The sequence below is a fragment of the Scyliorhinus torazame genome, chromosome 2 (genome assembly GCF_047496885.1).
Source record: "Scyliorhinus torazame isolate Kashiwa2021f chromosome 2, sScyTor2.1, whole genome shotgun sequence".
In the NCBI taxonomy this organism is placed as follows: Eukaryota; Metazoa; Chordata; class Chondrichthyes; order Carcharhiniformes; family Scyliorhinidae; genus Scyliorhinus; species Scyliorhinus torazame.
This window is the reverse complement of record NC_092708.1, coordinates 345,542,370-345,686,548: the sequence shown is the minus strand read 5'-3', so window position 1 is coordinate 345,686,548 and position 144,179 is coordinate 345,542,370. Positions and strand designations below refer to the sequence as shown.

The 144,179-nt window shown below is 48.2% G+C and overlaps 3 protein-coding genes and 1 long non-coding RNA gene across 8 annotated transcripts; 2 read left to right on the top strand and 2 right to left on the bottom strand.

Moving 5' to 3' along the window:
* Window positions 1-65,544: 65,544 nt before the first annotated feature.
* LOC140403239 (small ribosomal subunit protein uS14) lies at window positions 65,545-66,792 on the bottom strand. Its single transcript, XM_072491008.1, has 3 exons — window positions 66,617-66,792; window positions 66,407-66,506; window positions 65,545-65,692 (listed from the first exon to the last, which is right to left on the bottom strand). The coding sequence occupies exons 1-3, from the start codon at window positions 66,676-66,678 to the stop codon at window positions 65,684-65,686; spliced, it is 171 nt and encodes a 56-aa protein (XP_072347109.1). The 5' UTR covers window positions 66,679-66,792; the 3' UTR covers window positions 65,545-65,683.
* A 25,223-nt stretch (window positions 66,793-92,015) lies between these two features.
* On the top strand, window positions 92,016-135,035 carry lrr1 (leucine rich repeat protein 1). Of its 4 annotated transcripts, XM_072490950.1 has the most exons (7): window positions 92,016-92,240; window positions 94,453-98,124; window positions 104,344-104,496; window positions 104,611-104,804; window positions 104,891-104,989; window positions 131,501-132,228; window positions 133,950-135,035. In XM_072490950.1, the coding sequence occupies exons 3-7, from the start codon at window positions 104,433-104,435 to the stop codon at window positions 134,200-134,202; spliced, it is 1,338 nt and encodes a 445-aa protein (XP_072347051.1). In that variant the 5' UTR covers window positions 92,016-92,240; window positions 94,453-98,124; window positions 104,344-104,432; the 3' UTR covers window positions 134,203-135,035. The 4 variants fall into 4 exon arrangements, with proteins under 4 accessions (XP_072347051.1, XP_072347059.1, XP_072347066.1 ...); XM_072490958.1 differs by lacking the exon at window positions 94,453-98,124; XM_072490965.1 differs by lacking the exon at window positions 104,344-104,496.
* Window positions 135,036-135,778: 743 nt separating this feature from the next.
* Window positions 135,779-139,348, bottom strand: LOC140403231 (uncharacterized). 2 transcript variants are annotated; one of them, XR_011938268.1, is made up of 2 exons: window positions 139,239-139,348; window positions 135,779-137,868 (listed from the first exon to the last, which is right to left on the bottom strand). It is a non-coding gene; the product is annotated as an uncharacterized lncRNA (long non-coding RNA). The 2 variants fall into 2 exon arrangements; XR_011938267.1 differs by having other exon boundaries at window positions 139,195-139,342.
* A 113-nt stretch (window positions 139,349-139,461) lies between these two features.
* Window positions 139,462-142,773, top strand: mgat2 (alpha-1,6-mannosyl-glycoprotein 2-beta-N-acetylglucosaminyltransferase). The gene is made up of 2 exons (XM_072490984.1): window positions 139,462-139,541; window positions 139,982-142,773. Exon 2 carries the CDS (start codon window positions 140,034-140,036, stop codon window positions 141,339-141,341), a length of 1,308 nt encoding a protein of 435 aa, XP_072347085.1. The 5' UTR covers window positions 139,462-139,541; window positions 139,982-140,033; the 3' UTR covers window positions 141,342-142,773.
* The last annotated feature ends 1,406 nt before the right edge of the window (window positions 142,774-144,179 follow it).

Below are 144,179 nucleotides of genomic sequence, written 5' to 3'. Positions count from 1 at the left end.
CACTGAGCTAACCCTACACTCGGTGAATAAACTCGGTTTGTTCTCACTGGAACGAAGGAGGTTGAGGGGAGACCTGATAGAGGTCTACAAAATTATGAGGGGCATAGACAGAGTGGATAGGCAGAGGCTTTTCCCCAGGGTAGAGGGGTCAATTATTAGGGGGCATAGGTTTAAGGTGAGAGGGGCAAGATTTAGAGTAGATGTACGAGGCAAGTTTTTTACGCAGAGGGTAGTGGGTGCCTGGAACTCGCTACCGGAGGATGTGGTGGAAGCAGGGACGATAGTGACATTTAAGGGGCATCTTGACAAATACATGAATAGGATGGGAATAGAGGGATACGGACCCAGGAAGTGTAGATGATTGTAGTTTAGTCGGGCAGCATGGTCGGCATGGGCTTGGAGGGCCGAAGGGCCTGTTCCTGTGCTGTACATTTCTTTGTTCTTTGTTCTTTGTACACCTCTGGTCTCTAGGCACAATACACACAAAGAGGCGGGTAAACAGATTGAGTCTGTATTTATACCCCTGTTAGTGTTGCCCTCTGGTGATCATTTAGCTGTAATGACTATGCATTAACCCCTTATATATGATACACAGATCACTACATCCCCCTTTGTTTGTGTTACATATTTTCTGTGTCCTGCAAAGAAAATTGCACATAAAGAAACAGTGCTGTGAAATCTCTGTACAGGTTGTAATGGATTAGACATAGCCAATTAATTACTAAATTCAATGTGCACAAATTCAAACAATTGGGTTTTTGTCTTCTTCTGCTGGATCATCTTGGTTGAAGTGGTGTAGTTGAAGTTTTAATGTCCTTGTGAGCAATGTCAGGTGGTTTGTCGACATTCAAGTGCTGTTGGGTGAGTGATTCATGTAAATTCAACGTGGGAAAGACAGGTTTCGGAAGTTGTATTTTCAGTAGGTTTCGCCAATTACGTCGAAAAAGTACACCCTCTGCAGTCATGACGTGCTACCGCTGTGGTAACGCCCACTTAATGGGGAAATGCCCTGCTCAGGGGAAAAGATGTCTGAAATGTTCCAAACTCAATCACTTAGTGGCCCAATGCAAATCTACAGCGATCTACCGTTCTCCAACACAGAAACAAAACATCAATGTTCGCAGCATTGATACAATGGAGAATCACAAATCAAAGAAAGATTTTTCAGACAAAGAGGATAATTTTTCCTCTTTCTTCATAGGAATTATTGACAAAACAGAGGAACTTCAAGCAACAACCAAGGTTCCTCAACAAATTAATGTCATTGACTTTAACCGTGAATGGACCTCAACAGTGCAAGTCAACAACTTCCCAATCCTGTTCAAGCTTGACACTGGGGCTTCAGCAAACTTAATGACAAGCAAAGATCTTGCATCGATTCCAGGGGAACACGAGATGATACCTGCTGCATGTAGGCTGAAAGACTACAATGGCAACCAGATTGCTTCGAGAGGATCGTGTCATTTGAAAGTAGCAAATAAGGTCAAGAAAGTACTACAGTTTGAGATCGTGGACGACCAAAAATCTTGGCTGTTAGGTGCCCAAACCTGCAAGGACTTGCGGCTTGTCCAAAGAATTTTCATGAATACCAAAGACACATCAAGACTGGACGATGACATACAGCAACTGCTTCAGGAATACCCTGATGTATTTCGAGGTATGGGTACTTTACATTACCAATATAAAATTTTGCTGAAAAAAGAGGCAAAACCTGTAATTCATCCGCCTAGGAGGGTTCCAGCTCCTTTGCGCAAGAGGCTGAAATCAGAGCTACAAAGGTTACAGTCTGAAGGAATCATCTCAAGAGCCATGTAATCGACTGACTTGGTCAGCTCGTTAGTCTGCGTCAAGAAACCATGAGGTGATCTCAGAATCTGTATGGATCCCAAGGATCTGAACAAGAATGTTCATAGGGAACATTACCCTATCCCTAAGCGTGAAGAGATAACGCGTGAGATGGCAAATGCTCGCATTTTTACTAAACTCGTCGCTTCGCAAGGTTTCTGGCAGATGCAGCTAGATGATTCAAGTAAATTGCTTTGTACATGGGGCAGCACGGTGGCGCAGTGGGTTAGCACTGCGGCCTCATGGCGCCGAGGTCCCAGGTTCGATCCCGGCTCTGGGTCACTGTCCATGTGGAGTTTGCACATTCTCCCCGTGTTTGCGTGGGTTTCGCCCCCACAACCCAAAAAAAGGTGTGCAAGCTAGGTGGATTAGCCACGCTAAATTGCCCCTTAAATGGAAAAGAAATTAATTGGGTACTCTAAATTAAATTTTTTAAAATTGCTTTGCACATTCCATTTGGACGCTTTTGTTTTAACCGCATGCTTTTTGAGATCATCTCCCCTTCCGAAATCTTTCACAGAATAATGGAGCAGATGACTGAGGGTATCGAAGATGTAAGAGTCTATGTAGATGATATAATTATATGGTCAACTACAGAAGACGAACACATCGCTCGTTTGAGAAAAGTGTTTCAAAGAATCCACCAATACAGATTGAAACTCAACCACTTGAAGTGTACGTTTGCTCGAACATCTTCGAACTTCTTGGAGGTTACGCTATCAGCTCAAGGTGTCAGACCAGAAAATTATAAAATTTCTGCGATCCAAAACATGAAACAGCCACAGGATAAAAAAGCTGTGTTAAGATTTCTAGGATTTATTAACGTCTTAGGCAGGTTTATATCCAACTTGTCAACGAAGACGTCAGCTCTACGAAACTTGATAAGGAAGACCACTGAATCTGAATGGACACAACGCCACCAAAATGAATGTGTGGGTCTCAAGCAGCAACTGATGACAGCTCCAATTCTTACTTTCTTTGACCCAACCAGAACTACAAAAATCTCCACCGACGCCAGTCAAGACAGGATCGGCGCAGTGCTTCTTCAACAAAATGATCAATCAGTCTGGATTCCAGTTGCATATGCATCCAGAGCGATGACTGCCACGGATTGCAGGTATGCACAAATCGAAAAAGAGTGTCTTGGGCTGATCACAGGCATCACAAAATTTCACAACTATGTGTACGGGCTACCTACGTTTACAGTGGAAACAGATCATAGATCGCTAATCCACATAATGGACAAAAACCTGAATGTAATGACTCCTCGCCTACAACGCATGATGGTGAAGTTGAGGAGGTATGACTTCACATTAGTATACATCCAGGAAAGGATCTCATCATAGCTGACACACTGTTTAGATCTATCAATACTGAAAGCTCACCACCTGAGTCCATTGACGATATTGAAGCTCAAATACAGTTATGCACGGAGAATCTTCCGACATCGACGAGAAGCTGCAACAAATTAGTCTAGAAACACAAAAAGATGCTTTCTTGCTCCGAGTAATGCATCTTCTCCAGCATGGTTGGCCAAAGGGACCGGGTCCACAGTATCAGAACATACAGACAGAACTGACAGTAGTGGATGGACTGTTGCTCCGCAATGACCAGATCGTTATTCCACTAAGACTCAGGTCAGAGATGCCCAGCAAGATTCATGAGGGGCATCTCGGAATCGAGAAATGCAAGAGAAGAGCATGGCAGGCAGTGTACTGGCCTGGTATTAATAAAGAGATAACCGACATGATAATGATGTGTGCGACTTGTCAGAAATATCAACTGGCACAATGTAAGGAGACACTCCAGCAGCATGAGTTAACTACGGCGCGGTGGACAAAAGTAGGCATCGATTTGTTTCATGCTACAGGTCGTGACTATGTTCTCATCATAGACTACTAATCAAATTTTCCTGAAGTGATGAAACTTCCGGATCTTACTTCCTCGTCAGTAATAAAGGCTTGGAGGGAGACATTTGCAAGACATGGGATTCCACACACGATTACGTCCGATAATGGTCCTGGCTTCGCGAGCTGGGAGTGGACAGAATTCTCCAATCAGTACAATTTTAACCATGTCACCTCGAGTCCACACCTTGCACTGTCAAATGGCGAAGTTGAGAAAATGTGCATATTATCAAGCAACTCATAAGCAAGGCGAATGACTCGCAATCCCACATTCACTTGGCTTTGCTTTCTTACAGAGCAACACCATTAAGCTCAGGGCTATCACCGGCTCGAATGCTTTTTAACCGCGATGTTAGAACAACGTTACCCGCAATTTGGGCGGCACAGTAGTGGCTAGCACTGTGGCTTCACAACGCCAAGGTCCCAGGTTCGATTCCCCGCTGGGTTACTGTCTGTGTGGAGTCTGCACATTCTCCCCGTGTCTGCGTGGGTTTCCTCCGGGTGCTCCGGTTTCCTCCCACAGTCCAAAGGCGTGCAGGTTAGGTGGATTGGCCATTCTAAATTGCCTTTAGTGTCCAAAAAGGTTAGGAGGGGTTATTGGGTTACGGATATAGGGTGGAAGTGAAGGCTTAGGTGGGTCGGTGCAGACTCGATAGGCCGAATGGCCTCCTTCTGCACTTTATGTTCTATGTTCTAATTCAATTAATTCAACTGATCAATCGTATGTATTCAACAAGATCAAACAGCAACGCAACAAACAAAGGCAGTATTATCATCAGCATGCGATTCAACTAAAACCACTAATGAAGAATGACATTATTCGACTGAGACATCCAGAAGGAGGATGGTCTGCTACAGCCACAGTACTCAGGCAAGGCGATTATACATTGTCAAGTCTGCAGAGGGTGCACTTTTTCGACGTAATCGGCGAGACCTACTTAAGGTACAACTTCCGAAACCTGGGCGTCATTCTCCGACCCCCCGCCGGGTCAGAGAATTGAGCGTGGGTCCCGCCGTTGGCCGCCGTGAATCCCGCCCCCGCCGAAGTCTCCGGTACCGGAGATTGGGCAGGGGCGGGTATCGGGCCGCGCCAGTTGGCGGGACCCCCGCTCAATTCTCCGGCCCGAGTGGGCCGAAGTACCGCCCAGAAATTGCCTGTCCCGCCGGCGTAAATTAAACCTGGTATTTACCAGCGGGACCAGGCGGCGTGGGCGGGCTCCGGGGTCCTGGGGGGGGCGCGGGGCGATCTGACCCGGTGGGTGCCCCACGGTGGCCTGGCCCCCGATCGGGGCCCACCGATCCGCGGGCGGGCCTGTGCCGTGGGGGCACTCTTTCCCTTCCGCCTCCGCCACGGCCTCCACCATGGCGGAGGCGGAAGTGACTCTCCCCACTGCGCATGGGCGGGAAACTGTCAGCGGCCGCTGAGGCTCCCGCGCATGCGCCGGGAAACTGTCAGCGGCCGCTGATGCTCCCGCGCATGCGCCGCATTTCCGCGCCAGCTGGCGGGGCAACAAACTCCATTTCTGCCAGCTGGCGGGGCGGAAATCCCTCCGGCGTCGGCCTAGCCCCTCAATGTTGGGGCTCGGCCCCCAAAGATGTGGAGCATTCCGCACCTTTGGGGCGGCGCGATGCCCGTCTGATTGGCGCCGATTTGGGCGCCAGTCGGCGGATATCGCGCCGTTGGGGGAGAATTTCGCCCCCTATCTTTCCCACGTTGAATTTACATGAATTACTCACCCAACAGCACTTGAATGTAGACAAAACACCTGTGCATGGCTCGGTCTGGAATGTGCATGTGCAAGATAGCTGGCGTCTGAAAACTTGCTTCTTTGCTGCCTGCGACACCATTTTAACACTCTCAACCTCGTGGTAGACTTTCGCGCCCTTTCCATGGTGATAAAACTCTAAATATTGATTCTTGCTTTGTTCATGCGAAATACATTTTTCAATCACGATTTTAAGCGTTAGATCATTTTGCTTAATAATGCTTACCTCAAACTTTCATCACAAAGTCCATAAACAATTTGATCCCTGATCAGTGAATTATGCAAGCGAAGTTACATGTCTGTGCCAGCAACTTTAAGTCGGTGACAAAGCTTGTGATCATTCGCCATTTTTCTGCAACATTTTATGAAATCTAAATCTTTCCAAGATCTCATTAGTCTGCATCTTGCAGTGGTCGTCAAACTTTGTGATTATCACATTAAATTTGCTTTTGTCCTCCCCTTCAGAGAATATAAATGAGTTATAAATTTCAATAGCTTGCTGACCTGCCATGGATAGTAGCAGTGCTATTCTTCTAGCTTCAGAAGCAGTGGTCAAATCATAGAATCATAGAATTTACAGTGCAGAACGAGGCCATTCGATCCATCGAGTCTGGACCGGCCCTTGGAAAGAGCACCCCACTTAAGCCCCATGCCTCCACCCTAGCCCCTTTATCCCTGTAACCCCACCTAACCTTTTTGGAAACTAAGGGCAATTTTTAGAGTGGCCAATCCACCGAACCTGCACATCTTTGGACTGTGGGAGGAAACCGGAGCACCCGGACACCCACACACACATGGGGAGAACATGCAGACTCCGCACAGACAGTGACCCAAGCCGGGAATCGAACCAGGGACACTGGAGCTGTGAAGCAACTGTGCTTCCCACTGTGCTGCCGTGCTACCCAAATCATGCACTTCCAAATATATTTGGAACTGCTGCTTAAAAAGTTTACAATTTGAATTTAGATTACCGGTAATTTTTAGTTGACATGGAGCTTGAACATGGTCCATCGAGTTGATTGTTCGTCGAGGATCGGAATGCTGCGAAGCCTTCCAAAGTCAAATAGTCGGTATGGATTTTCTTGTTTTCTGTCAAATTCTATTTTTTAAAATACATTTTATTCAAGTTTTTTGGCCAAACATAACAATACGTAGTGTTTCTTTTACACAACAATAAAGCAATATAAATAACCGTGGCCAGTTTTAAACAAATAAATAAGTAATATATAAACAAAAACAAAAAACAAAACTAAATGGCAACTGCCTTGTCCAAAATAAATACTCTCCAAAAATACAATCCAACAATCCAATATACAATTACCTATACATATACAATAACATCCCTGAGAGTCCGTCCGATTCCTCCCCCCCGCCCTTCCCCCCCCCCTCCCCCTCCCCCCTGGGTTGCTGCTGTTGTCTACTTCTTTTCCATTCCCTCTATCTTTCTGTGAGGTAGTCGACGAACGGTTGCCACCGCCTGGTGAACCCCTGAGCCGAACCCCTTAACACGAACTTAATCCGTTCTAACTTTATAAACCCTGCCATATCGTTTATCCAGGTCTCCACACCCGGGGGTTTGGCTTCCTTCCACATTAACAATATCCTGCGCCGGGCTACAAGGGACGCAAAGGCCAACACGTCAGCCTCTCTCGCCTCCCGCACTCCCGGCTCTTCTGCAACCCCAAATATAGCCAACCCCCAGCTTGGTTCGACCCGGACCCCCACCACCTTCGAAAGCACCTTTGCCATCCCCACCCAGAACCCCTGTAGTGCCAGGCATGACCAGAACATGTGGGTGTGATTCGCTGGGCCTCTCGAGCATCTCGTACACCTATCCTCTACCCCAAAAAATTTACTAAGCCGTGCTCCAGTCATATGCGCCCTGTGTAGCACCTTAAATTGTATCAGGCTTAACCTGGCACACGAGGACGATGAGTTTACCCTACGTAGGGCATCAGCCCACAGCCCCTCCTCAATCTCCTCCCCCAGTTCTTCTTCCTATTTCCCTTTCAGCTCATCTACCATGATCTCCCCCTCGTCCCTCATCTCCCTGTATATGTCCGCCACCTTACCGTCCCCCACCCATGTCTCTGAGATCACTCTATCCTGCACTTCCTGCGTCGGGAGTTGCGGGAATTCCCTCACCTGTTGCCTCGCAAAAGCCCTCAATTGCATATACCGAAATGCATTCCCTTGGGGCAACCCATATTTCTCCGTCAGCGCTCCCAGACTCGCAAACGTCCCATCTACAAATACATCTCTTAGTTGTACTACCCCAGCTCTTTGCCATGCTCCAAATCCCCCATCCATTCTCCCCGGAACGAACCTATGATTATTTCTTATCGGGGACCGCACCGAAGCTCCCGTCCCTCCCCTATGCCGTCTCCACTGCCCCCAAATTTTCAATGTAGCCACCACCACCGGTCTTGTGGTGTATTTCTTTGGTGAGAACGGCAACGGCGCCATCACCATTGCTTGTAGGCTAGTCCCCCTGCAGAACGGCCTCTCCAATCTCTTCCACGCCGCTCCCTCCCCTTCTCCCATCCACTTACACACCATTGAAACATTGGCAGCCCAGTAGTACTCACTTAGGCTCGGTAGTGCCAGCCCCCCCCCTGTCCCTACTACGCTGCAAGAATCCCCGCCTCACTCTCGGGGTCTTCCCAGCCCACACAAAACTCATAATGCTCTTCTCAATTCTTTTGAAAAAAGCCTTCGTGATCACCACCGGGAGGCACTGGAACACGAAAAGGAATCTCGGGAGGACCACCATTTTAACCGCCTGCACCCTACCTGCCAATGACAGGGACACCATGTCCCATCTCTTAAAATCCACCTCCATCTGTTCCACCAACCGTGTTAAATTAAGCCTATGTAATGTACCCCAATTCTTGGCTATCTGGATCCCCAGGTACCGGAAGTCCCTTGTTACCTTCCTCAACGGTAAATCCTCTATCTCTCTGCTCTGCTCCCCCGGATGCACCACAAATAACTCACTTTTCCCCATGTTCAGTTTATACCCTGAAAAATCCCCAAACTCCCCAAGTATCCGCATTATCTCTGGCATCCCCTCCGCCGGGTCCGCCACATATAGCAACAAATCATCCGCATACAGAGATACCCGGTGTTCTTCTCCCCCCCTAAGTACTCCCCTCCACTTCCTGGAACCCCTCAGTGCTATGGCCAGGGGTTCAATCACCAATGCAAACAATAACGGGGACAGAGGACATCCCTGCCTCGTCCCTCTATGGAGCCGAAAATAGTCAGACCCCCGTCCATTCGTGACCACGCTCGCCATCGGGGCCCTATACAGCAACTATACCCACCTGATATACCCATCCCCAAAGCCAAATCTCCACAACACCTCCCACAAATAATCCCACTCCACTCTATCAAATGCTTTCTCGGCATCCCTCACCACCACTATCTCTGCTTCCCCCTCTGGTGGGGCAACATCATTACCCCTAGCAGCCTCCGTATATTTGTATTTAGCTGTCTCCCCTTCACAAACCCAGTTTGGTCCTCATGGACCACCCCCGGGACACAATCCTCTATCCTCATTGCCATTACCTTGGCCAGAATCTTAGCATCCACATTCAGGAGGAAAATGGGCCTGTATGACCCGCATTGCAGCGGGTCTTTTTCCTTCTTTAGGAGGAGCGATATCGTTGCCTCCGACATAGTCGGGGGCAGCTGCCTCCTTTCCCTCGCCTCATTAAAGGTTCTCATCAGTAGCGGGGCCAGCAAGTCCAAATATTTCTTATAGAATTCAACTGGGAAACCGTCTGGTCCCGGGGCCTTCCCCGCCTGCATGCTCCTAATCCCTTTCACTACTTCCTCCGTCTCAATCTGTGCTCCCAGTCCCACCCTCTCCTGCTCCTCCACCTTAGGAAATTCCAGCTGATCCAGAAAGCACATCATTCTCTCCTTCCCATCCGGGGGCTGAGCTTCATATAATCTTTCATAGAATGCCTTGAACACTCCATTCACTCTCTCCGCTCCCTGCTCCATCTCTCCCTCCTCATCTCTCACCCCCCTATCTCCCTCGCTGCTCCCCTTTTCCTCAGTTGGTGGGCCAACAACCTACTCGCCTTCTCCCCATATTCGTACTGTACATCCTGTGCCTTCCTCCATTCTGCCTCTGCATTACCCGTAGTCAACAAGTCAAATTCTACATGTAGCCTTTGCCTTTCCCTGTACAGTCCCTCCTCCGGTGCCTCCGCATATTGTCTGTCCACCCTCAGAAGTTCTTTCAACAACCGCTCCCTTTCCCTACCCTCCTGCTTTCCTTTATGTGCCCTAATAGATATCAGCTCCCCTCTAACCACTGCCTTCAGTGCCTCCCAGACCACTCCCACCTGTACCTCCCCATTATCATTAAGTTCCAAGTACCTTTCAATACACCCCCTCACCCTTAAACACACCCCCTCATCTGCCAATAATCCCATGTCCATTCTCCAGGGTGGAAGCTGTTGTTTTTCTTCCCCTATCTCCAGGTCCACCCAGTGTGGAGCGTGATCCGAGATGGCTATAGCCGTGTACTCCGTCCCCGTCACCTTTGGGATCAGTGCCCTTCCCAAAACAAAAAAATCTATTCGTGAAAATACTTTGTGTACATAGGAGAAAATCGAAAACTCCTTACTCCTAGGTCTACTAAATCTCCAGGGATCTACTCCTCCCATCTGCTCCATAAAATCCTTAAGCACCCTAGCTGCAGCCGGCCTCCTTCCGGTCCTGGACCTCGATCTGTCCAGCCCTGGGTCCAGCACCATATTAAAGTCTCCACCCATTACCAACTTCCCCACTTCTAGGTCCGGGATTCGTCCTAACATACGCCTCATAAAATTGGCATCATCCCAGTTTGGGGCATACACGTTCACTAATACCACCGCCTCCCCTTGCAGTTTTTCTGTCGAATTCTTGTCTAATCTTGCTAGTAATCTTTCTTTCTTAAAGCTATTTTCCTGGTACCATGATATATTACTTGGAGTAATATATGTTACTCATTTGTTTACGCCAAGATGTTCTTAAACTTGATAATGATGAATACTCAAAGTCGTCCAATGAAAACAAAATAATTTATTGAGTAACTAATCAATTAACTTGTGAGTTTGATTCTTCAATACTTTTACTAGCTATTAAATTAAACAAGATCAAATTAGAATAAACTATGATAAATTATTCTTGCACACTGAGCTAACTCTACACCTCTGGTCTCTAGACACAATACACACAAAAAGGCGGGAAAACAGATTGACTCTGTATTTATACCCCCTGTTAGTGTTGCCCTCTAGTGATCATTTAGCTGTAATGACTATACATTAACCCCTTATCTATATACAGATCACTAAAAGAGTCTTGTGGGCCACCAGAAGCAAACAGCCACATAAGGTGCAGGGTCATCACCACCTTCAGGAGGGGAGGAATGTAGAGAGGAAATAAGTGAAAAAATAATGACTAGTAATAATGACTTGCGTTAAGACGCATCTCAGAGGAAGCCATCATCCAGCGCCTCAAGACCTGGACCTGAAGATGAAGGGTCGGTCCACCTATCGACTTTGTGTAATGGATGGGCCCAGTGTCACAGTAACAATAACATTTCTGCTCGAAACTAGAGTATTGACTTTCACAAGCTGTAACACATCAGCTGGCTTCATGCTGCTGAGAAGCTTCTCTGCAGCCAGCTATCAAAAGCAGAGAGAGTAAATTATCAATTAAATTGCAAAGCTCCGACCCAATGGAAAAACACTTAAAAGTTAATCATGAAGACAACTATATGAAATCACTCAATAAAAACTAGTCTTTGAAACACCCACAAAGCACAAGGACGCAGCCCCATAGTCTCCGTGTACAAACTCAATCATTGCACCAACTTCCTCGGTGATGTTGAACATAAATATAACGTGGCTCCATTCATTTGGCTGTCCATTATTTACATGAAATCTCTTCAAATTTGAACAGCTAACATCAGTTCGCCGTCCTGTAAAAGGTCCTTGTTCTTATTATATGTAAACATTCACTGACGATAACCTTCCCCTCTGGACAAATGGGTTTGCTCACTGTGTAAATCTGGTATCACAGCTTATCCATTAGCCTTGAGCGAAGCAGTTATGACTGCTTCACTAGGGATGTCAAAGTTAACAGAAAAAACAATGCCAGCAACGATGAAAGCATTTTTCGCCACTGTTCAGGTCGGAGTGCTGTGAAGCATGAAATTGACCCTTGACTTATATTTATCCAACAATACAAAGGATCTCAGCCATGGGACTGGAATATTAAGCGGTTGCCTGCTTCAACTAGAAGCTTCTTAACACAGATAGGCAGTTGTTCGAGTTTTCACCATTGGCGCTCTGCTATAAACCCAAAACAGAGTTGTTCAAGGGTTATTTATCTATCCGGTGCAAAATATCGAACAACAAATGCAAGTCTAGGTCACGCAGTACACCCTTGAACAGGCAATATAACAAATCACCGTACACGCCATCCTTATTTCCCTTATGCTTTCACAAGCAGGCTTACATTAGCATTGCAATGAAGTTACTGTGAAAAGCCCGTGGTCGACACACTCTGACGCCTGTTCGGGTACATGGAGGGAGAACTCAGAATGCCCAATTCACCTAACAGCAGATGCAATTGTTCAATATCCATCATAAGCACGCAGAATGATTTCCCCATGTTCCATTCGACACCGATGTTCCAATCGAGAATACATTAAATTTAAAATTGTGTACAGAATATTCCACAGAGCCGCCAGTCAGAATGGAGGTGACTGAAGAATTTTATAAAATTTGTTTATGGGATGTGGGTGTCACTGTTTGGCCCAACACGGTAGCATAGTGGTTAGCACAATTGCTTCACAACTCCAGGGTCCCAGGTTCGATTCCCGGCTTGGGTTACTGTCTGTGCAGAGTCTGCATGTTCTCCCCGTGTGTGCGTGGGTTTCCTCCGGGTGCTCCGGTTTCCTCCCACAGTCCATAGATGTGCAGGTTAGGTGGATTGGCCATGATATATTGCCCTTAGTGTCCAAAATTGCCCTTAGTGTTGGGTGGGGTTACTGGGTTATAGGGATAGGGTGGCGGTGTTGACCTTGGGTAGGGTGCTCTTTCCAAGAGCCAGTGCAGACTCGATGGGCCAAATGGCCTCCTTCTGCACTGTAAATTCTATGATTCTCTATGATTTATTGCCCACCCCTAGTTGCTCCTAAGAAGGTGGTGGTGAGTTACCTTTTTAAACTGCTGCAGTCCTTGATGTGTGGGTACACCCACTGTGCTGTTAGGGAGGGAGTTCCAGGGTTTTGCCCCAGCTACAGTGAAGGAATGGCAATATATTTCCAAGTCAGAAGGCGGCATGGTGGTGAAGTGATTCGCATTGCTGCCTCCTGGCGCCGAGGTCTGGGTTCGATCCCGGCCCCGGGTCACTGTCTGTGTGGAATTTGCAGATTCTCCCCATGTCTACATGCGTCTCACCCCCACAACCCAAAAAGGGTAGGTGAATTGGCCACTCTAAATTGCCCCTTAATTGAAAAAAAAGAATTGGGTACTCTAAATTTATAAAAATATATATATTTCCAAGTCTGGAGTGACTTGGAGGGGAATCTCCAGTTGCTGGGATTCCCAGCTATCTGCTGCTTTTGTCCTTCTAGATGGTAGTGGTCGTGGGTTTGGAAGGTGCTGTCTAAGGAACCTCGGTGCGTTACTGCAGTGCATCTTGTAGATGGTAGACATGATTGTCACAGTTCATTGGTGGTGGAGGGTTTGAATGTTTGTGGAAGGGGGAGCAATCAAGCTGGCTGCTTTGACCTGGATGGTGTCGAGCTTCTTGAGTGTTGTTGGGAATGAATGAAATGAAAATTGCTTATTGTCACAAGTAGGCTTCAAGTGAAGTTACTGTGAAAAGCCCCTAGTCGCCACATTCCAGCGCCTGTTCGGGAAGGCTGGTACGGGAATTGAACTGTGCTGCTGGCCTGCCTTAGTCTGCTTTCAAAGCCAGTGGTTTGAACACTACGCCAACTATCGTAAATAAGCAACACAAAGAACACTACAAACCAGCCATATTAATACTGTGGCTACCAGGGCAGTTAAAGGCTAGGATCCCTATGGCGAGTAACTCACCTTCTGACCGCCCAAAGCCTGTCCAGTATCTACAAGGCATTTAATGGAATAGTCTCCACTTGCCTGGATGAGTGGAGCTCCTAGCCTTTAACTGCTCTGGTAGCCATAATATTAATATGGCTAGTTTGTAGTGTTCTTTTTGTTGCTTATTTACGATAGTTGGCGCAGTGTTACACAAAGACCACAGTATAGCTTTTACTTGAACAAAGCTATGATTTTATTTACACTACTAAACTGGGCTTCGACACTTAGTCCTTTAGAGTTTAGAATACAGAATTGATCAATAACATCTAACTACACTCATCTACTGCTAATCTCACTAATCTAAGCTTCTCACACTAACTGCTCTTACAACATTCACTAGCTGTCTTGTAGCCTTTATCATTGATCTGGCAGTCAAATCTTTCAACAACATCATCTCTGGAAAGTTGGTGTAATAGTCCATGACTATCAAGTAGTCATGATTCTGGAAATGAAATAGATCCATGCTCACCTTGTTCCATTGAATGGTCACAATTTCCATCCGTTGCAGGGTTTCTTTGCTCTGTGCAGGTTGATGCATCTGACAAATTGGACATGCTTGAACATACATCAATCTCTCTGTTTGTCCCTGGTCAATACACCGATTGTCTGGCTCGCCTACGACACTTCTCGATGCCTTGATGACCCTCGTGAATCTACTGCAGAATCCATAATCGTAAACTGGTAGGTATCACTATCCTGTCTCCCTTTAGCAATTGTAGTCAGATCTTGAAAGGGTGATTTGCATCCAGCAGGCCATCCTTCTCTGAGGTATTGTTTTACCTTCTGGAGCATCAAGTCCTTTTCAGTTTCGGCTTTCATGGTCTGTAGTTGAAATCAAATACTGGTAGTATCTCAGAAATTAAACGAGCTCACGATTCCACTATTCAGACTAACTCAGGTTCTGATGTTTCAGCATCGGTAGTAGCTATGTTTTCTGATGGTTCATCATTAGTATCAGCTTTGGAGAGATCGTTCACATTACCTAAGTCTTCCCTAGACTCTTCATCTGGGTCATCTGAAGTACCGATTGAGTGAATCCTTTCAACTAGCTGCAATCTTTCACAAGCATCAACACCAATAAATGAAGATGTCTCACCCTGTATTACCTCAAAGTCGATGGGTATCTCGATTTTCACATTCTTCACGACGAGACAGCATGACCCCTTTGTAGCTATCGTGTTACCACTGTAATCTTTTTTAATATAAATTTAGAATATCCAATTTATTTTTTCCAATTAAGGGGCAATTTAGCCTGGCCAATCCACCTAACCAGCACATCTTTGGGTTGTGGGGGTGAAACCCACGTAGACATGGGAGAATGTGCAAACTCCACACGGACAGTGACCCAGGGCCGGGATTCGAACCCGAGTCCTCAGCGCCGTAGTCCCAGTGCTAACCACTGCACCACCATGCAGCCCCTTACCATTGTAATCTGTGAGCTTATAGGTGGACTGCTTTATCAGAGGCTTTCTGATTGCTTGTTTTCAAGATCAGAAAGTGATAATATTTGTGCGCGTTCCTGTGTCAATCAGTCCATTCCTTTATTATCTTTGAGAGTGCGTTTACCAGCCTTTCTTCTCGTTCCAATAATTAAATCTTAGTTATAGCTTCTATCATGAAGGTATCTGAAAGTGACTATGGGGATCAATCCTTTCTGTCCTCTATGATTTGGGATTTTTTTCTCAACACTTTGCACACTTTGGATCCATCTACCAGCACAATAATGCTGTTTAAATTTGGTTACTGGAACAGTTGGTGCTAAATGACACTGTGCTGCGAAGTGGTTCAGTCTACCACAATTGGAACAATGTTTCCTCTTGCCGGACAATTTATTTTACTGTGGGCGTGTCCACAGTGTGTGCACATCATCATGCTCGTGATGTCACAATCAAAATGGCCACCAGTCGTTGTATGCAGTTTTCTTTGCTGCAACACAGCATTAATGGCGTCAGCCACGTTTAGCGATTTTGCGCTCTTTTCCTTAGCCATGAATTTGGCATATTCACTCGATGCCTGTTCGCTGGTCTTACACATATTTATAGCGTCTTCAGTTGACAACATCGGTATTCTTAATTTTTTCTATCGCACCCATTCACCGTTTATTCCAAACACAACTTTATCTCGCAGCATAGACTCGGAGCCTGAGGCAAAATTACCGGACTAGCTCGGAGTTTAAGATCTGCGATGTCTGAATCTACAGACTCTCCTCTGAACTGCAGCCGTTTGTTTAACATGTAGCGCTCATAGAATTTTTTTTCAATCGGACATCTCTGTAGCACCATGCTGTGTTTACTTCTGTCCTCATCTGAATTCAAACAAATTGAATAACTCCAATGCTTGCGGTCCAGCCAAATTTAGTAGGAGGCTATCTTACGTTGGTCTGATCCATTTTCTAGTGCATAGGCAGAAATAAAGACTTCAAACTGTTACTTAAAGAAAGTCCAGGTCTGGCATAGTTTACCGTCTGTCTTGAAGTGGTCAGGCTTCTTGAGACCTTCCATCTTCTGATCAGGCTTTACTGTAGATTTTTTCTGAGTCGTAACTTCTGGATTGCTTTCTTCAATCTCCAATACTATTCTAAACTAATCTAATTATTGTTTCTTTTGTGGAATAGACACCTGGTACCATGTGATGTTCTTTGTGTTGCTTATTTAGGACGGTTGACATAGTGTTCCACAAAGACCACAGTATAGCTTTTACTTAAACAAAGCTATGATGTTATTTATATTACTAAACTGGGTTTCGACATTTAGTCCTTTAGAATACAGAATAGATCAATAACATCTAACGACATTCATCTACTGCTAATCTCACTACTGGTATAAACTATAATCTAACCTTCTCACACTAACTGCTCTTCTGACCTTCACTAGCCATCTCCTGCATACACTCCTCCCCTAAGGTCTAGCATCATAGGGGCAGCACGGTAGCATTATGGGTAGCACAATTGCTTCACAGCTCCAGGGTCCCAGGTTCGATTCCGGCTTGGGTCACTGTCTGTGCGGAGTCTGTACATCCTCCCCGTGTGTGCGTGGGTTTCCTCCGGGTGCTCCGGTTTCCTCCCACAGTCCAAAGATGTGCAGGTTAGGTGGATTGGCCATGATAAATTGCCCTTAGTGTCTAAAATTGCCCTTAGTGTTGGGTGGGGTTACTGGGTTATGGGGTTATGGGGATAGGGTAGAGGTGTTAACCTTGGGTAGGGTGCTCTTTCCAAGAGCTGCTGCAGACTCGATGGGCCGAATGGCCTCCTTCTGCACTGTAAATTCTATGATAATCTATGACAATCATTACTTTATATAATAGTATCTGAAGCTCCCTCTAGTGGCTATTCATGATATTGCATTAACCTTTGTAATGCTGACAGTTATGATAGTGCCACAGAGTCCAGTTCAGTTTCTGGTCAATGATAACCCCCAAGATGTTGATTATGGGGGATGCAATGATGGTAATGCCATTGAAAGTCAAGGGGCGGTGGTTGGATTCTCTCTTGGTCATTGCCTGGCACTTGTGTGGTGCGAATGTGAGTTGACACTTTTCAGCCCAAGCCTGAATACCCTCCAGGTCTTGATGCATTTAGACATGGATTCCTTCATTATCTGAGGAGTCGCGAATCCTTAAACATTTCCACTTTTGACCTTGTGATTTCCCCCTCAACCACACCTGAAAATGACACGGTTGGAAGTGACAGGGCTTGCTTTTATGCATGTGATGTGTATTGCGTAACTATCCTCCTGTCACTGCATTTTATTGTCTGAATCACCCAGCTTTTATTGGAGCAGGTCGCTGAATTCTGTTGGCTGCAATTTATCTGTAAGCAGACATTTAGTTACTATAAGAGACACTGCTTGCTCTAAGTCTTGCCCTGCCTCCAACCCAGTTGGCTAACACAGTCAACAACGCCTCACAACTGTAGCACCAGAAACGTTTTCCTGCAAGCTGTCAATTTGTTCTATCCCGGCAGTACACCATTCTGGCCACTGGATGTCAGTGCGCAGAAACCAGGAATAATAATTTAAGAAGAAATAATAATATCCCATTGCACATCCCCACCCAGTGGTTAGAGTTGGTACCACAACAGTGCAATGAGATCCACTGGACAAAGCTGTTTCACCTTCTTCTGTTAGGAGCTAGGAAAGGGATAGGACCATTAATATTGAAAAACACTGATTTCATTTTTTTTAATTTAAAGTACCCAATTTTTGTTTTCCAATTAAGGGGCAATTTAGGGTGACCAATCCACTCAACCTGCACATCCTTGGGTTGTGGGGGTGTGACCTACGCAGGCACGGGGAGATTGTGCAAACTCCACACGGACAGTGGCCCGAGGCTGGGATCGAACCCAGGTGCTCGGTGGCGTGTGACAACAGCGCTAACCACTGCCCCAGCGCGCCACCCTAAAACATTGATTTCAAATTGAATTAAATAAATCTAAAGGAAAGAAAGTGAAAAGTCAGGGAGCAAATTAAATAAAGACATAAATCATAGAATTTACAGTGCAGAAGGAGGCCATTCGGCCCATCGAGTCTGCACCGGCTCTTGGAAAGAGCACCCTACCCAAGGCCAACACCGCCACCCTATCCCCATAACCCAGTAACCCCAACCAAGACTAAGGGCAATTTTGGACACTAAGGGCAATTTATCATGGCCAATCCACTTAACCTGCACATCTTTGGACTTTGGGAGGAAACCGGAGCACCCGGAGGAAACCCACGCACACACAGGGAGGATGTGCAGACTCCGCACAGACAGTGACCCAAGCTGGAATCGAACCTGGGACCCTGGAGCTGTGAAGCAATTGTGCTATCCACAAGGCTACCGTGCTGCCCCACTAAATAGGCCAAGTGATTTAAATAATCAACAACCTATATTCATGCAGCGTCTTTTGACAGTGTAATGAAACATCCCAGCAGGTGCTTCACTGGGGCATTATAAATCAAAACATGAAACCAAGCCACATACAGGTTTATTAGGATAGATGACCAACAGTCTGATCAATGAGATCATTTCAAGGAGTGACTTAAAAGTGGGAAAATGAAGTAGAGAGGCAGGAAGATGCAGGGGGGGAATTCCAGAGCTAGGGGGCCTGGGCAACTATTAAGGTACAGTTCCCAATGGTGGAGCGATTAAAATCAGGATGCACAAGAGGCCAGATTTAGAGGGGCTCAGATACCTCAACAGGCTTGTGGGGCTGGAGGTGATTACGGAGATGGTGAATAATTTAAATCGCATCTTTCACAACCATTGGGTATTTCAAATCGCTTTACAGACAATGAGATACTTTTGAACTGCCGTTGCTGGTGTAATGTGGGAAATACGGTAGCCAATTTGTTCAAAACAAGCTCCCACACAACAGCAATGTGATTTTTATGATGTTGCGGAGTGATAAAACAATGCCCAGTACGCCATAGGAATAACTTCCCTATTCTTCTTTGAATGTCTCTTGAGATCTCTTACATCCACCCAAAACAGCAGGCAGGGCTTCAATTTAACAGCCCAACCGTAAGTCATCCAACATTGCAGCACTCCATCAGCACTGAACCAGAGCTTCAGCAGTGATTTCTGAGGTTTGAGTCCTCAATTGGATCTTGAGCCAAATGGAGACACTTAGGCAGGAAATTACAGAACTCCCTTGATAAACAAAGTGGTGACAGGTTACCGGGGGCAGGCGGGATTCAGGGCTTGAGGTTACTTTCAGATCAACCATGATCTTAATAAATGGCAGGGCAGGCTCGTGGGGCTGGGTGGCCTCCTTCTGCTCCTCAATCACATGTTAGTATGAACCACGAGCCCAAATGGTTGAAGGCAAAGCTGCAAGTTGTGGGGTAAGGGGCTGGAAACACAAGACCAGAGTTGGATGAATGCTGTACTCAGAGGCTGGTGGAGTCAGAAGTCAAAGGCAGGGGGGGTTAAGGTCGAGAAAGGATTTGGCCACCCTGATGAGAATTTAAAATTTTAGGGAGTGAGGGAACGAAAGCCAAGTCAGCTACCAAAAAGCTGATGGATGAGCCAGATTGGTGCATGTCCAATACAAGCAGCAGGTTCAACGGAACTGAAATCCGTGGAGGGTAGAATCTGAGGGTTTCAGCAAACCAGCTGAAGCACAGATGGAGATGACCAAAGTAATGGAGACGGGCATTGGTAGCTTTTAATATTGAAAAGAATGTGGAGTTGGAAATTCTGTTTGCGTCACATAGGATTCGGAGATTGCAGAAGAGTGCGTTTCAACCCAGGAGCATTGCAAAGGAGAGCAACAGAATCAGTGATTACCACCAAACTTACAACCATTTAACTGCAGTAAAGCACTGGCCAATATGCAGACTAACAGCAGAGGCAGTGGAGCCACTGAGTTATCATCAATATTCAAGTTGAACGTGACCCTATGTTTTTTACCAAAGCAAAGCACATGGGAAATAGGAAGCCAAAGGTAGATCCTTGGGCGGCTTGCAGAGACTGGAAGAGTAGCCATTTCTGAAGGTGCTTACAATGATTGAACAGTGAAATACGGAACAAAAGCAATCAGTCAGGCAATGGAGGAAAGGCACCAGGGAGAATGATGAGGTTAACCATGTCATTTCATCTGGTGATGAATGGCTATACTGACTGTGCACCAGATACATTCATTTCTGTGGCTGTTGAAGGAACAAAAACCCGAGTAAGAGAGTAATGGTTTATTGTGGGCAAAAACTTGAATGCTGGAGGAGAAATATAAAGCAAAATTGGCAGCTGCCTGTGCAGTATGGCAATTGTAGGACCAAAGGATAAACAGCAAATATTCAAAACTCCAATGGGTACATGCCTAGCTTGTCCAACCTTTTCTCATAAGATAATGCCTGCCAACCCCTCCATCCCAGGTATCAGTCGAATGAACCTTCTCTGAACTGCTTCTAACTCATTTATATACTCTCTTCCAGGGCGGCACGTTGGTGCAGTGGTTAGCACTGCTACCTCACAGTGCCAAGGACCCGGGTTCGATCCTGCCCCCGGGTCACTGTCCGTGTGGAGCTTGCATATTCTCCCCATGTCTGCGTGGGTCTCACCCCCACAACACAAAGATGTGCAGGTCAGGTGGATTGGTCTTGCTAAATTGCCCCTTACTTGGGAAAAACATGTGCATAGTACTGCAGATTTGTGGCGGGATTCTCCGCTGGCCAACATCAAAATCGGGATACGCGATTGGGCGGAGAATCGGTTCCAATGCCAAAATCACGGTGGGCGCCAATTTAACACCAAATCGCAATTCTCCATCGCCGCGACAGCGCCGCCAATTCGTACCGGAACGCATGTACAGTAAACACCGTTTGCATATCATTAGTGGGCCTGATCCTGTATTCTCTGGGGTCTCTGCGATTCTCCACCTCCGATGGGTCAGTTCCCAACAGGCCACGGTGTAGCCCGGTAGACCTGGTTGGGCACAGGGGTAAGCACCATGCTAACATGTCAGCCTTTCACCCCCTGCAGACAATGAATATTGGAATTCAACCAGCAAATGTGGCCTTCCTGCTAGTCGCCGCAGCCCTGGAAGATGCCCTGCAGCTGTACAAGCTGCAGCAGCAGAGCGTGCAGCAGCAGAGCGTGCAGAAGCAGAGCGTGCAGCAGCAGAGCGTGCAGCAGCAGAGCGTGCAGGAGCAGAGCGTGCAGCAGCAGAGCGTGCAGCAGCAGAGCGTGCAGGAGCAGAGCGTGCAGCAGCAGAGCGTGCAGCAGCAGAGCGTGCAGGAGCAGAGTGTGCAGCAGCAGAGCGTACAGCAGCAGAGCGTGCAGGAGCAGAGCGTGCAGCAGCAGAGCGTGCAGGAGCAGAGCGTGCAGGAGCAGAGCGTGCAGCAGCAGAGCGTGCAGGAGCAGAGCGTGCAGCAGCAGAGCGTGCAGGAGCAGAGCGTGCAGGAGCAGATTGTGCAGCAGCAGAGCGTGCAGGAGCAGAGCGTGCAGGAGCAGAGCGTGCAGCAGCAGAGCGTGCAGGAGCAGAGCGTGCAGCAGCAGAGCGTGCAGGAGCAGAGCGTGCAGGAGCAGAGCGTGCAGCAGCAGAGCATGCAGCAGCAGAGCGTGCAGCAGCAGAGCGTGCAGCAGCAGAGCGTGCAGGAGCAGAGCGTGCAGCAGCAGAGCGTGCAGGAGCAGAGCGTGCAGCAGCAGAGCATGCAGGAGCAGAGCGTGCAGCAGTAGAGCGTGCAGGAGCAGAGCGTGCAGCAGCAGAGCGTGCAGCAGCAGAGCGTGCAGGAGCAGAGCGTGCAGCAGCAGAGCGTGCAGCAGCAGAGCGTGCAGGAGCAGAGTGTGCAGCAGCAGAGCGTACAGCAGCAGAGCGTGCAGGAGCAGAGCGTGCAGCAGCAGAGCGTGCAGGAGCAGAGCGTGCAGCAGCAGAGCGTGCAGCAGCAGAGCGTGCAGGAGCAGAGCGTGCAGCAGCAGAGCGTGCAGGAGCAGAGCGTGCAGGAGCAGAGCGTGCAGGAGCAGAGCGTGCAGGAGCAGAGCGTGCAGGAGCAGAGCGTGCAGCAGCAGAGCGTGCAGCAGCAGAGCGTGCAGCAGCAGAGCGTGCAGGAGCAGAGCGTGCAGGAGCAGAGCGTGCAGCAGCAGAGCGTGCAGGAGCAGAGCGTGCAGCAGCAGAGCGTGCAGGAGCAGAGCGTGCAGCAGTAGAGCGTGCAGGAGCAGAGCGTGCAGCAGCAGAGCGTGCAGCAGCAGAGCGTGCAGGAGCAGAGCGTGCAGCAGCAGAGCGTGCAGGAGCAGAGCGTGCAGCAGCAGAGCGTGCAGCAGCAGAGCGTGCAGCAGCAGAGCGTGCAGCAGCAGAGCGTGCAGGAGCAGAGCGTGCAGCAGCAGAGCGTGCAGGAGCAGAGCGTGCAGCAGCAGAGCGTGCAGGAGCAGAGCGTGCAGGAGCAGAGCGTGCAGGAGCAGAGCGTGCAGGAGCAGAGCGTGCAGGAGCAGAGCGTGCAGCAGCAGAGCGTGCAGCAGCAGAGCGTGCAGCAGCAGAGCGTGCAGCAGCAGAGCGTGCAGGAGCAGAGCGTGCAGCAGCAGAGCGTGCAGGAGCAGAGCGTGCAGCAGCAGAGCATGCAGGAGCAGAGCGTGCAGCAGTAGAGCGTGCAGGAGCAGAGCGTGCAGCAGCAGAGCGTGCAGCAGCAGAGCGTGCAGGAGCAGAGCGTGCAGCAGCAGAGCGTGCAGGAGCAGAGCGTGCAGCAGCAGAGCATGCAGCAGCAGAGCGTGCAGCAGCAGAGCGTGCAGGAGCAGAGCGTGCAGCAGCAGAGCGTGCAGCAGCAGAGCGTGCAGGAGCAGAGCGTGCAGCAGCAGAGCGTGCAGCAGCAGAGCGTGCAGGAGCAGAGTGTGCAGCAGCAGAGCGTACAGCAGCAGAGCGTGCAGGAGCAGAGTGTGCAGCAGCAGAGCGTGCAGGAGCAGAGTGTGCAGCAGCAGAGCGTACAGCAGCAGAGCGTGCAGGAGCAGAGCGTGCAGCAGCAGAGCATGCAGGAGCAGAGCGTGCAGCAGCAGAGCGTACAGCAGCAGAGCGTGCAGGAGCAGAGCGTGCAGGAGCAGAGCGTGCAGGAGCAGAGCGTGCAGGAGCAGAGCGTGCAGCAGCAGAGCGTGCAGCAGCAGAGTGTGCAGCAGCAGAGCATGCAGGAGCAGAGCGTGCAGGAGCAGAGCGTGCAGGAGCAGAGCGTGCAGGAGCAGAGCGTGCAGCAGCAGAGCGTGCAGCAGCAGAGCGTGCAGCAGCAGAGTGTGCAGCAGCAGAGCGTGCAGCAGCAGAGCATGCAGCAGCAGAGCGTGCAGCAGCAGAGCGTGCAGCAGCAGAGTGTGCAGCAGCAGAGCGTGCAGCAGCAGAGCGTGCAGCAGCAGAGCATGCAGCAGCAGAGCGTGCAGCAGCAGAGCCTGACCCAGAGGAACAGGAGGCAGCCGCCTAGGATGGAGTGCCGGCCGGCCAACTGGCTGAGGAGGAGGAGATGCAAAGTAGGTGCCGCATGAGGCCTCGTGTGTACCGGCAGCACCTTTCAGTTGAGGACCTGCCGGACTGGGCATGCCATCGAAGACTCCGGCTGAGCAGGGAGGCAGTGCCTGGAACTCTCTGGAAGGGCCTTCCAGTATGACACTGAGAGGGTTGCCCGAGTCGTGGCGGCCTGCTGCATCCTCCACAACATCACGTACCAGAGGGCCGACGTGCTGGAGGAAGAGGATGAACACCAGTCCTCGTCCGACGAGGACGATGCGGGGGAGGGCAAAGATGGGCAGGACATGGGGCCTGGGCAGGCAAGGGAGGCCACACGACGTGTGCGCCAGGGCCAACACAAACAGGATGCTCTGATCGCCTCCACGTTCACCAGTTGCAGGGGGATGGGGGGGGCGGGGAGAACAGGCCAGGGGTGAAGTGTTGGGTGCTCTGAGGTACAGACGAACCAACACGGTTGCGATTGGTACAACGCAGTTTTATTCTGTTAAACTATTCATACTACAAACTTGGTACTCAGCACGTGGTGAATGTGTGAGTGTCTTGCTTTGAGATCCTGGCCCTGCGCCGTCTCCTGATGGACTGCCCAGGAAGTGTCGTGTTTCTTGTTTTGTACTGTGTCTGCTCTTGTCTGTGATTGGCTGTCGTGTTATGTGTGCTAATTCGAGGTTAGCGTCATGGTCCTGCTGGTCATGGCCGCAGATGGTGACATTGTCCAAGTACGGGTATGTAGCCCGCAAACCGTACTGGTCCACCATTTGGTCCATTGCCCGTTGAAAGACGGAGACCCCATTTGTGACACAGAAGGGGACCCTGAGGAAGTGGAAGAGCCGGCCGGCTGCTTCGAAGGCAGTATAGGGGCGGTCTTTTGGTCGGATGGGGAGCTGGTGGTAGGCGGATTTGAGGTCGACCGTGGAAAAGACTCGGTATTGGGCGATCCGATTTACCATTTCCGCGATGCGAGGAAGGGGGTACGCTTCAAGCTGCGTGAATCGGTTTATGGTCTGGCTATAATCCATGACCATCCGTTTCTTCTCCCCAGACCGGACTACCACCACTTGCACTCTCCAAGGGCAGTTGCTAGCCTCGATGACCCCCTCTCCCAGTAAACGCTGGACCTCTGACTTGATGAAAGTCATATCTTGGACACTGTCGCGCCGGCTCCTGGTAGCGACTGGCTTACAGTCGGGAGTGAGGTTCGCGAATAGCGAGGGGGGTGCGACTTTCAGTGTCGCAAGGCAGCATACCGTGAGGGGACGGCAGGGGTCCGCCGAACTTCAGTGTCAGGCTTCGGTGGCTGCACTGGAAATCCAGTCCGAGCAGCAGGGGGGCACAGAGGTGAGGGAGGATATAAAATTTGAAACGGGTGTATTTGGCGCCCTGGATCGAGAGATCCGCAATACAGTACCCCTTGATTTGTACCGAGTGGGACCCAGATGCGAGGGCTATGGTTTGGGATGCGGGATGGGTGCGCAGGGAGCAGCGCCTTACCATTTCAGGATGGATAAAGCTCTCCGTGCTCCCGGAGTCGGAGAGGCATGCAGTGTCGCGCCCGTTGACCTGGACCTGCATCATAGAGTTCTACAGTTGTTTTGGCCGAGTTTGGTCGAGGGTGATCGCACCCACTCGCGGGTAGTCCGAGTCCTCAGCCGAGTCGGACTCGTAAAATGGCCGCCGTCGGCTGCGCGTGTCGGGGCGAGAAGATGGCCACCGACAAGATGGCCGCTCCCATGATTCGCACGAGGCTGATGACGCGTCATCAGCCTCGACCCGACACGCGCAGTGTCGGTGCGCAGCTGCATTGCGAGGCCTGAGAGCCTGATTTTCGGGCCGGCTGTTCTTTGTTTTTCTGGCCCCTGGGCCTGGCCAGGTAGACGCTCGCAAAATGCCCCTTCTTCCCGCAGTCGCTGCAGACCGCGGAGCGGGCTGGGCAGCGTGGGCGTGGATGCTGGCCCTGTCCGCAGAAGTACCACGGTGTGCCCCCATGGTGAGCAGGCCTGTAATACGGCTGAGTCTGAGGAAGTCCGGGGGGGGCTCGCAGAGTCCCCTTGGGTACGTACCCAAGTTATGTCGGGCCACCTCCAGCGAGGAGGTGAGCGTTAGAGTGTCCTGGAGGTCTTTGGCCCCGTTTTCGAGCAGCCGCTGCCAGATGTAGGTCGAGCGGATGCCAGACACGAAAGCGTCTCTGATGTGCAGGTTCATATGGACTTCCCCTGTCACATCCTGATGGTCACAGTCCCTAGCAAGCGCAGTGAGTTTCTCGACGAATTCGTCTAGCGATTGCCCCGAGCGCTGCCGGCAGGTAGAGAGCAGATGCTTGGCGTGTACCTCGTTGATGGGTTTGACAAACCACTTGCGGAGTAACTCAACCGCCTCTTCATAAGTCGTCGCCTTTTCGAGCGTGGCGGAGATTCTGTGACCCGGGCGTGGAGTAGGCTCACGTGGCCCCAGGATGGGAATCTCTGCGGAGTCCAGGTAGGCCTCGAAGCACTGCAGCCAGTATTAAAAAATTTCCTTTGCCTCCGGTGTCCGTGCATCCAGGTTGAGCTTCTCTGGTTTTAGGCCTGCGTCCATCCTGATCCAGTTTAGTCTATAAAATTGAGGTACCCTCAATAACGACGCTTAGAGTGTAAACGGTAAAGAAGGCTTTAATAGACTAAGAACTAGGCTAGAGCCGAGACGTGTGCTAACTGCTGCACAGCCCACAAGGCAGCCCCTTATATATGGCTCACAGATGGGCGGAGCCAGAGGCGGAGTCCCCAGGGTTCCAAGCCCGGTCTTAAAGGGGACATCACCTTACATGATGACAAGGCAGTAACCGTTCATCACAGTGTATATGCAGGTGCAGCTTGTCAGCCTCCTGAGTGTCAATCGCGAATCCGGTGAATCCCGCACCATTTCTCATTTGAATCGATTGTGTTCCATGTGGCACCGATGCTAACCCCTCAACAGTAGCGGAATCGGTCCAGGGGCAGCGCCAGTTTTGCTGTCATGGAAGTCCACGAATACTGGGCCGGCGTCAACACTTAGTCTCAGGAACGGAGAATTCAGCCTGTGGTCTTACTAAATCCCTGTACAACTGTAGCAAAACGTCCCTATTTTTATATTCCATTCCCCTTGCAATAGACGCCAACATTCCATTTGCCCTCCTAATCACTTGCTGTATCTGCATACTAACTCTTCCTAATTCATGTACCAGGATACCCAGATCGCTCTGTAGTGCAGAGTTCTTACAGTCTCTCTCCGTCTCGATAATATGTTGCTTTTCTATTCTTCTTGCCAACCAAGTTCACATTTTCCCAGGTTATTTGTACTTCTAACCTGGTAATTCTTCAACTCTGTGTTCAGGACACACCAGAAATGTCAATAAAAGTACATGGCAGATCACTCCAAATCTGTACAAAGGAAGAAACAGGTACATATTTTAGACGTCATCCTTTATCAGGCATTTCTGGCTAAAGGCCACTTTTGAACCATTAATGCCTCTTTAGCAGGAAGCTGTAGGCTGGCCTGTATTTCCAACCTTTTAGCTCTTCTTTCAAATTTCTATTTTTCCCCCCTTTTATTTTTGCCAGCCCATAAATAGATAAGCGTTTAGAATGGGAATACATTATACAAAAATGTAAATGTCGCCACAGTCCCAGAGGACCATAGGCTGCTCTCCCCGTTGAGAGGGAGCTGACTGATGGTGATTAAACCTGAGCGTCACCACACTGGGCCAATTTCTACCTGTTGCTGGGCAGATCCATGACAGTCATTTAGTCTTTTTGAAGCATCTACCCAATTTTTCCCCAATTCTTCCACTTTTTGAATCTGCTTTTACTAGCTCAGGCTGTGCCTCCCAGATCAAAATTGTTGTACGAGGGGGGTCACGTGATGTGGGCGCGGGAGCAGCTGCATTTTGGTGGCTCTGCTCGTCTTTTATAATCCTTTACTTTATCCTTGTGCACATTTCATAATTGTCTTTTTTCAGAACAAATGCTGGTATTATGTCCCTGGATGATCCTGTGTTTTGAGCCTGAGGAGCTGAATTAAATCATAAAGAATCCTTGTGCATGTGGAGCAGTGGTTAACACTGGGCCTGCAGCGCTGAGGCCCCGGGTTCGAATCCCGGCCCTGGGTCACTGTCCGTGTGGAGTGTGCACATTCTCCCTATGTTTCACCCCCACAACACAAAGATGTGCAGGTTAGGTGGATTGGACATGCTAAATTGCCCCTTAATTGGAAAAAAAAATAATTGGGTACTCTAAATTATTTTTTTTAAATCCTTGTGTGAATGAGACGGTCGGAGTTGGCTGCGGTGGGCTCAGTTTGCAGTGGTGTAGTTGCTGATGAGCGGGGCCTATATCTCGGCAGTGCAGTTGGCCTCAGGATGACCACCTCTAAGAATGTTGTTCTGGATAATGACGGCAGCTCGGTGTTGCAGGACTTTGATGCTCACCTCGAGGAACAGGTAAATATCCTTGAGAGAATGTGGAGGCGCAGGAGAGAATACATGTATTTGGTAGAGCACTTTCCCTGGTAAGGGCCCGTCTTCTATTTACTGAGATCCTGTTGCATGATTTGTCACTTTATCCTTACTGATTTGGGAGACAGGGGCCGGGCAAGGAGTGTTGGGTGTCCGTTTTCTGGTGGGAAGTGAGAGGCGAGTTCCCAATTGGCTGCCGAGCTTTAGTAATCCTGATTTGGAGGCTGGACGTTACCAGGTTAAATGGAGCCCAATATATCCTGTCTTCAAGACCTGTAGTCAGTTGGGCCTCCCAACCGCTGACCTTATAATATTATCCTGTTAAGTGAAAGTGCTTCATTGATTGGAATCTTTGAGAAATCATGAGAAGTGCTTGTTGATCCTGTTATGGCTTTGGCCTTTGCAAGCAACATGGATGGTGTTATTATCCTGCATGTCTTCAATAATGCTAAACATTACTCCCTTATGATTATGCTGTTGATTATTTATTGTTGCCTTTTTTCCTGTAAGGGAGTGCGAGGTGTGAGCACAAGGGTGAAAGTCACCTGTGATCCTGTTCTAGCAAAAACCATATTCAGTTGACTATGTGATATGTGGGCTGCGTACAGTTTTACTACTTTCTTTTTATGTGCTGTTATCCTTGTGGTTATGGTTCTCCCCGCGTGTGCGTGGGTCCCACCCTCACAACCCAAAGATGTGCAGGGTTGGTGGATTGGGCCCCTTGATTGGAATTTATTTTTAAAATCCTTGCGGTTATGGGAAGAGTGTATATGTTGGACACCCCTTCTCGTTGATAGTGAAGATGAGCGGAGCCATGCCAGGGTGATGGGTGAATGGTGGTGTCGAGTTGGGTGGTAGGGTTAGCAAAGTCCTCACTGAGATTGAGGGTAGACCCCGTTTAGAACTAACCGTATTGCGTTTTTATTTAGCTTTTTGTTATTTTGAATTTAAGCATCCGTGCCTATTGCTGTCGATGCCCTGGGTAGATTATGTGTCCTGGGCAGGACTACGTTCCTTCTGACTCGTCCTTGAGGTCGGTGTTCTAAGGCAATGAGTGGTGGCGCTTGGTTAATCCTCAATTGATTTGTTGACCATTCCAAGACCAACTCGGGTGTTTTTCCCTTAAAGGGTTTTTTTCTTCTTCTCTTCACCTGGGTGAGTAGTGTGTTCAGTGGGGGAGGTGCAGGACTGGCTGGAGTATATGTTTTGAGGTGTGCTGGATGTCCTGGGAGAGCTGACATTTGGGTGTCTTGAGTGTTCTGGGCTAGGCCAGGTCTGGTGCTGTGGCTGGATCCTGTTGCCCCCTGGAGCTTGTCCCTTCTCGAAGGCACTTATTAGCGACATCCTGAGAGGATTCTTCTGTACCCAGGGGCCTTGGGTCGAGCTGAGTCCTGTACTTTGGTTGATATCCTGTCCCCCCCCCTCCACCCCCCCCCCCCACCCCACCCCACCCTTGTGGCCAGGATGCTTCTTTATTGAATTGAGCAGTTTTTTCTCGTTCTCATTTGGACGTTTTTCCCTTAAGGGTTTTTTTCTTCTTCTCTTCATCTGGGTCAGCAGTGTGCTGTTATAAATCTTGCTTTGGTTCGTTAGTCCACGGAGGGTTCCCCATATTGTACCGGCGAGGAGGAAGTTGGCACCCCTTCCCAGGGCACCCAACTGTTGGGTGTCTTGTTGAGTCTTTCCCCCTTTGGCAGAGACGGACTTACAATGAAACACACAGCGCTGCAGCCCGGGCCCCGGCCAATGGGGCGATGCCAAAAGTCCACCTTGTCAGCCATGTCAAACCCGAGATGATTTAAACAAGCTCCAGGGCAGCCCTTCAAGATTGGTCTTGAGTTCAGTTCTGATAACATACCCAGAACCCATCCCTTTCAACCTATTACCCCTGTATTTATTGCCCCTCTCTGTCCCTCCCTGACGTCCGGCTCCTGCAGCTCCGGCTCTGAGTCTCCACTCAATTTGTGGCTGAACAACGAAGCGACTGCTGCCAATCTCCTGCTGCCCTCGGCGGCTGCCACCTGCACTGAATGGTCAGGGAGTGGGTAAAATGCTTGATTCTGGCATCTCCCTCAGAGATGTTTGGTTTTCTGTTTTAATATGATTTCAAATTATTGCCTCAACATTTATTGCCAAGCATTTGAAAAGCTTTGAAAACTTTGTGATTAAATTTTGCACATACTGTATTCTAATGTTCTTGTCAGTTGGCCTGATTTATATTACAGAACTTACACGAACACTTCTGGCTAAAGCTATAAACGAGTTACCAACATTAACTTTGGGTAAACTATATAGAAAACAACAGATGAATAACAATATGAACATGAACAAGCAACCTGTCTCTCCAGCTCCCTTCAGGCAGTCTGAGGTCACCTGACTCTAACGTTCACTAGTGAGACTCCTAGTGGTCAGTCGGTACATTACAACACAACCATGCTATCACTACAGGCATTTTTGTAATAAGCTGCAGCACAGGCCCCATCTTGTGTGTGGGACAGATTGAGGTGTTTATAATGGTAACAGTTTGAGGCACGATCAATTTGACTGGAGATGAAGTTAAATCCAAACTGAGGCTTTATTAGTATCAGACGTGTGGCCTCCCACAGCAGCTGACAAAATGGCTGCGAGCTGCAGGCCACGCATATTTATAACCCGCCTCCTGGGTGGGGCTTGCATGTAGGGGCCACAGGTGAACCTGTAGTGCAGGTTCTACCGTACAACCTTGAATATCAGAACACAGTGGTTTATCACATTCACCCCCTGTTAAAATTGAGCCCGGCGGGGGTGGTGGATAACTATATACAATTAGCGAGACTCCCGGCGGTGATCGCGAACGGAGCGGCCGCAGCAAAGATGCTCTCGCATAGCTACAAAATCACGGCTTTTTGGGGGGGGGGGGTCCCGGGGAATTTTCAAAAAAAAAAATTTTTTTTTAATCCTTTAAGCCCCACGAATTCGGCCCTGCCCAGGTGCCAAAGCTCTGTTCAACGGAGCTGGAGAGGGAGCGAAGAAAAAAAAAGGAGATACTGGTCCCGGTGAGCTGCATGTGGAGGAGGAGTGGGATCGCTCAGAAACAGCCTGAAAGTCGTAGCACGGAGAGGATAACACAAGAACAAAATAAGAATTTTTTAATTCAACCTTCCTTGTTCCTCTCCTGCAAATTTTTAAAAAACGAAAAGCTATATACAATTAGCAATTTTTAATATTTTCAGAGCAGTAAAAAAACTGTCTCTGGTCATCCGTCGGGCCGGTCAGAGGTTCAGCCGGTCCGGCGCCTCGATGGTCCTTTGGGATCGACGAAGTGGTGACGGCGATGTGGGCGCTGTCGTGGTCGAAGTTGACTCCGGGAGCGTGTAACAAATCCTCTTCATCAACGGGGGTGGGCAGGGGGAGGACGGACAGTCCTGGAGGGGTGATGGGGGCAGCGGGGGAGGGGAGGGTAGCGCCGGGGGCGACGGGGGTGGTGTGGGGGTGGAACCTGCTGGTGCCAGGTCCCTGAGGGAGACGGTATCCTGGCGGCCGTCGGGGAACGCCACGTAGGCGTTCTGTGGGTTTGCGTGGAGCAGGTGCACCCTTTCCACCAACGGATCCGCCTTGTGGAGCCGCACATGTTTACGGAGAAGCATGGTTCCTGAAGCTGTAAGCCAAGTTGGGAGCGATACCCCGGATGTGGACTTCCTGGGGAAGGCAAAAAGACGTTCATGTGGTGTACTGTTAGTAGCAGTGCAGAGTAATGAGCGAATGGAGTGTAGTGCATCAGGGAGGACCTCTTGCCAGCGGGAGGCCGAGAGATTTCTGGACCGCAGGGCCCACTATACCGTCCCATTCTCCCTTTCTACCTGTCTGTTTCCCCGGGGGTTGTAGCTCGTCGTTCTGCTGGAGGCGATAACCCTGCTGAGCAGGAACTGACGTCGCTCATCACTCATGAATGAGGATCCCCTGTCACTGTGGATGTAGGCGGGGAGGCCGAACAGAGTGAAGATAGAATTAAGGGCTTTAATGACGGTGGCAGACGTCATGTCGGGGCATGGGATGGCGAATGGAAACCGGGAGTATGATCGATCACATTGAGAAAATATGTGTGTCGATCGGAGGAGGGGAGGGGGCCTTTCAAATCCACACTGAGGTGTTCAAAGAGGTGAGAGGCGTTCACCAGGTGAGCACGGTCCGGCCGGTAGAAGTGCGGCTTGCACTCCGCACAGGCTGGCAGTCCTTGGTGATTGTCCATACTTCCTCGACGGAGTAGGGCAAATTTCGTGCCTTAATGAAATGGTACAACCGAGTGACCCCTGGGTGACAAAGGCTGTCGTGCAGGGCCCGGAGTCGGTCTACTTGTGCGCTGGTACATGTACCTCGGGATAGGGCGTCTGGGGGCTCGTTGAGTTTAATCTCGTAATTATAGGTGGAGAGCTCGATTCTCCACTGCAAGATTTTATCATTTTTGATCTTGCCCCGCTGTGTGTTGTTGAACATGAAGGCTACCAACCATTGGTCAGTGAGGAGAGTGAATCTCCTGCCGGCCAGGTAATGCTTCCAATGTCGCACAGCCTCAACGATAGCCTGGGCCTCTTTTTCGACGGATGAGTGCCGAATTTCGGAGGCATGGAGGGTGCAAGAAAAGAATGCCACGGGCCTACCTGCCTGGTTGAGGGTGGCGGCAAGGGCGACGTCCGATGCGTCGCTTTCTACTTGGAAAGGAAGTGTTTCATCTACAGTGTGTATTCCAGCTTTGGCAATATCAGATCTGATCCAGGCAAAAGCCTGTTGGGCCTCGGCCGTCACGGGGAAATGAGTGGACTGTATGAGTGGGCGGGCCTTGTCCGCATAGTTTGGGACCCACTGCGCGTAATATGAGAAGAACCCCAGGCAGCGTTTGAGGGCCTTGGGGCAGTGGGGGAGGGGGAGCTCCATGAGGGGGCGCATGCGGTCGGGATCGGGCCCCAGAACTCCGTTCTGGACCATGTAGCCGAGGATGGCTAAGCGGTTTGTACGGAACACACACTTCTTGTTATACGTGAGGTTTAGGAGAGTGGCGGTGCGGAGAAATTTAGCGAGGTTGGCGTTGTGGTCCTGCTGATCATGGCCGCAGATGGTCACATTGTCTAGGTACGGAAACGTGGCCCGCAAGCCATACCGGTCGACCATTCGGTCCATCTCTCTTTGGAAGACCGAAACCCCATTGGTGACATCGAAGGGGACCCTAAGGAAGTGATATAGACAGCCGTCTGCCTCGAAGGCGGTGTATGGCCGGTTCGATTTACGGATGGGGAGCTGGTGGTAAGCGGATTTCAGGTCCACCGTTGAGAAGACCCGGTACTGTGCAATCTGGTTAACCATGTCAGATATGCGCGGGAGGGGGTAGCCGTCGAGCTGCGTGTACCTGTTGATGGTCTGGCTGTAGTCCACGACCATTCGGTTTTTCTCCCCAGACTTAATCACTACCATTTGAGCTCTCCAGGGGCTGTTGCTGGCCTCGATGACGCCCTCCCGAAGCAACCGCTGGACCTCGGACCTGATGAAGGCCTTATCCAGGGTGCTGTACCGTCTGCTCCTGGTGGCGACGGGTTTGCAATCTGGAGTTAGATTGGCAAAGAGGGAAGGAGGATCAACCTTTAATGTCGTGAGGCCGCACACAGTGAGGGGTGGTAAGGGTCCGCCGAATTTAATGGTCAGGCTCTGGAGGTTGCACTGGACGTCCAGGCCGAGGATTAGTGCAGCGCAGAGGTTAGGGAAGACGTAGAGGCGAAAGCCGTGGAACCCTATGCCTTGGACTGTGAGCATGACCGTACAGTACCCCCGGATCGCTACGCGATGGGATCTGGAGGCCAGGGAGATACTGCATGTGGGGCCCATGAAGCGTAGGAGGAGTAGGCCGCGCGGTTGGGGGCGCAGGACTAGACATTGCGCAGGGCGACAGTCATGGAGAGCGCTAGTGTTTTAGTCTCTGCGAGGTCACGCGTGGCCCCTTCTAGGAGCCGCTGCCTGATAACATCAGAACCAATCCCAGTTACAAAAGCGTCCCGCATAAGGAGATCCGAGTGCTCCTTAGCTGTAACGTCCTGGCAGTCACAGTCCCGAACTAGTGGGATCAGGGCCCTCCAGAAGTCCTCGATTGACTCCCCAGGTAGTTAAGTACACGTTGCGAGCGCGTGTCTGGCGAAGAGCGTGTTCGTGTTCTGTTCATAATTTTCTTTGAGTCGAGTCATGGCATCAGCGTAATTGGGCGCATCCTGGATCAGCGGGAAGACTTTGGAGCTGAGTCTGGAGTACAATATTTGGATCTTCTGAGCCTCTGGAACAGGGGTCGGTGCCGCGTTGATATACGCTTCAAAACAAGCTAGCTAGTGCTGGAAGTCCTTTCTGGCGTCGCTTGCGTGTGGATCCAGCTGCAGGCGATCTGGTTTAATCCGGAGGTCCATCTTCAGAATCTGATACTAAGAAATTGATGCACGATCAATTTGACTGGAGACGAAGTTGAATCCAAACTGAAGCTTTATTGGTATCAGATGTGTGGCCTCCCACAACAGCTGACGAAATGGCTGCGAGTTGCAGGCCACGCATATTTATAACCCGGCTCCTGGGCGGAGCTAGCATGCAGGGGCCCAGGTGAACCTGTATTGCAGGTTCTACCGTACAACCTCTAATATCAGAACACAGTGGTTTACCACACAGTTTTCCATCTGGTCTCCGCACCAGGAGATGGGAAAGGAGCTTTAATCCTGACCTGGCACTTTTGAAGGCTTTGCAAATGATGACTGCGAACATTCAGAGTGATAGATGACAACTCGGCTTGACGCAGAACTATAAGAGCTCATGAGGCTGAACTGCAGAATACTAATAAAAGGCTCGATCAAAGGGTGAAAGAATCCTTAACGTCAAAAACGTGGCTTCCTCAGCCAAAGATTGCACTCAATCCTTGGAAGACCAGCTGCATGGCTTGTCAGGAATCCTGGAGGATCTGGAGAACTGAAGCCAGAGATAAAATGTCAGGTCATCGATATGCCAGATGGAGTGGAGTGTAAGTTCTTTGAGACCTGGCTACCACATTTCCTAAAGCCAGATATGACGGCTGGATGTTTCAAGCTGGAAAGAGGGCATTGTATCTTGTCTTTGAAGCCGAGGGAAAATCAACATCCCAGGCCCATAACAATTCACTTTCACAACTTGAAAGATCGCTAGAAGGTCCTGGAGGTGGCGATGTGAGACCTGCTCCGTGGGAGGACGGGGACTTCATTTTGCGAGCATTCTCAGCGGTGGCACAGCAGAAACTTAGAGACTTCAGTGAAGTCAGAAAACAGTTCAAGGCGGTTTCCGGGTGCGGCGATGACCAGCTAAGTCGCACGTTTCGGCAGCTCCCGGTGGAACGGACTTTTGGGCTCTGAATAAGAGCCCCAACGGCAATTTTAATGGCTAAAAGCACTGTGCGGTAAACCAGAAGGGAATCCCCCCTGGACACGGATGGAAAAAGGAGAGGAAAGTGGCCGGATTGCGGTGGATCCTTTAGAGCAGCGGCAAGGAAGGCAAGCAAAAACCAAGATGGCGTTGGAAGGTGGCAGTTTAATATGGGGCCCTGAACAACACGAGTTCTTGAAGCGCTGCGTGGAAGAACTTAAAAAGGAGATGAAGAAGGAGCTGTTGGCCCCGATATTACAGGCGATTGAAGGGCTAAAGGATGAGCAAAAGACCCAGGAGCAGGAGCTTCGGGTCGTGAAGGCAAAGGCTGCCGAGAACGAGGACGATATACAAGGCCTGGTGGTGAAGACGGAGATGCACGAGGCACACCATAAAAGGTGTGTGGAAAGGCTGGAGAATAATGCGAGGAGGAAGAATTTAAGGATTCTTGGTCTTCCCGAGGGTGCAGAGGGGGCGGACGTCGGGGCATATGTGAGCACGATGCTGCACTCATTAATGGGATCGGAGGCCCCGACGGGTCCGTTGGAGGTGGAGGGAGCCTATCGAGTTATGGCGCGAAGACCGAGGGCTGGAGAAATTCCCCGAGCCATAGTGGTGAGATTTCTCCGATATAAGGACAGAGAGATGGTCCTCAGATGGGCAAAGAAAACTCGGAGCAGTAGGTGGGAGAACGCGGTGATCCGCGTATATCAGGTTTGGAGTGCGGAGGTGGCGAGTAGGAGGGCAAGCTTTAATCGGGCCAAGGCGGTGCTTCATAAAAGGAAGGTCAAATTTGGAATGCTGCAGCCGGCAAGACTGTGGGTCACACATCAAGGGAAACACCACTACTTTGAAACGGCAGATGAGGCATGGACATTTATTGTCGAAGAGAAATTGGAATAAGTGGGTTATATAAAAAAAAAGAACGTTTGAGACAAAGTGGTGGGGCGAATATGGGGGGCGAAGAGGGGGGAAAAAGGAGAGGAGAGATGATTTTTAAGTTGTTAACCTGCGACCCGGTAACTTTTCTCTCTTCCCCTTGTTGTGGGGGAGGGAGGGAGGGAGGTGGAGGAGCTGGGGGCGTTAGCCATTGGGGGCGAGGCCAAAAGGGAAGCGCGGGCTTTGTTCCCGCGCTATGATAATTATGGCGGGAACAGGGAAGCAGGAAGGAGGGGGCGTCGCACAGTGCGAGCCGAGGTCACGGGGGAAGCCGAGGTCGGCCAGAGTTTGCTGACTTCCGGGAGCAACATGGGGGGTGCAATTACGCTAGTGGGGGATCTAGCGGGGGGGGGGGGGGTGGGGGGGGGGGGTTAACTGGGTTGCTGCTGCTGGGGAGAAGGGGGAGCTGGTATGGGGTGGGGTGGGCGGGGCGGGGGGGCGCCACCTGGGGGGGTCACAGCTACGTGGGAACCGGGTGAGGAGCTGTTTAAAAAAAGGGGATGGCTAGTCGACAAGGAGGGGGGTAAAGAGCCCCCCAACCCGGCTGATCACGTGGAATGTGAGAGGGCTGAACGGGCCGATAAAGAGGGCACGGGTACTCGCACACCTAAAGAAACTTAAGGCAGATGTGGTTATGCTACAGGAGACGCATTTGAAACTGATACACCAGGTCAGACTACGCAAAGGATGGGTGGGGCAGGTGTTTCATTCGGGGCTAGATGCGAAAAACAGGGGGGTGGCTATACTAGTGGGGAAGCGGGTAATGTTTGAGGCAAAGACCATAGTGGCGGATAGTGGGGGCAGATACGTGATGGTGAGTGGCAAATTACAGGGGGAGGCGGTAGTCTTAGTGAACGTATATGCCCCGAACTGGGATGATGCCAACTTTATGAGGCGCATACTAGGACGTATCCCGGACCTAGAGGCGGGGAAGCTGGTAATGGGTGGAGATTTTAACACGGTGCTGGAACCAGGGCTGGACAGATCGAGGTCCAGGACCGGAAGGAGGCCGGCAGCAGCTAGGGTGCTTAAGGACTTTATGGAGCAAATGGGAGGAGTAGACCCCTGGAGATTGAGTAGACCTAGGAGTAAGGAGTTTTTGTTTTTCTCCTATGTCCACAAAGTTTATTCACGGATAGACTTTTTTGTTTTGGGAAGGGCGCTGATCCCGAAGGTGACGGGGACGGAGTATACGGCTATAGCTATTTCGGATCACGCTCCACATTGGGTGGACTTGGAGATAGGGGAGGAAAAAGAACAGCATCCACCCTGGAGAATGGACATGGGACTATTGGCGGACGAGGGTGTGTGCTTAAGGGTGAGGGGGTGTATTGAAAGGTACTTGGAACTCAATGATAATGGGGAGGTCCAGATGGGAGTGGTCTGGGAGGCGCTGAAGGCAGTGGTTAGAGGGGAGCTGATATAAATCAGGGCACATAAAGGAAAGCAGGAGGGTAGGGAACAGGAGCGGTTGCTGAAAGAACTTCTGAGGGTGGACAGGCAATATGCGGAGGCACCGGAGGAGGGACTATACAGGGAAAGGCAAAGGCTACATGTAGAAGTTGATTTGCTGACTACGGGCAATGCAGAGGCACAGTGGAGGAAGGCACAGGGTGTACATAGAACATAGAACATAGAAAATACAGCACAGAACAGGCCCTTCGGCCCACGATGTTGTGCCGAACCTTTGTCCTAGATTAATCATAGATTATCATTGAATTTACAGTGCAGAAGGAGGCCATTCGACCCTTTGAGTCTGCACCAGCTCTTGGAAAGAGCACCCTACCCAAACTCAACACCTCCACCCAACACCAAGGGCAATTTGGACATTAAGGGCAATTTATCATTAGCCAATTCACCTAACCCGCACATCTTTGGACTGTGGGAGGAAACCGGAGCACCCGGAGGAAACCCACGCAGACACGGGAAGGACGTGCAGACTCCGCACAGACAATGACCCAAGCCGGAATCGAACCTGGGACCATGGATCTGTGAAGCAATTGTGCTATCCACAATGCTACCGTGCTGCCCTTAAGAACAAATAAATCTACACTATATCATTTTCCCGTAATCCATGTTCCTATCCAACAGCTGCTTGAAGGTCCCTAATGTTTCCGACTCAACTACTTCCACAGACAGTGCATTCCATGCCCCCACTACTCTCTGGATAAAGAACCTACCTCTGATATCCCTCCTACATCTTCCACCTTTCACCTTAAATTTATGTCCCCTTGTAATGGTGTGTTCCACCTGGGGAAAAAGTCTCTGACTGTCTACTCTATCTATTCCCCTGATCATCTTATAAACCTCTATCAAGTCGCCCCTCATCCTTCTCCGCTCTAATGAGAAAAGGCCTAGCACCCTCAACCTTTCCTCGTAAGACCTACTCTCCATTCCAGGCAACATCCTGGTAAATCTTCTTTGCACCTTTTCCAGAGCTTCCACATCCTTCCTAAAATGAGGCGACCAGAACTGTACACAGTACTCCAAATGTGGCCTTACCAAGGTTTTGTACAGCTGCATCATCACCTCACGGCTCTTAAATTCAATCCCTCTGTTAACGAACGCGAGCACACCATAGGCCTTCTTCACAGCTCTATCCACTTGAGTGGCAACTTTCAAAGATGTATGAACATAGACCCCAAGGTCTCTCTGCTCCTCCACAATGCCAAGAACTCTACCGTTAACCCTGTATTCCGCATTCATATTTGTCCTTCCAAAATGGACAACCTCACACTTTTCAGGGTTAAACTCCATCTGCCACTTCTCAGCCCAGCTCTGCATCCTATCTATGTCTCTTTGCAGCCGACAACAGCCCTCCTTACTATCCACAACTCCACCAATCTTCGTATCGTCTGCAAATTTACTGACCCACCCTTCAACTCCCTCATCCAAGTCATTAATGAAAATCACAAACAGCAGAGGACCCAGAACTGATCCCTGCGGTACACCACTGGTAACTGGGATCCAGGCTGAATATTTGCCATCCACCACCACTCTCTGACTTCTATCGGTTAGCCAGTTTGTTATCCAACTGGCCAAATTTCCCACTATCCCATGCCTCCTTACTTTCTGCATAAGCCTACCATGGGGAACTTTATCAAATGCCTTACTAAAAACCATGTACACTACATCCACTGCTTTACCTTCATCCACATGCTTGGTCACCTCCTCAAAGAATTCAATAAGATTTGTAAGGCAAGACCTACCCCTCACAAATCCGTGCTGACTATCCCTAATCAAGCAGTGTCTTTCCAGATGCTCAGAAATCCTATCCTTACGAATATGGGGAGAAGGCGAGCAGGTTGCTGGCCCACCAACTAAGGAAAAGGGGAGCAGCGAGGGAGATAGGGGGAGTGAGAGATGAGGAGGGAGAGATGGAGCGGGGAGCGGAGAGAGTGAATGGAGTGTTCAAGGCATTCTATGAAAGATTATATGAAGCTCAGCCCCCGGATGGGAAGGAGAGAATGATGTGCTTTCTGGATCAGCTGGAATTTCCTAAGGTGGAGGAGCAGGAGAGGGTGGGACTGGGAGCACAGATTGAAACGGAGGAAGTAGTGAAAGGAATTAGGAGCACGCAGGTGGGGAAGGCCCCGGGACCAGACGGATTTCCAGTTGAATTCTATAAGAAATATTTGGACTTGCTGGCCCCGCTACTGATGAGAACCTTTAATGAGGTGGGGGAAAGGGGGCAGCTGCCCCCGACTATGTCAGAGGCAACGATATCGCTCCTCCTAAAGAATGAAAAAGACCCGCTGCAATGCGGGTCATACAGGACCATTTCCCTCCTGAACGTGGACGCCAAGATTCTGGCCAAAGTAATGGCAATGAGGACAGAGGATTGTGTCCCGGGGGTGGTCCATGAGGACCAAAATGGGTTTGTGAAGGGGAGACAGCTGAATACGAATATACGGAGGCTGCTAGGGGTAATGATGATGCCCCCACCAGAGGGGGAAGCGGAGATAGTGGTGGCGATGGATGCCGAGAAAGCATTTGATAGAGTGGAGTGGGATTATTTGTGGGAGGTGCTGAGGAGATTCGGCTTTGGAGATGGGTATATTAGATGGGTACAGCTGTTGTATAGGGCCCCGATGGCGAGCGTAGTCACGAATGGACGGGGTCTGAATATTTTCGGCTCCATAGAGGGACGAGGCAGGGATGTCCTCTGTCCCCATTATTGTTTGCACTGGCGATTGAGCCCCTGGCAATATCATTGAGGAGTTCCAGGAAGTGGAGGGGAGTACTCAGGGGAGGAGAAGAACACCGGGTATCTCTGTATGGGGACGATTTGTTGTTATATGTGGCGGACCCGGCGGAGGGGATGCCAGAGATAATGCAGATACTTGGGGAGTTTGGAGTTTTTTCAGGGTATAAATTGAACATGGGGAAAAGTGAGTTGTTTGTGGTGCATCCAGGGGAGCAGAGCAGAGAAATAGAGGACTTACCGTTGAGGAAGGTAACAAGGGACTTTCGGTTCTTGGGGATCCAGATAGCCAAGAATTGGGGTACATTGCTGTGGTAGTATGCATTAGGGGTCATGTGGGACTGTGAAGCCATGATGTCATTGGCTGACAGATCCCGGGTCCTGGTTGGACGTTGACATCTAGCTCCGCCCTGAAGGCGGAGTATAAGTACCTGGAGCCCTCCCCCGCAGGTAGTCTACTACTGAACTGCGGGGGAAACAGTCACGCTTAATAAAGCTTCATCGACTTCACTCTATTCGTCTCTCGGAGTCTTTGTGCACTACAATTTATTAAGCGTGCCTAAAAAGGACTATGGAGCTCAGGATCATCCCGGAATGCCTGAGGATCAGCCCCCACGCAGTGAACGTGGCAGCAGCTTTCAAGCATTGGCAGACTTGTTTCGAGGCCTACCTCAGAACGGCCACCGGCCGGGTCACAGAAGACCAAAAACTACAGGTCCTGCACTCGAGGTTAAGCACGGAGATTTTCTCTTTCATCGAAGACGCAGAGGATTTCCAGACTGCGTTCGCAGCACTGAAAAGTCTCTATGTCCGCCCAGTAAACCAGATCTACGCTCGCTATCAACTCGCAACGAGACGGCAAAGTCTCGGAGAATCGATAGATGAATTCTATGCCGCGCTACTAATTTTGGGACGAGCCTGCAGCTGCCCGTCGGTGAACGCAAATGAACACACGGACATGTTAATGCGCGATGCTTTTGTGGCAGGTATGAACTCCTCCCAAATCCGCCAAAGACTTCGAGAAAAAGAGTCACTAGGACTCTCAGAGGTACGGGCCCTAGCAGCCTCCCTAGACGTGGCCGCGCGTAATACCCGCGCCTACGGCCCCGACCGCGCGGCAGCCCATTGGGCTCCGTACGTACCCGTCACGACAAACCCACCCCCCCCCGGACACCCCACAGGCTTGCGCGGTCCAAACACCAAGTCGCACCGGGGGCGCCCGCTGCTATTTCTGCGGCCAGGCGAAACACCCCCGGCAACGCTGCCCGGCCCGCGCAGCAATCTGCAAGAGCTGCGGGAAAAAGGGCCATTTCACGGTTGTGTGCCGGTCCCGCAAGGTCGCCGCTGTCCCGGGAGAACAGGGAGCCCTGCACGCCGCTTACGCTCCCCAACCCCCCCAGCGCCCCATGTACGACCCGCAGGCGCAGCCACTCTGGGTCCCGACCACCACGGTCCCGGGAGAACAGGGAGCCCTGCACGCCGCTTACGCTCCCCAACCCCCCGCCCCCGCGCCCCATGTATGACCCGCCGGCGCCACCACTTTGGGTCCCGACCACCGCTCTCCCCGGAGAAGAGGGAGTTCTGCGCGGCTCTAACGCCCCCCAAAACCCCCCCCGCGCCCCATGTATGACCCGCCGGCGCTACCAATTTGGGTCCCGACCACCGCTGTCCCCAGAGATGAGGGAGCCCCGCGCGTTCCTAACGCTCCCCAACCCCCCCAGCGCCCCATGTGCGACCCGCAGACGCCGCCATTTTGGGTCCCGGCCACCACGAGGGGAGGAAGGGCGCCGCCATCTTGGACCACCCCAGACCTGTACGACGCATGGGGGTGGCCATTTTGTCCACACCCGCCGCCATCTTGTGACCCCCCAGCCATGTGCGATGCATGGGGGCAGCCATTTTGTTCATCCCCGACGCCATCTTGGACGGCAACAACGGACCCCAGTGTCGACGGCTCCACGGGGTTCGAAGAAGACGCTCAACCATTACAACCACGTCTCGCTTCAATAACGCTGGACCAAGCTCGGCCCCGGACACTCCAGACGACGACGACAACGGTGCTGATAAACGGGCACGAGACACCATGCCTAGTCGACTCCGGGAGCACGGAGAGCTTTATCCACCCCGACACGGTAAGACGCTGTTCCTTGACCACCTATCCCAGTGCACAAAAGATTTCCCTAGCTGCAGGATCCCACTCCGTACAGATCAAAGGCTTCTGCATAGTTACCCTAACGGTGCAGGGGAGGGAGTTCAGAAACTACAGGCTCCACGTCCTTCCCCACCTCTGCGCCCCCACATTACTGGGATTAGACTTCCAGTGCAATCTACAGAGCCTTACCTTCAAATTCGGCGGCCCAATACCCCCACTCACTGTCTGCGGCCTCGCAACCCTCAAGGTGCAACCCCCGTCCTTGTTTGCGAACCTCACACCGGATTGCAAACCCGTCGCCACTAGGAGCAGACGGTACAGCGCCCAGGACCGGACCTTCATTCGGTCCGAAGTCCAGCGACTACTAAAGGAAGGCATAATCCAGGCCAGCAATAGTCCCTGGAGAGCACAGGTGGTAGTAGTGAAGACAGGGGAGAAGCAAAGGATGGTCATAGACTATAGCCAGACCATCAACAGGTACACACAACTAGACGCGTACCCTCTCCCCCGCATATCAGACATGGTCAATCGGATTGCCCAATATAAAGTCTTCTCCACCGTGGACCTCAAGTCCGCCTACCATCAGCTCCCCATCCGCCCAAGTGACCGCAAGTACACAGCCTTCGAGGCAGACGGGCGACTATACCATTTCCTAAGGGTCCCATTTGGCGTCACAAACGGAGTCTCGGTCTTCCAACGAGAGATGGACCGAATGGTTGATCAACACGGGTTGCGGGCCGCGTTCCCGTATCTCGACAATGTAACCATCTGTGGCCACGACCAGCAGGACCACGACGCCAACCTCCAAAACTTCCTCCAGACCGCTAAAGCCTTGAACCTCACGTACAACGAGGACAAGTGCGTTTTTAGCACCAACCGGCTAGCCATCCTGGGCTACGTAGTGCGCAATGGGATAATAGGCCCCGATCCCCAACGTATGCGCGCCCTCATGGAATTTCCCCTCCCGCACTGCTCAAAAGCCCTGAAACGCTGCCTGGGGTTCTTTTCATACTACGCCCAGTGGGTCCCCCAGTACGCAGACAAGGCCCGCCCTCTAATACAGACCACGACCTTCCCTCTGTCGACAGAGGCTTGCCAGGCCTTCAGCCGCATCAAAGCGGATATCGCAAAGGCCACGATGCGCGCCATCGACGAGTCCCTCCCCTTCCAGGTCGAGAGCGACGCCTCCGACGTAGCTCTAGCGGCCACCCTTAACCAAGCGGGCAGACCCATGGCCTTTTTCTCCCGAACCCTCCACGCTTCAGAAATCCGCCACTCCTCAGTGGAAAAGGAAGCCCAAGCCATAGTGGAAGCTGTGCGACATTGGAGGCATTACCTGGCCGGCAGGAGATTCACTCTCCTCACCGACCAACGGTCGGTAGCCTTCATGTTCGATAATGCACAGCGGGGCAAAATCAAAAACGACAAGATCTTAAGGTGGAGGATCGAGCTCTCCACCTTCAACTACGAGATCTTGTATCGTCCCGGAAAGCTGAACGAGCCGTCCGATGCCCTATCCCGCGGCACATGTGCCAACGCACAAATTAACCGCCTCCAAACCCTCCACGAGGACCTCTGCCACCTGGGGGTCACTCGGTTTTTCCACTTTATCAAGTCCCGCAACCTCCCATACTCCTTAGAGGAGGTCCGTACAGTCACAAGGAACTGCCACATCTGCGCAGAGTGCAAACCGCATTTTTTCAGGCCGGATGGTGCGCACCTGATTAAGGCTTCCCGCCCCTTTGAACGCCTTAGTCTGGACTTCAAAGGACCCCTCCCCTCCACCGACCGCAACATATACTTCCTTAATGTGGTGGACGAGTACTCCCGCTTCCCATTCGCCATCCCCTGTTCTGACATGACCGCGGCCACAGTCATTAAAGCCCTGAACGCCATATTCACACTGTTCGGTTGCCCCGCATACGTCCACAGCGACAGGGGGTCCTCTTTCATGAGTGACGAGCTGCGCCAGTTCCTGCTCAGCAACGGGATAGCCACGAGCAGGACGACCAGCTACAACCCCCGGGGGAACGGGCAAGTAGAGAGGGAGAACGGCACGGTCTGGAAGACAGTCCTACTGGCCCTACGGTCCAGGGACCTCCCAGTTTCCCGGTGGCAGGAGGTCCTTCCGGACGCCCTCCACTCCATCCGGTCACTACTGTGTACTAGCACTAATCAAACGCCTCATGAGCGCCTCCTTGTCTTCCCCAGGAAGTCCTCCTCTGGAACGTCGCTGCCGACCTGGCTGGCGGCCCCAGGACCCATCTTGCTCCGAAAGCACGTGCGGGCGCACAAGTCGGACCCGTTGGTCGAAAGGGTTCACCTCCTTCACGCAAACCCGCAGTACGCCTACGTGGAGTACCCCGACGGCCGACAGGACACGGTCTCTCTGCGAGATCTGGCGCCCGCCGGCAACACACACACCACCCCGACACCAATCACCCAACCCCCCCCCCCTTCCTGCCACCGCCACACCCCGCGACCGCCCCCTTCCCAGGAGGATCAGCCCTCCTCCCAGGCCCGACCAGGAATAAAGCCCAAGCTGAAACCGTAAGGCTCCCGGAGAAGACAACACCAGAACAAGCACCACCACCACCGGGGCCGAGGCGATCGACACGGACGACCAGACCGCCCGACCGACTCGTGGCGTCGATCTAACAGTACAATGTGGACTTTTAATGAGAACATTTTGTCTTTTCCTGACGATTGCTGTAAATAGTTGAAACAAAAACAAAAACCTTGTACATACTGTTATATTGAAAGTTTTCCTCCCAGGACCAGCCTTGTAAACCCTTACCACCATGCGAAGCATCACCCCGCCGGGTTCATTTTTAACAAGGGGTGAATGTGGTAGTATGCATTAGGGGTCATGTGGGACTGTGAAGCCATGATGTCATTGGCTGACAGATCCCGGGTCCTGGTTGGACGTTGACATCTAGCTCCGCCCTGAAGGCGGAGTATAAGTACCTGGAGCCCTCCCCCGCAGGTAGTCTACTACTGAACTGCGGGGGAAACAGTCACGCTTAATAAAGCCTCATCGACTTCACTCTATTCGTCTCTCGGAGTCTTTGTGCGCTACAATTGCATAGGCTAAATTTAACGCGGTTGGTGGAGCAGGACTTTAAGAGATGGGACATGGTGTCCCTGTCACTGGCAGGGAGGGTGCAGGCGGTTAAAATGGTGGTCCTCCCGAGATTCCTTTTTGTGTTTCAGTGCCTCCCAGTGGTGGTCACGAAGGCTTATTTTAAAAGAATTGAGAAGAGTATTATGAGTTTTGTGTGGGCCGGGAAGACCCCGAGAGTGAGGAGGGGATTTTTGCAGCGTAGTAGGGATAGGGGAGGGCTGGCACTACCGAGCCTAAGTGAGTACTACTGGGCCGCCAATATCTCAATGGTGTGTAAGTGGATGGGAGAAGAGGAGGGAGCGGCGTGGAAGAGATTGGAGAGGGCGTCCTGCAGGGGGACTAGCCTACAAGCTATGGTGACGGCGCCGTTGCCGTTCTCACCGAAGAAATACACCACAAGCCCGGTGGTGGTGGCTACACTGAAAATTTGGGGGCAGTGGAGACGGCATAGGGGAAAGACGGGAGCCTCGGTGCGGTCCCCGATAAGAAATAACCATAGGTTTGTTCCGGGGAAAATAGATGGGGGATTTGGAGCATGGCAAAGAGTAGGGGTAACACAATTGAGAGATCTGTTCGTAGATGGGACGTTTGCGAGTCTGGGAGCGCTGACGAAAAAATATGGGTTGCCCCAAGGGAATGCATTTCGGTATATGCAACTGAGGGCTTTTGCGAGGCAACAGGTGAGGGAATTCCCGCAGCTCCCGATGCAGGAGGTGCAGGATAGAGTGATCTCAGAGACATGGGTGGGGGACGGTAAGGTGTCAGACATATATAGGGAAATGAGGGACGAGGGGGAGATCATGGTAGATGAGCTGAAAGGGAAATGGGAAGAAGAGCTGGGGGAGGAGATTGAGGAGGGGCTGTGGGCTGATGCCCTAAGTAGGGTAAACTCATCGTCCTCGTGTGCCAGGCTGAGCCTGATACAATTTAAGGTGTTACACAGGGCGCATATGACTGGAGCACGGCTCAGTAAATTTTTTGGAGTAGAGGATAGGTGTGCGAGATGCTCGAGAAGCCCAGCGAATCACACCCACATGTTCTGGTCATGCCCGGCACTACAGGGGTTTTGGGTGGGGGTGGCAAAGGTGCTTTTGAAGGTGGTGGGGGTCCAGGTCGAACCAAGCTGGGGGCTGGCTATATTTGGGGTTGCAGAAGAGCCGGGAGTGCAGGAGGCGAAAGAGGCTGATGTTTTGGCCTTTGCGTCCCTAGTAGCCCGGCGCAGGATATTGTTAATGTGGAAGAAAGCCAAGCCCCCGGGTGTGGAGACCTGGATAAATGACATGGCAGGGTTTATAAAGTTGGAACGGATTAAGTTCGTTCTAAGGGGGTCGGCTCAAGGGTTCACCAGGCGGTGGCAACCGTTCATCGAATACCTCACAGAAAGATAGAGGGAATGGAAAAGAAGAAGCCAGCAGCAGCAACCCGGGGGGGGGGGGGGGATCAGAAGGACTCTCAGGGATGTTATTGTATATGCATAGGTATTTGGTATATGTAATTGTATATTGGATTGTTGGATTGTATTTTTGGAGAGTATTTATCGTGGACAAGGCAGTTGCCATTTAGTTTTGTTTTTGATTTTGTTCAAATATTATTTATTTATTTGTTTAAAACTGGCCATTGTTATTTATATTGTTTTATTGATGTATAAAGGAAACACTATGTACTGTTATGTTTGGCCAAAAAATCTTGAATCAAATATATCTTTAAAAAAAAGAAAACAGTTCAAGGCAGCTGGAGTGAATTATGCCCTGCATTAGCCTGCGACCCCGAGAGTGATATCTGGGTTTTTCGATACTCCAGCCAGTGCCGGATTGAATTATGCCCTGCATTAGCCTGCGACCCCGAGAGTGATATCTGGGTTTTTCGATACTCCAGCCAGTGCCGGATTGAATTATGCCCTGCATTAGCCTGCGACCCTGAGAGTGATATCTGGGTTTTTCGATACTCCAGCCAGTGCCGGATTGAATTATGCCCTGCATTAGCCTGCGACCCCGAGAGTGATATCTGGGTTTTTCGATAATCCAGCCAGTGCCATGGCCTTGGTAAAGTCAATAGAAGGCAAGGACTTGGACTGACAGTCTGCAGCTCATTTAAATATTTGGACTTTCTCCCTTTTATGATGCTTTTTGTCTGATCTATATTGTCATATATCCTGTTTATTGGGAGGTGTTAACAATTGAGCACAATACTGAATGTTTTATCCTTAAGAATTTCAGGGACCTTTATTTATGGTAGCTGTGCCACATGTTAGTTTCCGTCATTTTCTCCTCTTATCTGTATCTTGCCGATAGTAATACTGGTTCTGGTTGTTTGGTGTCCTTTCTTTAATCATGACAGAATTGAGTGACGCCATTGCCAGGAGGTGAGTGAAAGTTTTACGTCTTCGTGGATGGGCCAAAATGCAGGAGGGAGATTTGACTCCCGTTCTCTTTTTGGCTTATCTCATCTCCTTTTTGAGGAATACGTTTTCTGATGGTAATGATGCTATGACCATAAGGTTAGGCTTATGGGTCCTCACCTGTGTTGAGGAATGTCCCCTTAGAACTACTGCGGTCGTGATTCTTTTGTATTTGGGTTTGTAAGGTGTTGATTGGATCCTACAATGGTACAAACAGGTCTTTTATCTGAGATAAGAACATTATAAGGACAGAATGGTGCTTCTTGTGCAACTTGATATTGGGGAGATGTGTTCTGATGCTCTCCAGAGTGTGGCGCAGAAATCCTATCCTATATTTCTTCTGGTGGATTGTGCAATGGCAGTAGATAATTTAAAACTATATTCTTGGAATACGCCGGGAATTCATCATCCCATCAAAAGGAAAACAATGTATTTCCTTAAAAAGTAGAAATTAGACAAAGTCTTGTTACAGGAGACTCATTTGAATGCCAAGGAGCAATTAAAGTTGAAGCAGGACTGGGTAGGGCAGGTTTTCTTCACCAGTTCTCAACCAGTAGCAGGGGAATAGCAATTTTGGTCAATAAAAATGTTCTCTTCAAGGTGGAGAATTGTGTGAAGGGTAAGGGGGTAGATATGTGATTGTTAAGGGTCTTGAGTATGGATAATCTGTTTCGATAATGGATGTGCATGGTCCTCCAAATCATTCCCTGACGTTCATTACTAAAGTCTTCATGGACTTTGCGGAGTTGACCTCAACTAATTATTGGGAGAACAGCATCCTGCGTATATACCAGGATCTGAGTGCAGACGTGGCCAGGTGACGAGCGGGGTTCAACCAGATAAAGTCGACCCTTTTCAAGAAGAAGGTTAAGTTTGGACTGCTGTGGCTCTTCCGGTTGCGGCTATGCCCCTAGGTAGGTCACACGTTCGGCAGGTCCCGCCAAGAACGGACTTTTGGACCCTTTTGAGGAGCCCCAGCGGCACTTGTACGACGGTTCCCAGTGTGGGAAGGTGATAGTAAGGTTCCCCCAGCACTGTATGGAGTGGACCAGGAGTGGAGCAACCAAAAAAGCGGTTTTGGAGCAGCGAAGAGAGCGGGGGAGGAAAAGGAAGATGGCAGCGGGTGGAGATCAAACAGCGTGGGCGCAGTGGTCGCGGGAGCAGCAAGAGTTCCTTAAAAACTGCTTTGCGGAGCTGAGAGCAGAAATGCTGGCGCCTATGACGGCGTCGATCGAAAAGCTGGTGGAGACCCAGAAGGCCCAAGGGGCGGCGATTCGAGAGGTGCGGCAGAAGGCCTCAGAGAACGAGGACGAGATTTTGGGCCTGGCGGTGAAGGTGGAGGCGCAACAAAAGAAGTGGCAGGAGAAGTTTGAGGACCTGGAGAACAGGTCGAGGAGGAAGAATCTTCGGATTCTGGGTCTCCCTGAAGGAGTGGAGGGGCCCGATGCCGGGGCATATGTAGTTACAATGCTCAACACGCTGATGGGCGCGGGAGCTTTCCCGAGACCCCTGGAGCTGGATGTGGCTCATCGAGTCCTGGCAAGGAGACCTAAAGCCAACGAGCCGCCAAGGGCTGTAGTGGTGAGGTTCCACCACTTTATGGACAGAGAGTGTGTCCTGAGATGGGCCAAAAAAGAACGGAGCAGCAGGTGGGAGAATACGGAGATCCGTGTCTACCAGGACGGGAGTGCGGAGGTGGCCAAGAAGAGGGCTGGTTTTAATCGGGCCAAGGCGGTTCTCCATTGGAAAGGGGTGAAGTTTGGAATTCTGCAGCCAGCGCGACTGTGGGTCACGTTTCAGGACTGTCACCACTATTTTGAGACGCCAGATGAGACGTGGACCTTTATTCAGACGGAAAAGCTGGACTCGAACTGAGGGTTTGTTGTGGGGGGTACTTTACTGTATTTTGGGGGTGTTCTTCTTCTGGTTTCAGGTTGGGAAGAGGGGAAATGGGAAGGGGTGAGTGGATATGATGTGGGGGCTGTGTGAGAGTGTGGGCGCCGGTACTGTAGGGGCAGCTCCCCGCTGATGAAGGGGGGTTGGAAGCCCGGGGTTGGGGAGATGGGGCGAGGTCGCATAAAAAGGAGCTGCGCTATAGGGGGCGGGGCCAGCTCGGATGGAAAGCGTGGGAGTTTTCCCGCACTAAGGAAGGGAGGGGCAGGGTCTGGGGGGGAAGGGTGGTGCTGGAGGAGAGCGCACATTGATCGACAGGGGGAGGAGGGGGGATTCCCACACTGGGGGGGTTGTTGGAATGGCGGGAGTGGCCAGGGTCAGCAGGAGTCAGCTGACTTACGGGAGTGTAATGGGGGGACGGTGATCTAGCTGGGCGGGGGGGCGGAACTGGGTTGCTGCGTATTGGGGGGGGACTGGGTTGCTGCGTATTGGGGGGGGGACTGGGTTGCTGCGTATTGGGGGGGGGGACTGGGTTGCTGCGTATTGGGGGGGTACTGGGTTGCTGCGTATTGGGGGGGGACTGGGTTGCTGCGTATTGGGGGGGACTGGGTTGCTGCGTATTGGGGGGGACTGGGTTGCTGCGTATTGGGGGGGACTGGGTTGCTGCGTATTGGGGGGGACTGGGTTACTGCGTATTGGGGGGACTGGATTGCTGCGTATTGGGGGGGGACTGAGTTGCTGCGTATTGGGGGGGGACTGGGTTGCTGCGTATTGGGGGGGGGACTGGGTTGCTGCGTATTGGGGGGGGGACTGGGTTGCTGCGTATTGAGGGGGGGACTGGGTTGCTGCGTATTGGGGGGGACTGGATTGCTGCGTATTGGGGGGGGGACTGGGTTGCTGCGTATTGAGGGGGGGAATGGGTTACTGCATATTGGAGGGGGGGACTGGGTTGCTGCGTATTGGGGGGGGGGGACTGGGTTACTGCGTATTGGAGGGGGGGGACTGGGTTGCTGCGTATTGGGGGGGGACTGGGTTGCTGCGTATTGGGGGGGGACTGGGTTGCTGCGTATTGGGGGGGGGACTGGGTTGCTGCGTATTGGGGGGGACTGGGTTACTGCGTATTGGGGGGACTGGATTGCTGCGTATTGGGGGGGGGGACTGGGTTGCTGCGTATTGAGGGGGGGAATGGGTTACTGCGTATTGGAGGGGGGGGACTGGGTTGCTGCGTATTGGGGGGGGACTGGGTTACTGCGTATTGGAGGGGGGGGACTGGGTTGCTGCGTATTGGGTGGGGACTGGGTTGCTGCGTATTGGGGGGGGGACTGGGTTGCTGCGCATTGGGGGGGGACTGGGTTGCTGCGTATTGGGGGGGGACTGGGTTGCTGCGTATTGGGGGGGGGACTGGGTTGCTGCGTATTGGGGGGGGGACTGGGTTGCTGCGTATTGGGGGGGGGGACTGGGTTGCTGCGTATTGGGGGGGGGACTGGGTTGCTGCGTATTGGGGGGGGACTGGGTTACTGCGTATTGGAGGGGGGGGACTGGGTTGCTGCGTATTGGGGGGGGGACTGGGTTACTGCGTATTGGAGGGGGGGACTGGGTTGCTGCGTATTGCGGGGGGAGGGACTGGGTTGCTGCGTATTGGGGGGGACTGGGTTGCTGCGTATTGGGGGGGGACTGGGTTACTGCGTATTGGGGGGGACTGGATTGCTGCGTATTGGGGGGGGGACTGGGTTGCTGCGTATTGAGGGGGGGAATGGGTTACTGCGTATTGGAGGGGGGGGGACTGGGTTGCTGCGTATTGGGGGGGGACAGGGTTACTGCGTATTGGAGGGGGGGGACTGGGTTACTGCGTATTGGAGGGGGGGGACTGGGTTGCTGCGTATTGGGGGGGGACTGGGTTGCTGCGTATTGGGGGGGGGACTGGGTTGCTGCGTATTGGGGGGGGGACTGGGTTGCTGCGTATTGGGGGGGGACTGGGTTGCTGCGTATTGGGGGGGGACTGGGTTACTGCGTATTGGGGGGGGGACTGGGTTGCTGCGTATTGGGGGGGGACTGGGTTACTGCGTATTGGAGGGGGGGAATGGGTTGCTGCGTATTGCGGGGGGAGGGACTGGGTTGCTGCGTATTGGGGGGGGAATGGGTTACTGCGTATTGGGGGGGGGACTGGGTTGCTGCGTATTGGGGGGGGACTGGGTTGCTGCGTATTGGGGGGGGACTGGGTTGCTGCGTATTGGGGGGGGACTGGGTTGCTGCGTATTGGGGGGGGACTGGGTTGCTGCGTATTGGGGGGGGACTTGGTTGCTGTGTATTGGGGGGGGACTGGTTTGCTGTGTATTGGGTGGGGACTGGGTTGCTGTGTATTGGGGGGGGACTGGGTTGCTGCGTATTGGGGGGGGACTGGGTTGCTGCGTATTGGGGGGGGGCTGGGTTGCTGCGTATTGGGGGGGGACTGGGTTGCTGCGTATTGGGGGGGGGACTGGGTTGCTGCGTATTGGGGGGGGACTGGGTTGCTGCGTATTGGGGGGGGACTGGGTTGCTGCGTATTGGGGGGGGACTGGGTTGCTGCGTATTGGGGGGGGACTGGGTTGCTGCGTATTGGGGGGGACTGGGTTGCTGCGTATTGGGGGGGACTGGGTTGCTGCGTATTGGGGGAGGACTGGGTTGCTGCGTATTGGGGGAGGGACTGGGTTGCTGCGTATTGGGGGGGGACTGGGTTGCTGCGTATTGGGGGGGGACTGGGTTGTTGCGTATTGGGGGGGGGACTGGGTTGCTGCGTATTGGGGGGGGGACTGGGTTGCTGCGTATTGGGGGGGGGACTGGGTTGCTGCGTATTGGGGGGGACTGGGTTGCTGCGTATTGGGGGGGGACTGGGTTGCTGCGTATTGGGGGGGACTGGGTTGCTGCGTATTGGGGGGGGACTGGGTTGCTGCGTATTGGGGGGGGACTGGGTTGCTCTGTATTGGGGGGGGACTGGGTTACTGCGTATTGGGGGGGGGACTGGGTTGCTGCGTATTGGGGGGGGACTGGGTTGCTGCGTATTGGGGGGGGGACTGGGTTGCTGCGTATTGGGGGGGGGACTGGGTTGCTGCGTATTGGGGGGGGACTGGGTTGCTGCGTATTGGGGGGGGACTGGGTTGCTGCGTATTGGGGGGGGACTGGGTTGCTGTGTATTGGGGGGGGACTGGGTTGCTGTGTATTGGGGGGGGACTGGGTTGCTGTGTAATGGGTGGGGACTGGGTTGCTGTGTATTGGGGGGGGACTGGGTTGCTGTGTATTGGGGGGGGACTGGGTTGCTGCGTATTGGGGGGGGACTGGGTTGCTGCGTATTGGGGGGGGACTGGGTTGCTGCGTATTGGGGGGGGACTGGGTTGCTGCATATTGGGGGGGGGACTGGGTTGCTGCGTATTGGGGGGGGACTGGGTTGCTGTGTATTGGGGGGGGACTGGGTTGCTGTGTATTGGGTGGGGACTGGGTTGCTTCGTATTGGGGGGGGACTGGGTTGCTGCATATTGGGGGGGGACTGGGTTGCTGCGTATTGGGGGGGGGACTGGGTTGCTGCGTATTGGGGGGGACTGGGTTGCTGCGTATTGGGGGGGGACTGGGTTGCTGCGTATTGGGGGGGGACTGGGTTGCTGCGTATTGGGGAGGGACTGGGTTGCTGCGTATTGGGGGGGGATTGGGTTGCTGCGTATTGGGGGGGACTGGGTTGCTGCGTATTGGGGGGGGGACTGGGTTGCTGCGTATTGGGGAGGGACTGGGTTGCTGCGTATTGGGGAGGGACTGGGTTGCTGCGTATTGGGGGGGGACTGGGTTGCTGCGTATTGGGGGGGGACTGGGTTGCTGCGTATTGGGGGGGGGACTGGGTTGCTGCGTATTGGGGGGGGACTGGGTTGCTGCGTATTGCGGGGGACTGTGTTGCTGCGTATTGGGGGGGGACTGGGTTGCTGCGTATTGGGGGGGGACTGGGTTGCTGCGTATTGGGGGGGGACTGGGTTGCTGCGTATTGGGGGGGGACTGGGTTGCTGCGTATTGGGGGGGGACTGGGTTGCTGCGTATTGGGGGGGGACTGGGTTGCTGCGTATTGGGGGGGGACTGGGTAGCTGCGTATTGGGGGGGGACTGGGTTGCTGCGTATTGGGGGGGGGACTGGGTTGCTGCTGTATTGGGGGGGGACTGGGTTGCTCTGTATTGGGGGGGGGACTGGGTTGCTGCGTATTGGGGGGGGACTGGGTTGCTGCGTATTGGGGGGGGACTGGGTTGCTGCGTATTGGGGGGGGACTGGGTTGCTGCGTATTGGGGGGGGACTGGGTTGCTGCGTATTGGAGGGGGACTGGGTTGCTGCTGTATTGGGGGGGAGGGACTGGGTTGCTGCGTATTGGGGGGGGACTGGGTTGCTGTGTATTGGGGGGGACTGGGTTGCTGCGTATTGGGGGGGGACTGGGTTGCTGCGTATTGGGGGGGGAGGGACTGGGTTGCTGCGTATTGGGGGGGGGACTGGGTTGCTGCGTATTGGGGGGGACTGGGTTGCTGCGTATTGGGGGAGGGACTGGGTTGCTGCGTATTGGGGGGGACTGGGTTGCTGCTGTATTGGGGGGGGGACTGGGTTGCTGCGTATTGGGGGAGGGACTGGGTTGCTGCGTATTGGGGGGGACTGGGTTGCTGCTGTATTGGGGGGGAGGGACTGGGTTGCTGCGTATTGGGGGGGGAGGGACTGGGTTGCTGCGTATTGGGGGGGGACTGGGTTGCTGCGTATTGGGGGGGGGACTGGGTTGCTTTGTATTGGGGGGGGACTGGGTTGTTGCGTATTGGGGGGGGACTGGGTTGCTGCGTATTGGGGGGGGGACTGGGTTGCTGCGTATTGGGGGGGGACTGGGTTGCTGCGTATTGGGGGGGGACTGGGTTGCTGCGTATTGGGGGGGGACTGGGTTGCTGTGTATTGGGGGGGACTGGGTTGCTCTGTATTGGGGTGGGGGGGACTGGGTTGCTGCGTATTGGGGGGGGACTGGGTTGCTGCGTATTGGGGGGGGACTGGGTTGCTGCGTATTGGGGGGGGACTGGGTTGCTGCGTATTGGGGGGGGGACTGGGTTGCTGCTGTATTGGGGGGGGGACTGGGTTGCTCTGTATTGGGGGGGGACTGGGTTGCTGCGTATTGGGGGGGGGACTGGGTTGCTGCGTATTGGGGGGGGGACTGGGTTGCTGCGTATTGGGGGGGGGGGACTGGGTTGCTCTGTATTGGGGTGAGGGGGACTGGGTTGCTCTGTATTGGGGTGGGGGGGACTGGGTTGCTGCATATTGGGGGGGGGGGGACTGGGTTGCTCTGTATTGGGGTGGGGGGGACTGGGTTGCTGCATATTGGGGGGGGACTGGGTTGCTGCGTATTGGGGGGGGGACTGGGTTCCTGCGTATTGGGTGGGGGACTGGGTTGCTCTGTATTGGGGTGGGGGACTGGGTTGCTGCGTATTGGGGGGGGACTGGGTTGCTGCGTATTGGGGGGGGACTGGGTTGCTGCGTATTGGGGGGGGACTGGGTTGCTGCGTATTGGGGGGGGACTGGGTTGCTGCGTATTGGGGGGGGACTGGGTTGCTGCGTATTGGGGGGGACTGGGTTACTGCGTATTGGGGGGGGGACTGGATTGCTGCGTATTGGGGGGGGACTGGGTTGCTGCGTATTGGGGGGGGGACTGGGTTGCTGCGTATTGGGGGGGGACTGGGTTGCTGCGTATTGCGGGGGACTGTGTTGCTGCGTATTGGGGGGGGACTGGGTTGCTGCGTATTGGGGGGGGACTGGGTTGCTGCGTATTGGGGGGGGACTGGGTTGCTGCGTATTGGGGGGGGACTGGGTTGCTGCGTATTGGGGGGGGACTGGGTTGCTGCGTATTGGGGGGGGACTGGGTTGCTGCGTATTGGGGGGGGGACTGGGTAGCTGCGTATTGGGGGGGGACTGGGTTGCTGCGTATTGGGGGGGGGACTGGGTTGCTGCTGTATTGGGGGGGGACTGGGTTGCTCTGTATTGGGGGGGGGACTGGGTTGCTGCGTATTGGGGGGGGACTGGGTTGCTGCGTATTGGGGGGGGACTGGGTTGCTGCGTATTGGGGGGGGACTGGGTTGCTGCGTATTGGGGGGGGACTGGGTTGCTGCGTATTGGAGGGGGACTGGGTTGCTGCTGTATTGGGGGGGAGGGACTGGGTTGCTGCGTATTGGGGGGGGACTGGGTTGCTGTGTATTGGGGGGGACTGGGTTGCTGCGTATTGGGGGGGGACTGGGTTGCTGCGTATTGGGGGGGAGGGACTGGGTTGCTGCGTATTGGGGGGGGGACTGGGTTGCTGCGTATTGGGGGGGACTGGGTTGCTGCGTATTGGGGGAGGGACTGGGTTGCTGCGTATTAGGGGGGACTGGGTTGCTGCTGTATTGGGGGGGGGACTGGGTTGCTGCGTATTGGGGGAGGGACTGGGTTGCTGCGTATTGGGGGGGACTGGGTTGCTGCTGTATTGGGGGGGAGGGACTGGGTTGCTGCGTATTGGGGGGGGAGGGACTGGGTTGCTGCGTATTGGGGGGGGACTGGGTTGCTGCGTATTGGGGGGGGGGACTGGGTTGCTTTGTATTGGGGGGGGACTGGGTTGTTGCGTATTGGGGGGGGACTGGGTTGCTGCGTATTGGGGGGGGGACTGGGTTGCTGCGTATTGGGGGGGGACTGGGTTGCTGCGTATTGGGGGGGGACTGGGTTGCTGCGTATTGGGGGGGGACTGGGTTGCTGTGTATTGGGGGGGACTGGGTTGCTCTGTATTGGGGTGGGGGGGACTGGGTTGCTGCGTATTGGGGGGGGACTGGGTTGCTGCGTATTGGGGGGGGACTGGGTTGCTGCGTATTGGGGGGGGACTGGGTTGCTGCGTATTGGGGGGGGGACTGGGTTGCTGCTGTATTGGGGGGGGGACTGGGTTGCTCTGTATTGGGGGGGGACTGGGTTGCTGCGTATTGGGGGGGGGACTGGGTTGCTGCGTATTGGGGGGGGGACTGGGTTGCTGCGTATTGGGGGGGGGGACTGGGTTGCTCTGTATTGGGGTGAGGGGGACTGGGTTGCTCTGTATTGGGGTGGGGGGGACTGGGTTGCTGCATATTGGGGGGGGGGGGACTGGGTTGCTCTGTATTGGGGTGGGGGGGACTGGGTTGCTGCATATTGGGGGGGGACTGGGTTGCTGCGTATTGGGGGGGGGACTGGGTTGCTGCGTATTGGGTGGGGGACTGGGTTGCTCTGTATTGGGGTGGGGGACTGGGTTGCTGCGTATTGGGGGGGGACTGGGTTGCTGCGTATTGGGGGGGGACTGGGTTGCTGCGTATTGGGGGGGGACTGGGTTGCTGCGTATTGGGGGGGGACTGGGTTGCTGCGTATTGGGGGGGGGACTGGGTTGCTGCTGTATTGGGGGGGGACTGGGTTGCTCTGTATTGGGGGGGGGGACTGGGTTGCTGCGTATTGGGGGGGGACTGGGTTGCTGCGTATTGGGTGGGGGACTGGGTTGCTGCGTATTGGGGGGGGGACTGGGTTGCTGCGTATTGGGGGGGGACTGGGTTGCTGCGTATTGGGGGGGGGACTGGGTTGCTGCGTATTGGGTGGGGGACTGGGTTGCTGCGTATTGGGGGGGGGACTGGGTTGCTGCTGTATTGGCCAAAGGGAAGTTGGAGGTAGAAGAGGGAGTCGGGGCGAGGGTCTGCCGCCTGGGGGACTGGAGGGTGCGGGAGACGCGGGCACGTGGCTGGCCTAAAAAGGGGGATGATTAGTCGGCTGGGGGGGGCGGGGAGCGGCGAGTAGCCCCCAGATCCGGCTGATAACATGGAATGTGAGGGGCCTGAATGGGCAGGTCAAGAGGGCCCGGGTGTTCGCGCACTTAAAGGGACTGAAGGCAGACGTGGTCATGCTCCAGGAGACACACTTGAAGGTGGCAGATCAGGTCAGGCTGAGAAAAAGATGGGTAGGGCAGGGCTTTCACTCGGGGCTGGATGCGAAGAATGGAGGGTTGCGATACTGGTGGGGAAGCGAGTGTCGTTTGAGGTGATGAATATTGTAGCGGATAAGGGAGGTCGATATGTGATGGTGAGTGGTAGGTTGCAGGGGACGCGGGTGGTACTAGTGAACGTATATGCCCCGAATTGGGATGATGCCGGACTTATGAAACGTATGTTGAGTCGGATCCTGGATCTGGAGGCAGGGAGCTTGATAATGTGGAGGGGGGGGGGGTTCAACACGGTGCTGCACCCAGCACTGGACCGTTCCAGGTCCAGGACGGGTAAGAGGCCGGCTGCGGCCAAGGTGCTCAGGGGGTTTATGGACCAGATGGGGGGAGTAGATCCGTGGAGGTTTGCCAAGCTGGTGGCCAGAGAATTTTCTTTTTTCTCCCACGTCCATAAAGCCTATTCCTGGATAGATTTCTTTATAATGAGTAGGACACTAATCCCGAAAGTAGAGGGAACAGAATATTCGGCTATAGCCATCTCGGACCATGCCCCGCATTGGGTGGAGCAGGAGTTGGGGGAGGAGAGGGACCAGTGCCCATTGTGGCGCCTCGATGTGGGACTGTTGGCAGATGAGGAGGTGTGCGGGTGGATGCGGGGGTGTATTCAAAGATACATGGAGGCCAACGACAATGGGGAGGTGCAGGTGGGGGTAGTCTGGGAGGCTCTGAAGGCGGTGGTTAGGGGAGAGCTAATTTCCATTAGGGCCCATAGGGAGAAGAGAGAGAGGAGGGAGAGGGAGAGATTGGTGGGGGAGATATTAAGGGTGGACAGGAGCTATGCAGAGGCCCCCGAGGAGGGGCTGCTTAGGGAGCGACAAAACCTCCAAGTGGAATTTGATCTATTGACCACGGGAAAAGCAGAGGCACAGTGGAGGAAAATGCAGGGGGCGGTATATGAGTATGGGGAGACGGATGCTGGCACATCAGCTTCGTAAGAGGGAGGCAGCGAGGGAGATTGGTGGAATTAGAGATAATGGGGGGAATACGGTGCGGAGTGTGGTGAGAATAAGCTAGGTATTTAGGGGCTTCTATGGGGATCTGTATAGGTCTGAGCCCCGGGGGGGGGGGGGGGGGGGGGGGGGGGGATGTGACGATTCTTGGACCAGCTGAGGTTCCCAAGGGTGGAAGAGGAGCAGATGGCTGGTTTGGGGGTGCCGATTGGGCTGGAGGAACTGGTTAAAGGATTGGGGAGCATGCAGGCGGGGAAGGCCCCAGGACCGGACTGGTTCCCGGTTGAATTTCACAGAAAGTATGTGGACCTGCTGGACCCGCTGCTGGTGAGAACTTTTAATGAGGCGAGGGAGGAGGGGACCCTGCCCCCGACAATGACCCGGGCGCTGATCTCGTTGATTTTGAAGCGGGACAAGGATCCATTGCAATGTGGATCGTATAGGCCGATTTCGCTCCTCAATGTAGACGGTAAGTTGTTGGTGAAGGTTCAGGCTACGAGGATTGAGGACTGTGTCCCGGGGGTGATCCATGAGGACCAGACGGGGTTTGTGAGGGGCAGGCAGTTAAACACGAATATGAGGAGGCTCTTAAATGTGATCATGATGCCCTCGGTGGAGGGGGAAGCGGAGGTAGTGGCGGCTATGGACGCGGAGAACGCCTTTGATCGGGTGGAGTGAGAGTACTCTGGGAAGTGCTTGGGAGGTTTGGGTTCGGGGAAAGGTTCATAAGGTGGGTCAGGCTGTTAGAGAGGGCCCCAGTGGCGAGTGTGGATACAAACCGACGGAGGTCGGAGTACTTTAGGTTGTACCGCGAGACGAGGCAGGGGTGTCCCTTATCCCCCTTGTTGTTTGCACTAGCAATTGAGCCGCTGGCCATGGCACTGAGGGAGTCTAGGAACTGGAGGGGATTGGTCCGGGGGAGGGAGAGGAACACCGGGTGTCGTTATATGCTGATGACCTGTTGATATATGTTGCAGACCCAGTGGAGGGGATGGCAGAGGTTATGCGGATCCTGAGGGAGTTTGGAGACTTCTCGTGCTATAAGCTCAATGTGGGGACGAGTGAGCTCTTTGTGGTGCATGCGGGGGAACAGGGAAGGGGGATAGATGAGCTACCGCTGAAGAGGGCGGAGAGGAGCTTCCGATACATGGGGATCCAGGTAGCTAGGAGCTGGGGGCCCTGCACAAGCTCAATTTGACACGATTGGTGGAACAGATGGAGGAGGATTTCAAGAGATGGGATATGCTGCCACTCTCCCTGGCGGGTAGGGTGCAGTCGGTCAAGTTGACGGTCCTCCCGAGGTTCCTGTTTGTGTTCCAGTGCCTGCCCATCCTAATTCCCAAGGCTTTTTTTAACCGGGTAAGCAGGAGTATTATGGGATTTGTATGGGCGAATAAGACCCTGAGGGTGAAGAGGGTGATTTTGGAGCGTAGCAGGGACAAGGGAGGCTGGCGCTGCCGAATCTATGTGGCTATTATTGGTCAGCTAATGTGGCGATGATGCGTAAGTGAGTAATGGAGGGAGAGGGGCGGCGTGGAAGAGGTGGCACCTTGTGTGGGTACGGGTCTGGGGGCGCTGGTGAGGCACCGTTGCCGCTTCCGCCGACAAGGTACACCACGAGTCCGGTGGTGGCGGCGACTCTGAAGATCTGGGGGCAGTGGAGGCGACATAGGGGCGAGGTGGGAGCCTCGGTTTGGTCACCGATTCGGGAGAATCATCCTCCATGGATCCACTCCCCCCATCTGGTCCATAAACCCCCTGAGCACCTTGGCTGCAGCCGGCCTCTTACCCGTCCTGGACCTAGAACGGTCCAGTGCTGGGTCCAGCACCGTGTTGAAGTCCCCCCCCCCCACCCCATTATCAAGCTTCCTACCTCCAGATCCGGAATCCGACCCAGCATGCGTTTCATAAATCCAGCATCATCCCAATTCGGGGCATATACGTTAACCAGTACCACCCGCAGCCCCTGCAACCTACCACTCACCATCACATATCCACCTCCATTATCCGCTACAATATTCAGTGCCTCGAACAACAGCCGCTTCCCCACCAGTATTGCAACCCCTCTGTTCTTCGCATCCAGCCCTGAATGAAAGACCTGCCCTACCCATCCTTTCTCAGCCTAACCTGATCTGCCACCTTCAAATGTGTCTCCTGAAGCATAACCACGTCTGCCTTCAGTCCCTTTAAGTGCACGAACACCCGGGCCCTCTTGACCGGCCCGTTCAGGCCCCTCACATTCCAAGTTATCAGCCGGATCAGGGCCCTCCCCGCCCCTCCCCCCTCCCTCCCTGTCGACGAGCCATCTCCTTTTCTAGGCCAGCCACGTGCCCGCGCCTCCCGCACTCTCCAGTCCCCCAGGCGGCGGACTCCCGCCCCGACTACCTCTCCTACTTCCAGCTCCCCTTTGACCAATGCAGCAGCAACCCAGCTCCCCCCCCCCCCCACGCCGCTAGATCCTCATCTAGCCATTTTGCTCCCCCCCATGACACTCCTGTAAGTCAGCTGACTCCTGCTGACCCCGGCCTCTCCCGCCATTCCATCGACCTCCCAGTGTGAGAATCCCCCCACCCCTTGGCAGTCAGTGTGCGCTCCTCTCCAGCACTGCCCTTCCCCCCCCCCCCGGCCCCGCCCCAATCCTTCACTGACACGGGAAAAAGCCCGCGCTTTCCTGAGCCGGCCCAGCCCCCTCTGGCGCAGCTCCTTTTTGCGGCCTTACCCCAACTCCCCATTCCCGGGCCTCCACCCCCCCTCTTCCTCCGTGGGGCCCTGCCCCTCCAACACCGACGCCCACACTCTCCCACAGCTCCCACATCAAATCCATTCACCCATCCCCACCCAGCACCAAAACAAAATGAACATTCCCCAAACGCGGAAAACACAGTAAACATCCCCCCACGACAAATCCTCAGTTGGAGTCCAACTTTTCAGTCTGGATAAAGTTCTATGCCTCATCAGGCGTTTCAAAATAGTGGTGCCGATCTTGCAACGTGACCCACAATCGCGCTGGCTGCAGCATCCCGAACTTCACCGCCTTAGCCCGGTTAAAACCAGCCCTCTTCTTAGCCACCTCCGCACTCCAGTCCTGATAAATTCGGATCTCCGTGTTCTCCCACCTGCGGCTCTGCTCTTTTTTGGCCCATCTCAGGACACACCCTCTGGCCATAAAGCGGTGGAACCTCACCACTACAGCCCTTGGCGGCTCGTTGGCTTTGGGTCTCCTTGCCAGGACCCGATGAGCCCCATCCAGCTCCAGGGGCCTTGGGAAAGCTCCCGCGCCCATCAGCGAATTGAGCATCGTGCTCATATATGCCCCGGCATCGGGCCTCTCCACTCCTTCAGGGAGGCCCAGAATCCGAAGGTTCTTCCTCCTCGACCTATTCTCCAGGTCCTCAAATTTTTCCGCCCACCTCTTGTGCAGCGCCTCCACCTTCACCGCCAGGCCCAAGATCTCGTCCTCGTTCTCCGAGGCTTTGTGCCGCACCGTTCCCCATGGCAGGTTGATGGAAAAAAGTTGTATGGGGTTCAGGGTGTACTAGCTAGATGGATAAAGAACTGGCTGGGCAACAGGAGACAAGAGAGTAGTGGTGGAAAGGAGTGTCTCAAAATGGAGAAAGGTGACTAGTGGTGTTCCACAGGGATCCATGCTTGGACCACTGTTGTTTGTGATATACATAAATGATCTGGACGAAGGTATAGGTGGTCTGATTAGCAAAGTTTGCAGATGATACTAAAATTGGTGGAATTGCAGATAGCGAGGACTGTCAGAGAATATATAGATTGGAGAGCTGGGCAGAGAAATTGCATTTACCTGGATTGAACGCCATCTGCTAAGTGATGCATTTTGGAAGATCTAATTCAAGAGCGGACTATACGGTCAATGGAAGAGTCCTGGGGAAAACTGATGTATAGAGAGATCTAGGGAGTTCAGGTCCATTGTACCCTAAAGGTGGCAACGCAGGGCGATAGAGTGGTCAAGAAGGGATACAGCATGCTCAGACGGAGTATTGAGTACAAGAGTCGGCAGGTCATGTCACAGTTGTATAGGACTTTGGTTAGGCCACATTTGAAATACTGCGTGCAGTTCTGGTTGCCACATTACCAGAAGGATGTGGATGCTTTAGCGAGGGTGCAGAGGAGGTTCACTAGGATGTTGCCTGGTATGGAGGGTGCTAGCTATGAAGAAAGGTTGAGTAGATTAGGATTGTTTCCGTTGGAAAGACGGAGGTTGAGGGGGGACCTAATTGAGGTCTACAAAATTATGAGGTATAGATAGGGTGGGTAACAACAAGCTTTTTCCAAGAGTGGGAGCGTCAATTACAAGGGGTCACGATTTCAAGGTGAGGGGGAAAGATTAAGGGAGATGTGTGTGGAAAGTTTTTTTACGCAGAGGGTGGTGGGTGCCTGGAACGCTTTGCCAGCGGAGGTGGTAGAGGCAGGCACGATAGCATCATTTAAGATGCATCTAGACAGATATATGAACAGGAAGGAACAGAGGGAAGTCGATCCTTGGAAAATAGAAAACAGGTTTAGATAAAGGATCTGGATCGGCGCAGGCTGGGAGGGCCAAAGGGCCTGTTCCTGTGCTGTAATTTTCTTTGTTCTTAAGTCCCTATGTCCACTCATAGATACATAGAAGATAGGAGCAGCAGCAGGCCTTTTGGCATCAACTGCTTTCCTGTGGTAATGAATTCAACAGACTCACCACTCTTTGGGTGAAGAAATGTCTCCTCTCTATCCAAAATGGTTTACCTTGAATCCTTAGACTGACCCCTGGTTCTGGACACACCCACCATTGGGAATATCTTCCCTGCATCTACCCTGTCTAGTCCTGCTCGAATTTTATACGTCTTTATGGGATCCCCCCATTCTTCTGATCTCGTGAGAACAATCCTAACCTGGTCAATCTCTCCTCATAGAACAGTCCCACCATCCCTGGAATCAGTCTGGTAAACCTTCGCTGCACTCCCTCAAGAGCAATAACATCCTTCCTCAGAAAAGGAGACAAAAACTTCAATATACACCAAGGTCCTTTATAATTGCAGCAACACATACTGGCTTCTGTATTCGAAACCAAGCAAGGAAGGCCGACATACCATTAGCCTTCTTTACCACCTGCATGCTTACCTTCAGCGACTGGTGCACAAGGACACCCAGGTCCCGCTGCACACTCCTGTCTCCCAATTTACAACCATTCAGGTAGTAATCTGCCTTCCTGTATTTGCTTTCACCAACCTCACTTATTGAAACTATACTGCATCTGCCATTGATTTGCCCACTCACCCAACCTGTCCAGATCATGCTGTAGGATCCCTGCATCCTCTTCAGTTCACCCTCCCACCCAACGTGATATCATCTGCAAACGGAGATGTTCCATTTTGTTCCCTCATCCAAATCATTAAGATATATTGTGAATAGCTGGGGTCCCAGCACTGATCCCTGTGGCACCCCAGTTGTTACTGCCTGCCAATTTGAAAAGAACCCATTAATTCCTATTGTTTCCTGTTAGCCACCTCAATACACTTCCCCCCAATCCCATGCGGTTTAATTTTGCACAATAATCTCTTATGCAGGACTTTGTCAAACACCTTCTGAAAGTCCAACTATACCTCATCGAATGCCCCCCCCCCCCTTGTCAACTGTACTGGTTACTACTTCAAAGAATTCCAACAGATTTGTCAAGTAGGATTTCCACTTCATAAATCCATGCTGACTGACTGATCCTGCCACTGCTTTCTAAATGTTCCACTATAAAGTCCTTGATAACGGATTCAAGAATTTTCCCCACTACCGATGTTAGGCTTACTGGTCTATAATTTGTTTTCTCTCTACCTCCCTTCTTGAATATTGGAGTGAGCTACCCTCCAATCTGCAGGGACTGAAGATGATCACCAATGCACCCACTATTTCCAGAGCTACCTCCTTAAGAACTCTGGGATGCAGATTATCAGGCCCTTGGGATATATCCACCTTCAATCCCATCAATTTTCCCAGCACCATTTCTCTACTAATATCAATCTTACATCTGAAGCACTGTAATCTGCAAGGCTAAGAACCAGATGCAGGAAAGTGAGATTAAAATGAATGGTTTAAATTTCTTTTTTTGGCAAGCACAAACAATGGGCAGAATGGCCTCTCAGCTTTTCTATGGCTCTAAATATTCAACTCTAAAGGCCTCAAACATTCTTCCAATGCTTTGCTGCCCACATTTAATCAAATCACCAATTGAGACCATGTACTCCCTTATTTTGAAACTGGCATTTACACTATTCCCATAAATTTGAATTATATAATTTACATTACCTTTCTTCTGTTCTTCCCTTTAAAGCATCACTTCATTTAGTCCTGAACCTCTCAGCTCATTGCCCTCCCATACAACCATGAAGGAAAGTTAAGACAAAATGTCACTTTTAAGTGGAGTTTGTGTAGTACCAATTAAAAAAAGAGCACTGAGCATAAATGACAATTAAATTTTATTTACAAAAATGGAGCATCACAAAAGTTTGCTTCTTCCAGGTGGCGGTTAGAATTGTTTGACAAATGCTAAATTTCCATTTCGTATTGCATTAGAATGCACTCTTGCTCCTTTTGTAGTTTAGTCCAGCTGTAAAAGAAAGAAAGCTTCATTAACATTTAAACACAAACTAATTTAGAAATGGCCAAAGTTGATCGCTACATCACAGCACACCCACTTGTCAAATATCAATGTACCTCCTCAACAAGGAAAAAGAGGTCAACCTTCAAGAATTCAGCCAAAACTTACAACATCTGCATCCGTAGATGATTTATATTACATTGTGCACACGTCAGCATCAGTAACGAATTACAAAACGTGTTTGAGATGATCAAATCAAGATTTGTTTGATCGAGGTTTAATGTTTTTTTAAGAGGCGTCTTAAAGCAACCAGATATGCAGACCGAAGAACTTTAACACCAGGAGCGACTGAAAATTGACTACGGTGTCCACAGTAGCAACAATGTCGGGCAAAAGAACATTCACAAGTGAGTTTATCAACTATGCAGCGGCCACACCGAGCTGAGGCTCCGGGGTTGGGATGCACTCCGTGGATATTTTGCGAAGAGGCGACTACAAAGACATTTAAAAGCTGGTTCCTGTGTAATTGGATTGTGCGTGTAGGGATAACCCCCACTCCTTCACAACCGTGAAGGTTGCGGGGGGGGGGGGGGGGGGGGCGATCGTTCACTTCCCGCGGGAATGATCACAAAAGAGGCCCGGCTGCCGGCGGCTCCCCGAAAGCGACTCCGTGGAGCCACCGCTGCCCGGCCCCGATCCCCGGGCTGGGAGGCGCGCCTTTACCTTGACGAAGCCGATGTCTTTAGCGTATTGTCTGAAGCACTGGCGGCACATGTTGAGGCCGTATTTCCGGATCAGGCCGTGTCGGTTCGCACAGACTCGGCTGCGAGGAGGACAAGAGAAAGAGAGGTTAGTCAGGGAGAGAGAGACGGGAAAAGGTCCGAGCCTGCACCCCCTTACCCGACTCACAGACTCCCGGGTCCGGATACACACCATGAGCGGGAGCCCTGACCGAATTTCCTGGGGTGAGACCAGTAAAGCTGCTGATGACCCATGGCGGCCAGACACAGAAAGAGGGAGGTGGGGCCGCGCACGCGCTCTTCAACCCCTTCCCGTCTGCCCCTGCGCGTTCATTCCAGTAACACGTAATGACGTGATCGCGTAACACGCAGCGTCATTTGAATATTCCGCAGCGCCGTGATTACGTCTCAGGCACAGCCGCTTTCGCTCATTTGGATATCACGTATCAAGCTGATTACGTCTTACGCTTATGCTCCTTTGGATTGCATTTAGAGCCACTAGGGAAGACCCTCTAGTGGCCGTTTGAATACCTGGCAGACCGGGGATGACGCAATATACCGGGCCTCTCCACCATGTCCATGGTTTAAATGGGAATTGGGAACCCCAGGGCGACTGGAGAGCCGTCAGCAGCATCTGTGCCCTCTTTATGTGCTCACCTGAGGAAGGAGCTGCGCTCCGAAAGCTCGTGATTCCAAATAAACCTGTTGGACTTTAACCTGGTGTTCTAAGACTTATTACTGTGCCCACCCCAGTCCAACGCCGGCATTTCCATATCATCCTTTATTAGAGTGAGAGACCGCCTTAATTAATCTAACTGGGGGTCCAATCAAGCTGAAAGAAGGCCAATCTGAACTTGTGCCTAAAACTCAGTAGAGGGCTCGGGGGTGACATGGTGGTGCGGTGGTTAGCACTTCTGCTTCACCAGGGTTTGATTCTGACCTTGGGTGACTGTGGACTTTGCACGTTTTCCCTGTATCTCCGTAGATCCGGGTGCTCCGATTTCCTCCCACAGTCCTAAAATGTGCAGGTTAGGTGGATTGGCCACTCTTTTGAGGTCATCCAAATAGAAGAGAGGAAACAAACTTAGGGACAAAGCCAAAAAGGGCCGCTCTTGTTAGGGACACTGCCCGAACACAACAAAGATCAACAAAAATTTAAAAATCAAATGAGAGTGCAATCAAAGGGGTCAACCCCGCTGGGCATGGAAGGTCTTGGTGGTGCCCGCGGACACCGCATGTCCTCTTTCTAGGGACACCCAGCCGCGAATGAAGCCGCGGAAGAGGAGTAGACAGTCTGGTCGGATGAGCCCCTTGGTCGCCCGATGCCTAGATCTATAAATGGTGCGCTTCGCCAAGCCCAGGAGCAGGTTCACAAGGAGGACTCCGCCTTCCCTGCCGGTCTCCGCACCGGGCGCCCATAGATCCGGAGCTTGGGGCTGAAGTGCAAACAAAACTCCAGCAAAAGATTTGCCAGAAAACTAAAAAAAGAGTGCAGCCTATAACGCATAACATAGACGTAGTCCATGTACTCCATCTGGTCGCAAAAATGGCAGGCCTTCTTGGGAGTCCGTGAACCGGTGCAATTGGTGAATATACAACACTGCTGCATGCAATACCCACCACCACAGGTCTCCAAGGTTGAGCAGGAGGACTCCTCCATAGAGGGACCCCCAGTGGGGACCTCCGCCACCGGATTGCAACAAGGCACGTCATGGTATGTCCAGACAAGAGTAAGGAGTTGAAGTGGGGAGGTGGTGGCATAGTGGTATTGTCACGACTAGTAAACCAGAGACCCAGAGTAATGCTCTCGGGACCTGATCTGGCCTACATGTGAGACAATGTGGTTGACTCTTAACTGTCCCCTCAAGGGCAGATAGGGATGGGCAATAAATGCTGGCACAGCCTGCCATGCCCACATTCCATGAACGAATAAGAAAAAGGCTGCGCAGCAACAGTCCATACAGGAAACCCCTCCGCGCAGTGCAAAAAGGCACGGAGGGCATTTCTGTGAGGCAGCTAGGGTTGTGGGGCACCAGCCCCCGAGGCTTGGGGCTAATGTGGAATCCCATCCAGCAGGGGTTCGCTCTGACGGGATACCACCGCACTCCTCCGTGTCCTCCAGACCACGAATGCCATCGGGTCCGAGCACAAAGGTTTTGAGGCCTCGGTTGGCATTGGCCGTGAGCCAGACGTGCACCTCCGCGCTGGGTGTAATCCAGCCCACTGCTCCCGCAGCCAGCATGTCCCCGGACCTGGTCACCCCAGGTCGCTCCTCCTTCAGCCATTCAAAATGGCATTGGTGGTGGTGCGGATTCCTGATTAGCGGCACTCTCATGACAGCCACCACTCCTGATGGGAAAGAGCTGCGGCGCGAAGTGACAATGCTCTAGACTTTGAGAAGGTCCTGGTAAAAGACGGGCAGCGCCTGCAGATCTATGAACAGGAGCTGCCCGTCAAATTCAGGCCATCCACTGGCAGAAGAAATGTGTCCCCAGGGCACACCATCGTGGAGGGGGCTCAACATAAAGATATCCCTGCAGAGTGTGAAGGCAGAAGGTGCCACCTGAGTGCAAAGGCCCACCAGCACCTGGCCGCCATCCCTAAGTGGGAGAATCAGAACCTCTGTAGCGACGCAGTGCAGTCTCTTGTCCCAGAAGAACTCTACAAGCATTCTCTGGAGTTTTGTGACAAAGTCAGGAGAAGGAGTCAAAGTGACCAGCTGGTATCACAACATGGAGGCTATCATCTGGTTTAGGACACCACCACGACCCCTGTAAGAGAGCACTCAAAGCAGCCCTGTCCAGTATCTCAAGCGAGCGGTAACCTTGGCCTCCAGCTCCTGCCAGTTGACCTGCCAGAATTCCTCAGCCAGCTAAAGATGGACTCCTAAATAGAGGAGACTGGTCCTGCTCCAGGTGAAAGGCCTGAGCTCCTCTGGGAGGGGGTCCATCTGCCACAAACTGACCAGAGGTCCGGAACACTTGGCCCATTTGATCTTGGCAGAGGACACGGCGGAGTACACAGCCTGACACTCTTGCATCCTCCGCAGATCAGCAGGGTCGGTGAACTTGAGGTCACATATCATAGAATTTACAGTGCAGAAGAAGCATCATCATCGTAAGCCGATAGGACTACCCCATGCCCGGCCTGCGCAGAAGCAGTCCCGACAACCTTCTCCACAGGAGGCGCAGGAAAGACTCCACACAAATAGAATAGAGTTGGCCAGACAAGGGCCAGCCCTGACGTACCCCTCTCCCAAAGCAGAGGAGCACCGTCAGGGACCCATTAACCTTAACGAGACACTCTGTGGCAGTGTACAGAAGTCGGATCCGGGTGACAAAATGCATCCCAAACCCGAATTCTTGCAGAATCCCAAATAAATATTTGTGGTCCACACTGTTGAACGCCTTCTCCTGCTCAAGGGACAGGAAGGCGCTCTACAGACCATCCCTCTGGGAATGATGGACCAGATCCCCAACCAGTTGGATGTTGTCATGGATTGTGCGGACCAGGACCTTGTAGGACTGGTCAGGGTGGGTCATGTGGTCCAACATGGTGCCAAGGTGCAAACACATCGCCTTAGCGTAGATCTTGTAGTCCGTGCTGAGGAGAGAGACCGGTCACCAGTTTTTAAGGTGGCGGAGATTTTCCCTGTATGGCAGCAGGGTAATGGTGGCCCTGATCATGAGAGGGGCATCTCCCTGGTCACGATATCTTCCCCCAGGACCTGTGTAGTCACTCCCCAGGACTCCCAGAACTCCCTGAAGAACTCCACGGTCAGCCCATCCAGCCCTGGGGTTTTGCCCCTGTACAGGCTGTCGAGGGCGCCGGTCAGCTCCCCCAGGCTAATAGGGACATCAAGCCTCCTGGCGCCCTCCGAGCCAACTTGTAGTAGGCCCTCCCACAAAACTCTGCAACCATCCTCGCTGGGCTGGACGGATCCAGGGAGAAAAGGGCGCTGTAGAAGCATCAGATTTGGGCCCTGACCTCCTCCCGATTCGAGACAAGGGACCCATTGTCGGCCAGCAGTGTAAGGAGCTGCTGACGGATCCCGCACCTTTTTTCCAGCGAGTACAAGAAGAGGGAGTCGCGGTCCATGTCCATGAGGATCCAGATCCGCGACCTCAGGTATGTGCCACGCAGCGCGCCCTTCTTCTCTCTTTACACCAGCCACAGGGCCTGGTCCTCATCGTGCTGACCAAGACGTGACTCCAGGTTGAGCACCTCCTTCTCCAACTCCTCAACCTTGGATTTCTGCCTCTTTGTCGGCCCCCTCGCATACTCCCAACAGAAGGTATGCACGTGAGTCTTTCCCAAGTCCCACCACAGCCTCAAGGGGGGAAGCCTTCCCACTTCCTTCTCCAGCCTGTCCAGAAGCGACAAAATGAGTCCAGGAACCGTTCATCCTCCAGCAGCAGATTGTTAAAGTGCCAGTACATGGACAGGGCGAGTCCCACCCACACCAGACGATGGTCCGAGCATGGCACCTGCTGCACAGAGGCCGTTGGGACACGAGACAGGTACGTCTTGGAAATGTAGAGCCGGTCAATTCTGGATGCTGCAACCCCATGTCTCACAAAGGTGAAGACGCTGGAGTCAGGATGGAGAGTCCGCCAGATGTCCACCAAGTCAAAGAACCCGACCAGGTTCCTTAACTTTGCCACTGCACGGGAGCTGCACTGGGTACCAAGACGGTCCTTTGTCCCGAGGGTACAATTGCGGGTCCCTCCGCAGGATGATGCACTTGCCCATGGTGTTGGTGCCAAGGTGAGTGGACACTTGTTCGAAGAAGGTTGTCTGCTGTTGGCCAGCCTGGGGAGCGTAGACATTCATGCGGACCATCAGGTGTAGCATCCAGCCTGGCACTGGCTCCTTCACCCCCAAGATCTCCGGCTAAAAATGTGGGGCCAACATGATATCCATCCCGCCTAAACGTGAGGTTAGGTGATTCATGTAGACACTTCCCCTCCAGGAGCCATGTGACTTTGTCTCCTGCAGCAGTGTGGTTTCCTTGTCAATGGGCCCCAGTTGAGATGGAGTGTCGGTGAGGTTTGGTGCATCAGTAGGAGTTCCGGGACACAACGTTCTCTAGGCCAAAGGGGTTGGGGTCGATCCCGGCCTCACCTTACAGACCTAGTGGGTGCCCTCCGTCCTCCACGCCGATAGGCAATTGGTTGGTAGGCACCGGGGGGGGGGGGGCGTAACGTCAGTGCAGGGAAAGGGGGCGGCGGTGCCTACCAACCAACTCAGTCCGCGGCCGCTCTGGTGGGGGGGCAGGGGATCATTCACTGGGGGGGGGGCCTCATGGACAGCCAGGGGAGCGATCGGACGTCACGGACCCACGGGCGCATGCAATCTCGGGGAGGAGCCTACATTTTTGGTGCCGCTCCGTGGTCCGGGTCCACCATGCCGCAAGGGGCGGCCTCTGCAGGCCGCCGCTGTGCGCATGCGCGGACTCCCGACCGGAAGTGTGGGGCTCCGTATCCGCAGCCAGAGCTGCGAGAACCATTCCGGGGCCCTGCCAGCCCCCTGCAGGCAGGAGAATCACTCATGACTTCCTTAAGGAAAGTTAAGAGTGAAACGTCAATGTTTTTACGCTGGCGTAGGGACATTGTAGAAGCCAGCTATTTTCTATAGGTAAAAGATAGCTATTTAGCATTAAGCCCCTAGTCTACTAAATACCATTTTCAAACTCACTCATAACCTCAGGCCATTTCAAAACACACATTCAGCATTTCAGAATATAGCTGCAAACAGAACACAGAACAGCAGAATTCCTATGCAGCTAACAAATACAATTCCAAGATAAAGTAACCCAAGGGCAAGGCAAGCTCCATGGCAACAGCATAGAGACCATTGTCCTAACAAGCAAGTTTATGCGATAAGGAAGCCGAATCGCATTCCATAGATCATACAAGAATACATTTTGGGTTAATGTTGCCTATTATTGACAGACAGCTGAGCATTGAATCAAACTTATTTGATTCTAACCCAAACCAATTAGGATTACATCGGGGTATAGCTAGATGGCTAAAGTCTGATATGATTTAGTATAACTGTGATAGACCGTACGGCCATTTTTTACTTCATGGATCATCTATACTTTGATCTAGCTTACTCGCTGTCTCTCTATCTTTCATGTTGCATTTTCTGACTTTGACGTTTTGGAGTTATTGCAAGCTGTTTGCCATAAGCAAGAAAATCATTTCTGTATTATTTGAAAGTTGAATTGTCTACAAGATTGCTTCTATTGAGTCCTTTGCTAGCTGGACTTATTAGACAATATGACTTTAAATGATTCTCAATTGTAATCAATAGAGACAAATAAAACAGATTCTTATTTGCACCTGAGAAGTTTTAACTCAAATTTCGACTGAGTTTTAGTGATCGCAAAGTGCCGCTAAATCCGCATGGTAGATCTCACACCTGCCGTAGTTCGGCAAAAGGGGAGGAGCTCTAAGACGAGATTGGACAAGATTGGACAAAATCGGAGAGGTGCGGGAACCTTCGGGAAGAATCGGAGGATGGAAGATCCAAGGACAAATGGCTAGACTAGGGTAAGAAACATCTTTTTCACCCATTAAAAGTCTTAAAGCTGCATCAATCAGTGCTTCGACCCCTGGAAAGGACATTTTTATACACTGTTTAAATCAATCAGGTGCCGGTCGTTGAGACTAAAATAAAACGGGGCTGAAAGAATAGTCACGGTAGTGTACACAGATTACACACAGTCGGCTACCAAAAGAAAAATTAGGTGAAAGGTTGAATTTATGGCTGAAACAAATCCTAAGATAGATTCAGAACCTTTAACCGGCAGAAAACTACTCCCCACAAAGTCCAAGGGTGGTAGTGCTGTACCGGATGTCTCTATTGAAGATATATTGGGAGATTTTGGATCTTTCATTCGTAGACAATTTAGACTATGTGAAATCTCAAGAAAAATTGAATCAAAATATGAAATCCCCAGAGGACAGTGGTCCCTCGATAATATCAAGAGGGCATGGGGAAAATACACACGATTGCACGGTGAAGAACGTGCAAAATGGTCCCTTGCAATTATGGGACAGCTACGCAGACAGCAAGAAATAACTATTAAAAATAAAAGTGATCATGAGCTTAAGTCCACTAAAGATCAACTAACTGCAGTTGTTGAGGAATTACGAGATGTAAAATCGAAACTTGAGCATTATGATGAAATTAGAACAGGATTGGAAAATGAATCCTTTAAAGTCCAGCAACTTTTCAAATTGGGGAATTGCAATGTAAAGTTCTTGAAATGGAGTCAAAATACCAACAGTTGCAAACAAAAACTGAGCAAGTTGAAATTGAAGATTGCAGGTTAATCGAAGAAAGATGTGTTTTAGAAAGAGAAATTAACAATTTTAAAGGACACTGCAAGATCCTGACAGACAGTCTTGCAGCTCATAATTTAAACCAAAGCACAGCTCAGACTCAACCAGCAGCTGAACAAACAGCTCAAATTCAGCAAGCAGCCCCTGTGGCACAATCGGCAATTGCACAGCCGAGATCAAGTGTCAGGACTAAATTAAAATCTAAAATTCATTTGCCAGTTGAATCAGATGAAGATAGTGATGCAACAAGTTTTCCTACAATGCACAATACTAAATTAATTAATACTAGCTCCTTTAAAACGTAAACAGATTAGAGTTGGAAGCAATAAAGTAGAAGAGGAAGGTGAAACTGTCACTAAAAACATATTTGACCACCATTGGATTCATGAACCAGCAGACCCTGAAAAACTGACAGTTGGTGCAAAGATCTTCCACACCCTAAAAAGGGTGGTATGGCCACATGGGATGAACTTCACAGATTACAATCTATTTACCATCTCCACCCATTTGATGGAGTACAAATTCTGACTATTATGGTAGGCACTCGTGTCAGTGCAACTCTTAGTACAGAGGTGGACGTTGCCCTTGGAAGTGATTTGCAAAATTTAGAAGCTGGTTGGCTAGCACTCAAGAATTGGCTATTAAAATTTCGCCCCCCGAGAACCGATTGGTCTAAGACCACATCTTGCATTCAAAAATATACTGAAGATATTCAGGATTTCGAGGAAAGATTTTTACATACTTGGATGGAATACTCAGGAATGACACTTGAAAATGAAACTGACACGTGGGACACAAGCTCTTTAGGTCCAATTAAAACGGCTTTTATAGCCGGTGTTAATCCTGAAGTTTCTGCTGCCTTGAATTTAGTTTTACCGGCTTGGGCCACAGCTGGTACATATCGCAACATAGTTGACCGGTGCATTCAGATCGATCGTGGTCTGCACAATCAGGCAACCTTTAACACTGCAGTTGCTGAAATGCAGCCTATTGTACCTGCTGAAATGCAGCCTATGGTACCTGTTCAAATGCAGCCTCTGGTGCCTGCTCAAATGCAGCCTATTGATCAAATCCAGCCCATGGTACCTTTTGCTCCAATTCAGCCTATGTTACCCATTGCTCAATTTCAGCCGATGTTACCTGCTGCTCCAGCAGCAGGTGTTGCTCTACTTGCTGCTCCAGCGGCGACTGTTGCACGCCTGTAGGAATATCAGCAGTAACTACAATTTCATCCACAATCATCTGGACAAGTGGGGTGTATGAATGGAACTTTGAAAGAAAGACTGTCTAAGCTGACTTATTGTCAAAATCTAACAAATGCTGTTAGTTCTGCTTCTCAACCGGTGTTAGCTGTGTGGGGAGATCCTCCAGAAGGTGGTCACGACCTGGTGCTTGGTGAAGAAATGTACGTCAAAAGGCTGCAAAAGGAACCCTTAGGATCAAAGTGGGAAGGTCCTTTCGTAATCCTTCTCATCACCCAATCCACTGTAAAGTTAAAAGGAAAGAAAAGTTGGATTCACGCATCGCACGTGAAGCACGCATACAAATATTAAGATCTGTAAAATGTTTATCACAACTTTAATTTTCAGTTATTTGATTGGCCTTGTAAATGTTGTACCAGAACTGAATAAGAACACATTCCTTTACACATCTAAAGTATATGCTAAAAGTTTCAACATTTCCAATTGTTGGGTATGCATTGCAACCCCTACTAACTCAGGAGAGGGTATTCCCTTTCTAACTATTCCCTTTAATGCTTCAGAAACAGCAGAATGGTACATCTATCAGAGTGTCCCTCGCTCTGGTGTGGTCCGTTCTGGAGCATATTCATGTGAAAAAGGAAGGTACAAGATTTATTTACAAAAATGTATTAACTTATGGAAATCCGTAGGCTATCCACTAAACACCTTTTCAGGATGGCACCAACTTAAATATAATCCTAACCAAAAACCTCAACATCTTAACCTCCCAACTAATATTAAACAAAAAGGATCAATTTGCCTCATCAGTAAGAACCCGAAAGAGATACAAATGGGTAATAGTGTTTGTACTAATTATATAGATGTTAACACAGCTTATAAATGTACAAAAGATTATTTATAAAGAGTTAAACAGTACTCAAGAATAACAGGCAAAGGGGCAGCACGGTAGCACAGTGGTTAGCACAGTTGCTTCACAACTCCAGGTTCCCAGGTTCGATCCCGGCTCTGGGTCACTGTCAGTGTGGAGTCTGCACGGTCTCCCCCTGTTTACGTGGGTTCCGCCCCCACAAGCCAAAGATGTGCAGGGTAGGTGGATTGGCCACGCTAAATTGCTCCTTAATGGGAAAAAATGAATGAATTGGGTACTACTCTAAATTTTTTTAAAAAGAATAACAGGCATACCTAACCTCAAAAATAATAAAACATTCTCAGACCAGTGGTTCTTCGAAGATATTTACTTATATTCTGCTTATAATGGAACTTATTTTATTTGTGATGATAGAGCATATCCCTGGCTCCCAAAATACTGGTCAGGATCTTGCTATTTAGGATACTTAGCACCTGCTTTCCGTCATCTTCCTCATCTCCCTTCTGTTTCAGGACCAGCTGCTCGAAGAAATAAACGTTCCATTACCTTAAGAGATGCAATTTATGCTAGAATCATTCCTTTCTATTGGGAAATAAGGATGGACAATAAATTGAATACAAAACGTAGTCGATTACACCGCCACTGCCCTAGATAAAATCTCTAACGAAATGTGAGCAATTCGAACCGTGGCATTACAAAATCGAATGGCACTTGACTATGAGCCAGCCGAAAAAGGTGGCACCTGCGCCCTGATTGGTGCGGAGTGTTGCACTTTCATTCCAGATAACTCAAAAGAAGTTAAAGATTTGACATTACATATCCAAAAAGAAATCAAGAAACTTGATCCACCCCAAGTTATCTCTCTCTGGGATAAAATTTGCAGGTGGCTGGGACACACTGGAATGTCCACAATAAGAATAATCTTATTCTCCTGTGTAGCTGGATTCATCATTTACATAACATACCAATGTGTTAAGTGCATCAAAGAATTATTCGCCAAACGCAGGGGACCAACTGACAGAATGATTCCCAGTAACCCAACTGCACCACCATTAGATGAAATAGAAATGCATTATTATTGTTGAAATGTTACTGATCAATCAATTATTTGACTGTATTCTTAACATATTGTATAATTTATTAATACTGAATCAGTCGTGTCAAATTTGATTAATTTATTAATTGGTATTCTTTAAGAATTATAATAATTATTGCTGAAATGCTTGTAATGAAATGCTTATCCACTCTATTGTTTAAAACTGCAATGACAATATGAATGAGTTATTCTAGGGCGGCATGTGGCACAATGGTTAGCATTGCTGCCTACGGCGCTGAGGACCCTGGTTCAAATCCTGGCCCTGGGTCACTGTCCGTGTGGAACAAAAAGAACAAAGAAATGTACAGCACAGGAACAGGCCCTTCGGCCCTCCAAGCCCGTGCCGACCATACTGCCCGACTAAACTACAATCTTCTACACTTCCTGGGTCCGTATCCTTCTATTCCCATCCTATTCATATATTTGTCAAGATGCCCCTTAAATGTCCCTATCGTCCCTGCTTCCACTACCTCCTTCGGTAGTGAGTTCCAGGCACCCACTACCCTCTGCGTAAAAAACTTGCCTCGTACATCTACTCTAAACCTTGCCCCTCTCACCTTAAACCTATGCCCCCTAGTAATTGACCCCTCTACCCTGGGGAAAAGCCTCTGGAGTTTGCACATTCTCCCCGTGCCTGCGTGGGTTTCACCCCCACAACCCAAAGATACGCAGGGTAGGTGGATTGCCCACGCTAATTTGCCCCTTAATTGGAAAAAATAATTTGGAACTCTTAAAAAAAAATATTTAATTAATGAGTTATTCTTTGCACTTTTACTTATCCTATCGCATTAATAATGTCTTTAATCTTATTGTGATAATATCTAACTTATTCTTTTGATTTATCAAAAAGGCCGACTGTAGAAGCCAGCTATTTTCTATAGGTAAAAGATAGCTATTTAGCATTAAGCCCCTAGTCTATTAAATACCATTTTCAAACTCACTCATAACCTCAGGTCATTTCAAAACACACATTCAGCATTTCAGAATATAGCTGCAAACAGAACACAGAACAGCAGAATTCCTATGCAGCTAACAAATACAATTCCAAGATAAAGTAACCCAAGGGCAAGGCAAGCTCCATGGCAACAGCATAGAGACCATTGTCCTAACAAGCAAGTTTATGCGATAAGGAAGCCGAATCACATTCCATAGCTCATACAAGAATACATTTTAGGTTAATGTTGCCTATTAATGACAGACGGCTGAGCATCGAATCAAACTTATTTGATTCTAACCCAAACCAATTAGGATTACATCGGGGTATAGCTAGATGGCTAAAGTCTGATATGATGATAGATCATATGGCCATCTTTTACTTCATGAATCTATACTTTGATCTAACTTACTTGCTGTCTCTCTATCTTTCATATTTCATTTTCTGACTTTGACGCTTTGGAGTTATTGCAAGCTGTTTGCCATAAGCAAGAAAATCATTTCTGTATTATTTGAAAGTTGAATTGTCTACAAGATTGCTTCTATTGAGTCCTTTGCTAGCTAGACTTATTAGACAATATGACTTTAAATGATTCTCAATTGTAATCAATAGAGACAAATAAAACAGATTCTTATTTGCACCTGAGAAGTTTTAACTCAAATTGCTACTGAGTTTTAGTGGTCGCAAAGTGCCGCTAAATCCGCATGGTAGATCTAACAGACAAGCCCCATTATTGGAGAATCCAGCCCCAGGTGTTTCTTTTGATTGTTAAGCATTGTTTAACGGGAAAATATAGGCTACATTTCTGTGATGTTAAGGCAGTTTAATATTGTGTTAATAATAAAGTTTGGTTTAGTATTAGATATCCCTATTTTTTTGTGGAATCACTTATGCAGCAAAGTATCCTTTCCTCACAGTTTTACAAATTTAAAAAAAGTACTGGGGTTCCTGTCCAGTATCCTAGCAAATGTTGAGGTCTGGTCTGGGATCGTAATAGTCCCCTAGTTTTAATCTCCTTCCACAAAAATAAACATCTTTCAGGTATCAATCCTATTGAGTTCCCTCAGCATCTAATAAGTTTCAATAAAATCACATTTCATTTTTCTAGACTCTAATGGTTATAGGCCTGGCATGTTCAACCTTTTGTCATAAGACAACTGGAGGCGGCACGTTGGCACTGCTGCCTCACAGCACCAGGGACCCGGGTTCAAGTCCAACCTTGGGTGAATGTCTGTGTGGAGTTTGCACATTCTTCTCGTGTCTGAGTGGGGTTCCTCCGGGTGCTCTGGTTTCCTCCCACAGTCCAAAGATGTACAGGTTAGGTAGATTGCCATGCTAAATTTCCTTCTAGTGTCCAAGGATGTGCATGTTAGGTGGGGTTACGTGGGTAAGGCAGGGAGTGGGCCTAGGTAGGGTGCTGTTTCAGAGGGTTGGTGCAAACCCGATGGGCTGAATGCACTGTAGGGATTCTTTGAACCGTTTCATCCCATGGACGAGTCCAGTGAACCTTCTCTGAATTGCTTATAAAGCAATTAAGTTTTTTTTAAATGAGACCAAAACTGCACACAGTACTCAATCTGTGATCTTACAACGCCCTGTACAGCTTCAATAAAACTTCCCTAATTTTATATTTTTTTGGGGGGATAGCCTGCTCCCTTGTTTGGTCTAGAACATGGTGCTCTATGAAATTGTCCCAAATATAAGTGTAGGCTACCTTTGCCAATCTGTTTTTCCCAATCTACATGTAGATTAAAGTCACCATTGACTATCATGGTGTCTTTCTTACACATCTCATTTATTTTGTCCTGTCTGCTCTGCCTTGTAACTTTATAATGTTAGAATGCCCAAATGATCATAGTTTCAGTGGAAACCTCAGTGAATCATACAATTGTAAAAATAATAACAGAGAAAGAGGCCACTTAATAAGAACATAAGAACTAGGAACAGGAGTAGGCCATCTGGCCCCTCGAGCCTGAACCGCCATTCAATGAGATCATGGCTGATCTTTGTGGACTCCGCTCCACTCTCCGGCCCTCATGTCTGCACTGGCTGGGAAGTGAGCCACCCAACCTAACCACACTGTTGTGGTGAAATTGGTACACCTTTCTTAGACTCGAAAAAGTGCACAAGGATCAAACTTTGTATCTGGTTCATATGATTTATTAAAGATTGTAAAACGGACTGGAGAACTGGTCTGCCTTAACCTCCACGTAAGAGGTCAGATAGAACTCATCTCGGCTTATAGGTGCAAGGGCACAAGTAAGATACACTTTTAGACAGTCTTACCACACCTCTTTGCTCCTCCCAATATTCTGTAGCCTAGCCTTTCCCTAACAAGTAATGTTTATTCAAGACCATCAAGATCTCCATGGTGACGCTATTATCCTTAATAACCGAGGAGTCTCCCGTGACCTTTAGAATTGGCAGTAAGTCACGCTTCTAGATTTGCTGGGGGGGGGGGGGGGGGGGGGGGGGGGGGAGGTGCCAGCGGACTGGAGAACAGCTAATGTGGTCCCACTATTTAAGAAAGGTTGTAGAGATAAGCCAGGGAACTACTGGAGAAGATTCTGAAGGAGAGAATCCATCTCCACTTGGAGAGGCAAGTTTTGATCAGGGATAGTCAGCATGGTTTTGTCAGAGGGAGGTCACGCCTAACAAATTGATTGAATTTTTTGAGCATGTAACCAAGTGTATAGATGTGGGTGGTGCAGTTGATGTAGTTTACATGGATTTCAGCAAATCCTTTGACAGTGTCCCACATGGGAGACTTATTAAGAAGGCAAATGCACATGGGATTCAGGGTGATTTGATAAGGTGGATTCATAATTGGCTTAGCAGTAGGAGACAGAGGGTGATGATAGATGGCTGCTTTAGTGTCTGGAAGCCAGTGTCCAGTGGAGTACCACAGGGATCTGTGCTGGGCCCCCTATTTTGTCATTTATATAAATGATTTAGATGACTATGTGGGGGGTAGGATCAATACATTTGCGGATGACACAAAGATTGGTTAACAGTAAGGTTGAATGTCTTGGGTTACAGGAAGATATAGACGAGATGGTCAAATGGGCGGATAAGTGGCAGGTGGAAGTTAATCCTGAAAAGTGTGAGATGTTACACTTTGGAAGGAGTAATTTAACAAGGAAGTATAGTATGAAAGGTCTGTTGCTGGGAATTTTCAAAGAACAAAGGGACCTTGGCGTGTTTGTCCATAGATCTCTGAAGACCGAAGGGCAGGTTAATAGAGTGGCGACAAAGGCATATGGGACATTTGCTTTTATAAGTCAGGGCATAGATTACAAAAGCAGGGAGGTCATGATGGTGAGGCCACAGCTGGAATATTGCATGCAATTCTGGTCACCACCTGATAGGAAGAATGCAATTGCACTGGAGGGGGTGCAGGGAAGATTCAACAGAGTGTTGTCTGGGATATAACATTTATGTTATGAAGCGAGGTTGGATAGGCTTTGGTTGTTTTCTCTGGGGCAGAGAAGACTGAGGGGTGACCTGATTGAGGTGTACACGATTATGAGGTGTATGGACAGGGTGGATAGGAGCAGCTGTTCCCCTTAGTTGAAGAGTCAGTTACGAGGGGGCACAAGTTCAAAGTGAGAGGTGGGAGGTTTAGGGGGGATTTGAGGAAAAACCTTTTTACCCAGAGAGTGATGATGGTCTGGAATGCACTGCCTGGGAGAGTGGTAGAGGCGGGATGCCTCACATCCTCTAAAAAGTAACTGGATAAGTACTTGGCACGTCATAACATTCAAGGCTATGGGCCAAGTGCTGGCAAGTGGGATTAGGTGGGCAGGTCAGAACCTTTCATGTGTTGGTGCAGACTCGATGGACCGAAGGGCCTCTTCTGCACTGTATCATTCTGTGATTCTGCTGGCCGAAGACTCCTTCACCCTACAGGGGAGGAATTTTTGGCTTCCAATTCCTTCCCTCCGATAACGGTTAAAGTTAGCAGCTTGGATTCTTAAGAAAACAAAGAGTCAGTTTCTCCCTTATTACCTATCTGGCCATGAGACCCCCAACTAGCTTCTTACTGTCGGCTGCCCCTGTCCTTTTTACTTTTAATACAAAGGATAATATGGTCACCACTCCTAATTCACAGAATATTTTATGATGCTTGGTGTATTAGATTATAATACAAATTATATTTAAAATTATATATAAGGCTCATAAATTCATAAGGTGTAGGAGTAGAATTAGGCCACTTGGCCCATCGAGTCTGCTCCGCCATTCGATGATGGCTCATCTGTTCCTCATCCCTATTCTGCTTCTCCTCGTAAGCCCTGATCTACATATTAATCAAGAAATCCCCTTATTGATCATGAACACCATATTTGTGCTTGGGATGCTGTTACCTACAGTGCTAAAGATCGAGAGCTGGATGGTGAAATCAGCCAGAGTAGTTCTTTCTTGGATCACATGAAGTAGGAGAAGGCAATTTAGCCTCTCGAGCCCGTTCTACAATTCAGTACGATCATGGCTGATTTCATCCTGGCTTTAACTCCACCGTTCTGCCCATTCTCCATAACCCTTCAATCCATTACCAATTAAAAATCCGTATAACTTCTTTTTTTATAAAATATAAATTTAGAGTACCCAATTCATTTTTTTTCCAATTAAGGGGCAAATTAGCATGGCCAATCCACCTACACTGCACATCTTTTGTGTTGTACGGGTGAAACCCGCGCAAACACAGGGAGAATGTGCAAACTCCACACGGACAGTGACCCAGAGCTGGAATCGAACCTGAGACCCCTGCGCTGTGAGGCAGCAATGCTAACCACTGCGCCACCGTGCTGCCCTAAAATCTGTCTAACTTCTCCTTAAAATTTACTCAATGCCCCAACATCTACTGCACTCTGGGGTAGTGAATTCCCCAGATTCCCAACCCTTTTGGAGAAGTCATTTTTCCTCAACTCTATTTTAAATTTGCTACCTCTTATTTTAAGACTATGACCTCTCGTTCTGGAATGCCCCACAAGAGGAAGAATCTGTTCCACATCTACTTTATCCATACCTTTATCATTTTGTATGACTCAATTTGATCTCCCCTCATTCCTCAAAGCTCTAGAGAGTATAGGCCTAAACTGTTCAATTTCTCTTCGTACAACAAATTCCTCATCAGCAAGATGGCGCCAGAGCATGGCAACTCTCTGCGAGCTCTCCGAAACAGATCCCCTTTTTCCCTATTATGTTTTTTTATTTTATTTTCATGAACTAAATGATCTGTTGAGTTGCTCGCAGAAAAATACTTTTCACTGTACTTCGGTACACGTGACAATAAACAAATCCAAACAAATCGGCTGGAATTCTCCGAACCCGTGCCAGGTCGGAGAATCGGCGTGGGGGGGTGGGGGCGCGTGAATCTCACTGGCGATTCTGCGCGCTCAACGGGCCGAGTGCCGGCCGAGTTTCACCGAGTCCCGCCGGCGTCGTTTGCGTATGGTCCTACCCAGCGGGACCAAGGCTTTCAGGCTGCAGGGGCCGTCCTAGTTGGGGGGGGAGGGGGGGGAGAGCCGACTCCGGGAGGAGGCCTCCATGGTCGCCAGACCCGCGATCAGGGGCAACCGATCTGCGGCTGCGCTAATTCTGGGGGAGGGCTATGTTCCTCCGCGCCGAGCCCGCGGGCACGAGCAGCATGGTGGAGCACTCACAGCGCCGAGATCCCAGGTTCAATCCCAGCCCTGGGCCACTGCCCGTGTGGAGTTTGCACATTCTCCCCGTGTTTGCATGGGTCTCGCTCCCACAACCCAAAAGATGTGCAGGGTAGGTGGATTGGCCACGCTAAATTGCCCCTTAATTGGAAAAAATGAATTGGGCACTCTAAATTCATTTTTTTTAAATGTTGCCCATGGGCTGGCGCGGACCCGCACCGGCCGTGGTGGGCCAGCTTTCGGCGCCGGTGCAGCGCACAGCACTCCGGCGCTCGTTCTAGTCCCCGTGGAAAGGGAGAATGACTGGGCCTTGAGGCCCGTTGACGCCGGCGTCGCTCGTGCTAGTTTTGACGCCATGTCAACACTTGGCCGGGATTTCGGAGAATCCCGGCCATCATCTCTGGAATCAACCTAGTGAACCTCCTCTGATCTGCCTACAATGCCGCTACATCTTTCTTCAAATAAGGGGACTAAAACTGTGCGCAGTACTCCAGGTGTGATCCTACCAGTGCCTTGAAACAACACTTTCTTACCTTTATACTCTATTCCTTTCGCTATAAATGCCAACATTCCATTCGCTTTCTTTATTATCTGCTGTATCTGTATGCTATTTTGCTGTGACTCATGAACGAGGACCCTTAGATCCCTCTGCAACAGAGCACTTTGAAGTCTTTACCCATTTAGATAATAAATTGCCTTCCCATTTTTCCGAATAAAATGCATGACCATAAGGTGTGTCCTTAATAGAGGTGTGTATCCATGATTACCATTTATAAAGGTTATACAGAGCGAATTCATAATATAAATGTATGGCATTAATCAGCAATTAGTAGAGGACTGTCTCTACTTCAGGTCTCTGAATCTCCGGGATCCACTACTGGGTGAAGAAGGAGAGGACAACATGCTCCCGGAATCGCAAGTACCCACATCGGCGTCCACACCACAACCAGGACTGAGGCGATCGTGGCGGACAGACTCAACTCCCAGCAGGCGCTGTATAAAAGTGTATGCTCTCCTGCGCTGCTTCCATTCTGGTTCCAGCTGCAGGAGGCTCAACATCTAGTGCAATAAAGCCTCAATAGTTTCACCATTTTGTCTCGTGGTTATTGATGGTACATCACTCCTGTTCCTATTTCTTATGGTGTAGCCACCTGAGTTGGCCAAGTCCCGATTTAAAATGGCAAACGGCAAAGGCTGAAGGGAAATTCAGCCAACACAGGCAGAAACCAGCAGGTGCAGGTTTGCTGTGTATTTAACTCTGCAAAAGCCCAGACAGCATCGATACCAGCGACCAACAGCATAATAATGTAGCAGCCATCTACATACTAATGAGCAATCCCCGGGAACAATAGCAACATTTGGGACAAACAAAACTAAGCCAGACTCCCCGGCGCCAGCAGGAGCCAACATAAAAGAGGTTAACGGACACCTCAAGACCGCCCATCGATCAGGGAACCGCTGCGGTATTGGAGAAATCGAACCAAGCGATTGGAACGAAGTCCAATCACCTAGAACCAGGTACAGGGTCCGCCCTGAAAGGCGGGAAGCCCCTGGGGACTATAAAGTTAAGCCCCCAAGTTCAAATCGGCCCCTCTTCTTCTTGACTGGGTCACCCAGCAACGCGAACCAACATTGACCGTGACCGGTCCAACGGCCGCCGAGAGATCGTAAGTCTTAAGTCAACGCTCGCTACGAGATAGGCGCTCCTAGCTACCAGTCCGTACCAACTTCGAATCCTGCAGACTCAGAGCCCGAACAAAAGGCCATTTGTTCCCCTGACCTGGTGGGCCAGTCCGAAGCTAAGTATAGGCCTGTTAGTTGTAGAAGTAGCTTAGACGTAGAATTTGTGCATGAGTAGCGATTACTGTGTATAATAAATGTGCTTTGATTTAAATCTTACTAATCGGTGTATTGAGTTATTGGTCATTACTCGAACTTGAACCTCGTGGCGGTATCATAAAGATACCTGGCGACTCGAGAGCAAAGGTTATAAAACAGAGCCAAGTGAACCAACCAAAAGTTAGCAACATATTACTGGCTGTCCCGGGACCCGAACTAGAAGTGGCTTCACCACTCCGGGAGAACCCAAAAATTTGAATTAGAGATCCAATTGGGAACAGAAAACCACAAGTGTTCAAGCAGTTCTGACCAATCCTTATAATTCAGAAGTGTGTGTATGCATGCGTAACTAACAGGGCTATAAGGTAAACTGATAGATTTTTTGTTGCAACAAAACTGTCGGGAGTTTGTACTTCGGAAATTAGCGAAAGCCGTACCCGTATTTACAGCACCGCCTTAGCTCCCCTGTTCCAAATTTAAAAGAAGCATTCGGATAAGAAAGATGGCAATGCAGGCAATGCAGCGCCTAATGAACCCAGAGGAATTTGCGGTCGCAGTGACCAGCAGCAGTAGAGTAGGACAATGTCCCGTATGGGAAGAAGAAATCAGGAAGTACCTCAAAGGGAAAGGATGGCCCCTTTGGAGCGAATTCTGTAACAACAAGGAAACAGGTCCCAGGAGTATAGAATATACTTGGTGGGAGAACCTGAGCGAGATCCACAAGAAGAGCTTAGGGAAAGCTCGCAAGCCGATGGCAATCGTGTCCTGCTTGGCACAGTTGCGAGGCACAGAGGAGGTCGTTAGGATGTTCCGGAAAGAGGTAGAAGGCATACATCGCATGAGCAAGGTCGATGTTAGTGAGGTAGAACGAGAGAACTTAGAGTTGAGGAGGACATTGGCAGCAAAAAACGGAGAGGTGGATGATGCCAAGTGGGCTCAACAGTCTTGTCTGGCGCACTTAAACAGCTTCCAATGCCAGTACGAAAAGGCCTATCAGGACACGCAACATGCAGTCCTGGTACGAGAGGAAACCGAGAAGCAGGTAGAGACATTGCAGAGGCAGTGTAGTGACCTGAAGGCAGCGTTAAGAGCACTCCATGCTGCCACCACGGAGCAAAGACAAAGCTCACTAGACCACGCAAAGTGCCGGAAGCAGATTGCAGAGCTGCAATCGCTGCTTTCAGTCCAAAAAGGATTCCAGGAAACCTTCGGAGCAAAATTAGATGAGGAAGACGGCCCTGATTGGGAAGAGTTAAATGAAACAGCACAGAGATATGTTCAGGGAACATGTGCGCAGGGAAAGCCCCAAAAGAGAAAAGCGCCCCAACCCCCCACAGAGCAGATAGTTCAGGCTCCAATGAACCCAGTAACCACCCACCGCACAGCCACATCGGACGACACGGAATTTTTGTATACCACCCTCTTAACAGTGACCCAATTGCGGGACGCGTGCGAGAAAATCAAACCATTCCTCCCCACCTCAGACCCCCACCATTTCTTTGCCAGCGTAAAGCAGCAGACGACCATGTACGGCCTGGATGAGCGAGAGCATGTAAAGCTCACGGTTTTAAGTTTAGACCCTTCAGTCGTACCAGCCCTTCCCGACCCACAGAATGTAGGAGGAGGCACCCTTGCAGAAATGCATACCGCGGTCCTAGACGCGATCGGGTATAACCGGGGTGACCCCGTAGATGGCCTCAATAAATGCAGGCAAAAGAAAACCAAGCACCCCACAGCGTTTGCTGGACGCCTGTGGATCCACTTTGCAGCAGTTTTTGGAGACTTAGACCGCGCCCATTTGTCCCCAGACAACATGGCCAAATGGACCCGCACCCTTATCTCCCATGCCACAGAAACAGGACAGAAAGCGTGCGCGAATTATGATCCCTCAGAGGAGGCTCATAATGAAAAATGGGTACAAAGAACAAAGAAATGTACAGCACAGGAACAGGCCCTTCGGCCCTCCAAGCCCGTGCCGACCATGCTGCCCGATTAAACTACAATCTTCTACACTTCCTGGGTCCGTATCCCTCTATTCCCATCCTATTCATGTATTTGTCAAGATGCCCCTTAAATGTCACTATCGTCCCTGCTTCCACCACTTCCTCCGGTAGCGAGTTCCAGGCACCCACTACCCTCTGCATAAAAAACTTGCCTCGTACATCTACTCTAAACCTTGCCCCTCTCACCTTAAACCTATGCCCCCTAGTAATTGACCCCTCTACCCTGGGGAAAAGCCTCTGACTATCCACTCTGTCTATGCCCCTCATAATTTTGCAGACCTTATCAGGTCTCCCCTCAACCTCCTTCGTTCCAGTGAGAACAAACCGAGTTTATTCAACCGCTCCTCATAGCTAATGCCCTCCATACCAGGCAACATTCTGGTAAATCTCTTCTGCACCCTCTCTAAAGCCTCCACATCCTTCTGGTAGTGTGGCGACCAGAATTGAACACTATACTCCAAGTGTGGCCTAACTAAGGTTCTATACAGCTGCAACATGACTTGCCAATTCTTATACTCAATGCCCCGGCCAATGAAGGCAAGCATGCCGTATGCCTTCTTGACTACCTTCTCCACCTGTGTTGCCTCTTTCAATGACCTGTGGACCTGTACTCCTAGATCTCTTTGACTTTCAATACTCTTGAGGGTTCTACCATTCACTGTATATTCCTTACCTGCATTAGACCTTCCAAAATGCATTACCTCACATTTGTCCGGATTAAACTCCATCTGCCATCTCTCCGCCCAAGTCTCCAAACAATCTAAATCCTGCTGTATCCTCTGACAGTCCTCATCGCTATCCGCAATTCCACCAACCTTTGTGTAGTCTGCAAACTTACTAATCAGACCAGTTACATTTTCCTCCAAATCATTTATATATACTACAAAGAGCAACGGTCCCAGCACTGATCCCTGTGGAACACCACTGGTCACAGCCCTCCAATTAGAAAAGCATCCTTCCATTGCTACTCTCTGCCTTCTATGACCTAGCCAGTTCTGTATCCACCTTGCCAGCTCACCCCTGATCCCGTGTGACTTCACCTTTTGTACTAGTCTACCATGAGGGACCTTGTCAAAAGCCTTACTGAAGTCCATATAGACAACATCCACTGCCCTACCTGCATCAATCATCTTAGTGATCTCCTCGAAAAACTCTATCAAGTTAGTGAGACACGACCTCCCCTTCACAAAACCATGCTGCCTCTCACTAATACGTCCATTTGCTTCCAAATGGGAGTAGATCCTGTCTCGAAGAATTCTCTCCAGTAATTTCCCTACCACTGAAGATTTCTGTCAAGGCCTCAGCAATTTCCTCTCCAGCCTCCTTCAGTATTCTGGGGTAGATCCCATCAGGCCCTGGGGACTTATCTACCTTAATATTTTTTAAGACACCCAACACCTCGTCTTTTTGGACGGAAATCTTTGGATCCTCACTGTCTTCAGGGGATGTCCCGGAGGACTGGAGAATAGCCAATGTTGTTCCTCTGTTTAAGAAGGGTAGCAAGGATAATCCAGGGAACTACAGGCCGGTGAGCCTTACTTCAGTGGTAGGGAAATTACTGGAGAGAATTCTTCGAGACAGGATCTACTCCCATTTGGAAGCAAATGGACGTATTAGGTAGTAAAAAGATTGTCCCGCGCCTGGAAGCAGTCTGTACAAAACAAACCCGCAGTTAAAAATCCCGAAGAAAAGCAGGCCAATGCAAATATACAGGCAGTTAAAACACACCAGAACCCCGCATGGGTAAATGAAAGCAACGACAGCCCCCCACCAAAGTCACAGGAGTGTTACAACTGTGGACATTTGGGACATTTTGCAAGGGAATGCAATGCCCCACGAAAGTCACAGAGAGCCCAGCAGACGGGCACTCTAAGTAAGAGTAAGACAGAGCCCATACATAGTGTGAGCACCCATTCAGATCAGACGGAACGGACTGACGGTGTTCGGGCTCTCCCAGTTGGGTCTGCGACACCCTTTGGGATAGGTCCAGATGACCGGTAGTTGCAGCAAAAATTCGGGGACAGCCCATCGTGTTTCTCTGGGACACAGGAGGGTCGCGCACCACAATAAATTCCTCCACCATGTTTCAAAAAGACACATGGCCCACTACAGCCACTATCACCCTCAGTAGCTTTACAGGTCACTCACAGCAGGGACACATCACAGCACCCCGTAGTTTTAGTTGACCTGCCCCACACAGCAGAACACATTCTGGGAATAGACTTCATGAATTCCCACAATCTATCATTTGATCCAGTCAACCAGTGGTCTGGAAAATGGCAAAGTCTGCAAGAGCCCCCGCAACGCTCATAATAGGTGAATACGGCAACAAAATCAGCGCAGTAGGCGAATTTTGGTTTAACCCGACGACATTTAGCTTCGGACTGGCCCACCAGGTCAGGGGAACAAATGGCCTTTCGTTCGGGCTGAGTCTGCGGGATTCGAAGTTGGTACGGACTGGTAGCTAGGAGCGCCTATCTCGTAGCGAGCGTTGACTTAAGACTTACGATCTCTCGGCGGCCGTTGGACCGGTCACGGTCAATGTTGGTTCGCGTTGCTGGGTGACCCGGTCAAGAAGAAGAGGGACCGATTTGAACTTGGGGGCTTAACTTTATAGTCCCCAGGGGCTTCCCGCCTTTCGGGGCGGACCCTGTGCCTGGTTCTAGGTGATTGGACTTCGTTCCAATCGCTTGGTTCGATTTCTCCAATACTGCAGCGGTTCCCTGGTCGATGGGCGGTCTTGAGGTGTCCGTTAACCTCTTTTGTGTTGGCTCCTGCTGGCGCCGGGGAGTCTGGCTTAGTTTTGTTTGTCCCAAATGTTCCCGGGGATTGCTCTTTAGTATGTAGATGGCTGCTACATTATTATGCTGTTGGTCGCTGGTATCGATGCTGTCTGGGCTTTTGCAGAGTTAAATACACAGCAAACCTGCACTTGCTGGTTTCTGCCTGTGTTGGCTGAATTTCCCTTCAGCCTTTGCCGTTTGCCATTTAAAACCAGGACTTGGCCAACTCAGGTGGCTACACTGGCCTCATTCACTGTCCCACTTTGCTGTGTATCTTCGTATTCCAGGGACTGACACCTCTGTCAGTAATTGTGGGGGTCACAATCTATCACAATAAACGTCAAGTGTTGTAGAGCAACTGTCTCGTTTTGCTTAGCATTCTAGTGACTGGCACCTATCTATCAATACTTGTTGGGTTCACACTTGGTGCAGGCTAGTCTGGGCTAGGTTTTTGCTGTGTCCTTTTTGAGGCTAACCCATGTCAAGTATCCAAGTAGCCTTTGCTTTACAGGCTCCTTCCTGATACCTTTTCAAAATAATAATTACTACTGTTGCCATGCTGCGCTATTCCTATCCTGAGTTACCTTTGCTAATAAAGATAAACAACTTGTACATGCCAGCACCCACTTTCCGGCATTTGGTATGTAACCCTGCAGGTTATGGCACTCGAGGTGTTCGATTTATTATTTTCCTGTCCAGTAAATATCACTTAAGCTGAGGGGAACCAGATGACCGAAGAGAGACAATTAAATGAACTTTAAAAAGATTTTAAATTTGGTGTTGAACAAACATTTTCATTGAGCTCCTTTCAAAGAATCGGGAACTGACATTGGGCAAGATTTCCTCTCTGCATATAGCAATGACATTATTCTTTATGAATTTGCTACCCTAATCCACTTTAGAACCTACGTTCATTTATTTTTTTTAATGGGCGGCACGGTGGTTAGCATTGCTGCCTCACAACTCCAGGGACCCAGGATTCAATACCGGCCTCGGTTCACTGTCTGTGTGGAATTTGCACGTTCTCCCTGTGTCTGCATGGATTTCCTCTGGGTGCTCTGGTTTCATCCACTGTCCAAAGATGTGCAGGTTCATTGGATTGGCCAAGGTAAATTGTCCCTCAGTGTCCAAAATTGCCCATAGTGTTGGGTGGGGTTACTGGGTTATTGGGATGGGGTGGAGGTGTTGACCTTGGGTAGGGTGCTTTTTCCAAGAGCCGGTGAAGACTCGATGGGCCGAATGGCCTCCTTCTGCACTGTAAATTCTATGATAATGATGTAAATTCTATGATAAAGTCAAATTGCTGCACCAACACCATGCCCACATTCGGAGGAATATTATGAGTGTCAAACCATCTCTGGAAGCTGCAGGTTCCTGTTAATCTGCACAGGAAGCCAATAATTAGCTCCCTCTACAGTGTCGTAATAGGGTTGCGAACTCTGGCTTGATACATTCCAGACTGCCCCCTCCCCCGGGCTTATGCCAGTGGTCGCCTATCCTGGGTGCCTGCCTTACCAAGGCTTTGCAACAGGTCCCGCCCTCTTTTGGCATTTGAAAACTTTTTGGTCACCCTCGTGGCTAATTAAGAAAAGTAATCTCTGGGGAAAGTAAGGCGGCGTTAGGGTTTCAGGTCTGGGAAGCCGGCTGACTTCCAGCTGAAACTTTAATTCTCCCCTCCCCTGACTGGCGGTCCAGTCACCCTTCTTCCCTGTCTTTTATTTCAGCTTTCCAGCATCTGCAGCATGTGAGCTTCCCGTGACTCCGCAGCGCCGCCCGCGGAGCCTGCGGGTATTTGACTGCCGGTCTCCCGTGGTTGCTCATTGGATGCAGGTCCGGCCAATGGGCAGACGCCGTGTTGAGGTGTGGCAAGGCGCGCGGGTTTCGCAAAACGCCTCATTTTTTCGGTTGCTTCAGCCCGAGGCCGAGTTTCTTCCCTCCACCCCGGGCATGTAAATCTCCTCCCCCGGCCTCGGGGGGGTGGGGGCTGTGGTCCGGCTGCAGTCGCGCGTTTTAATCGCCATTTGTCCAATGGTGTCAGTCACAGTGCTTCATCTCTAATCCAGCGGCCCTGCAACTGGTGAGGAAAGTCTTGTCCTGTTTAAAACCCCAATATGAACTCTCACATTCCCGCCTTGCCTTCTTTGCGGCGGATAGAAGTCTCACCGCGGGAGGGGACCTTTGCTTACGGACAGCTTTTCTCCGGCCCTTGCCTTGCTTGAGTTGCCCCCCCCCCCCCCCCTTTTATTTTGGACTTTTTGTGAAGTTGAAGTAAGGGGGCTGGAGTCCAAAGCAGGGCCTGCGCTCTGCTGAAAACTGACCGATGTCAACACTTCTTTCAAAGAAGAGTTTGCACGGGCGAAACTATTGCTTCCGACTGCCAAATAACGTGTGGGCACCTGCTGCTCAATGAAAATACCGAGAGGTGTTGTCGGACTGCGTTATAGAGTGCCACACGCTGCCTTGACCCACTGTGCAGCGGCTTACAGGATTTATTTTTATTTGTGGTCTGAAATGAGTTTGCCAGATCAAAGCGAACGACTTAAAATGTCTACGTTTCATGAAGTTCAAGTAGATATTGCCTCATCAGTCTAACCGGGCAAGTAAAAGGGGGGGGGGGGGGGGGGGAAGAGAGAGAGGTTTGTCTGTCAAACAAAAAAAATTAAAGCACCAAGTCCAAGCCCTATTAATAACTTTGTACTATTCACTGCAATGCCTTGGTGAACATTTTGCACTCCCAACTAATTAATTTTGAGAAATTGCAGCAATTTTGGTGGGAGTGTTTGAACGCCATCACCATCTCTTCCTTCCACCACCCCCATCATCATTGCCCATTTGGGGAGATGCTTCAACCAATTCTCTGTGTTTGTATAATAATGATGTAGGTTATTCCAACTGTTTCACCTTGGATAAGAGATATGTTGTGTGACAAACTTTTTGGGTAGCAAACGGTCACCTTAGTGGTTTATGCTTCACTGAATGTGTTGGTCAATAGCTCAAGAAGGATCTCTGTCTTTGAGCTAGGTGATGTTAACAGGGCAGCACCAGCCAGGGACTCCATTTCTGATTGTTCTACTGTAACTTCTCGAAGTCTTTCTTCATGTGGATATTTGGTTATGTCTGCTTTTAGCTTTATTAGGATGCCCTTGCCTATTAAATTATTTGTTGATGCTCAATTGTCTCAGCTCACACTTGAATAATGGATACTGGGGTGATGTACTGGATTGACAGGTGCCCTCTGGGAATGTGCCCTAGAGAAAATACATCATGGATAAACCTTTGAGTTCTTTGAAGTATACTTTAATTTAGTGCATGTTTGAACATATTCTGAATAATTTAGATGTTGAATTTGCTCATAGGGCGGCATGGTGGCACAGTGGTTAGTACTGCTGTCGAGACGCTGAAGACCTGGGTTCAATCCCGGCCCTGAGTCACTGTCTGTGTGTTTTAGAGTACCCAATTATATTTTTCCAATTAAGGAGCAATTTATCATAGAATTATTTACAGGACGAGGCCATTTGGCCCATCGAGTCTGTACCGGCCCTTGGAAAGAGCACCCTGCTCAAGCCCACACCTCCACCCTGACCCTGTAACCCACCTAACCTTTTGGACACTAAGGGGCAATTTAGCATAGCCAATCCACCTAATCTGCACATCTTTGGACTGTGGGAGGAGACTGGAGCACCTGGAGGAAACCCATGCAGAGACTGGGAGAACGTGCAGACTCCACACACAGTGACACAAGCCAGGAATCGAACCTGGGACCCTGGAGCTGTGAAGCAACTGTGCTAACCACTGTGCTACAAGTTGCCAATATTATTTTAAACACATAAGTAGCCACCTGTTGGGGGGGGGGGGGGGGGACGGGACTGGGGAGGTACATATATATTTGGGTGCCGGAGCAACCCTTACATTAATTATGTCCAATACAGAGAGGGCAATATGCGAATGGATCCGGTGTTGGTGGTGTTACTTGCGTGCTGCCCAATCCTGCACATCTTTGGATTGGGGGGGGTGATGCCCACGCAGACACAGAATGTGCAAACTCTGCACAGAGTGACCCAGGGCTGGGATCAAATCTGGGTCCTTGGTGCTGTGGGAAAGAAGTGCTAACCACTGAGCCATGATGCCGCCCTGTCCATGCAGAGTTTTCAAATTCTCCCCCTGTCTGCGTGGGTCTCACACACACAACCAATAGATGTGGATCGGCCATGCTAAATTGCCCCTTAATTGGGAAAAAAATAAAATAAATAAATGGGTACAATCTGTAAATGTTTTTTGTTTTTCCTCAGGTACCCATCGGAGCACTCAATTTAGGAACTTATTGATATAGCATGGCTGTGGAATGAAAAGACTGGAAATTCAATATCTTCATGTCTTCATTTGGAGTCATCATCATTAGATTCAGTGTTCTAGACTCTTGGCTCAAATTTTGAAGGAATTGTTCTCTTGAAAGAGAATTTGGCACTTGAATTTGCTTTAATGGATTACTTTGGTTTTACCGGTTTTAGATTTATTGGTAAATAACATAAAATCAGTACGATTAGACTGATCTGGGTGCTAGCCAGCACCGTGGCATAATACGTTAACACAAGAAAGTAGTGCATTGTAGGATTGGGGTTATGACTGCAATTCCCCATTCTTTTTGTCTGGCTATCTATGTGAAGCATAAAGTAGATGCCAATTCACACCAAGTCTTGTTCACCCATCACTACTCTGTTTGCTGATCTACATTGGGCTCCCCATCTGGCACCACCTAGATTTAAACATTCTCATGCTTGATTTCAAATCTTTTTGTAACTTCCATCAGTCCTACAACCTTTCCAGCAAGATCCCTGCTGTCTTCCAATTCTGGACTCTTGAGAAATGATTAAAATTGAAGGAGCTTCATTGGCAACTATACTTTTATTAGCCTGGGCCCAAGCTTCTGTATTTTCCTTCCTCAGTCTCTGTTTCCTTACACCTCTCTCCTCTTAAGATGCTGCTTGGAACTTTCTTTAATCAAGTTTTTAATCATTGGTTTTAATATCTACTTGGGTATATCAATGTTCCATAAAGCTCTTGGGGATATTTTACTTTGTTAAATGTGCTGCATAAATGCAAATTGTTGTTGATAAGGACCCCCCCCCCCCCCACCAAAAGGTAAAATACACAGACCTGAAAGTTTTCTTTTTTATATATAAATTATCCAATTAATGTTTTTTCCAATTAAGAACATAAGAACTAGAAGCAGGATTAGGCCACCTGGCCCCTCGGGCCTGCTCCACCATTCAATGAGATCATGGCTGATCCTTTGTGGACTCAGCTCCACTTTCCGGCCCGAACACCATAACCCTTAATCCCTTTATTCTTCAAAAAACTATCTATCTTTATCTTAAAAACATTTAATGAAGGAGCCTCTACTGCTTCACTGGGCAAGGAATTCCATAGATTCACAACCCTTTGGGTGAAGAAGTTCCTCCTAAACTCAGTCCTAAATCTACTTCCCCTTATTTTGAGGCTATGCCCCCTAGTTCTGCTTTCACCCGCCAGTGGAAACAACCTGCCCGCATCTATCCTATCTATTCCCTTCATAATTTTATATGTTTCTATAAGATCCCCCCCCTCATCCTTCTAAATTCCAACGAGTACAGTCCCAGTCTACTCAACCTCTCCTAGTAATCCAACCCCGTCAGCTATGGGATTAACCTAGTGAATCTCCTCTGCACACCCTCCAGCGCCAGTACGTCCTTTCCCAAGTAAGGAGGCCAAAACTGAACACAATACTCCAAGTGTGGCCTCACTAACACATTATACAATTGCAGCATAACCTCCCTAGTCTTAAACTCCATCCCTCTAGCAATGAAGGACCATTTGCCTTCTTAATCACCTGTTGCACCTGTAAACCAACTTTTTGTGACTCATGCACTAGCACACCCAGGTCTCTCTGTACAGCAGCATGTTTTAATATTTTATCATTTAAATAATAATCCCTTTTGCTGTTATTCCTACCAAAATAGATAACCTCACATTTGTCAACATTGTATTCCATCTGCCAGACCCTAGCCCATTCACTTAGCCTATCCAAATCCCTCTGCAGACTTCCAGTATCCTCTGCACTTTTTGCTTTACCACTTATCTTAGTGTCGTCTGCAAACTTGGACACATTGCCCTTGGTCCCCAACTCCAAATCATCTGTAAATTGTGAACAGTTGTGGGCCCAACACTGATCCCTGAGGGACACCACTAGCTACTGATTGCCAACCAGAGAAACACCCATTAATCCCCACTCTTTGCTTTCTATTAATTAACCAATCCTCTATCCATGCTACTACTTTCCCCTTAATGCCGTGCATCTTTATCTTATGCAGCAACCTTTTGTGTGGCACCTTGTCAAAGGCTTTCTGGAAATCCAGATATACCACATCCATTGGCTCCCAGTTATCTACCGCACTGGTAATGTCCTCAAAAAATTCCACTATATTAGTTAGGCACGACCTGCCCTTTATGAACCCATGCTGCGTCTGCCCAATGGGACAATTTCCATCCAGGTGCCTCGCTATTTGTTCCTTGATGATAGATTCCAGCATCTTCCCTACAACCGAAGTTAAACTCACTGGCCTATAATTACCCGCTTTCTGCTTACCTCCTTTTTTTAACCAGTGGTGTCACGTTTGCTCATTTCCAATCTGCCGGGACCACCCCCGAGTCTAGTGAATTTTGGTAAATTATCACTAGTGCATTTGCAATTTCCCTAGCCATCTCTTTTAAGGGGCAATTTAGTGTGGCCAATCCACCTAAACTGCACATCAGTTGGTTGTGGGGGTGAAACCCACGCAGACACGAGGATCTGAGAATTTTCATATCTTCTAGTAGCATTGCCAAAGAAGAGAGAGCTTCTAATTTCAATAAATGATGTCAAAAAAGAGGCAAATAATCCAAACTATAGTTTGAGGAATGGACAAAACTATGAACTTTTTTTCTGGTGGCTGTAACTAGGATGTTTACAGACATTTCCTGTCTTTATGGTATCAATATTTTGTCTTAAAATATTATTGGGCTTCTCTAATCATTACCTGGTTAGGTACCATGATTATGGCTATCTAGATTTGTCAGCAAAGTGATGGAAGTGTTTTCAACAGTGCCTCACTTAAGTCAGCAATAACCTGTTTGCTGACTAGCACCATGGAGCCCTAAAATTGGAGTCCATGGGAATCGAGAGAGGAAATTCCCTGCTGGATGGAGTCATACTTGGCACAAGGGAAAATGGTTGTTGTTGTAGGTTAAACATCTGTCCTCAGCATTACTGCAGGAGTTCATCTGGGTAATGTCTTGGGCTCAACCATCTTCAGCTGCTTCATCAATGACATTCCTTCTATCATAAGTTTAAAAAAAATAAAAAAATTTAGAGTACCCAATTATTTTTTTCCCAATTAAGGGGCAATTTAGTGTGGCCAATCCACTTAACCTGCACATCTTTGGGTTGTGGGGGTGAAACCCACGCAAACACGGGGAGAATGTGCAAACTCCACACGGTCAGTGACCTAGAGCCGGGATCGAACCTGGGACCTCGGCGCCGAGAGACAGCAGTGCTATCCACTGCGCCCCATCTATCATAAGTAAGAAGTTTTACAACACCAGGTTGTAAGACTTGCTGTGCTCACCCCAGTCGAACGCCGGCATCTCCACCCGGCATCTCCACATCATTCTATCATAAGGTCAGATGTGTGATGCTCATTGATGACTGCACAATGCTCAGCACCATTCGCAACTCTTCCAACACTGAAACAGTCCATGACAATCTGCAACAAAAGCTGGATAGCATTCGGGCTTGTGTTGATAAGTAGCAAGTAACACCACATCAGTGCCGGGCAATGACTTTTTCCACTTAACAATCAAGGATATTACCATCGGTGAAGCCCCACTATCAACATCTTGGGGGTTACCAACTGTGGCTACAAGAACATATCAGAGTACTTTGACAAGTAAGTCATCTCCTGACTCCAAAACCTGTCCACCGTGCTACAAGGCACAAGTAAATGCATTGGAAGCAGTTCAGAGAGGGTTTTTCAAACTCAGGATCACAGAGCAGTTGGTCGCAGCATTCCTGATCGTGGGTGCCGACGGCCGTGACTGGCTTTTAAGAATGCCAGCCACAGGCAGTCCACGGTTGGCTATGGTGTTTGAGGGGGCAGGATGGTGCGAGGCTGGGGTGTGTGCTGGTCACCAGCTGGGGGACGGGCTGATCTTTGACCAGGTGGGCGAGTGATGCTAACGGTCGGGACCCCTGCTTGGAGCACCACTCTGCTGCTCACTCACTGCGCTGCTCAGCTGGTCCCCCATCACCAGTCTGCAGTATGTGGCTTGCGGCTCTGGTTAAGCTGCTCAACTGCCTGCGCGATGTCCACTTGTACTCCCACAATGTGAAGTACGATTTGGGACGTGGTCAACAGTCTATGACTGGGGTGGATGCACCTAATGACAGTGACAGTGAGAGGGAAAGATTTGTCAGAGAGGAATACTAATCAAATATGGCCAGTCAATACGGTTGACACATGCCAAACTGAAAGAGCCCTACACAGTCATCACTTTGTGTCACCACTCCGGAAACCAGGAAGTAAGTACTCTTGGTGAGAATGGAGAAGAAGGTGGCTTGAATGCTTGGATAGTGCAATGCAGTGGAAACAGTTGGAAATATTGTGACATTGTGTGTGCCTGACAAGTTACTTCATCTCATCTAAATTCATAGTTTGTAAAGTAAAAACATGATTGTACATTTTTCTATACTCGTTTAAATTTCTGTGTTAATGTAAGGATGCACATGTCCAACTGAAATTACTTTAATTTTCACTAGTAAAATGTCATAAACTTGGAAAAATCAGATATTGGAAATAAAGTTTCAAAGTCAAAAAGAATGCCGGCCGCGACCGGCCTTTAAATAAAAACAATGCAATCTTCCTGCCAGAAGTGGTGACAGAGAGCAAGTCGCATGACTGGCACGTACACTGACATCATGCGTCCTGCACATCCATGCTTTGGGAGGAGAGATTTTGGCCAGAGACACAAACTGGTCAGGATCTCACAATTTAATCTGTTAGAGCTTCCCAGGAGAGTCCATGGCAGGACAAATCAGTGCTGGTTTTAGCTCTGTACCGAGGTCCAGGGTCTCTGATGAACAACCCATTAAGAAGAAACAAATCGGGAACAAAGCAATATAAAGATGATTTATTGAGTTATGGATTTAATTGTGCCAATGCAAAGCCCATGTATGTTTATATGCAGGGAAGAACTGGCAAATGAAAGTTTAAAACCCTCAACTTCAAAAGGCATTTGAAGACTAAGTATGATTTCAAGGACAATTTTCAAAGGATGCAGCGAGAAATAAAATCGTCAGCTGAAGTCCTTAGCAGAAATGTAACATTGAATGACAAAGCAAGTGGGATTATGAGGAAAGCAGAGTCTTTGTATATTTTCAAGACAGATCTAGATAGATTCTTGATTAACAAGGGGGTGAAAGGTTATTGGGAGTAGGCAGGTTGAAGTTAAAATCAGATCTGCCATGACCTCTTTGAATGGCGGAACTGTTTCGAGGAGTCGAATGGCCTAATCCTAATACATATGTTCGTAGGTTAGAGTATAATGAAATACTTTCCACTTGCTTAGATAAATGCAACTCCAATAGCGCTCAATAAGTCGACACCATCTAGGATAACCTGATTGGCACCCCATCTAACACCTTTGACATTCACTCCCTCCACCACTAATATACAATGGACAATGCCAGCAGTGTACCATCTACAAAATACACTGCAGCAACTCACCAAGACTCATTTGACAGCATGTTCCACACGCATGACTTCTTTCACTTAGAAGGACAAGGCAGCAGATGCATGGAAACACAGCCTGCCGGTTCCCTTCCAAACCGCGCACTATCCTGACTTGACATATCTCCATTCTTTCACTATTGCTGAGTCACAATCCTGGAACTCCCTCCCCTACAGCGTACCCACACCATGTGCCTCAGTTCAAGAAGGCATCTCACCACTACATTGTCGAGGGCAATTAAGGATGGGCAATAAATACTCACCTAGCCAGTGACACGCATATCACATGAAAGAATAACTAAAAATGAATGTTTCATGTATCTTGTAAGACCTAGACATTTTGAGACCTTATTATGTATCAGAAGCAGACAAGAGATCGTTTTAATTACTTTGTGGGGAAACACTAGCAAAATCAGCAGCTTTTGTTTTGCATTACTCAAGCTTATTGAGCAATTCTGGCAGAGGTGACCAAATCAAATCACATCCTGAAATGTTGAGTCATGCTACAAACAGCGCAACTCAAACCATGAGGTAAATAATCCAGTTTACTAAATTTTGAAAAATTCAATGCATGCAGGATTAAAGGAGTATAGTGAATTTAAAAGATTATGGAGTTGGTTGAGATTACAGAAGTGAAGAGTGAGGCCAATTGAACTTCTTTAAAAACTGGGATGAACATTTAAAAATGGGTGTTGCCTTATCGCGAGTCATTTAGACCAGTAAGTGCAAATGTGATGGGTGAAAAGGATGTTGTGCAACTTGGGATATAGGCTGCAGAATGTTGGAAGAATTTGGGTGTGTCCCAAAGAAAATCAGCTGTGGAAATCTGAAAAACCAAGGAAAAGGGTCTGGAAATTAGTATTTCCCCACAATATGAGCCATACGTAGATTTTCCCATAGAAAGAGATTCAGGTTAAATTGAGTCATAGCCCCACACTCTCAAACCTGTGAAGTCGAGGTAGCCATTGACAGGCCTTTGGGATACTTATTTTTCCTGGTATTTTCATCTGGCTGGTTGAACAGGTTTTGGAAGCCTTTGCAAAACCTATCTGGCAAGAGAATTTTGGAACCTTGGAGGAAGCCTGCTGAGGGGTTGGAAACATGGCAACTATAAATGTTATTTGTTGTGTTGTACATTAAATGTGTTCCTACTGTAGTGATTGATCATAGGGCTCTGTCCTGCAAAGGAAAGTTGGTCATTACATTGGTTGGCATTGTGTAAATCTTGAGATGCATTACAGTACTTTGGAAAAGTGCTTCTATGCATTCAGAACTGTGGTAAAAATGCTTGGGAACTGACATGATCTGAAGTGCTTTCCGGTAGAAACAAATGGCATGTTGTTTAAGCGTAGAAAACAAGCCGCCTCCTGTTCCTGGAATTCTTTGAATGAGGGACTACCTGATTGGCTTAGGGAAAACAAGCAATCTGTTTTTATAATTTAAAAAGGCTCCATTGTCTAGAACTGTAAAAGTTTGATTTGACAGCTGATCCCGTTATGAATGCTCGGCTGAGTTTCGAACTCTTTAAAAAAAACACTGCTCAGCATGGGTGGCATGCAGAGTTTGATTGACACGAGTACAACTATTTTGCTTTAGTGTACTTCACTCTTCCACTCATGAGAAACCAGATGAAGACTCTTGGGAGTTAAAACTAGGTCCTTTATTACAAGCTATAACACGGGCTATTGGCATTCCACGTTGGGATGCCAGATAGCACAGATTCAAGAATGGTACAGACAGATATACTTTGATTCGGGTACAAATAAATTAGCAGATGCCAATCATGACCTCCAAATAAGGTTACACCATGCATAGTATATGCCTATAATTACCAATCAAGGCACGTATGTATTACAATATCGTCAAGCACGTATTTGTCTCTACTTGTCTACTAACTGCTATACATGAGTAAGATAAAGATATGCCTGAACTGTGGTGTCCCGTACTCCCATCCCATTGTCCAGTGTTTTGTAAGACACTTCGGCAGCTGCATAATAACCAACTGAATTTGTGTGTGCAAGCTGTGTGACTACATCCTTTCTATAAGTAATGTTACAAAAGTCCTTCATGTGAGAATAGTCTGCACTGCAGCAACTGGTTTGTCATCTCTAGTTTCTGTCTTTAAGAATTTACCAGCTAGAAACCAGCCGCCTGTGTGAGCCTGTTGGTTTTTAACCCTTTTCAGGGATGATTTTTTTTTTTTGTCTCTGAATTGATGCTTATTTGTTTTTACAATTAAATGACAAACCTGAGAGCATTAAACTTTTTTCACAATGAATGGTTGTGATTGGTGATGAGTGACATTATTAGATTGTTGAGGTTTAATTTTTTTCACTCCCATTTAAAAGACTATACTTGTGGATGCTGGGTGTGTGACCATGGAGAATATTGGAGGGGGGATATGAGGGCCATGGAGGGTGGGTGAATATTGGAGGAGGGCCATGGTGAAGGTTAGGCAGCATTTGAATAGGGCCAATATCCCTGATAACTGAGTCACATCTTCTAATAATTCATCTTGTCACGCACATTCCTTTAATACTGCCTCAGACCTGTCTTGGACGACAACAGACCCAAATCCTGCCCACCCACATCTTTGAGAGATGAAAATATGGGAGGAGGTGATGGGTTTGGGGGCAAAGTTGAGAATTGCTCTGACTCTTTTATCCTAAACCTGAACCAAAAATCCAGCCCCTTGAGTTTGAGGGTGGAAGCTGGGAGGTCAGCCCATTCAAAGAATGCATCTTGCAACAATTGAAAACACAAAAGTATAAAATATTATGTAGAGCATGTTTAACAGTTGACTGGACTGATGCCACTGCTGATGCCATTGAAAAGTTAGCATTTTTTCCTGACAACTCACTCCGCTGCTTAAAATGAGAAAAAAGATCTAATGGCATAGAAAGTAGTGGATTCCACAAACCCATTTAAAGTCACTAGGTATTCTTGCTTCTGGATATGCTTAACTGACTGGACAAGACAACTCGGGGTTTCATTTCAAGTTTTGTGTGCAACACTGGGTGTACTACAGGTTTCTTACCTGTGCTTATCGTGTACTATAGGCTTCTTAACCGTGTGCTTATTTTATGTGTAATTTTTTTTTGCACCATCTGAACTCCCTGAAATTTTAATTTTCGAAACTAACTCATTCTGCGAATGGGAAAGGTTCCTGGAACAAAAGCACTAAAGCTTTGTCATTTATTTTTGTTTCGCTTTTTGCAATGAGCTGTTAAGACATATAGGCGGAAAAATAAATGTAGTTTAGAAAATGCTTGCAGTACATAATAAATGCAGCTTAGAAAATGCTCGCAATACATTGTTTACAGAAGGATACATCTTCACACAACTAAGCACACTGGTGTGGTAACAGAAAGGAAATTAATATCGTGTGTTATGACTGTGCAGGAAGTGAGAATCCTTGCACCATATAGAACTAATTCTTACGCCCTGATTTCAAGACCCGTTTTTGCTCAAATCTGAATCTATTTTGTGTTCACGCATTTTCTAAGATCCGAGTTGTGTCAAAATATTCGCTTGTTACTGCTAAAATGTGGAGAAGATACGTTTTATTTAAATAAACTTTAGGTGATCTATCTTTACAATATTTATTATTATTGAGCTCCACTAAATTTTAAAAACACATGGTCGCGACACATTGCTGGCCGTCGCAATGAAATGTCCTCGCTTCCTGACACCATAGTACTTCAGAAATCGAACAGTAAATAAGACGTGGTCAGAATGAATGAATGGCTTAGGCCGAGGTAGAAGGGTATTGGTGGAATACTTCCGTCGGACATGTCTTTTCCCCTTTTGTTCTCTCCCCTACACTGAACTCGAACCCGTGCGGAACGTGCAGTGATATAGTTATTTGTCCATTCAGTAATGTTCTGTGGTACACAGCTGGGCTGTTCCCGCCTTTGTGAAAGTACATTACGTGCACAGACTGCTGATTGTCATGGCGGTGCCAAGATGTAAATAGTAGCTGGAAGCTTTTGTACTGGACGTGGGAAATTATATCTATTACTCCAGCGCGATTAGAACACTGGTTCACGACAAAAAAACGTTATACACGTGCGCAATTTGGATACATACAGGATGTTGCGCATTTTTGTTTAGTAACCGAATTGTCTGTTCGGGAAGACGTGACAAATGGAAACTTTAATGTAGTTCCTCATGTCCACCAAAGAAACGGATCACACGAATCTACTAGAGTATTTTATGCTGGAAAATAGGCACGCCATCTTTTGAAATGTGAGCACGTTTTGGATTGAAGCAACTGAACTTTCCCCCAGTTGGCACTGCCCCAAAACGGGCTTACGTCAGTTTTTATTTTAATGATTTTTATTATTAATGAAATAAGCTCCAATCGCCTATCCCTTGCAGGGTACTGCCTCCCCTCGCTCTCCTGGGTGTCGTCCTCGGAGCTGTAGTTCTCGACCCAGAGATTTGTCTGGGGACGGGGCCTCACTTCTATGTGTCACAGCCTACGGCTCCTATCAGTGGCTGTCTTAGCCAAGGCTGCAGCCAATCAGGAAAGTAAGCACTCTGCATCCATACTATTAACTTGTTTATGTGGTCGCCGTCCAAGGGAATGCTGTGTGTTTCAAATACCCAGAATTATGTCTTCAGTGGGTGATCATTTCATTGCAGATACTATGAAACTTCAGTGCGAGGTGGAAGTCATCAATCGGATGCTCCCGACCTTCGGTATGCGGAATAGAGGGAGGGGAAACCGAGCTGTACTGTCTGTAGGGAAACACCACGAAAGGAGCATCAAAAACAACTCTGCAACCGTTCAGCTTTTGATCTGTACCTTAAAAGACAAAGCAGGCTGTAAATACAAGGTGAGTTAAGCAATATGGAATAAGTCGAAGTGCACTTTATTAAACTATCCTGTTGACAATATACTTTCACCAAAATCTCTTGACAGCTGAAAGAAAATATAGAGCAGTTTTTCACCAAATTCGTGGAAGAAGGAAAAGCAACCATCAGGCTAAAAGAACCAGCCGTGGATGTTTGCCTGAGTAAGGTACAAGCTGAATCTTTTTATCATTATATTTGAAAATGAAAAATCGCTTAATTGTCACAAGTAGGCTTCAAATGAAGTTACTGTGAAAAGCCCCGAGTCGCCACATTCTGGCGCCTGTTCAGGGAGGCTGGTACGGGAATTGAACCGTGCTGCTGGCCTGCCTTGGTCTGCTTTGAAAGCCAGCTCTTTAGCCCTCTGCTAAAACTTTTCATTCAAACGTATATGTCAAATGGAGGTGATTCTTTGAGCAGTTAGTAACAGCAGTAACTGTTGAAGGCTGAGGAGCTTCTCCAACTTGAATCAGCAAGTCCAAAGTCATCCTGCTTGACTTCCAAGCTGTTTTTTCAGACTGAACCCACAGGCATTCATGTTCCATATTGAATGAACTGAACTGAGGTTCAAAGTCTAGCTCTGATGGACCACCAGAGATACTCACTTCCAACATTTAATACCACTTTTGTATGCCCTAACGCATGGCCACAGTAGATAAAAAAGATCACCTTATCAGAAGCCTCCACGTTTCTTCTGTACCAATAGTTCAAACCAAAATAAAATTCTGTATCCTATCCTGCATCATGTCTCTCACACCTTTTCCGTTCCAGTCCTCGTTTGATTTTGACTCCCTGCTGTCTTGTTTCAAATCTTCAATCTGATATTCAAATGCCTCCAGGACCTTGCTCCAATGTACTACCGTAATCTTCGTTATGGACCCTAGCTCATACACTCTTCTAACTTTAATCTCTTGCATGCTACTCACTTTCTGTGCTGCAGTCAGTGGTGGAGCCTTCAGGCAGTATGCCTCTACAATCTGGAATTATTTTCCTAAACCTTCACTTCTGTCCCTTTTTTGTATTCCAAAACTACTGCATGTTATATTTTCTACCTTGAACATTTCTGTTATATTGTACATTTCTATTATATGAGAAATGCTATGCAAATGCCATGGTTTGGATGGTCGCTCTCTTGTCTGTCAGACGGTCAAGGATTTAGTCCACTGCCTTTAGCACATAATCCAGACTCACATTTTGCTGATGGACTGCCGCACTGTAGGTGCTATCACTCGTATGAGATATTAAGCAAGGCCCCATCTGCTGTGTCAGGTAGATGTAAAAAAAATCCCACAGTACTATCCTCCAGGATTTGAATCCACAGAAGTTTAATCAATCACGTTGCCAGAACCATTTTTGTTTGCAGTGTATAGCTATTTGAACAAGAATTGTTACTGGCCAGTGGGAAACACATCAATGGAATCTTTTGAAAACTTGGCACCTATTAGTTCTCCAGAATGTGTAGATATCTGATCCAATACCTTCCCTGACTGGTGGTGCAGGAAGATAACCAGAGCCTTAGTATTTGAGTCAAGAAGCTTTACTGCACTTTATTTTGGTGGGATCACACCTGCACTACTGTACACAGTTGTGTTCTCCTTGCATAAGGTACGATATACTTTCTTTAGAGGGAGTGAGACAAAGAGCCACTAGAACTTAGAAGAAAGGGAAGTTATCACATTGAAATTTATTCAGTTCTTAAGGTGCTTGATAGGATAGTTGATTTTCCCTGGCTGGGAAGTCTAGAACCAGACATCACTCTCAGATAAGGTGTGAGCTATTTCGGACCAAGTTGAGGAGACCGTTCTCCATTTAAAGGATTGTGAACTTTTGGAATTATCAATTGATGGATACTCTAACATTGTGTATATTCAAGACCAAGATCGTAGATTTTTAGATGCAGAGGAAGTCCAAGGATATGGGGATAGTGTGGGAAGGTATACCCGAGGTAGAAGATCCGCCATGAATTTATTTAATTGTGAAGTAGGCTTAAGAGGCTGAATGGCCAATTCTTGCTCCTATTTCTTGTGTTATAAAGAGAAGAAAAATTACCAAGGCAGTATTTTTGAAGCAGTCCCTAAAACTTAAATGTAATATTAGCAGAAGTCAAAAAATAAACTGTACTGTATCTATGACTGCATTCCTGCAATATTTAAACTAGATGGTTTAATCTGTCCACAGCAGAAAAGTACTGTATACAATCTGGTGAACAAGATGTATTGAATGGATGGTCCCATTTTATTGTAATGCCACTTATTTTTAAATTTTCCCCCAGCCCAAATGGAAATGTGTTACAAACCAAGAACAAATATTTTTTGTCCATTTTGTTAAAAAAAATTAGTGAGTGTGTCATTCCATTCCAAAGGCATTGTGCTTTGGGGGTCACATCTTGTGACATGTTGGTCCAGACCTTGCGTTAGAATTAATGGCAAGGAGAACGGTGCTTACCGTTATTAAGGAATGCGTTGGACTTCCACGTGTCTGCATGTGCACAGATAACGACGGAAATCAGTCACGTCTTGAGTTGTCCTCAAGCTGAGCTAAATTGGTACCTCACAGAGAAACTTGGCACTGAAATATATCAAGTGACTTGAAGATGCGGTACTCGTGTGATAAACACAGCAGAAAACGTCAGGGCTTTTCCATTCAAGTATATGTGAATTTTTAACAGCTCGATCAGTCTTGACTACTATCCAACAATCTCTCTCGCACTGAAGGTTAACTTTTAGAAGTGTGGAGTCTGAAATACTGCACCTGCTGACATTTTAATTTTCCCCGAGAAAGTCGACGTAAGGCTGCCACTTCCGGGTGAACCCTACCATTGACCCTCTTAAGGCGAACTTTATTTTCTCGAGACTGACAAACCCAGCCATGTCACTAACCCAGGTCTCTACACTCGGGGTCTTCAAGTCCGTCCACATTAACAAGATCCGTCTCCGGCCTCTTTCGTCCCCTGAGCTCCCGGCTCTTCCGACACTCCAAAAATCGCTACCTCCGGACTTGGCACCACCTGTGTTTTTAGCACTGTGGACATTGCCTTAGCAAAACCCTGCCAAAACCCTCTAAGCTTCGGGCATGCCCAAAACATGTGGACATGATTTACTGGGCCTCCCGCGCACCTCGCACACCTGTCCTTTACCCTGAAAAACATACTCATCCTAGCTGCTGTCATCTGTGCCTGGTGGACTATCTTAAATTGTATCAGGCTAAGCCTGGCACATGATGAGGAGGTATTGACCCTGCTTAGGGCATCCGCCCATAGACTCGCCTCTATCTCTCTTCCTAGCTCGTCCTCCCACTTGCCCTTAAGCTCCTCCACCGGAGTTTCCTCCGCCTCCGAAAGCTCCTGGTAAATATCTGAAACCTTCTCCTCTCCCACCCAGGTACTGGAGACTACTCTATCCTGTATCCCTGTGGCGGCAGCAGCAGCAAGGCCGGCACCTGCTTTCTCAGGAATCTCGCACCAGCAACTACCTAAACCCATTCCCTGCTGGCAATTCAAATTTATCCTCCAAGGCTTTCAAGCTGGGGAAGCTCCCATCTATAAATAGATCCCCCAACATTCTTATTCCTGCCCTTTTCCTTCTCCGGAACCCACCATCTAGCCTGATGATTATTATAAATCGGGGTCCAAACCAATGCTCCCTCCACTCTCTTGATCTCCTCCATTGCCCCCAGATTCTCAGAGCCGCCACCACCACCGGACCTGTGGAGTATCAGGCCGGTGAGAACGGAAAAGGTGCCTTTATCAGTACTCCCAAACTGGTGTCTTTGCATGACGCCGCTCCCATACTGACCCCTCTCCCACTACCCACTTCCTAATCATGACTATATTAGCCGCCTAGTAGTAATTGCAGAAGTTCGGCAGCGCGAACCCACCCTCCCCCCGACTGCACTCCAGCAACACTTTCTTCGCTCGCGTGGTTTTACCCGCCCACACAAAGCCCAAAATAACCTTATTCAACCGCTTGAAAAAGACCTTTGGGATGAAGATGGGGAGGCACTGAAAGACAACAGAAATCTGGGGAGGACCGTCATTTTCGGGGTCTGTACCCTCCCCACCAGTGATAGTGGGAGCATGTCCCATCTCTTAAGTCCCCATCCATTTGTTCTACCAGCCGTGATAGTTTAACTTGTGCAGTGTCTCCCATTCCCGGTACACCTGGATTCCCAGATACCGAAAGCGCTTCCCTACCATTCTAAGTGGCAGCTCTCCCAGTGTCTTCTCCTGTCCTCTTGCCTGGATCGTGTTAAATTTGTACCCCGGAGAACTGCCAAATTCCCCCAGGATTCACATTACTTCCCCCATCCCCTCCAATGCGTCTGAAATATACAAGAGCAGGTCATCTGCGTAAAGCGAGATCTGGTGCTCCACCCACCCCCCTGCCCGAACCAGCCCTTTTCCAGTTCCTAGAGGCTCTTAACGCCATGACCAATGGCTCTATGGCCAGAGCAAACAGTAATGGGGAGAGGGGGCACCCTTGCCTCGTCCACCGGTGTAGTTTAAAGTACCCCGACCTCAGCCGATTCGTACGCACATGCTACTGGTGCCTGATAGAGCAACCGCCCCCAGTCAATAAAGCCCTAACCAAACCTTCCCAGCGCATCCCACAGGTAATTCCATTCCACCCGATCAAAAGCCTTCTCCGCATCCATCGCTACCACCAGCTCCACTTCCCCTCCTTCTGATGGCATCATAATAACATTCAAAATCCTTCGAACATTGGCCTTGAGTTGCCTGCCCTTTACAAATCCCGTCTGGTCATCCTCTATCACCCGGGGGCACAGTCCTCTATCCTTGTGACCAGTATCTTAGCTAGCAGTTTGGCGTCCACATTCAGTAGAGAAATTGGCCTGTATGACCTGCATTGCTCCGGATCCTTCTCCCATTTCAGGATCAATGAAATCGAGGCCTGCGACATTGTTGGGGGGAGGGACTCCCTTCTCTCTTGCTTCATTAAATATCCTCAGCAGCACTGGGCTCAATATCTTTCCACCGGGTAGCCGTTGGGCCCCGGGGCCTTGCCCGACTGCATGCCCTCCAGCTCCTCGATTATTTCCTCAATCTCAATTGGGGCTCCCAGCCCTTCCACCAGATCCTCATCTACCCTCGTAAACCTCAACTGATCCAAAAACCGCTTCATCCCCTCCACCCCAGCCGGGGGTTCCGACTCATATAATTTACTATAGACATTTAAACACCTTGTTCACCCACGCTGGGTCCAGGACAGTATTCCCGCCTCTACTCTTTACTTTACCTATCTCCCTGGCACCTCCCTTTTCCTGAGCTGGTGCACCAACATTCTGCTTGCCTTTTCCCCATACTCAAATCGCCCCCTTGCCCTCCTCAACTGCTCCACCGCTTTCCCTGTGGTCAACAGCCCAAACTCCGCCTGTAACCTCCGCCGCTCCCTCAGTAGCCCCGTGCCCAGGGCCTCCAAGTATCTCCTGTACACCTGGAGTATCTCCTCCACTAACCTATCCCTCTCACCCCATTCCGCCTTTTCTCTGTGGGCCTGTATCGAGATTAATTCCCCTCTGACCACTGCCTTCAGAGCTTCCCAAACTGTCGCTGCAGAGACCTCCCCCGTATCATTTGTTTCCAGGTAGTCCTGGATGGACTTGTTAACCTGCCCACAGATCGCTTCGTCCGCTAACAACCCCACATCCAGTTTCCACAGCGGGCGTTGCCCTCTTTCCACACTAACCTGTAGATCCACCCAATGCGGGGCATGATCCGACACTGCGATTGCCGAGTACTCAGTATCCACCACCTCCGGTATTAGTGCCCTGCTCCGAACAAAAAAATTGATGCAAGAGTATACCTTGTGGACATGTGAGAAAAAGGAAAACTCCTTCGCCCTTGGCTGTGCAAACCTCCATGGGTCTACTCTTTCTTCCCCCCCCCCCCCCCCCCCCCCCCCCGACTATGTAAAGTCTCCTCTCATGATCAGGTTATGTGACTCTAAGTCTGGGATCTTACCTAAAACCCGCCTCTCAATTCCCAATTCGGAGCATATATGTTCTCGAGTACCACCCGCACCCCTTCCAGCTTCCCACTCATCATTATGTACCTACCCCCCCCCCCTTGTCTGGCGTGATTCTCCCTGCCTCGAATGCCACTCGTTTGTTGATCAAGATCGCTACCACCCCTGGTCTTTGAGTCCAGCCCGGAGTGGAATACTTGGCTAACCCACCCCTTTCTCAATCCCGACTGGTCTATAACCTTTAGCTGTGTCTCTTGTAGCATCAGACCCCTCAAATGCGCAAACACATGAGCCCTCTTGACTGGCCCATTCAGCCTTCTGACATTCCACGCTATCAGCCTGGTCGGGGTGCTTCCAGCCCCCCCCCCCACCCCCAACCCTGCCGACTAGCCATCACCCTTTTTAGGCCAGCCTCTAGCTCCCTCCGCTTCCACGAGCCCTCCCTCGGGCATTCGCCGTTCCGGACCTCCCATTTGTCGCCTAGTAACAGTTCCTCCCCTGTCAGCAAAGCAGCTCTTCCCCCTCCCTCCCAGCAACAATACTCAAAACCCAACCCCCCAAGTCAAGCTCCAGCTTAACACCTGCTCACCCCCCGCTGTGATTCCAAGAGTCAGCTGACCCATGCTGACTTGATAGCGCCCGCCCCTGGCACCAAGCAGTCTTGTCTCCCCATTGTTCTCTCCCCTCTCTCCCCACTTGGACAAACATATTAAAAGCATCACAATCCCCAGTAAACAAAAACAGTGAATAAATAGCCACTTTAGAAAAAAAAACACCCAAAATACAGAACCAGCCCCAAAGACCCATCCCCCCTCTAACCAGTTCCCTGCAAGACAAAGTTGCCTTTAGCCATCCAAACAACCCCTTATTACACATAGCACTACTTATACAGCCCAGCACAACAAATCGCCACCACAGTCCTCTCCAAGGCTTCAGTGTCTTTTAATTCGCCTCCAGCCTCTTTTCTTTAATAAAAGTCCATACTTTGGTGTTTTGAAGTAGAAGTCCCGTTCCTCATGTGTGACCCACAGACGGGCTGGATACAGCATCCCAAACTTTATCCCCTTCTTAAAGAGGGCTGTTTTTGCCTGATTAAACCCAGCTCGCCACCGGCCAGATCCGCGCCCAGGTCCTGATAAATGCGCAGCTCACCATTCTCCCACTTGCTGCTTCGTTCCTTCTTGGCACACCGCAGAACATGTTCCTTGTCCAGGAATCAGTGAAAGCATACCACCATCGCCCTCGGCGGCTCGTTAGCTCGGAGCTTCTTCGCGAGGGCTCTGTGCGCTCTATCCACTTCTAGGGGCCGAAGGAACGCCTCAGCCCCCATCAACTTCTCCAGCATGTCCGTCACATAAGTCCTCGCATCCGATCCCTCACTGCCTTCAGAGAGACCGACAATTCTAAGATTCTGCCGCCTGGACCTGTCCTCCAGCTTCTCCTACATTCTTTTCTGGCGGTCGTTCATTATCTCCACCTTGGTCTCCAGCACGGTTATGCACTCCTCGTGCTCGGACACCTTCTCCACCTGGATCGCTCTCCCGTGGGTCTCTTGATTCTGCACAACTTGATCAATCGAAGCCTTAATCGGTCCAGTGTGTCCTTCTTGAGCTTGGCGAAGCAATCTTCGAAAAACTTCACCAGCTGCTCAGTTGATGACTGTGCTGTCTCCTCACGGCCCTTGCTCTCCGCGTTGCCAGCTCTGCTCGCATCTTCCTTGTAGGACTTTGTCTTCTCACACGGCGACTTCCGGTCCAATTCGCCATACACCGGAGGGGGATTTCTCCTCACTGTCTGACTCTTCACCGATTTAACCCATTAAATCCAGGAAAAACCGGGCTAAAAAAGGTCCAAAAGCCCATCACAGGCAGGAACTATCAAATGTGCGACCTACTCCTCCATGGCTGCCAACGGAAGTCTCACTTTCTCTACATTGTCCTCCATAACTTGCACTTCCTGTTTTAGACCCTTTATTTTGCACTAAGAATTCTTATTTAGGAGGTGATCACTGCTTGCTCTATTCACACAAAGGCTGCTGTAATGGATGCCGCACTGTTCTGGGAAGTTCCAGTGCAAAAGACCACATGAATGTGTATTGAGAAAATGTGTAATCAGGGTTGCAAAATCAAGGCCAATAGCTTAAGTGGGACTCTCCATAACATATGTTGTACTCTTCCACTTCCTTACAGGGATTAAAAACTGACATGTAGATTAGCAAATAACAATAAAATCCCCAACTTCTAATTTGCATACCATTGCTATAATTGTAGTTTGTGCACAATCAATATAAACATGCACAGTAAACCTATAGATGCCCACTGTTACAACACTCTGGGCTATTGCACGATCAATTCCAGCCCTTCTTGACCCAGCGTCACAATACAGTTCAAATTAACTCTTAATTTTTAAAATACCCAAAGTCTTTGGCTGCCCAATAGCTGCAGTTGCCAGGTTTGTAAATTTAAACACCATTAACTTTTATTAATAACAGCAATAATTAAATAGATAACAAACACAATTGGCTAACAATCCCCCCCCCCCCCCCTTTTACTCACCCCACAAAAGTACTAAAAGTAAAAGCACTGCTGCCTCACGGTGCCGAAGATCCGGGTTCGATCCCGGGTTGCTGTCCATATGGAGGTTGCACATTCTCCCGTGTCTGCACGGGTCTGACCCCACAACCCAAAGATGTGCACGGTACATTTATTGGTCACGCTAAATTGCCCCTTAGTTGGAAGTAAAATGGGTCCTTAAAATTTATTTTTAAAAAGTGAAAGGATAAAATTACTTGCTTCAGATGGATGTCTTCCAGTTAGATTTTACTTCAGTCTAGGCTTCTAGTTGGATGTCTTTGCTTTCAGTCTGTAATGGTTTTCACTGTAGCTTCATCAGGGTCTCGAGACTTCTCTGCAGACTCAGAACCAGCAGATAGGAGACAGTTGGGAGAGAGAGAGAGAGAGAGAGCAACCCTCAGTGCCCAGGAGCTTCCCCACCCCAGCAAGCCCAATCATTGTCTGTTACAGGCAGAATACGGTCCTTAGCCAATCCATCGGTCACCAGCCAACCAATCAAACTGAATCCCTCCAATCTCTCGGGTGCCATAAAGTCTGAGCTCTTCTGTTCTAAACCTTCATAGCACTGTACTATTTTGCAGCTTTGAGTTCCTCACTTCCTCTGCCCGACTTAAAGATCCATGGCGCAAAATTATAATGACAAAATAAAAATTATGAAATAAGGGAATCAATAGGAAGAACTCTTGCACCACAATAAAGCTTTAAGTACAAATGTTCAACAATGGCCCCACATTGAAATAGTCAGCATAAAACTGTAAGTAGATCCATTTGAATATTTGTAAAACAACTTAAATCACCCCATTCTCTCCTTGATGGAGTCTTATCACCACAACACAGAAATTGGAAGCATCTGGAGTAGTCAACAGCTGCCCACAATGGGAACTGCATTGAAAAAAAATTGATATTCTCAATTGTGTTTAAACCCATCGCAATCTCAAAAGTGGCCCTTGAAAAATAAAGACACTCGACCCTTCCTCTGAACTACTTATCCTTCTCTGGTATAAATACAATTCTATCCCCATCATGCTTATAACAATTGTCATTTCAATGAACTGGAGTCTGACGAGAGAAGCTTGAGAGAAGACCCATTGTTAATTCGGAGTTGGAGAATTAATATCATACTATCCAATTTTGATTGGCAAGTGTTTGACAAAAGCGGTTAATGTTTTTACATGGGACTACCAATAATATGCAGGGATCTTGTAAAATTTTAGATTTGTTTCGGGGAATGTGTAAGGATAGCATTTGGGTATAATCTTGCGGCATGTACAGAGTAGATGATATGCCATTCTACATGTGACTGGTACTTCCAAAATTGGTCCCCTTATTTGCATCCGTTTTTGGATGCCAGTAGGTGTAAGTACACTTGCTCGTTTTGTGTACAATGTATGAACATACGAGTTAGAAGCTGGACTAAGCCACTTGTCCTTTTGAGCCTGCTCCACCATTCAATAAGATCATGGATGATCTGACTGTAACCTCCTACCTACCCCCGATTAACCTTTCACCGCAATGTTCATCAAGAATCTATTTACCTATGTAGTGAAAACATTCAATGATTCTGCTTCCATTGCCTTTTTGAAAAAGGAGTTCCAAAGAGACGCTGCTGTCTTGAGAAAGAAGAAAAATCTTATAATAATAATCTTTATTGTCACAAGTAGGCTTACATTAACACTGCAATGAAGTTACTGGGGAAAGCCCCTAGTCGCCACATTCCGGCGCGTGTTCGGGTACACCGAGGGAGAATTCAGAATGTCCAAATTACCTAACAGCATATCTTTCGGGATTTGTGGGAGGAAACCGGAGCACCCTGGGGAAACCCACGCAGACACGGGGAGAATGTGCAGACTCCACACAGACAATGATCCAAGCCGGCAATCGAACCTGGGACTCTGGAGCTGTGAAGCAACAGTGCTACCCACTGTACTTCCTTGCTACCCATCTCTGTCATAAATAGGTGTCCCCTTATTTTTAAACAGTGCCCCCCCCCCCCCAGTTCTAGATCCTCCCAGAAGAGGAAACTGGTACTGGTGCATTCCGGTTATTTAGCAGTAGGAGTAACTACAGGAATTTGTGGCCTTGGTAGAAATGATTCTATCTTGGATTGGTACAGGTGATATTTCCATTGCTATAATTTCTGTTTATATATTGTCCTGGATTCAGAGGATTGTAAACTGCTGAACGATATTATCTGTTATAATTTGAACAGTAGCTAAAACCAGGCTCTCGGTTCAGTTGCTCTTCTAATTAGCTTCTTTAAATATGACTGATATTCTGGTCAGTGTACTTGGCTGAGGTGAAACACGTCAATTTGGTTATATTCATATATTGTATCCATCTCATTAGCACCACACTCCTCCCTCATTCCATTATGCCTTGTATACTCAATTGGATGTTTATCTTGGAAATATGCAGTTTAAATTAAAACATGAAATTAATCTTATGAGGCATTTGGAGATTGACAGTAGGAGTGGCTTTAAACACCTACCAGCTTACAAAGTACAATTGTATCTTCTCTCCAAAGTATCCCAGTTTCAAATGTTGGTGGTTTAAATTTCAATCTCCTGGTTGCCTGTCAGTAGGGAGATAATTCAATGTATTGTAAAAACGTGCAGTCCAATATTGTTAGACTTACTGAGGAAGACTGTCCAAAAATTATTAACCTCTTTGTAAGGTGAATATTCTCAAGTTATTTAGGGTGTCTCACAATTAAGGAGATTATGGTTTTGCAGCTGACCTCCTACCTTGCAATTCCATAAGACACAGGAGCAGAATTAGGCCACTCGGCCCATCGAGTCTGCTCCACTATTCAATCATGACTGATATTTTCTCATCCCCATTCTCCTGCCTTCTCCCACCGTCATACTGAACAGAACAGACTACTGCAAAGAAGTGTACCGCCAACTCAACAACCAGGAACACTACAGACAGTTACTCACAGATCCGACCAAGGAACACACCCGCCAACTCAACAGACTGATCAAGACCTTGGATCCAGACCTTCAGAGCACCCTACGTGCTCTCATCCCACGTTCTCCCCGCGTTGGAGATCTCTACTACCTCTGAAAATACACAAGGCCAACACACCAAGCCGCCCTATCGTATCAGCCAATGGGACCCTGTGTGAGAACCTCTCTGGCTACATCGAGGGCATCTTGAAACCCATCGTACAAGGAACGCCCAGCTTCTGTCGCAACACGACGGACTTCCTACAGAAACTCAGCACCCATGGACCAGTTGAACCAGAAACATTCCTCGTCACAATGGACATCTCGGCACTCTACACCAGCATCCCCTATGACGACGGCATTGCTGCAACAGCGACAACTGCCAATCTCCAGACGCAATTCTGCAACTCATCCGCTTCATTCTGGATCATAAACGTCTTCACCTTCGACAACAAGTTCTTCATCCAGACGCACGCAACAGCCATGGGGACCAAATTCGCACCTCAATGTGCCAACGTCTTCATGCACAAGTTTGAACAGGACCTCCTCACCGCACAGGACCTTCAAAACTGACGTTATACACCAGATACATCGATGACATTTTTTTCCTTTGGACCCACGGCGAAGAATCACTGAAACAACTACACAATGACATCAATACGTTCCATCCCACCATCCGACTCCCCATGGACTACTCTCCAAAATCGGTTGCATTCTTGGACACGCTCATCTCCATCAAGGACGGCCAGCTTAGCACTTCGCTTTACTGCAAACCCACGGATAACCTCCCGATGCTCCGCTTCTCCAGCTTCCACCCTAAACACATTAAAGAAGCCATCCCCTATGGGCAAGCCCTCCGTATACACAGGACCTGCTCAGACGAGGAGGAGTGTAACGGACATCTACAGACGCTGAAAGATGCCCTCGTACGAACGGGATATGGCGCTCGACTCATCGATCGACAGTTCCAACGCGCCACAGCAACAAACCGCACCGGCCTCCTCTGAAGACAAACACGGGACACAACCGACAGAGTACCCTTCATCGTCCAGTACTTTCCCGGAGCGGAGAAACTACAACATCATCTTTGCAGCCTTCAACACTTCATCAATGAAAATGAACATCTTGCCAAGGTCATCCCCACACCCCCACTACTTGCCTTCAAACAACTGCGCAACCTCAAACAAACCATTGTTTGCAACAAACTACCCAGCCTTCAGAACAGCGACCACGACCCCACACAACCCTGCCATGGCAATCTCTGCAAGACATGCCAGATCATCGACATGGGTACCACCATTACACGTGAGAATACCACCCACCAGGTACGCGGTACATACTCATGCGACTCGGCCAACGTTGTCTACCTCGTAAGCTGCAGGAAAGGATGTCCCGAAGCGTGGTACATTGGTGAGACCATGTAGACCCTGCGACAATGGATGAACGGACATTGCGCGACAATCACCAGGCAGGAATGTTCCTTTCCAGTCGGGGAACACTTCAGCAGTCAAGGGCATTTAGCCTCTGATCTCCGGGTAAGCGTTCTCCATGGCGGCCTTCAGGAAGCTCGACAACGCAAAATCGCAGAACAGAAACTTGTAGCCAAGTTCCGCACACAAGTACGGCCTCAACTGGGAGACCTTGGATTCATGTCGCATTACATTCATCCCCCACCATCTGGCCTGGGCTTGCGAAATCCTACCAACTGTCCTGGCTTGAGACAATTCACACCTCTTTAACCTTGGGTTACCCCTATCTCTGAACCTGTAAAGACTTAAATTACTTTTATTTTATTTTATTTATTTATTAATTACCTGCAAATGCTCTCGTTCGAAGCATTGTCTTGCATCTTTGAATTTGTCTATATATATATATATATATATATATATATATATGTTTCTGGAACATACCTCTTCATTCACCTGAGGAAGGAGCAGTGCTCCGAAAGCTAGTGTTTGAAACAAACCTGTTGGACTTTAACCTGGTGTTGTAAGACTTCTTACTGTGCTCACCCCAGTCCAACGCCGGCATCTCCACATTTGCCAAAATGATGTGGAGATCCATTGACAGTTTTAATTTAAGCTAAATTATATTGAGTCTTCATTAGGTATCTGTAGCTTTTGGCCACGGTTATTTATATTGCTTTATTGTTGTGTAAAAGAAACACTACGTATTGTTATGTTTGGCCAAAAAACTTGAATAAAATATATATAATTTTAAAAAAGGTATCTGTATCTTAGATTTTTCTTCTGTGGTGATTAGTTAGCGTCCCATGAAATAGACGATCAAATTGATTATTTATGGGTAGATCTTTTAGTTGAGGAACTGCCTGTTTTTTTTTTTTAATTCCCAACCTCCTCCTTGTGGGTTTAGTTATTGCATTTGCATCCAAAGCTTTGTGTAAAATCATTTTACAATTCAGTGCAATAATCTGTCGCTGCTGGATTGTCCTGGTCAAGTACTTTAAGTAAACAATCTTGGAATCAAGGCTATGGCATGAAATGTAAATAGTGCAAATTTTTATTAGCATACATTACCCTTTGCTCAATGTATCTTTGTATATCTTCAATATAGGAAAATAATTTGAAAGCAGAATGAACCAGATATTTGTCCCAAAACTTGTTTTTACAGAAATATCTGTCTATTTGTATCACCGTTTGTAATCAATTGAACGTGTACTTGCATGGTTGAAGTTCAATAATGTTTTGCATATTCTTATTTAACCTATGAAAATTTGTTCAGCAGGATAACTCCATATAGTTTGTGCAATCATTTCTGTAGATTAAAGGCTTGTCTTGCATCCCAATTAGAATATATTTTTGAGCTCCATGCTCAAGAAATCAAAAATGTGACCATAGTGTGCTACATAGCATCAAAAGATCTGAAAATAATCCATTTCATGCCTGTGCTACAGATTTATGAAGCTAACAAATGAACCTGAAATAAGAATACCTGTGTTGCAACTTTATACAAATTTCAGAATTATTGATCACTTCATGCTGAGAAAGTTGCATTTATTTAGAACTTGATCCAATTTCATAGGACTTCAATATATTTTGAACAGTAGTGACTGTTTATGTCAGCAATAAGGCAGCTAATTTACACATACAGGAAATCATAACCAACAGTAAGATGAATGACAAGTTAGGTGTATTTAGTGGTCCTGATTTACTTTTTTAATTATTCATTCTTGATGGGCAGCACGGTGGCGCAATGGTTAGCATTGCTGCCTCACAGCGCTGAGGTCCCAGGTTCGATCCCAGCTCTGGGTCACTGTCCGTGTGGAGTTTGCACATTCTCTCCATGTTTGCGTGGGTTTCGCCCCCACAACCCAAAGATGTGCAGGTTAGGTGGATTGGCCATGCTAAATTGCCCCTTAATTAGTAAAAATGAATTGGGTACTCTAAATTTTTTTTTTAAATAATAAAAAATTATTCATTCTTGAGATAGCCAACATTTATTGTCCATTCCTAATTGACTTTGAGAAGATGGCTGTGAGCCTACCAGTGCAGTCAATGTGGTGGAGGTACTCCCATCGGGTTTTTAGGTAGAGGGGTTGAGGATATTTGTCCCATTAACCATGAAGGTTCAACAATATATTTGCAACTCCTGAATTGGAAGAGAAATTGCCAGTGTTCTCATGCACTAGGTGGTAGAGGTTGGTTGCAGGTTTGGGAAGTGAAGTCTTGGTAAGTATACATTGCACCCACCAATGGTGAGGAAGCAGGAATGCTGGTCAAGTATGCTGCTTTGTCCTTATGATGTCAAGTTTTTTGAATGTTGGAGCACAGACAATTTCATCACACTCCTGATTGTGCCTTGTAGGTGGTGCAGTAGCTTCTGGGAACAAGGAAGTGAGCCACAGTTGCAAAACACCCTGCCTCTTTTTTTGCCACGATATTTATGTGGCTGGTTCAGTTAAATTTCTGGTTGATTTTATTTTTGACACAGGGAAGCCCACAGTCGGAGTAGTTAGATTTTTTCATGTTCATCTGAACTAGGATTTTGATTTAATGGTTCCTCAAAGGGTGACACTCCAACAAAGTCGCATTCCCTCTGTTTACCACTGAATGTCAGCACAGATTATCTGCTTCAGTTCCTGGAGTACAATTTGAACCCAGACCTGTTTAATTCACAAGGAAGAGAACAAAACAATTGCATTTATATTGTGCCTTTCATGAACACTGGTCATCCCAAAACACTAGCAAGCTAATAATGTACTTTTGAAATGTAGTCACTACTGTTGTGTAGGAAACACCGTAGCAATTTATAGAGTAAGCTCCGACAAACAACACTGGGATAATAAACAGATGATCTGGTTTTGTGATTTTTGATAAATATTGATCGATTTTCAAAAAAGTGCCAACGGATCCTTTGCACCGCCTGAAAGAGCAAGCTGGGAGGGTCTGTTTAACTTGTCATCCGAAAGATAGCATCATCAGCTACTCCCGAAGTACTGCACCGGAGCATCAAGTACTGCACCGGAGCATCAATCAGCCTGAGTATTATGCTCATAGCCTAAAGTGGACTTCTGGGGCGGGATTCTCCTGCAATTGGCGGGATGGCCCGACGCCAGTGGCAAGAACGGCGCGAACCACTCCGGCGTCAGGCCAACCAGAAATTGCGGAATCCTCTCACTTCCGGGGGCTAGGCAGGCGCCGGAGGGGTTGGCGCGCGCCAACCGGCGGCGAAGGGCCGGCGTGAGTTGGCGCATGCACAGAACCGCCGGCATGGTTCCGCGCATGCGCAGACCAGCTGGCGTGTTCCTACGCATGCACAGGGGGGTTCTTCTCTGCGCTGGCCATGAATTTTTCACATACCTAGTGTAAAAGTCAACCCTAGCTTTTCAGGAATCGAACTGCATTTTGATTATTAATCACTTAATTACTGTGGTGCCCAGGTGCCAGGATGGCACTGCCAAGGGTCAGGGCCTGAGGGGGTTGCCATGCACATGAAAGGAAGGGTGGGGGTGTACGGGGCAGCTATGTAGGGGCCTCTGAAGTTGTGGGGGGGGGCATGGAGTGGGGTTACTGTTGGTCGGCATGGAAGGAAGGACTGCCCCCACGGCACAGGCTCACCCGCAGATCGGTGGGCCCCGATCGTGGGCCAGGCCACCGTGGGGGCTTCCCCCGGGGCCCGATTTCCCCCCCCCCCCCCCCCCCCCCCCCCCGCGCACCCCCGAGGGCTCCACTAGACAGCCTACCAGCCAGGTCCCGCCGTGTGGGACCATGTCCATTTCACCATTTCACGCCGGCGGGACTGGCCAGGAACCGACGGCCGCTTGGCCTATCAGGGCCCGGAGAATTGCCCGGGGGGAGGGGGGGGCACTGCTCACAGCCCCCGACCGGCATGGCGTAAACCCGCCCCCCCCCCCCCCCCGAAAACCGGCGGCGGGGCAGGATTCACGCTGCCCCCCCCCCCGGGGATTCTCCGATCCGGCGGGGGGTCGGAGAATCCCGCCCCAGATTCCCACGGCAAGAGTGCTACTGTCTGAGCCACAGCTGACAGAGCACTGCAAGCTGCCTTTTGAGTTCACCCGGGGTGTAAACTATAATGTACATGGATAAAAACTTATCTTTGTTAACATCTCTAATTGAATGCTGAATAAATTTGTTGAACATTTGTCAGCTAATATCACCAACAATAATTTCCAATTTTTGTCACCGTATTTAAAAAACTGAAATATAGGAATTATTTCCTCATTAGAAGAGAACTGATGGTTTTAAACTTTGTATAATTTGCCACTTTCTGACTTATGGTGTACGGACCTGATGATATATTAAGTGATGAGGTGATCCATTAAGGTTCATAGCGTAGCCCATGACTGGGATGAAAAGTGTTGTTTTCATTTCTCTTTAATGCTTCACATTATTTAATCTGCGCTTTCATTAATATGTAACCGTTCAAAACTTGGGTGTTTCAGCAAACAAATTCAGCAATACTAGTTAGTTTCAGTTGAAAATATTTTAAACACAAACTCTTCCCTTCAGGAAAGGCCAGTGTAGTCTGGGATAAAATGTACATAAATTATTAATGGGATGCCAGGTTTGAACCTTAAGTGGGAGTAAATCAGTTGATGAGCCTCGATTATAGAGTATCCATTTATTGGAGAGTGCTGAAGCAGCAGAAATGGCAATCTTCCGGTGAGATGTTCAACTTTTTTTTTCGATCCAGTTCAGTGGATATCATTAACTCATAAAGTGATGCCACCAAGAAGGAGGTCATTTGGCTCATTCTGCCTGTGCCAGCACTTTGAAAGTTGCCCATTAGTGCAACGCTCCACTCTTCTCTCATAGACCTGCAATTTTTTTCTTTAAATATTTATCCAATTCCCTTTATAAAATAATTGAATCTGCTTCTACTACCATTTCAAGCAGTGCATTCCAGGTCATCACAACTCACAACACATATATTCATTCCCATGTCAAAGTTGACACTGGGCTATTTGACCCAGCAGAATTTTTCACATACCTAGTGTAAAAGTCAACCCTAGCTTTTCAGGAATCGAACTGCATTGTGATTATTAATCACTTAATTACTATGGTGCCCAGGTGCCAGGATGGCACTGCCAAGGGTCAGGGCCTGAGGGGGTTACCATGCACATGAAAGGAAGGGTGGGGGTGTACAGGGCAGCTATGTAGGGGCCTCTGAAGTTGTTGGGGGGGGGGGCATGGAGTGGGGTTACTGTTGATTAGAAACAACAGGACCAGCCATATAAATACTGGGTCTACAAGAGCAAGTCAGAGGCTGGGAATAATGTGTGTAACTCACCTCCTGACTCCTCAAAGCCTGTCCACCATCTTCAAGGCACAAGTCAGGAGTGTGATGAAATACTACTCTTGATCATCAGCAAAGTGATGGAAGGTCTTATCAACAGTGCTGTTAAGAGGCACTTACTCACCAATAACCTGCTTACTGAGGCTCCGTTTATATTTCACCAGGTCCAATCCACTCCTGACCTCATAACAGCCTTGGTCCAAGTATGGACCAAAGAGCTGAACTCCAGATCATAGGATGTGAGCTCAAGGCAGCATTTGACTTGTGTGGTGTCAGGAGGAAAGGTCCACTGGTTGGAGTCCTATCAAGCTCAAAGGAAGATGGTTGTGGTTATTGGGAGGTAAATCATCTCCATCCCAGGACTTTAATACAGGGGTTTCTCAGGGTAGTGTCCTAGGCCCAACCAGCTTCAACTGCTTTTATAATTACCTTCCCTCCATCAAACGGTCAGAAATGGGGATGCTAATGTTCAGCACCATTTGCGACTCTTCAAATACTGAAGCAATCCATATCCATGTGCAGAAGGACTTGGACAATATTCGGGCTTGGATTGATAAGTGGCAAGTCACATTCACGCCACACAAGTGCCAGGCAATTGCCATGTCGCCAACAAGAGAGAATCTAACCATCGCCACTTGTCAATGGCATTACAGTTGCTGAATCCCCATCATCAACATCTTTGGGTTACCGTTGACTAGAAACTGAACAGGACCATCCATATAAATACTGGGGCTACAAGAGCAAATCAGAGGCTGGGAATTATGTGGTGTGTAACTCGCCTCCTGACTCCTCAAAGCCTGTCCACCATCTACAAGGCACAAGTCAGGGGTATGATGAAATACTCTCCACTTGCCTAGATGAGAGCAACCTAAACAGCATTCTATGCTCAACACCATGCAGAACAAAGCAGCTCATTTGATTAGCATGCCATCCACCACATTAAGCATTGACTGTCTCTACCACTGATGCACAGTGGCAGCAGTGTGTACCATCTACAAGATGCATTGCAGCAGCTCACAAAGGCTCCTTCGCCAGCACCTTCCAAACCTGCAGCGTCTACCGCATAGAAGGATAAGGACAAGCGATGCATGGGAACACTGCCATCCTCAAGTTCTCCAAGCCACACACAATGCTGACTTGGAACCATATCGCCATGCCTCCATTGTTGCTGGATTAAAATCTTTGAACTCCCTTACAGCACTATGATTGTAACTAAAGCACATGGACTGCAGCGGTTCAAGAAGGTGGCTCACCATCACCTTCTCGAGGGCAATTGGAGGTGGGCAATAAATGTTGGCCCAGCTAGTGACTCCCAAATCCATGAACAGTTTTAAAAAATAAATAAATCTATATATGAATATGGATGTGTGCAGTGTATAACAATGGAAATCAGATATGAATGGGAATTAAATATTTTGTATTGTTGGTGCAGAAAACTTTCAGTTTAAATCTGGTTAATAACTTATCCACCTGTTTTTTTTTTTTTCAAAGGTTATGTTCAATAGCTTCCACTAAATTCTGGATGAGGAGACAAAAAACAAACAATATTTTTATTCATGGTTTCTACCTGACTGTTGGGTGAATGGTCTAGATTTGGAATAGGCTGGGATGCATCCTACAGCCAAAATTGCCTTTTTAAACTCCTGCTATATGGACAATGGCCACGGGAAGATTATCTGCAAATCATTTAACTATGCCACAGGATGAATTATTATTTTCACAAGAAGAATGGAGAAAATGAGTTATTGTGGTAACTTGACCACGAAAAGGTCGTCAAAACAATGTGGTGAAAATGAATCCTCTTAACGAAGTTTAAAATACAATTGGATGGGCAGCACGGTGATGCAGTGGTTAGCATTGCTGCTTCACGGTGCCGAGGTCCCAGGTTCGATCCTGGTTCTGGGTCACTGTCCGTGTGGGGTTTGCACATTCTCCCCGTGTTTGCGTGGGTCTCATCCCCACAACCCAAAGATGTGCAAAGTAGGTGGATTCGCCATGCTAAATTGTCCCTTAATTGGAAAAAATTAATTGAGTACCCTAAATTTATACCCCAAAAAATATGATTGGACACAAACAGGAGCAACTAGCTAAACATTGAAATAACAGTAACAGAATAGTATAACTGGTAAATACAAATATACACCGGAAACAACAATAAAAACTAATGATGTCACAGCAAACTGATGGCATCAGCAATAGATTTAAATAAGATGCATAGTAACTCTTTCTAACACTACTTTCCCCGCCCCTTACATTTAATCCCCTTCAAAGACAAATGCAATTAAACTAATGCCTTAATTATACGTCAGTCTTTCAGGAGCTTTGCGACTATGGTGTGATCTTCGCAGTGCCACTAGTGACTCCGTCAACTCTGGTGATGCTTGGCTTAGTTCAACTGAACTTGTGGGCGCAGGAGTAGGTTGAGTATATGTGCATGAATGTCCCTCTCCTGATGTAGCATCCACTGGAAGTCCTGGTACAACAGGAACCACTTGTTGAATTTCCACAGTCGCATTTCCTTCTATTGCGTTACCTGGAACTTTTGCTGTCTCCGAGTCATGGCGTGAGCAAAAATTATCTTGGTGCTCGCAAACAACTCTTCCATTGTTTTATTTCACTATCAAAGATACTGGGCCACTTTGATTAAGAGTAACTCCAGGGAGCCAATGCTGTGTTACTGCTAAAATTCCTAATATAAACAATCCTTCAGGTTAAAATGTCTTCTTGGCATGATAATCATGCCTCTCCTGCGTTTCCTGTCACCTTCGCCCTTTTTTGCTTTGAAATCAGGACGTAGCAGATCCAGGTGAGATTTCGGTCTTTGTTTTGACCTATCAAAGTTCAGCTGGGGGGGCGGCACAGTGGTTAGCATTGCTGCCTCACGGTGCCGAGGTCCCAGGTTTGATCCCGGCCTGGGTCACTGTCCGTGTGGTGTTTGCACATTCTCCCCGTGTTTGCGTGGGTTTCGCTCCCACAACCAAAAGATGTGTAGGGTAGGTAGATTGGCTGTGCTAAATTGCCCATTAATTGGAAAAAATGAATTGGGTACTCTAAATTTATAAAATAAATAAATAATTCAGCTGGTGAGAGTCCTATAGTTGTTTGTGGTGCGATACGATATTGAAATAAGAACTTTGAGAGCTTGGTCCCTAAAGCGTCACCTGCCATCCTCTTTAATCCTTCCTTCAATATCTGAACAGCTCACTTTGCCAAGCCATTTGAAGCTGGATGAAAAGGCGCGGTACCATTCCTTTGCGTACTCTCTTGGAACAATTTGTTTGTAAATATTATCAGAAACTAGAGAATCAGGTAACCCATAAGTTGCAAAGACTAGGCAATTCTTCTCTATGGTACTGGAATCTGTAATGTTACTCATGATGTATGCTTCTAACTACCTTAGAATGTGCATCCACGGTGACTAAAAACGTGACCCATAAAAGGACTTGCAAAATCCACATGAATCCTCGACCAAGGATGTAATGGTGCTCATGACTTCTTGTTAGATTGACATGCAGAACAGGATTTCACTTTGTTCTCCAGATCCTGGTCCATATTAGGCCACCAAACATACAACATGGTTCGACTTTTCATTCGAGAGGCATCTGGGTGAACATCATGAATTTTATCCATTATTTCCGAACAACCTGGGGTAGAACAACCACTCTCAACCCCCACAGTATGCAACCATCCTGCACACTTAACTCCTCTTTGCACCTCACATAAGATTTTGACCCACCATCTTCTATGATAAACGACCATCCTTGCATCAGAAATCTTTTAGCTTGTGACAGAATAGAATCCCTGTCCATCCACTGCTTAATTTGTTTAGTACTCACTGGAGATTGGGCAATTCTCTCTAGTATGAAAATTGTCTCCGGACGACACAATACTTGGGTTGGCAAATCTGGCAAAGTTAGGCAGCTAATGCGGCCACGTCAGCATTATCCTTCCCTGCCTTTATTGATCAGCGACAGTGTAAATGCCCAGCACTGTGTTTGCTGAGGCCAGGGAGGAATACATTTTGACTTGTGAAAGGGCTCATTAACAGCTAGTGGTTGATGAATTAATGACTATAGAGGTACCGATGGAATCTTTTTACTGCAAAAACAATAGCTAGACTTTTTGTCCAACTGTGAATACCCCTTTTCAGCCTTTGTCAGCATTCTGGATGCAAAACCAATAGGTTTTTCGGACCCATCCTCCAATAAATGACCCATCCACACCATAGAGCAAGGCATCACATAACAGAATAGGTTACCTGATTGGATCAAAGTAGACAAGCAGATTTTTCGATTGCAGCCGTACTTTCACATCTTTGAAAGCCTTCTGTGCAGACTCGACTGTTCCTTTGTGCAGGAGTAGGTGCAGTGGAGCCAACATTGTAGACAGGTCTGTCGAAAACTTTCATAGTTTATCAAACCTACAAATGTCCTGAGCTCAGTTACATTCCTGGGCTCCAGAGCTTCCTTAATCGCTCAAACTTTCCCTTCCACAGGAGATCAGCCATGTACAGTTTTTTGTGGCTGAGCTACTCCACGCATGGTGCCTGAAAAATGCAATTGATCCACTTCAGCACGGTAGCACAGTGATTAGCACTGTTGCTTCACAGCTCCAGGGTCCCAGGTTTGATTCTCGGTTTGGGTCACTGTTTGTGTGGAGTCTGCACATTCTCCCCATGTCCGTGTGGGTTTCCTCCGGTTTCCTCCCACAAGTCCCGAAAGATATTCTTGTTGGGTGAATTTGACATTCTGAATTCTCCTTCTGTGTACCCGAACAGGCGCCGGAATGTGTCAAAGAGGGGCTTTTCACAGTAACTTCTTTGCAGTATGTATGCCTACTTGTGACAGTAAAGATTATTATTATTATTATTATTATTATTCAGAGGCAGTCCTGCCTCTGAAAACCTTTTTAAAACTCAAGCCAGGTAGCTGAGATGCTCCTCCTCAGTCTTAACCGGAATTAAAATGTCATCCAAGTAGACTACAATATGAGGAATGCCTTGTAACAGGTTGTCCATTGTCCTTTGGACTATCACTGAACTGGAGGGTATGCCAAAAAGCAAACTATTATAATTTAACAACTCTTTATGCATGTTAATGGTCATATTGTTTTCAATTGATTGTCCTCTAGCAAGAATTATTAATAGGCCTGGCTCATGTCTAGTTTTGAAAAAGTCTTGTGTCCTGCAAGCGTTCAAAACCGATCTTCTACCCTTGGCAACGGGCAAGTGTCCAGATTGGAAATCTGAATAATAGTAAGTTTGTAATCCCCACATGCACACAGAACCATCACTTTTAAGAACAGGAACAATTGGAGGTGCCTAGCGTGAAAACTGAATGGGCTCAATGGTTTCTAGCTTTGCAGGCGCTTCAACTCCTCCTCCACTTTGCCTTTCATAGAGTAGAACACTGCCATCAGAATTTTTAAAAAGCAAGGAGTAGACTGAGGATCTACAAACAATTTAACTGTAATATCCTGCAATGTACCCAGTTCGTCTTTTACATCCTCTGCCACTTTAGTGTGCTTTATCTCACCCTAGTTCAACTAATTTTTCCTGAGCCAGTCACGCCTGAATAGACTATGCCCATGCCCTTTTACCACCAGGAGCCATGCATTCTTGCTTCTTGGCTGTTATTTGCAATGTCCACTACTAATGGTACTAATGGTAATGTGAAAGTACTACTAATGTCCATTCCAAGCAATGGTATAGTCTTGCCGGTATACGTCGAAGGTTGATTCGTGTTTGAGTAAGGGCTGGTGTCTGCTTAGAACCCCGAATCTTCTTGAAGGTCTCCACACTGAATACAATGCAGAGGCTCCTGTGTCCACCTCCATCTTGATTTTCTATCCATCGGCCTCTGCTGTAGCATAAATAGGCACTGCATGCCTCTCACTCATATTAAACATGTCATAATCATGCTCCTCTTCCTGTTCTGAGCTTTCCAAGCAAAGCACCGTTGACTGAGACTTCCTTGCATTTGAATTTTCCTGCTCCGCCTTCAACTTTCTCTGAGCACCCCGGCACTTGCTCCTTCTTATTGCTCGGATGACAAACAATGTCCATAAACTTACAATGATTGGCATAGTGTGACCCTCCATACCTAAAACAATCCAATATCTTCACCTTTTTACTTGCAGCTTCTTTCTTTTCTCGATGCAGTGCACCTGCCTACCTGTTGCCATTGGCCTTCTGAAAATCTTTTGCATTATTGACAATCATTTCCATGCCCTGAGAAATTTCTAGAGCTTTCTTAAAAGTAATTATGGCTTCTCCCAGCAAACGTGAATGTCGTCTTTGTTAATGCCATCTAATCAGTCCCGAAGATGGTCTTCCAAAACTGCCCGAAACTCAAATGTTCAGAGAGCTAACGCAATTCAGCAACAAAGTTAACTACAGACTGTCCCGCCTTCCAAAAATGACTATGGAATTTGAAACATTGGGGCTTAGGATTTAGGTTATTCTGAAGGATTTAGGTTATTCTGAATGAGTGTATCTAAATCCGCAAATGAAATGTCCCTCGGTTTCTGTGGTGCAGCTAAATTTCCCACTTGCTTGTAAGTATTTGTCCCACTTTGGAAAATTGAGTACTTTCTAATCTTGTCTGCAATCCCATTTGCCAAGTGTTCCAACCTTTCCACATATTCAATCCAGTTCCCCTTCTCATCCACAAACTCACTGATTGACCCAAGCACAGCCATGGTGCTGCTACCTGTCTTCCGTCAGTAAACTAAGCAACTTTCGTGTTGAACGTGCTTTAACTCTAATTTATTTTAACCTGTTTGCCTAAATGATTTGGTAACCTGACCACAAAAAGGTAGTCAAAATGATTTGGTTAAAGTTAATCTTTAATATATAAAAATAACAAAGTTTAAAATACAGTATGGACTCAAATGGAAAGAATTAGCTAAACATCAAAATAACAGAATAGAATTGGAACTATCATAGATCATAGAATTTACAGTGCAGAAGGAGGCCATTCAGCCCATCGAGTCTGCACCGGCTCTTGGAAAGAGCACCCTACCCAGGTCAACACCTCCACCCTATCCCCACAACCCAGTAACCCCACCCAACACTAAGGACAATTTTGGACACTACGGGCAATTTATCATGGCCAATCCACCTAACCTGCACATCTTTGGACTGTGGGAGGAAACCGGAGGAAACCCACGCACACACTGGGAGGATGTGCAGACTCCGCACAGACAGTGACCCAAGCCGGAATTGAACCTGGGACCCTGGAGCTGTGAAGCAATTGTGCTATCCACAATGCTACCGTGCTGCCATTGTAAGTTTATGGACACTTACTGATGACATCAATGGATTTAAACAAGAGAATGCATAATAATAAGACTGCAGTTATAAAGTTCAAATATTAGTTTTTATTGTAGCGATGCAACTCTGAAAATAAATGGCAAGTGTTTCTGTAATATTAATTTCCATTATTGTAGTAGATTTCATAGAATTTACAGTGCAGAAGGAGGCCATTTGGCCCATCGAAGCTGCACCAGCCGTTGGAAAGAGCATCCTACTTAAGCCCACACCTCCACCCTATCCCCATGACCCAGTAACCCCACTTAACCTTTTTGGACACTTAAGGGCAATTTAGAATGGCCAATCCACCTAACCTGCACATCTTTGGACTGTGGGACGAAACCCACGCAGACACTGAGAACGTGCAGACTCCGCACAGGCAGTGATCCAAGCACGGAATCGAACCTGGGACTCTGGAGCTGTGAAGCAACCATGCTAACCACTGTGCTACTGTGTGCTATTTGTCTTGAAAATCTCTGAATGAACATTTCAAAACACTGGTCACAAATAAACTGCTTATTTATAATCTTATTACTGTTCAAATACTACTATGCCATAGGCTAAACTCAGCTTTAGTTTCAACACATGTTCAGCCGAATAATATCTACCACATTGCAGTAGTGCTTAAAGTAGTCTTAAAGCGGGATGAATACTAAACAGATAACCAGTAAATCTGCTCTTAAAAATAGTATGGATATAAAGGTCAGTTGTAGCTTAATTATTTTCATGCAAGCTTACAGTAAAACTTGCTCTCATTTTAATAGTTGTGATTAGCTTTTTGTCACGTGCTGTGTGGTGTTATATACTTCTAATGAGAAATGTTTGCAATGTTCTAATGTAGCTAACACTTACAGAAGCTTATTTTTACTAAAGGTACATTCTAGCAAGGGATGTTAAAGTTTGTCTTCCATTTTGCTTTCTAATAATAAGGGAGACCAAATTATACTCTTGAGCCTATTGTATCTTCTAGAGGAATCTGGTATAGAATAGCTCATTGTGTCAAAATTGAAATGCTGAACAAAAAAAAAAATCAAAGGTAATACTTTTAATGTATGTTAACAGCTGATATATGTTTTCTGTTAACAGGCAGATGTCAATAATTTGAAGAACTTCCTTTCCACTTTAAGGCTGGCTCACCGCGGTAGTGAAATAGACACTATATCATTGTCCAATCTGGCTCCAGTTAAGACCACTGAAGTTGAAAAACCAAAAGCCAAAATGGTAATCACGTCTAGAAAGGATTATCCTCTCACCACAAACTTCCCTTACTCTCTAGAATTTCTACAGGTATCCTACTGCAAACTAGCACGTATGGATATGCGTATGCTTTGCCTTCGAAAACTGCGGAAGCTAGACCTTAGTAATAATCATATTCGCAAACTTCCAGCTACCATCGGGGATCTTGCTTGTCTGTCTGAACTTATTTTGCACAATAACCACTTGGAGACATTCAGTGTTGCGTTATGTAGCTCGACATTGCAGAAATCTCTGCAATTTTTGGATTTGAGCCACAACAGATTGCGTGCTCTGCCTGTTCAGTTCTGTAAACTACAAGAACTCATTCATCTAAAGCTTGATGACAACGAGTTACTCCGGCTTCCTTACAGGATTGGGCAGCTAACTAAACTCCGCTTCCTCTCAGCGGCGCGCAACAAATTGCCTTATCTTCCATGTGATTTCCAGAAGTTGTGCCTTGAGAATGTGGATCTATTTGGGAACCTTTTTGACCAACCTCATCCTCTGGCCCCAACAATTCAGCTGCAGATTCCAATGACCCTATTAGAGATGGCAGCAAGAGCAACAGTAAATTACAGGTAAGGGGTTTTAACAAAACGAGTAGATGGTGTTTAATAATGGCGTAACCCACTCACTGAGCAGCACTTCACTTTGACCATATTAAAAATCTGTTTTCCTTTAAACTTGGCCACGTACTAGATGGATACACAAAGATTATTGCAATACTGGAAGAATGTCAAACAAATATAAATTAATGTGACTTCAGTTCTCGCTATTGAGTGATTCACAGAATTCTATTACCTCTCTGCCAGCTACAATGTTGATTCTAAACACAAATTTACTTTGAGAAAAGTTAATTTTTAATCAGATTTTACAAATAGAAATCCCAATGTTACAAAAATACAAAATAATAACAGCCACAATAGTTCTAAGGGGACATTCCTCAAGCAAGGTGAGGACCCACAGGGTTAATCCATGGCCATACAGTCATTACCATCAGGAGACAACTTCCTCAACAAGGAGAAGAAAAAAGCTAACATGGGAATGGGAGTCAAAAATTGCACATTGAAGCCACCCATGAAGATCGGCACCCTTCACCCACCTCCCGGCAATGACGCCATTCTTTTCTGCCGTGATTAACAGAAAAGCTGCTATTCCTGTGCTCGCATCACATGGTTCCCCCAAGAGAATAACTGATACTTTAAGGAAAAAAGAATAAGCACCAGAAAATTCTTGCCTGTAGGAGGTACTCGATGAATAGAAATTAACAAAAAGTTGTACTTAAAAATCAAAATTTACTATTACATTTTTAAAAATAAACTATTTTAAAGGATTGAAAGAATAATCTCCCCTACTATTCTGTTCCCAAATATCTCCCACAATACTCTCCATCCAGAAGGCAGACTCAGATTTTACGTCCAATATCAGCAGCTTTCCAACAAGTATACAACTGACCAGACAGCAATTGTTAGCAGGTTATTTGACCTCCGACTGTGGGAGGGACCCGAGCTGGTCGAGTCTCACTCTGCTTTCAGCAGAGGTCACTCGGCAGCAATTAGGGTTTGAGAAGTCTCTGTAATTTTCATGACCTCTGCCAACCCGTATGAACCATCAGCCAAAGCCTGAGGGATCCAAAGCAGGTTGTCTGCAATTCCACCCCAGCTGAGATCAGTTAAGACAAAAATTAAACTTGGGAACTTTGTGTGATGCCATTAACTAATCAAACCTGCTGGAGCTCCCAGAATCAGAAACTTTAGTCCGCTCTGCCAAACTGAAAGTACGTTTTTACATTGAAAGTTGTTGGTTTTTCCCTTCTCCGGGGTGAATGTTATGTGTTTTGATGAGGGTGAGGGAGTTTGAATGTTGGGAAAAGCTTGGGTTCAAACCCATGATTTGAATGAGAAGGTGACAAACCAATAACAGATTCTGTGCTGCCGCTAGTTTTTTTTAAACAATCATTCAGAATGCAAACATGACACTGGTCAGTAATTTGCGAAACCTGGAGCATTCTCTTATGTAATCAAATAACAATATGTGGAAGCTCAAAGTGTTGTATTCAACTTTCTGACTTCTTCACTACATTGTCAATTATACCCATCAGCAGTGTAACGGTTAGGTGGATTGGCCATGATAAATTGTCCCCTAATTGGGAAAAAAATAGTTGGGTACTCTAAATTTGTTTTTAAAAAAGCAAAATTACCTTGGATGGAGTCATTGCATGTGTTGTGTTTGAGTTTATATCTTGCTCTTAAGCTATTAATGTATTTTAAAATTAATTACATTTTCTTTTCTTGTGAAGAATTGCTTATGGACCACATATCCTTCCAACTCACCTGTGTCAAGATCTGGATTTGATTAAAACCTGCCTTTGCAGAAGACCTTGCTTGAACTCTTTCATTCAAGTGGTTGTAAATCTGAACTTGCACCAAGTCTCCCATACTGTGGTTCTTGTGGACAATATGGGCGGCACTGAGGCCCCAATCCTCTGTTACTTCTGTTCATTAACCTGCTACTCCGAGTTCCTTGACAAATATCAACAACGCAACAGATGATCAGCGTGAAATGTATTACTAAATGGTAGTTTGCAGTATATTTCCGAGATGTTTTAATTTTAGGAACTTGTATTAATGAGATGAGTAAGGGTGGAACGGTGGCACAGTGGTTATCACTGCTACTTCACGGCGCTGAGGACCCAGGTTCGATCACGGTCCCAGGTCACTGTCCGTGTGGAGTTTGCACATTCTCCCCATGTCTGCATGGGTCTCACCCCCACAACCCAAAAAGATGTGACGGGTAGGTGGATTGGCCATGACCCTAATGAAAAAATAATTGGGTACTCTAAATTTAATTTTATAAATGAATGAGAGATGAGCAAAAGCTTCACGAATGTACATGATGGCTATTCAGCCAACATATCCAGCATTGGTGCATATTCCTATGGTGACCAAAATGTACATTTTAAGAACACTACAAACTATTTGAACTCCAAATCAGTGACTGGGACAAAGAAAGCTTTACATTTAAGTCTCTAGTGGAAATGATGTTCAGCAGTTTGGGTAGTATATTTTGTAATCTTGGAATCTTACATTAAGCCTGTTTTCATAGAAAAAGTTTAGTATTTGAAACTGTTTGCAATACTTTTTTAAGAATTAAATTTTAAGTGGACCTTGAAACTGTGTTTAGATGAAGTCATGCTTAACTATAGTTTATAAAAAGGAGCATAACAGTATTCAGTGTTTATAGATCACTGGCTGTCTCATTTTCCTACAGCAGTGATTGAGCGTGAAGATTGCTGTTGGCTTTTTATTGATAAGACTATAATGTACAGGGAATTTGTTCCGGTCTATTTAGTATTGTCATTTATATTTAATAAAAATTAACTTAATTCTGTGTTATGTCCAGTAAAATTACACCAGACAGAACAATATTAAGACCAGTTATAACACGAGGCATCCTTGGAATTTTAATTCCTTTTGCAATTTTGTATTTCACATCCGTTTTATCACAAGTGATTTTCTATAAAGGGAAAATGTGTTGCACCTTGCAATTTAGATGTGTTGACAATTTAATCAATAGTAATAGTAGATCTAGTTTCAAGATGCCAAATAACTTTCCTGTTTGAGCAGCACCTCTCAAATGATGTGTGAATCAATGCTTCTCTGCATTTGACCAATAGAATGACTGGTTTCGTTGTCGACACTGCACAGCATCTTAATGTGAGGTTTTTTAACTACTAGTTCCATTCCTGGAGCATTTCCTGTCAGAAGCATCACATTTTTGATAAATAACATCTGCCACGCAGGACGGTGTATCCACACTTCAGTCCATTACCAATTTATTCACTCGTTTGTTCATAGAATTACCTTTCGCCAAACCCAATAATGAATTATGCATCGGATAATTACCTTGTGTTCAGAGATGAATTATACTGAATAATACATAGAATTGGCTCACCTTTCTTGTGCTCATTTCAATTTTCGACCCATTTTCCCCTTAAAATTTCTTGAATCTTGAATTCACTAAAATGCAAGTTGCTGGCCAGAGGAGGGGCAGGCGCACATGGCCGATGAGCTAGTGGGAGATCATACCAGATGGGTAACCATTAATGTAATGGGGGGGGGGGGGGGGAAACTTTTGCCAGAAAAGATGGATGAAGTGGAAGAAATGTCACATTGAAAGGTCGTTTGAAATTCTTCTGTGACACTGCTGCATTATCGAATCCCTGAGCAAAGTTGGAAGTACAGCTCAATAGCACAGTGGGAGTGGGCCCAATAATGATTTTATTACATTTTATATTTGAAACTCCTCCAACATGTAAAATTATTTCCTCATCTGACAGTTTGTTACTTGGCACAACAGAAAAGGTGGCGGGGTCGAGCTTAAAGTGAAGGGAGATTGCTCGGGTATACCACTCAATAGCCAACAAAAATCCAATTCGAACTTATACAGGTGTTTCAGGCAAAAGGATGCCACTAACAGGTACACGTGGACACATTTAAAGTACAGACCTATGTAGGATGTGTTTAAATGGAGCCTCTTAATAGGGAACAAGGCAAACACTGATTTTAATACTTGTAGCTGAATTACATTTGGTAACTACAGGAAGAAATGTTATTGCCCTGTCGGAAACAATTTTGAAGAATGATCCAACTAGTCTGGATAATGACCAATGCACAAGAGCAGCTGATTCATAACCTTGCAAATTATTACGCATTTAAAGTTGAAAACCATTTCTGGTGGCTTATTTTAGTTATAACTGACCATCTTGTCAGTTTTCAGCAGTTGAATAATTTCATACTGGTAGTAGGCGCATAAGCTGCAAGCCATACCGTTTTTTTCTTTGTGTGGCATCTCCACTGTAAAATCAAACCACTCCAAAATGATGCTGCTTATTTCCTAACTTAAAGCCAAGCTCTCTGATGTGCATTGGCTCCTAGTCTGGATGTTAGTGCTGAAATATTTTCCATTTTAGGAACTCTCCGTAAAGAGCTCTTATTTCTGTTAAGAATTGGTGGAAAATTGAGATTAAGAAAACAAAGTAAAAATAGTTGATTAGAGGCAGATGTCTTGGAGAAATGATGAGATACACAAATTCACCTATCGGTGGAAAGCAAGTATTTTACATGAGTTCAGATAAACGTAGGTAGTTGGAGACCGCGGATAGTTTCATGTGAAATTCTGTGTATAGTCATGAGTATACAAGTGTCATAGCCCATGATAGGCCTTGTCATGTTCTGGCTTTCTTTTAATTAAATATTCTTTATTAATTGTTCACACATTACTGGACTGTTCTTCACTCGGTTGTGCACCGTTACTCGCATACCAGGAAAAACACACACACTATTATGAACCAGTGTTCCAAGTTACTCTTCTGGGTTTTGGCATACCCTTACATTTAACATCTGGGTAGTTTGTAACATTTCAGACCGACCTTGATCAGATACATCTTAAAACTTCTACTGTTCTACTTTACTATTAATGCTGTGGCTTGGATCCAAGTTCAGAAGACTACCCTCTGCTGTGATATTTTCAACACTAGTCATCCTGTAGCATACCTAACTGTGAGTGGCAGTTATAGATTTGAGGCAACGATGCATATAAAAATTGATTTGTTTTCTTTTGTTATGCAATGTGGGCATCGCCGGGTCGGCCAGTATTAATTTCCTGTCCCTAACCGTTCATGAGGTGATACTGAGCTGCCTTCTTGAAAACCGCAGTTTTCCAGTTGTAGGAAAACCCACTGTGCTGTTGAGAAGAGAATTCTAGGGTTTTGACCCAGTGACAGTGAAAGAACAGCGATATAATTCCAAGTCAGGATGGTGCGCGACTTGGGAGGGGAATTTGCAGGTGGTAGTGTTCCTATACATCTGCTACCCTTGTCCTTCTAGGTGGTAGAGGTTATGGGTTTGGAAGATGCTGTCGAAGGATCTTCGTGATTGGTGCATTGCATTTTGTACTGCTGTCACTGAGCATTGGTAGTGGAGGGAGTGCCATCAAGTGGGCTGCTTTGTCCTGAATGGCGTTGAGCATTGAGCTGCATTCATCCAGGCAAATGGAGAGTATTCCACTGCACTTCTGATTCAAGCCTTGTAGATGGTAGATGGACTTTGGGGAATAAGGTGACTTACCCTCTGCAGAATTCCAGCCTCTGGCCTGTTTTAGCCACAGTATTTGTATGGCTGGTCCATTTCAGTATCTGGTCAGTGGTAACCCCCAGGCTGTTGATAGAATTGAGACTTTTAAATTTGATTTCTCAAAACAAACATCCGCATGGATTCTGGCTTACTAGCTCAGTAACATAATGCTACTGTACCACGAGCTGATACTTTTTTCACCCAAGAAATACGTTTTCCATGATCCCAATAAATTTTGTACGCTTGACAGAAAACAGCAATCTCTCATCCATCACAGAACATGGATCCTTTCGATACAAGTACATACCAGCCAAACCATGACTACCGCATCAGTGGATCATGTCTGGTTCAAGGTTCAGCTAATGCTAACTACATTCTGAAATATTGGTAAGAGATATTAACTGATGTCAACACTAATGATATGTACAATGTAAGGAGTGTAAAGGGTTAACAAGATGATGTTCATTTATCACTAGATGGCACCACAGGGTAGTCATATAAAAGCTGGGTGTCTAGGAGTTCTGGGAGAAGGTTAGTGAGAGATTGAGATAGTGTTAGTTGTGCTAGAAAGATCATAAAACATAAAATGATAGAATCCCTACAGTGCAGAAGAACACCCTATTATAGATTTCTGTAGCATAGATTTAATACTGTTAGGGCAGCACGCTGGTGCAGTGGTTAGCACAGCTGCCTCATGGTGCCAAGGTCCCAGGTTTGATCTCTGCTCTGGGTCACTGTCCGTGTGGAGTTTGCACATTCTCCCCGTGTTTGTGTGGGTTTTGCCCCCACAACCCAAAAGCTGTGCAAGGTAGGTGGATTGGCCATGCTAAATTGCCCCTTAAATGGAAAAGATGTAATACTGTTGTTTTATTAGCTATTAATTGAAGTGTGCAAACCATTTGAAGTTGTGTAAAATAAACGAGCTTTGTTTCAAATACACAGCTTGATGTTCTTTGTCAACATTATGACTTTTAGCCATCTTGAAGGACTATACAAGGAACATCACAAACACCACCAAAGTATAAGTGTAATGTTTTGGGTGTCGGCTCTTCCCAACACGATTTTGGTATGGACATTATTTTCTATTTGTGGAACCTACAACTCTATTGTGTTCGTTTCAGCATTTCTATATGTGATGTGTATACCGTTCTACTTGAAACCAACAGTTCTCCTTGAGGAGGGGGGGACGGACATGTATCACTCCTTGCACGATTGCCATTTAGAGTGACACTTGTGGAGGACAGGAAACCGGTTTGGTCACCTTCAAACCCAACCAGCAAGATAAGATTTCACACAACAGCAAGATACTCATTACGGCAACAGCAAGTAAGTAAACTTGAATTTTAAAAATGCAGCTTTCGTGAACGGGAGGGGGGGGAAGAGACAAGGTTAACGTTTCAGGTCATTGACCTTTTACTCCCGCATTTTCTGTTTTTTTAAAATTTCAGATGTACACGTTGCGGTGATGCCAGTGAGGTGAGTTGCTCCGCTTCGGGACCCTGGAACAGCAGTTCGCTCGAATCCTCCTTTCCAGAAGGCGGCCGGGGTGTCGCTGACCTCATCCGCCAGCGTCGCCGGGGATTCTGGGTGCCGGCAGCGACCAATGAGCGTGAGGGCCAGCGTGATGGACAGCCGGGCGGACCATTCACAAGCGGCCCTGTGTCAGGCAGGGCGGCTCCCAGTGAGCGGGCCCGCGCACCAATGAGGGCGGCGGGAAGGGGCCGGGTGACGGTTGGTGGGTGAGCAGATGCTGGCAGGTAGGTAGGCAGGCAGGCAGGCGGGTGGGCTGGGAGCGGGACAGCCGTGAGCGGCCCGAATGTCGGCCTCGATTCAAACTGAGGCGGAGAGGAGAGCGGGGGACGAAGAGCAGCTAAGGGCGTTGGGAGCCCAACCCCGTGTCCACTCAGAGCTGCCTTCAGCTCTCTTCCGGGAGGGAGAAGCTGCCGGAGCGCCTGGTGCCTTGGTGCTTGCCGGAGCCTCCGCACTGCCTTGTTTCTCGGCCTCGGTGTAACGTGCCGCGGCTGTGCCGGTTGGAAATGGTCCAGTGTGGGGTGGCAGCGTGCCTGGCACTGGGTCGCCGGCTGTGTGTCCTATCCAGACGCGTTTTATTATAATCGGAAGTTTATTGCTCTCAACAGTCCCTCCCCGTCCGTGAGTCCTCCCCTCCTCGCCGTAAATTCCTGTTTATTATTCCCAGCCCCGGTGTTCCAGTCACAAGGCGGGGGGTCGCCGCTTCCTCGCCGCTCAACATGAGATTCCGCATCTACAAGAGGAAGGTGCTGCTCTTGGCTCTCGTCGTGCTGGTCGCTGCCTTCGCCTTCTGGACCAGCGGGAAAGCGAGGAAAAGCGAAGCGTTTCTGAGGGAAGACGAAAGCTCCAGGAATAGCGGGCGGGCTGGCCCTGCCAGCCCGGCCAGGAAAGTTTCCAACGAGTCCCAGCCGAACAGGTTCGACCAGCCAGAGGTCGACAACCTGACTCTGGTGTACCGCGGCATCGTCTACCAGCTGAACTTTGATCAGACTGTCCGAAACCAGGAGATTATAAAGACACGTCCTCCAAATGATTTGGTGGTGGTGGCTCAAGTGCACAACAGACCCGAATACCTGCAGATCCTCGTCAATTCGCTCAGAAAGGCCAAAGGAATAGAAAACGTCCTCTTAATCTTCAGCCACGACTTTTGGTCTCCACAGATCAACCATATCGTAGCTGGCATCGACTTTTGCCAAGTGTTGCAAATATTTTTTCCATTCAGTATCCAGCTGTATCCCAACGAATTCCCGGGTCACGATCCCAGAGATTGCCCTCGTGACATAAGCAAGGTGAATGCTTTCAAATTGGGCTGTATCAATGCTGAATATCCAGATTCATTTGGCCATTATCGAGAATCCAAATTCTGTCAAACCAAACATCACTGGTGGTGGAAGTTGCATTTTGTCTGGGAAAGAGTAAAAGTTTTGGAAGATCATAAGGGTTTAGTGCTCTTCATTGAAGAGGACCACTACTTGTCACCTGATTTCTATTATGTCTTAAAAGATATGCAGCGTCTAAAGACTGAAAGTTGTCCCGACTGTGACATATTGTCCCTTGGTACATACGTACGTGTCAGTGATTTCACAGATAAAACCAATAAGGTGGAGGTGAAAACCTGGCGATCAACCGAACACAACATGGGCATGGCTATGACTAGAGACACATATCAAAAAATGATTCAGTGCACGCATACTTTCTGTGAATATGATGACTACAACTGGGACTGGACATTACAGTATTTAACAGTATCTTGTTTGCCTCGGTACTGGAAAGTTATGGTGTGTGAAGCGCCTCGTATTTTCCATGCTGGAGATTGTGGTATGCATCACAAGAAAGCTTGCATGCCATCTGTTGAAATTTCTAAAATTGACAGAATTATAAGTAGCAACATGCAGCACTTGTTTCCAGAAACCATGACAATAAGTGAAATATATCCATTGGCTGCAATCAGCCCACATGTAAAGAATGGAGGTTGGGGCGATATTAGGGACCATGAACTTTGCGTGAGTTACCGCCGGCTCCAGTAATGATGTGATAAATTTTCATACCAGATCATGTTTTTAATGGTTATTTAGTTTCCTCCTGTTATAAAAACACAACAATAGGACTTTCAAGATTAAAAATAAATGGCTGCCCTGATGGCTCAGTTCGTAAATACACCAAAAAGTGTGATATTGAGCTTTAAGAACTAGGGAAGCTCCAGGTAATACCTGGTCTACGTTGGTATGACTTCTGAGTTAAGAGGAAAATTCAGCCATGGTGCCCATTCCTGATCAGTATCCAGTGACGATAATGGAAAATTCATTTTGACAATGTTGGATAAGGACAGATTCTTCTCTATGCTGTCCAAATTTGAATATAGCTTTGTCGGCACTCACTGACTGGGCCACATTTGAAAAATAAAGTGCTGGAGAACTACTGGTGCCTGTGGACCTGTACCCAGCCATGAGTTGCTGCCTTTGCAAGAAGTGCAGCAGGAAGATGCATTTTTTAAAAAAGAAAATAAGTTGTCATTTTCTTCATTAACTTTATGGGTGTTCTGGTGACTGAAGAGGAGAAAATGATGTATGCAACAGTAAGAAGGCAAATAAGCCAAAGGTGCTCATTTCATGTGGGTGTAGTTTTTACAGTTCTGTTTTCATTGTTTGGCTACATTTACAGATGAGACTTGTTTAGCTCAGTATTGTCACTCTGCTATTTTAATGTATCTATACTACAAGAAAAATACCACACAGCAATATGCTTTAATGTGGTATACATTAAATGTACATCATGTGTGATTTATAAAACTATCACCTAATTCCACCATCATTAACAAACCTGTAACCTGAAATACTTAGTATGATATAAAGCTCAAAAATTCTGCCTCCATATAATGCCTAGAAATGAAAAAAAAAGCTATAATATTAGCACTGCGCTTTGCACATTCTCCCAGTGTCTGCTTGGGTCTCACCCCCACAACCCAAAGATGTGCAGGGTAGGTGGATTGGCCATGCTAAGTGTCCCTTAATTGGAAGAATTAAAAATATATACATATTAGCTCTGGTATTTCAGAGTTCAAGTGAAATTAATGTGAAAAATTCATAAGTGCCCCATTGTTTGCTGAAGTTTTATTAAAGAAAAAAAAAATGACCCAGTGTGGTTGTGAGAATAATGTGCCCACTCACCAGTACAATTTATTGATATCTTAGTGGCAATACTGTTCTCTTAAAGCATAAATCTGTAAATGAGACAACAATGCAATGTTTTCAGTTAAATGTTAATAACATTCAAAAAACTGGCATGTCTATTTTTCCCCAGTAGTTGGAATTAATCTGGTTCAACTCACTTAACAGATGTTGCCTCATGGCATTTTGAGATACTTGAAATGGTCCACTGTTTAAAAGAAAAGGCCTTGGTTGTGTTATTTTTTTGTATTTCAGTGTACTACCACCTCAAATAAAAGGATCAGGAAAGCAATTCTTTGAAATGTAGGAGATACTGTTTACAACATGCTTTGCCTTAGAATTTTCCTTAACTGTAACTGCACTACATTTTGCTTTTTAAACTGTTTCTTCCCAATATTACCAATTGCATCTTGGCAAGTTAAAAATGCTGAGGATAGAAGGAAAGAGTAATGGAGCATTTTTTTTGTTTAAAGTATTTACACATTCTATATGGGAAAAAAACTGACAAATATATATTTTTATTCATTCACAGATGTGTGTTGCTAACAAGGCCAACATTTGTTGCCCACTCCCAATTCCTCTTGAGAAGCTGCTGCTTGCCTTGATCCATGCTATAATCCATGTAGAATAACATGCACCCACAGTGCTGTTAGCAAGTTTCAAGATGTGTTCATAGAAATATCTTCCCACATGGAAACAGTTGAGTAAGATTGGCTATCCTGGGATATCATTCTAGTGATATCAATGTTGGGAGCGGCGCTGCACGGTGGCACAGTGGTTAGCATTGCTGCCTCACGGTGCCGAGGTCCCAGGTTCGATCCCAGCACTGGGTCACTGTCCGTGTGGAGTTTGCACATTCTCCCCGTGTTTGCGTGGGTTTCGCCCCACAACCCAAAAGATGTGCAGAGTAGGTGGATTGGCCATGCTAAATTGCCCCTTAATTGGAAAAAATGAATTGGGTACTCTAAATTTTTTTTTTTTTTTTTTAAATCGATGTTGGCAGCATCACCTTGTGCCAGCATGACTGAACAACTTTGCATCAAAATTCAAACTCTGGGTCATGAAGATACCAGTCTACTATCCATGGAAACTGACTTTCTTTGTTGTTTCCAATATAGAAGCACAAAAATATTCTCTATTTGGAATATCACTGGAATGGCTCAGCAAAACCCCATTCTTGCCTCAAAAAAAATGGCAGGTATGAAAAGATCACCCATTAGGTGTGTGTGTGTTTGTTCCATCAGCCTTTTCCACTAAACCAGTATCATGCCTATCACAAGATTCATCTTCTACTCTCTTGATCCACTTATTCAATTCCTGGCTCACACAGAAACCAACCTTGTTAATGTCTTGGGTACTATCTATTTTCCTTTCAAAGCCACCAAGATTGCTTCATTCCTCACCAAAAAAAATTCTACCACTGGTTTATCTCTAGTCTCCCGCTACCACTTTCTCAGACATAGTTTCCTTCAAAATAATTGCCTTTATACCATTCTTCAATACAATATGTGACATACTCCAGAAATTATTACTCCATCACCCTTTCCTTTCTAAGGTCCTTGAGTTTGCTGTTGCTCCCAGTATCATAACCAATGTTCTGAGTTCAATTCCCTTTAATCTTGCATCTATTTGTGTGCTGTAGTGCACCCTGACTAGTACAACCACATTTTCCTATAGTGTGGCGACCAGAACTGCACA

Coding starts and splice junctions, on each gene's coding strand:
- lrr1 (XM_072490958.1), top strand. CDS start 104,433: ATGTGTCACAGCCTACGGCTCCTATCAGTGGCTGTCTTAGCCAAGGCT. Junction 104,497..104,610: donor GGCTGCAGCCAATCAGGAAA/GTAAGCACTCTG, acceptor ATTTCATTGCAG/ATACTATGAAACTTCAGTGC. Junction 104,805..104,890: donor AAGCAGGCTGTAAATACAAG/GTGAGTTAAGCA, acceptor ATCTCTTGACAG/CTGAAAGAAAATATAGAGCA.
- mgat2 (XM_072490984.1), top strand. CDS start 140,034: ATGAGATTCCGCATCTACAAGAGGAAGGTGCTGCTCTTGGCTCTCGTC.
- LOC140403239 (XM_072491008.1), bottom strand. CDS start 66,678: ATGGGTCATCAGCAGCTTTACTGGTCTCACCCCAGGAAATTCGGTCAG. Junction 66,507..66,616: donor GGTCAGGGCTCCCGCTCATG/GTGTGTATCCGG, acceptor TCCTCCTCGCAG/CCGAGTCTGTGCGAACCGAC.